This window comes from Uloborus diversus, chromosome 9 (assembly GCF_026930045.1).
Source record: "Uloborus diversus isolate 005 chromosome 9, Udiv.v.3.1, whole genome shotgun sequence".
NCBI classification, from domain to species: Eukaryota; Metazoa; Arthropoda; class Arachnida; order Araneae; family Uloboridae; genus Uloborus; species Uloborus diversus.
This window is the reverse complement of record NC_072739.1, coordinates 57,320,905-57,460,477: the sequence shown is the minus strand read 5'-3', so window position 1 is coordinate 57,460,477 and position 139,573 is coordinate 57,320,905. Positions and strand designations below refer to the sequence as shown.

The following is a 139,573-nucleotide window of genomic DNA, read 5'->3' as shown; positions in this document are numbered from 1 at the left end:
TCAGACCACAGAGTTTGTCACAACGCTGACGTCACGAACGGGCCCTGGGCTGGCTCTTAGCGTCGCGAAAGTAGGAACGAGGGGGAAAGTGCCAGTGACGTCACTGGGTAGACTCGATCTGGGACATTTGTATTGTGCTTGCGTGCGTAATTCTTCACTCTCTTTTCCCGTTTTTATGTTTAAAAGTTTCTTGAGGGTTAAGCTTCAAAAAAATGAAATACAAGGGTAAATGTTTTGAGTCTTATCGACAAGTTAATAAGCGATACCAAAAACAATAAACATAATAGAAATCTACAATACAAATTTTTAGTTCCTATTGTGTAGTTTTCGATATTCTTTATCCAATATGCATATTTAATAAAGGGGTAGAAAGCGGAAATTCAGCGCAATAAAATTGAACTTATAAAGAAATGAAAATAATTTGCTGTGCTTGCCAAGTTTCCTCATGTGTGTACATAATTTTGTCAGTTTCGACTTTAAAAAATAATAATAATATTGTTCTTTCAACCTTGTCTCAAAGAAAATGAAAGAGATAAGGTAGATATAAGGAATAACTAAAACATATTGGAATTTCGTGATAACCCATTTGAATCTAAATACTGCCGATATTTTTAGAGGAAGTTTTTTTTCACGAAGTAACTATAACTCTGACCAAGAATCTTAACAAACGTTGTATTTGAAAACTGAAGTAGAACCTCATTAACCTGGACTAATTGAGGATCCAGGTCATCTAGATTGTTTAAAACGAATTAAGCAAAATAACCTATAAATTGAACCAATATACATAAGTAAAATACTTGAACACAGTAAAAATTGTATTTTGAATTAAAGAGAATGAAATATCAAACTGCATTAGAAAAAGTTAAAAAAATAAAGTTACAGCCTTAGAAAAATACATCATTACGCTAACGCGTTCTTTTTTTATACCGTATGTACATTCAAATGGTTGTCCGGATAAAGCGAAGTCCAGATTAATAGGTGTTTACTGAAATTGTTAATCAGCATTTCAATCACTTCAATTTAAAAATAACATATTGAAATTTAGCAACGTAAACCAAATTTAAAGTTTCAATGATTATCACCAAATTTATAAAGCTAACTTATTTGTAGACTGAAAAATTTCTTCATGTCTGAATTCTCCAAAACATTACGTTACAGTAATAAATGAAATCTTTCCCAATATTCTACAAAGTTTTCTTCTGTGATAAAATCCATTAAAAAAAAAATATTTCTGCCGGCTTACCTTTTGTCCTCAGAAAGTTTTTCATTCAAATATCGGATTCTTCCAAATGTTCTTACTCGAGAAAAAAGTTCAATAGCCTTATATGGGTCAGGCAATTGATCTTTCAATACAGAAGACCAATTAAATGGCCTAGCTTTTGTACAATCATATAAACACTAATGTATCTGATTTGAAAGCTTTAAATAATCACAAAAAAAAAGCTTCTTTACAAAAATAGATACACGATTGAGATAATCACGAAATAGTACTCGTTTTCAATCTCTCTTCTCCCATCTTTAAGTCATTGTCGCATCAATGCGAATTATTATATATTTTAAGCATGGGGATACAGTGTTCAAGAAATTGTAGAGTTAAATCTATTGAATAATATTTACAAAGAAATTTCATGCATTACATCTAAATGCATTGTAATTTTACGGTTGAAGGAAATTTATTACGGTCTCACAGTGCCGTTACTAAACTAATTAAATATCATAAATTTGCATTGTGACAGGGTTGAACCAAATCCTACATTAAAAAATAACTTCGTACACCACATTTTATAAAATTTGTCTTGCTCTTTATCTTAACTTTTTAAAATTCTTCCCCCAATTATTTATTGAAGCAGCTTCAAAGTTAGCATTCAAAAAAAAAAAAAAAAATAATAATAATAATAATAAATAAATAAATAAATAAATAAATAAAAAGCATTTCAAAACAGAAAAAAAGGTTGTATTCCTAAATTTTTGGGTGTGTTTTGAGCTCTTTGAAAATCTTGAGGGGAAGTTTAAGTTTCCAGAACTTTTTCAGCAACTAGGAAATCAGCACGTGAAGGCATTTTCAATACTTTCAAATATAATTACCCACAAATATTTTCGATTCTATAAAATGTGACCTTTACTTTAGCATAACGTGAAGGGAAAATAACCTGCCAACAGATTTAGCGCAGGAGCAGGAGCTTATTTCTGAAGAAACCGTAGTCAAATGTTATGAGACATTTGAAAATTGAAATCAAACCTTGAAGACAATATTCATATCCTTATTCATAATAAGTGATTTTTAGCCTTGTCTGGGAGCGGCCTCAGCCCCTTCAACTGCCTCTTCAACAATCCTTGTACAGAGTAAAAATTCTTTAATTGTATTTTAGCTAAGGCATACCACAGTTCTTAAGGCATACGCTGTGGATATTGTCCCGCGGAGTGTACCCGATGACGTCCAAAACGAGTTTTCTCTTCTCGCTGTCCACTTCGCGGCGGATGAAAAGATCAAAGGAACGAGCTAGCCCTTGTATTCGAAAGCACTGATTTGAGCTGCGCTTGTGTGCTTTTAGTGACAGGTGAAAAATGGGTTTTATGATCTCGGACAGTAACAAAGTCCGACTATCTACTGCAGACTGCAGAGTGAAGTACATTAACGTAGAATTGCTATAGTGATCCGACAGTTAATACAGGGACACTTCCTTTGAGTAGAATTACTAGAAATTTGACTGCAATAAGAAACACAATGACAATTCTGAAGCCTTTGGTCTTTCCGCAGTTTAGCAGCTCGGCGCTCAGAGTAATAGTTAGTTTTAGCGAGGCAAACATGGAAAGGATGGAGCACGAGAAACCGAAAATTACGAAGCGGAATCAAACCAGTTTGAGAGATTTTTTTTAAAAAACCTAAATTATCAAATGACTCACAAATTACTGTTATCGAAGAACAGAAAACAAATGAAGATGTTTCTTACGGAGGGAAAGACCAGCTTCCTATAGAGAAAATTTCCGACCAGTTTCCTATGGAGGAAGGACTAGAGCCCCTACCAGTTCCTATGGAGGAAAAACGTTTCAATGACATTTCCAGCTATGTCCAGTGGCGGATACAGCCGGCGGGCAACCGGGCATTTGCCCGGTGGGCCGGTCATGCTTCAGGCCGATCGACTAACAGCAAAGTTTTTCTTCAGGCCTATCTACTAATAGCAAAATGTAAATTTTGGGCGCATGTGTTCAGAAAAACGCAAAGTCGCAGAACACAGCCTCAGCTCCCCTTTACGCATGGGCTAAAGCTTGCGGGTGGAGGGAGGCAGGGCCGTCACCAAGAGATGGTGGGGGAGTGTGAATTTATGAAATGGGGCTGCCAATATATTTTTAGTGTTGCAATAAAAAATAAATGAATTGTAAAAAAAAACAGGAAAACCGGTCTTAGAAATAAAATATTTCTGGTCCCTTTGACGCGTTTATTTATGAATGACGATTCACAATTGCTATAAAATGCAATTTACAACAAGGGTCGACGTGAGGTCATGTCAGCTTAGTTGGAGAGTAGGGGCCCGGCTCGGAATTGAATTCTTGCAGAGGGTAAAATATTCTAATGGTGAAAGGTATAGGGGGGTATAGGTATAGAAGGGGGCCACCCAAGGCATAGAAGGGGGCCTGTGAAAAAATTTACCTATGTCATTTTTTTTCACGGATCCGCTTTTGCTCTCGGCAACCTTATTTATAGCAATTAGAATAAAAGTGACAAAATATTTTTTCCCATAAAATGTTTTTAAGAAATTCAGTCTTAAAATACCATTGAGGAGCATGAAAGATTCTACATTATTAAGATTATCAAATCAAAGACCAAAGGATGACGAAATGTGCGTTTCAAACATTTTTTGACGAAAAATAAAGTAGTCTGTACGCTGTACAAACTCACAGTTTCGGGCCCCTTAGTTTAAAAAGAAAATAAGTTGATAAAAACCAATGTCGAAAGAATTCTGGTGGTCTCCAGAACCCCCCCCCCCCTCCTATCATTGAAGATCTTGTAAAACTGAAATTTTTTAGGCTTCAATTTTGAATAACTTCATAAGACAACAGCCAAATCCACTCCCGCCATAACATTGAAGATCATCGTCAACAGTTGCATTTAAGGAATTCCAGTTACAAAAATTTGCTGGAGGAAAGTACTCGAACCTCTCCCATTTTTTTAAAAATTGCAGAGGAGAGTCCCCGAACCGCTCTTCATACCATATACTCGAAGATAATTTAAAATTCTGTTTTTGGACTTCCACTTCCGAAAAATTGCAGCGGGAGAAACCCTGAACCTACGCTTCCCTAACATCACCAAAAATTTTCTAAAATTGAGTTTTAAAGACTACAGTTTCGAAAAATTTCCGGGGGAGAGGCCCCCCGGACCCCCTTATTTCAGACTCAATGTTAATCTTTCCATTAAGTTTATATTGCTAATACTTTGATGACTGCCAGTAGCCAGAAAGCTAAGTCCTCTCTCTCTCTCTCTCTTTCTTTGTTTGTATTGATACATGCGTTTGAAAAAATATTAAGGGGCTGCCAAGCTCGTACCCGACCCCTCCCACCAGGTTTTTGACCTCGCATCGAGTCTGGGGGTCGTCAGGGTACGGCAGTATAAAAAAGGGAATGTTTATGACAGGGTCCAGTAATGTATGTTAGTGCTGAGGGACCCATCACGTTCTAAGACGGCCCTAGTCTTTCACACATGAACATCGCTAGATCAGTTTCATAAAACAGGACAATTGAGAGCAAGTTGTTATGACTGTAGAAAAGAACATATTAAGCCAAGCAGTGTTATCATTACGGAAATATTCAATCAAGTTCCGCGCACTATAAAAATATATAAATGGACAATTACAGTCACATTTTCCCCCAAAACAAGGTGTTTAGCTAATACTGTATCAATTTGTTCACCGTTAAAGCGAAGAAGTGTTCCTATATGCTAAATTTTGTTTACATATATTTTGTTGTTAAGAAAAATTTCCTCATATTTGAGTGATATCCCAATCGTTAGGAAAAATTTACTATATCTATAATAAGAGCTATGGGGCCGCTACATCTCCTAATGCCAGGGCCGATTTTTTCAACCAATCCGCCACTGGCTATGTCAATCGAAAATTGTCAAACGAGGAAAAACTCAAAGCTCTTGCGGAATTGTGGGAGCCAGATAAAAAATACGTTTTTCCAGCTGAGGACTGTGGTCGCTTTAAACGACATTTTCAAACGAATTGGCTAATGCAGTTCAAATGGTTGGCCTATTCTGATCAAGAAAAAGGAACATTCTGCAAGTTCTGTGTGCTTTTTCGTAGCGAGGATACAGTTGGTAAAGGGAAACATGTCATGATTGGAAAACTTGTATCCAAACCGTGCAAAAATTTAAAAGATAGTTTGGAAATATTCCGAAGTCACGAACGCACAAGCTACCATCAAAACTGTATGCTTACTGCAGATAGCATTCGATCGATATCAGAAAAAGAGACGGAAGATATTGCTGCTCAAGTTGACAACCAAAGGAAAGTTACTGCAAGAAAAAACCGAGCAGCACTTGTTCCAATTGTTCAAACTATCAGACTTTGCGGGAAGCAGCAGATAGCTTTGAGAGGCCACCAAGATTCTGGTCGCATCATACTAGAAGATCCTGAAAAGAACGACGGTAATTTTCGTGCTCTTTTGCGGTATCGGGCAGCTGGTGGTGATGTTGATTTAAGGCAACATTTAGTGATGAGTGCAGGAAACGCAATGTATACTAGCCCACGTATACAAAACGAAATTATTAACACATTTGGGGAAATGATTCAGATGCAAATCAGAGACAGAGTACACAAATCTGGATTATTTTCAGTTCTAGCCGATGAAACAACAGATATTGCTGGTATTCAACAATTTTCTCTGTGTGTCCGATACTTAGAAGATGCGACTGCGAGTGTCAGGGAGGATTTCCTATGCTTTGTTCCTGTCAACGATGTTACCGGAAAAGGACTTTGCACGACGATTAAGGATACTTTAAGTAATCTCGGAATTGATTTGCACAATCTCCGTGGCCAAGGCTATGATGGTGCTTCAGCAATGCGAGGAGAGTTCCGCGGAGTTCAAGCCATAATGAAGCAAACGTACCCAAAGGCTTTATACACGCATTGCGCGTCCCACTCTTTAAATTTATGTTTATCTGACGGTTGCAAAAGTCGAGATATTCGGAATATGTTCGCAATTTTGAAAGAAATATGCACTTTTTTCAAATCATCAAGTAAACGATCAGAAATTTTAAAGAAGTGGATTAAAAGGAAAAATCCTGAAACAAATGTTACAAAATTGAAGAGAATGTGTGAGACGCGATGGGTCTTGAGACACGAAGCAATCGTATTGTTCAAGGAGAATGAGTGCGCAGTCGTCCCTGCTTTAGAAGAAATTGGAGAGGAATCTTCAACAAAAGATAGCAGCAAAGCACAGAGTCTACTTAATAATGTGTGCAATTTTAGTTTTTTATTATCCTTGTTTGTAGCCTCCAAACTTCTTTCTTATACGTATAATCTCTCAGAATACTTGCAGTTGAAAAATCTAGACCTAGTTAATGCTCTAGACATGGTTGCTAGCGTTGCAATCTGTTACAAAAAATGAGAGAAGATGCAGAAATGAGATTTAAAAATATTTTTGAAGAAGTACAAAGTCTTGCTGAAGATTTAAACGTGGCTGAAAGCATTCCAAGACTTTGCAACTCGCAACTATACAGAAAAAATGTGCCTTACACGACGACAGAGGAGTATTTCAGGAGAGCCGTATTCATTCCATTCTTAGACGACATCATCCTTTCCCTGGACGAGCGGTTTTTGTCTCACCAGGAAATTTTGAAAGCGTTTAAAAATATACTTCCACAGAATGTACACAAAGAAAACTTTTCATCAATTGAAAGTTTGATTAAGCTGTGCCGGAGCGATATGTCTGGTTATCAAGAAGTTATAGAAGCAGAGTTTGAGCTTTGGAAAAAAAAGTGGTGCGCCATCGATCCATCCCTTAGACCTTCTTCGGGAATCGACGCAATCGCTAAGTGCCCAAAAGATATGTTTCCAAACATTTATACTCTTTTAAAAATTCTGTGCATCTTACCAGTGACAATTGCAACAGCTGAACGAAGTTTTTCGACTTGGCGTTCATTAAAAACATACTTAAGGAACTGTATTAGTGAAACAAGACTAAACGGACTTGCACTTCTCTCCATACACAGAGATATAAACATTTCCGACGACATAATTTTAGATGAATTTTCGAAAAAATCTAGGAAGCTGGATCTAATATTGTAACATGTAAGTTTTAGATGTTTTTTTATCATTATAAAAATCTTCAGAATTCATTATAGCACATGTAACAATAATTATAATAAAGAACAAGTTTTTTTTATGATGTATTTTTGAAATCTTACATTCGTATTGATATCAGAAAAGCGATACATGAACTTTTCTTAGCTACCAGTTCATAAGTATCCCCCCCCCCCCCAGCTCAAAGACTTTCGAGCTCAGCCCCCCCCCCCCCCGAACTGATTTGTCTGCGTACGCCGCTGACTTTTTGAAAAGCCAAATCAAAGGTTATGTTCTAATTTAGACAGTTATAAATGCAAAAGCGTATATTACAAATATATGATTTCCTTTTTTTACCCTGCTGTTACGGTGCACTGGTTTGCGGTTTCTTTTTATTAGGAGTTATGAATATATTTTGATTACTGGGGACTTGGCGAGATTGCCAATTTTGGGCAATAATCATCTGTTTTCCCATTTATCAGCAAGGCCAACGCACATTAGCTCTTGATCTTTGGATTCCTCAAATTTGTTGACAATTAAGAAAATTGCTAAGACTCATTTCAAAATCTGTCTGGAGTTTCTTTATTGTTCGGGGGAGTTATCATAACGTAGATCGCAAAATATGCAGAATTTGCGAAAATATTTCTCAATTGCTGAAATTATTGTTGCCATTTTTGCTCCTCCTGTAAAATTTGCATTTAATGGAGATCTAAAGTTTTTATAAAATTTTGAAGCCGGTTATTTTTGATTTTAAAGGTTTAGCTCTAGATTTGCAATTTTGATTATTTGATGGATCATTTTTCATTTTAGCGGAACTTAAAGTATGGTTTCAAGCCCATTTTGGTTAGAAATTAAATTGTTAATTTAAAACTTCAACAACCTTGTTTTGGCAACGTTTGACGAGCCCATTTGTTTTGATTTATTTGGCGAAATATTTTGCTATCGCGCGGTGAAGTGATTACGCCGTGATGCTCATAAAAAAAAAGCGTAGTTTTTTGCTATTTTAATGCAGTTTTTTGACTTTTTAGATTTTTCCCTTTACATATGCATGAAAATCTATCTTTATGCCAAATTTCAAGAATGTGAGACACTTGGAAGTTCGTAAACATTTTGATGAGTGAGTGAGTGAATCAGTGTAAAAAATGACACTTTTCAGGTAGTAATAATTCCATAACTATAAGAGGTAAATTCATGAAATTTAGGAATATAGGTCTGCTAGGCAGCTCCATTGGACATACAAAATTTCAAGCACGTAGATTTAATAGTTTTTAAGAAATGAGGGAGTCAAAAGTAGCTTTAAATGGTTCGTGTAAGATACACACTGGCAGATGTGTCGCCTGATTTCCGAACTTGGCTATGGCTAACACACTGCCGTGTGTCTAAATTTTGCAGCAAATGAGATAAATGATCATTTAGTGAATTTTGCAATGCTTCAAAATTTTTAATAAGATCCAACTGAAGTAATTTATTCATTGCGTCTTCATTTCTTTTTTTTAATTCTTCCTCTCGACTAACACGAAGAACAGATGTTTTTTCCGTTAAATAAGACGGACATCCTTGAAAAAAGCAAGGATATGCTTCTTCCGTAAGCTTCGGCCTTTGACGAGGAATTTTGATAATTTCCCCCTCTTTATCAAGAATCTTCCCGAACAATCATTTCAGGGCGAAAATGTCCTTCACAAACAACCGACCGTTGTGACGGTTCAAAATTAGCTCCTGGAATTTTAGAGCACCACAGCTTCTTTTTCTGCTCATCTTTTGGAAAATTAATTTAAGAAATGAAATCAGAAATATTGAAATACCAGTAATCTAGCCCAATTTCACAAAAAAAAAAAAAAAAACTTCAGGGGCTACGCTTCCTAACCCCTACACTTCTTTTGACCCCCACTTTTTTTGGCACCAGCCGCCTATGATACTATCGAAACGTTTGCAGTTACTTGCAAGTTTATTCTCGCATAAATCTTAATATATAAAAATCTTTTGTGCGTACGTTTGTCACAATAAGGCTTTTAAACTGCTGGACCGATTTTGATCAAATTTTTTGTATGTAATTAAGTTGTGGCAAGCATGGTTTCGAACCGCGATGGTTTTCCTAACCAAATGATCAGAAAGTACCGTACCTAGCAGCATTCCTTTCTCGACTGAAATCCATCTGAGTTTTGGCACCAATGTCAAGAATAATTTTAGGATTATCTAACTAATAAGTACATTATTGAAGGAAAAGACAATGGAATTTAAAGACGAAACAAATTTTATTTTCGTCCAGGAAAATTACAACAGGGTAGTTCTGTACACAAAAGATCAGTGAAGTGGAAGATCTTTCTCTTTGGTGGAAAGAACAAATTAGGCAATATATGAAGCTTAAATAGTTTTGGTTCAAAAGATCGGACCGCTAATCGGTCGGAGTTGGCTTCTCTCACTGATCGGCTGGATTACAGTAACGTAGTGACTTGGCGACTTTGACTATAAACAATAGAGTTTCGCGATCGTATGTTTACATTTTAAAGATACTGTTAATGTAATTTATTGTATTTTTTGTTTATTTGACGAAATATTTCAAATTGCAAAGAATTGTTTTTCGTTTTTAAAGAGTTTTTAGTCATTTTAGTTGAAGAATGTGTTTATTTTACATCGGAAGGGGGGGGGGGGGAGGGATGAGTGATTTTCGCTTATTCAGAGAACAGTTTTTGCCTTTATAATTTTTTTAAACGATATCCTTTCGATTGTTTTATTCTTTTCCATATGAGGGAATGTTGCAGCGGGATTTCCCGTTTGTTCTAGATGTGTAGTTAGATTTTTACACTTAATACCTGAGGACGCTTTTTATCTTTTGAGTATGGCTGAAAGAACAAACCATCAAGTACGAGAGAAAAAATAGTTAGTAAAACAACTGCTCAGTAGGCATTATATAAAACAAGTTGTAATAAATATACGAATTCTAAGACCATAGCAGCTTAAAACTTTTTTTTTTTTTTGCTTCTCTTTTTCATCAGAACGGATCAAACACTTGATAGTTTATTGAAATTTTTTAACTTTTCAATTTAAAAAGTTTGAATAGAACAAAGTCTGTCGGGTCCTCTAGTTATTTTATATAAATCAGAAAGAAATGTTTTGAACAAATAGTTCGCAAATGGAATTCTAAAATTGTAAAAAGAACAGTGTACGATTCGTCAAGGTTACCGGTCATCTGGCATTTTCCCAAAAGACGGCGTGAAAGGGGGTGAGATTAAAGTGAGGGGCCCCCGCGCTTTTTTTTTTTCTTGTCGTTTCCATTTCAATCTATTCCGAACGTCGTCTTTGTGTCAGCGTTATTTTCTTCCGTTTTCTGTTAATTTTTGAATTTATGAAAATGTTGATAGTGTAGCGCGCTCAATGGCTACTCGATGTTTTGTGTGTGACAAAACAATCGATGAATCAGGTGTTAGTATTTCCAGAGTAACGAAAAAAGGGATATTATCACTCATCAAAGTAAGCTTAGAAAGGGGTGATGGCAATAACTGCTCTTTAGAGGGGTTACACACTCTTCTCATTCATACTGAATACCGAAAAAATTACACCAGATCGCAATCTATCAAAGCTCATTTAAAAAGACAAGCCCCTTCAACGTCCTGTGAGTTACCTGAGCCTGTAACTTTAAGATCAAAACATTTCAAATTCGATTTCAAAACAAAGTGCTTGTTTTGTGCTGAAGGTATTGATGGTGAGGAAAAGAAGACGAAAGAAAGACGTAGGAAGATATTTTCAGTTTCTAATACCACAAAAGGATGCCAAAAAACCGACATACATTTAATAATTATGAACGCTGCTCAAGCTAGACATGACCAACGGGAAGATGAAGTGATGGGTCGTCTTTTCTCCATAAATGATTTAGTTGCAGAGGAGGCCGTACATCATGATGACTTCGTGAGGACGTTATACCAAAAATCTTCAACATCCACGCCCAAAGACTATATTTTACAAGCAATGAAACAAGTTACTGATCTCCTGGAGGAGAATTGTGACTGTCAGTTTACTATTAACGAAATTATGGGTTGTATTACTGGGAAGAAACAAGAGTGGTTGGTTGGTTGGTTGGTTTGGTTTTTATGGTGCAAGAGCCCTTGAGGGCTATACTGCGCCAAACGATTTTTTGTTATATATTTATTTTTTATTTAAGAATAAGTTAAAAAAGTAAAAGTAAGTAAAGTCAGTTGGGGTAAGTGCGGTCTTGGAGCAAGTGCGGCTTATGTTAATAATCAGAAACCGGGAATATCTGCAAGGTTGCTGTCATCTGGGTAGCTTGGTAAACGTTATTACTTTGCACTGCGTGCGTTAGATCGCGCTACTTGAATGATAACTCTACTCCCTCCCTCGTTTCCTAACTTTTCTCATTCCCACTACAGTGCCATGTTGTTACGGTTCGAGAAATCATCGTTTCTTCTGTTGTTGTTTTCACTTTTTTGTGCTTCCAAAACGTAAGTACAACTATTTCATGTCTACTTTTCGTATTTTTAAAGCTGAGATTTATTATTTTTTATTTTCAAATCAATTAATTTTAGGGCTGCACTTGCCCCAGAAAATTATACGACTGGGAAAGTGCGGCCCGAAAAAAAGGGGCAAGTGCAGCCTCGCATTTTTTGGGGCTGCACTTTCCCATTAATCTGGCAATCTTATTTTATGACAGATATAATTTGTTCACAACGATTTAATGAAGTAATGTAATTAATTTGTAATCCTTCCGAAATTATTCGAGGAGGAAGAAAGTGACGGTAATGAAAATATGAGTTTAAGGGAAGATTCACATGATGAAATGACAGTCGAAGAAATGATTGCCACAGAGCAAAAACAGCAAGAAGTTATCATTCAGTAGGGAAGGCATCCAACGGAAAGAAAGGTAGGCGACTGGGTTCTTGTGAGATTTTCTACAAAAAAGATGACAAAACATTTTGTAGGACAAATTACTAATATAAATGATGATAATTACCCTGAAATTAAATTTTTAAAGTTAAAAACGGCTGGAAATTATAGCACTGTGGTTAGTTATCCTTCAAGAGACTACGTTAGCGAGATCCAAGACGACGACATTGTATCAATCCTTCCAAATCCCTTTTCAGATCGTAGAGGAAATTTGATATTCCAAGTAACGTTTTCAGAATATAATATAAATTAAATTATTAATCACTATACTTATTGATTGTTAATTACTATACTTATTTATTGTTAATTACTATACCAAGTGTACTTATACAAAAAAATATGTTCAAGTTCGCCAAAGACATGTTACCTTTTGTCAGTTGTATAGTTACCTTTTGTATTATTAAGTTAATATTTTATTAGTTCGTTGATATTCAAGTTTTGAAGATTATTCCTTGATATGCAAGTTTGTTTTTGTTTTTTTAAAGCTTATTAGCATAATAAAAGTTATCTTTCATGTTCCTTATTTAATTTAAAATAAAAACTTCATAATTTTGTTTAATAATCCATTGTTCCTTGAACGTTCTTCATTTTACATTGACAGGTTTCGTTAGGAAAAATGTAATAACTTTCCAATGAATAGGTGAAAATTAAAATAAAAAAATCGTTTTTAATCAGGAAAAAATACTCTGTTGATTGCACTTGCCCCTTATTTTCTCAAACGGTTTTTAAAAAAAATTCAGATACGTGATGCTCTTGCCCCACTTTTATTGAGAAAGTGCGGCCCTAGAGCACAATAGTTTAAAATGTTTTATTCAACTTTTTTACCTGCAATGATTTTAACAGGCTCATGTCTCGGGAAACACACTAAAACAGGTAACATACGAAATAAAAATTAAAAAATTTGTATCAAGTCTTGTAATGTCTAGGCCTTAATAAAGTCGAACTGTACAATTTAAGGGCTGCACTTCCCCCAACTCACCTTATATTCTAAAATCAAAAGAATAAACATTCAAGTACTAGTATTAAAAAAGGACAGCCTTAAAAACATATAAACGTTGAAGACATATAAGGAAAAATGGATGAAACAATATCTTGAAAAATAAGAAAGGGACGAAACCTGAGTGGAGAACTATCAAAGCAGAATTGCAGAAGAAGTATCAGGATCGCATAATCATGATCCCAGGGTTCAACAGATTCAAGGTAACAGTAATATGTTTTAGAGACACTGGATACAAATTACTAACCGACGGTTGGTATGATAAAACGGAAAGTTATGAGGAAGAAGAGCGACTCAGGATCGTCCGAAAGGCTGCGGAGACAATACGGCAAGATATTCAGAGTTTAGTGTACAATTACAAATCTTATCCGCCCAGAGATGACTTCATGAAGGATGCTGACTTTCTCCCCAAATCTCTCCATACCTTTTTTGAGGAGGTTATGTTATTAAAAAAAAAAAAAAAAACAACAACAGAGGAATTAAAGAAGAAGTGTATTGCTGTTGGACTATCACATCAGTTGTCAGGCCTCGTACTTTCTTGTCACCAATACTAACAAGCATATCCATCCCTCTTGCTCCACAGGAAATACGCTTCAAAGAACTTGATTGATCTTTTAGCAAGTCTTGGTTTCTGATCATCGTATTACGAAGCACAAAGGTTAGAATTATCGGCAACTTCAAACGCTCAGCTGACCTATAAGCCAGCTGCTTTCTACCAACTTGTTTTTGATAACGTGGATTTCAATTTTAGCAGCATAGACGGGCTTAATACCTTCCACGCCATGGGTGGGATCAAATGTGTCACTCCACATCTAAACACGTTGAAAAAGGTTCAGAAATACCGAGATTGAAAATGATGCCTACGTGTTCTGAAACTGTAAAGCTCGAAATAATTCTGCTGGAAACATACAGAACAATGAAAGGAGGACTGCAAAACGTGACTGTGACCCCCATTATTATACCAGAAGAGCCACCATATCCCACACCGTTCAATATCCTTTGGTTCGTTACCAAAAAGCAAGGTATTGCAATTCCTGAATGGAAAGGATACATTCATTGTATAACAAAAGGGATGGCAAGTGAAAAGACTCGAGTAATTACCCTTCTTTTCATAAATGCCCCTCCATTAGAATATGACAGTTTATAAAGCGGTACACTATGCACAAAAAATGTGCAAAGAACTGGATCAAAAACATGTATTCGTAACTTTCGATCAACCCCTGCACTAGAAAGCCAGGGATATTGTTGCAGGTTCCATGAATACCTCACATTCTGAGTTTCCCCAATTGTGTTGTACGTCTTGGCGGGTTTCATCTACTGATGTCATTTTTGGGATGTGTAGGGTACTTCATGATGGGAGCTGGTTTGAAGGAACTGTTATCCACTATTTATGCTCCAATGTCGATGGAAAAAAATGCTTAATGGGTACCCTTTTTCCAGAGCAATACGTCATTTTCTTGTTGAAAATGCCTTGTCAAATATAATATTAGATGGAGTAAAACTGTCGGAGGAAAAGCAGACATGCATCAGTACCCTTACTTTGGATTTCCCTTCAGAGCCTGCATCATTAACTTCGTTAAACGAAAGCAAAGTGTTTGAGTCAGTGGCTATCAAATTTGGAGAAGCGATGGATAGGATCAATAGCAATGGACCTACGGCGATGCTATGGATTCAATACTTTAAAATGGTGCATTTGATAAAGGAATACATCCATGCAGAGAGATCTGGTGATTTCCTTGATCACTTTTGAATTGCTGTAAGCGAATGATACCATATTTTCAAGCTGCTGGACACTTTCCGTATGCCAAAAGTCATGTCATTTATACGTACAGGATATGGAAAACCTCTCTACTGTGTTGACACCAGAGGAGTACGAGAATTTCATGAAAAAAGGCTACTTATAAGAAGGAATGACCAGTTCTGGTCCAGCATGTGGTCAGACATGACTATCGAGACAACTTTAATGCGGTTATTCAAAAACCGAGGTGGAATGTCCGGTGATAGAGGTGTAACAGACAGTTCCCTCAGTAAATGGGTAATAGGGTTTACTGCAATTCAAGACATATGTGCTTCACTGGAAGAATATTGTGGATTGTGGTGTTTAGTTTTCATCAAGTGAGCAGCACAAGGATATTGGAGAAGCTCGCCAAAGTAGAGACGAAAGTGACATTGTGAAGCTTACACAATGGTTTGATAAGCACCCTCCTATTCTGAGGACCGAAAAAATCGTGTAAATCGCGACAGGTATCGTGGGCGATAATACAGTCATATGTCATGAAGCACTTAAAGTTGGCAAACAAGCAATGGCAAAAATGGTAAACTTGCCCTTCGCAAACGTCAAACTAACACGGAAAGATCGCGCACTCCCCCTTTCCTCGGTGAACTCAACAATCTAGATTAATGATGAAAAAGTTGTGGTGGATCCATTCATGCTGTTTCGGCGAATTGCCATTAGCAAGAAATCGGACGAAGATTTGAAGATTTACATGAAATATGAATTAGCTCCCTACCCCCAAGCATTATTTAACGAAAGTGGGATGAGAAAGTGCAGAAGTCAGCCTTATACACCTAATTTAAGGAAATTGATCATGATATGGATTTAACTAAGTTTGAACTTGTTGTTGATGGGGGATTCTTTTAATCCACAAAGTTGTTTGGCAGAAAGATACAGTTGTATCAACCATTTGCGACGGGTACGTTAAATTTCTAAGGACCCATTACAACGGGAGGGGCTGTACAATGGTTTTTGATTGGTACACTGACACATCAGAAAGCACAAAAGCAGCCGAACAGAACCGACGATATCGGTTAAAGAGATGTGTGGACATCAATGTCAGTTTGGAAAGTGAGGTGAAAGTTAAACAAGAGGATTTTCTTTCAAATGTCCATAATAAGAGTCAGCTCATAAATCTACCCTACTAGCAAAATTTCTTGCATCAACCTTGACAGATCTTGATATTATACTGACGGCGTCAATATTAACGTGTTTCATACTGCATAAAGCTTGCATAAAGATTAAAAAGCAATATTACTATAACAACACGTATGCAACATTGCATTCATCTTAAAATATCAATATTGATATTACCTTAAAATAACAACATTGCATACATGTTGATGCCGTCAAGATGATATTGATTTCATGCTGTCGCCGTCAAGGTAATTAGTACACAATAGAGCAGGTGGACCTTCGTTGATACTTGCGCATGCGCACAGTTCTTTCTACCCAGCGTCCCTCGCATTGCTGGCACATTGATTCAGTCGGTTCAGAGGAGTTGCACGTGGCTTTGCATTTTTTAGGCTTCGTTAAGTTGGTTGCTTAGTTATTAGTGTGGAATAGTATTGTTTTAGGAATAACTTATGAATAACTGATATTTGCATTTGTTTATTAATATAGTACTAAACAAGTCATATCGCAGACGATGTGCGATCAATGTTAGAAATGGCCGAAAATAACAAAGGACATGAAGTCCAGAATTTCGTATTATCACTTCAATCTCACAAGTAAGATTAATTTTATTCAATGGTTATTTATGTTATTCTTTGAGATAAATTCATATGTTTTGTCCATGGGATATTTTCAATGCTGACATCCATTTGAAAATGTACTTTATTGTATTTATTTATTATTTTGCTACCTTTACTCTTAAATGTGCTATAAAAACTTCCGCAATTATTTCTAAATAGGCATTTTGTGTCTTTATAATACAATTAGAAGCAAGAATTTAAAAAATAAGTCAAGTATTACGCAAAACGAAGAAACTTTCATTTTTTAAAATTAAATTGCGAGTACTATTAATATCTTTATATGAATTTCCGATCAGATGTCGGCTTTAAGAAAATATTCTCAGACTAGAAAACTATCTTGAAGATTAACAGAAATAATTAAAGAATGAAATTTAATTCTCGAGTTTGAAGTGAAAATAATACAAATAAATAAATGGATAAAACACCTTGCAAACGTGCTGATTTCATACTGTCATGTCAATGTATCCTGATATTTTCCTGTCATACCAATACGTATGCAATATTACAAAAGCAAGATCATCTTGCCTAGACCTTGATTTCATGCTGTCATGACAACATCTTGATATTATCCTGTCATATCAATACGTATGCAAGATTACAAAAGCAACATCATCTTGCCTAGACCTTGATTTCATGCTGTCATGACAACATCTTGATATTATCCTGTCATATCAATACGTATGCAATGTTACAAAAGCAGCCTACCTTGATATTTTCCTGATATTATGCTGCATACACCTTGTCAGTCAATATTGTGGCAGCCTGCTGACAGCATAAAGGGAGTAACATAACAACATTGAGGCAGTATTAATGCAAGATGATTTTTCTTGCATGTCAACCTTTATGCAATACTGAGGAAAGATATTTTGCTTACTGGGTATTGAAGATGCATTTGTTAAAAAATGGGATAAATACACTCCAAACCTTAGGTGATGCTGACTTTGATATTGTGAAGACAGCTATCGTCAGATCGCAAAATTCATCCGTAGCTGTTATTGGAGAAAAAGTCGACTCAGCTATTCTCTTGGTTGCCAAAACCCGAACTGATCGCGACATTCTACTGAAAAAACCTGGCAGAGGAAAGGTCAAGACTGCTGTATATGCCTCACAACAGTTTCAGCAAGATTTGAAAATGAAGGACAATACCCACTTGTTATTTTTACATGCATTCACAGGCTGCGACTCAACATCTGCAGCGTATCGCAGTAGTGAAGTGGGGTTTGTTAAAATATACCAGATATCTAAAATCGAACAGCATGCATCGCTGAGGTATTTGTCAGCGGTTTTTCTTCTCCTGAATCCATTTAGATTGCTGGGATCATGAGTACTCTCTCATGGTATGGTGCTACAGCCACGGAAAAGTCTCAACAAATCTTTCATCAAAATAGCTGCAAACATGAAGCCTGATCTTTCGACTTTCCCTCCAATTGAAGGAGCGCTTAAGCAGCACGCATTCCGGACATACCACCAGTACACCTGTGGCTAGGGGAAGAGCCTAATGGCGAGTCAACGAAATGGAGTTGGGAAAGGGGGCATGATCAACTACACTGGTGTGCAAAAATTAAGGACGAAGTCGAAAAATTAGCATATCAGCTGAACGAAGGCAGAGAGACGGAGCGGACAGAAAGACCAATCAGGAGATTAAGTAAGGTGATGTACGGTAGCACATGCGCAGATATGCAGGCAGACGTAATGGGGGAGTGTCTGAGTAGTATAAAGCATGTTGTCAGTGTAAGATCAGTATTTCTGGCAAAGAGATTGCACGCCGTATAGCAGTTAAAATCACACCGAGTTGCTGCCTCAGCAAGAAATGGCGAATAATCAATCTGTTAGACGACATCTGGATGCTTTTACCCGAGGTCGAATCATTGGGAAGTTGGAGGAAGGCCGCAGTGTGACAAGTGTGGCTGCAGAGTTCGGAATTGCTCACAGCATCATTTCACGACTTTGGAGACAATTTCAAACTACAGGAACAGCTATCCGGGGGTTCAGTAGTGTTCGTCCACGAGGAACCACACCCGCAGATGACCGGTATATTGTCTTACAGGCCAGAAGAAACAGGCGGCAGACAGCGGGAGAAATCGCTAGACACACGACACAAGCGACTGGACGACGGATATCGCGTTTTACCGTGGCCAGAAGACTGCACGGTGGTGGTCGGTTTGCACGACGCCCTATACGGTGTGTACCTCTAACGCTTGCCCATCGGAGAAGGCGTTCTCTGTGGTACCGGGAACACCGGAATTGGAGAGACAATGAATGGGGACGAGTACTCTTTACAGATGAGAGCAGATTCAGTCTGAATAGCGATTCTCATCGCATACTCATCTGGAGAGAGCGGGGAAGCCGCAATCATCCCTCGAACATCATTGAAAGGGACAGGTATGGAGGTCGCGGTGTTCTCGTTTGGAGAGGCATCATGCTTGGTAGTCGTACAGACCTTCACATCTTCGACGCAGGTTCAGTCAACGGGACCCGTTATTGTAATGAGATTCTTCTTCCATATGTGCGTCTTTTTAGAGGCGCTATGGGGTCCGCAGTTCCTTTTCATGGACGACAATGCACCATGTCATCGCACAGTAGCTGCCGAACAGCTCTTAAGAGAGTGAGGATATTGAACGTATGGATTGGCCGGCACGATCTCCGGATCTCAATCCCATCGAGCATGTATGGGATTTTCTAGGCAGATACTTGGCAGCTCGTACCTTACCACCAGTAACGATTCGGGAGCTTCGATTGGCGCTGCAAGACGAATGGGCAGCAATGCCTCAACAACTCATTGACACCCTCATTCTCAGCATGGGCAGACGCTGTGAAATCTGCCTAGCACTCGGGGGAGATCATATGCCCCACTAAAGACCGGATGTTTCTTGCTGGACACCCATCACAGGGATGTTTTGGCCTTCAGTCGCATTGCGCTCCATGCTACTTTTTCAATAAAGCTTCTTTTTATCCCTCTGATTTCTCTTTTAGTAAGTGTTGCTTACATTACACATGTCCTTACGTATTGGGGATCTTACGGTATTAAATGTGTTGATTTGGAAAGCTTTTGCACAAAGTTATATTGAAAAAACCGTCTCCTCCTTAATTTTTGCACACCAGTGTAGTTTTGGCCAGTCTGCAAAATAAGGTCATATGGACCAATAAGTTCATCCCCTCATTGTTGATTTAGCATAGTAAAAATTTGCTAGATCCTTATCAGAAACATCAACTAACGATCAAGTGCAACCAGCAGTTTCTAATCACCTGATAACAGTGTAGCAAAAGATCTGACATCAGAGAAGAGTGATATCAAAACTAACTGACCTTATTTAACGGTAAGTTTTGTTTCTACGTTCACTGTAGGTTACTAGTATGAAAAAAGTTATTTACTGAAGCCAAATAAAGTAGTTGATGTATTCAAAAAGAAAAAATATCGTTTTATACCGCCAATTTTTATAGAAATAAATATTGTCGGTCAAAAAGACCATATTCGACTAATTTTCATGCTGGTGCTCTTATAATAAGACACCGGAAAGTACCGGGAATAAGTAATGATACTGTGCTGCGTATGCTGCATATATGTGCAAGGAAAATGAAAGATCTTTTCGCGGACTGAGGTAGATGGCTGGGATGTTGGACGTAGTTTAAATTTCTTGGGGAAAGGATTTTATGTTGTGGTTTGTGTTTTTCATTTAGGAGTGCGGGTGTACTTAGTCGGTTATTATTTTTTCCGTTTTAAGTATTGTCTTCTTGCTATTTTGGTTGTTTTGTACTCTGGACTCTAAAATGATTTCGAGTTAGGCCTATCGGAAAGTTCGACTTTTGGTTGCTGAACGAGGTAGGCTTGTCGTCCTTTCGTTTATGGTGTTTTTGACTTAGCACGGCTCTGGTTTTTTCCCTCTACCGACTACGTCGCTTTTGGGGACTGGACTGTTCTCTCGCGTAAGAGTTTTCTTCTTGCATTGGTGAGCAGGCAAGCCTCACTTCGGTGGTAAGTTAGCCATATTACATGGTCTCGTCTCCTAGGTAAGGTACCTTTTGTTCTTTGATTGCTTATCTTCTCCTTTCTGCATGTTCTACCCTTATGGAGCCTCACAGGTACACTAAAGCGGTGCCAATTATGGACATTATTAAAACAACATTCGAAAATGGTGTCACTACCTTTCCCATATTCTTATCGGGTATCGACACGGAAAAAATCCCACGTAACCGAAACTTATCAAGGGTGACTTGGTTGCGAAAATTAAATGTTCCAAAGAGATAATTAGTATCAACTTTACTAGAACAGAAAACCTTTTGATTATCACTGATAATTATGAATGCGCCAAAGAAATCGCATTCATTATCACCAGTGCTCGATTTCAGGCGGAACGCGGCGGAACGGCGTTCCGGAACCTCTCTCTGTAAAAAAACTAAATTATTTGAAAACAGTTAAAATTCTTTGTCAGTGAGTAGACTCATCCGCCGCGGCGCACGTGCAGTATAGCTTCCTCCCCTCCAGGTTAGAGATAGACTCGTCCGTCTGGCGTCTATTCCCCATTTCGTTCATCACTAGATGCTCAGTTGCTCAGTCGTAGTCCCGTAGTCAGGAGTCCGTGTTGTCCTGTACTGTACTCTACTACGCGCTACCCACTTGCACACACGGTCGTCTTTTATTTATCTCTGTTACGTTACTTAGATTAGTTGTGTTGAAGTTTATCAATGTATGCGAGTGTGATTGTTGTGAAATAAGATGAACAAAAAGTTAACCGATTTTTTTTTACCCTCGGGTGATACTAAGAGACTTAAGCGAACCATTGATTGTGAAGACAACCTCACGCAACCATCTTCAACGACCTTACAACTGTCAACTAGCACTGAAAAGGTAACCAGTTCAGATTCTGACGAACATCACTCTAAAGAACAAGGACAAAAGGTTGAGTGTAACGACAATGCCTTGCCAGATTGTTGGACTAATTTTCAAAAAACTGATTTTTGCGAAAAATATGACTGGTTGTTAATTAAAAATGGAAAGTTAGGATGCAGTACTTGTAAAGAAGTAGGGATCTTATCTGTTAAGAAAAAAACAGGTATGAAAATTTCAAAAGAATGGGCAAATGTTGAAATAGACAGTTATGGTGACACTAAACAGAAAAAGCAAACGTCTTTAAGGAAAAAGATTTTTGACCACAAAGAGAGTGCTGGTCATAAGGCAGCTGCTGAAATCCTAATCGAAAGTAAAGACGGAAAACTGGAGAAAACTATTTTGAGACAGAACTCTCATGAAAAAGAAATAACGGGGAAAATTTTCCGAACGGCGTACAAGGTTGTTAAAGAAAATCAGTCTTTTAACAATTTTGAAACGGAAGTTGATTTGCAAGAATTAAATGGGATTAACATGGGTCGCATTTTACACTCAGACAAAGCCTGTGCTAAAATTGCTTTGCATATCAGTAAGGAAATGAAGAAAACCTTTGTAGATGAAATCATTAAGAATGATACAAAACTTGGTTTGATAATTGATGAATCCACGTCCTTAAGTAATAAGTCAAGTTTAATAGTATACGTTCGGTGTTCTTTGCCTAAAACCGGTATGAGTGGCTCCACTAACGTCTTTTTGGATCTAATAGAACTAGATGGCGTTACTGCTAGAGCTGTTTTTGACTCTTTGATGAACTGTCTTCGGTCTAATGGACTATCTGACGTATTTTTAAGTAATAATTTAACAAGCTTAACTTGTGATGGTGCTGCTACTATGATCGGTAAGCACAAAGGCGTTGCAACATTATTTCGTGAGAAATTTCCTTCTGTTATTGTTTGGCACTGTGCAAACCATAGACTTGAGCTGTCAGTGTCAGACGTTATTAAATCTGTTTCAGAAGTTAATAGGTTTAAATCTTTTATTGACAAACTCTATGTTGTCTATCATGCTTCACCAAAGAACAGCAGGGAACTTCGAAGCTGTGCAACTCTTTTGGATACAGAAATGTTAAAAATTGGAAGAGTCTTGAGCACCCGTTGGGTGGCATCTAGTTTTAGATCTGTGTCAGCTGTTTGGACGTCATATGAAGCATTAGTCGAACACTTTAAAGAAGCTTCAAATGACCCATCTAGAGACAGCAAAGATAAAAGTACTTTTTCCGGACTTCTTAACAAAATCACAGAAACTAATTTCATTCTAGACCTGGGATTGATGGCAGATGCTTTGCAAGAACTTTCAGAACTAAGTGAAGCTTTACAACATCGTAATGCAGATTTGAACTATGCGAACAGAAAATTGCTAATCACAGTTGGTTTATTTGAAGAAAGAAAAACAGTTCCAGGGTCCTACTCAACAATGGCTCAAGAAGCAGTAAACAACTTGTCTTTTTTCGGAGTTCCTCTCCACACAAAAGAAGGGAGATCAGACAATCAGCCGTTGAACCCCAAAATATTTTACGAGGCCCTTAAAACTTCTATTGAAACGAGACTACTTGATGACAAAGATGTTGAGTTAGCTACAACTCTTGAAGTTATGGATACCAAAACCTGGCCGACGAAACTCCCAATAACTTTTGGGGAAAATGAAATGAGGAAACTTGCTTCCAGGTTCAAACTTAACGAAAGACAGTTAATTACAGGTTTACGCGAATATATCTACTCCAGAGAGTTACCAGAAAGCCTCAATCCTGTAAAACAATCAATTGACTCGGTTGCCATTTCATCAAGTGAATGTGAAAGAGGATTCTCTCAGATGAACTTAATAATTACACCGCTGCGATCTTCACTCAACATAAGAACGGTTTCTGGCCTGATGTTTTTGAAAATTAATGGACCTCCTCTTAGACTGTTTGATCCAGAGAAGTATGTTAACTCTTGGCTGGTTTCTGGACACCACTCGGCGCTAGCTGTCAAGAGTAAGGAAAGATCAAGAGAAGGCAAATACGAAGAAAACATGATGAAGTTTTGGAGTATATTTTAAGAACAATTTTTGAAACAGTTATGTTGTATTGTTTTACTGCTTTTCATTATGTTTATTAAAAAGTTTGAGTTCAATAAAATATTTCTTTCTTTTTAACCGAATACTCCCTTTCTTACGTGGTTGGCAGTTTGACTTGTTGATTGACTGTGTTAAAGTGTTGATGTTGCTGACTGAAATTTCTTCTTACTTGATTAGTCAAAATATTTGTTTCAAGCCTTACTTTTTGAACACTAAACTATTGTTGATTGAGAAGTAAAAACAGCCTAAAAATGCGTAATTTTAAACTGAAATTTTGAAAATTTTCCGAGAGCCCCCGGACCCCCCTTTAGCTGGGGGGGGGGGTATGGATACCCCTCAGACCCCCCGGTGTGTCCGCCCTTAACAGAGTTCCGGTACCTCAATTTTTAGAAATCGAGCACCCACTGATTATCACCATCCTCAATATAAAGGTTCGAGCCCATCTAATCATTGAAAACTACACCTCACGCTTTCTAATTAGGGACAGAAACAATGACATAGGGTTAACTGACCTAGCATCTGAACAGGAACTCGAAAATAAAATCAACGTATTGGAAGCATGTCGCTTAAAAAATCCTCAGGGGCAGATACCGACAGAAATTATCTTAATCACGATCATAGGCACCAAAGTGCCAGAGTATGTAAAAATGTTCATGATGAGAAAGAAAATATCACTCTTCATTGATAAGCCTTTGAAGTGCAGTAACTGTTTCTCATTTTTCAATATCACTAGTGAATGCACAGCGACAAGCAAGTGCATAAATTGCGGCGCGAGACACAAAGAGATATGCACTTTCCCTCCAAAATGCACTAATTGCGAAAACGCACATCCCGCTAACTTCAATTCATGCCTAAATAGGATAAAAGAAGCTGAAATCATGGAGTTCAAATGCATCAACCACTTAAGTTTAAGTGAAGCTAGGAGAAGATATAAAAGTGACAATATCATTTATGCTAAGGTTACTGCCAAGGGTGAGGAAAGCAAGTTTGTTACCAAAGAAATTATGGACAGAGCTATACTAGAAAGTATGGAAAAATTCGAATCTAAAATCAGGGCTGAATTCATCACTCAAATTAGCCAGTTACAAACATCGATTGAAATGGCGATGAAAAACTGTGTACTGCAAATAAATGCCAACGTGGCAAAAATGCTGCAAAGCTTAGTTATCAACTCGGGCAAAAAAAAAATATACTTTCACAACACACTGACTCAAAGATTGATTGAAATGTCTTTAAGAGACAAAAGGAGACACGGCTAGTATGGATGACGATAACCAGATGGAACACGAGGCTTTCGAGCCGGTTTCTGCCGACTCTTCTCATGTGAGCAGTTAGTTTCTAGTGGCCTTTTTCTGGTGCGCTTTGCTGCTCTTTTTCTCGTTTGGGTTTTCCCTTTTGTTCTCCATGGCAGGCTGCTATTTCTTACAGTGGAATGCTAGAAGCATCACTAACAAGCGCACCTGGCTTAATTCAGGACTTTTTTTAAATGCGGATATTATTGTTTTCCAAGAAACTTTTCAAAAGAATCATATTAACTTTCACCTTAAAGATAAGGTCATTTTTAGAAAGGATAGGGAAAACCGTCCGGGTAGCGGCCTTCTTATTGCTATCAACAATAAGTTTTCCGCAATGAATATTAACCTCAACCTTCCCAGTTCCCAAATGAAGTGCTTGAAGTTGAATGTTTTATTAAAGGTGGCAACTTAAAAATCTTTAACGTCTATTCCCCTTCCGGCACATTCAGCAACAGTTGGCTTGATGCCTTGAAGCAACATCTGATCCCTAATTTCTTAATCATAGGCGATTTCAATACTCACCACAATGCCCTGGGCAGCAATAATAACTCTCGGAATGCTGACTAGTTAATCGACTGGATCCTAGACAATAATATGGCTCTACTCAACTGTTCTACTCCAACCTACTACTCAAACAACAATAACCCAGCTTTATTGGACCTCACCATCACGTCACTAGATCTCTTTAACCTTCTTTCGTATGAAATTCACCCTGACTCCTTCAATAGCGACCACCACCCAATCAAAATAAAGATTTCACATCTCGGGGCTTACAATCAAACAAGATCGAAAGTCAACTGGTATAGGTTTCAATCTGAAATGAATTCTCATCTTTACAACAATAACAATATTAATGATTTCAACAACCTAATAGAAAACACCTTATTCAATAATAACAAGACTGAAATCATAAGAAATAACGGCAACAATCCATGGTGAAATCGGGAATGTAGCTTTCTCCTTGGACAGAAAAAGAAAATATCTTGGCATTACAAAAAAAATCCCTCAACCAAGACGCATAGAAAAAATATAAACAAATGGGTGCAAAACTTAAACAAGTATGCAAAAGGTTAAGAAGAAACTTTTAGAGTAAGACCATGTATATGGCAAAAAATAATCATAGCATCTTCAAAATACTAATAAAATGCCTAAATAACCGATCTCTGGGTGAAGTAAGTTCCCCCCATCTCATTCTTAAATTACCAGTTGGTGAAGTTCACACGCCCATAGCACAAGCAAATGCTTTCGCTTTATTATACTTGGCCTGATTGTCATGGAGTAATCTGAGGTCTGGTTTTGCTTATGTCTCAGCAACTAGATTACTTAGAGACTTTGAGATTTCACTAAATCATTTACTTAATCTTAAGGTACAACTTAACGATGAACAATTAAAATTCTAAAACAAAGTTATTATTTCGGTTAGGATGGAAAACAGCAAATTTCATTTAATGTCTCCACTAAATGTTTAAATATAAAACCCATTGTTACAAATTTTGTTGCCTTGCGACAGTAATGTGAATAGTAATCATAATGAAGGTTTTAAATCAAGACTTCTCTGAACATAAATTTTTTTTGAAAACAAGAAATTTTAAAATAACAGGATTTTTTAAAAAAATACTAAGCACTTTTCACAATGCACTCAAAACGACAAAATAACTTTTCTGGGTCAGAAAGGACAATTTAAGTATTCCTGTAGTTTTCAATTATTCCAAGAAAAAGACTTCTCAAACGAAGAAAAGTGTGCTCAAGTCATTTCAAACTAAACTTTCCCATTAAGAAAAATATGCATGTTTCAACACTCAAATTTATGATTGAAAGCTCGATAATAATAAAACATTCTCTATATGACTTGAGCCGCACTTTTCTTCGTTTGAGAAGTCTTTTTCTTGGAATAATTGAAAACTACAGGAATACTTACTTCAATTTTCCTTTTTGACCCAGAAAAGTTATTTTGTCATTTTGAGTGCATTATGAAAACTTCTTAGTATTTTTTAAAAAATCCTGTTATTCATTTATGAATCAAAATATCGACATGTGTATTCCCATAGACTTTAGTGGAAGTTGTGAACTGGATGACCCTTTCACCATAGCTGATAATAATCGAAATTCCCCCCCAGGACCAGACAAAATTTCAGCTAAAGCACTTGAGAGTATCACCCATAACCAACCTGACCAACATTCTCAATCGCCAATGGGACACGAGGGAGGTACACAATAGGGAACCCCGCTCTGCTATGCCATCTGGGGCTTCCAGAGAACGGACCTTTCGGCCGGGGCCCCCTTACCCATAAGGGAACGAGATCTAAACCACTTACGACTCTAGACACCGTGGACCCAGGTACAGACCTGACTCCGGTGGTGCCCATTGCCTACTCACTGTTCCACTCGATAGCCACTGGGCAGATACAGATCTGCTCAAGCGTAAGTAAAGAGTGGTAGTTTTACATGCGTGGATGCTACACCATCGCAAAACCCTCCCCATTTACCCGGGCTTGGGACCGGTATAGTGACGGGCCTGGTCCCCCAAAGACCAAACCCCACCTACGGCTGGGTTGGACACGAGGGAGGTACTTGAGTCGTTTAAGAGTGCACACATTATTCCAATACATAAAAAAAGGGTTTGGTTCTTTTATTTATTTTTAATGGTGCAAGAGCCCTTGAGGGCTATACTGCTAAAAGGGGAAAAGCAAAGAAGACATTCAGTCATATAGACCAATATCTCTAACCTCTACGTTAGCTGAAACCATGGAAAAGATGATAATAACTAGACCAATTAGCGACCGTCAAAATAAGAATTTATTCCCTCCTAACCAATTTGGTTTTCTGCCATTTAGAAGCTATGATGTCATTCTCTCAACTATCCACCATGAAATATTCCAAGATAGAAACAAAAGGCTTTTCACTTTCCTTGCTGCACTAGATCTAAAAGGGGCATACAACTTGGTATGGATTGATGGCTTTATATGGAAGATGGTGAATAATGGTATTCTGGGCAAGACTGCCCAATGGATCTTCAATTTCATTAATAACCGATCTGCCCAGGTCCGATGGAGAGGTCACTTATCATCCAAAATCTTTTTTTGCAGAGGGGTTCCACAAGGTTCAGTTCTCCAGTCCTTTCCTTTTCCAAATTTACATCCTCAATCTCTGCCAATTCCATCTCAAAAATATAAAAAATCTGCACTTATGCAGATATTTTTTATCCTGGGCTCTGAGCCTGATATAAACAACGTTCTTAACGATATTCAAAACGCTCTCAACAAAAGTATATGGTGCGAGACTTGCCACATGCAAATCGTGCCAGACAAATGTGCTGCTATAAATTTTTCGAACAAAAAAGAAAAAACAAACCGAAGATTATCAATCAATGGCGATTACATTGACTGGAAGGAAGACGTTAGAATTCTGAGCATCCATTTCAACTATAACCTCACCTTCAAAACGCATATTAACCTTCTATCTCAAAAAGTACTAAAATATACCACCATCTTAAAAGCCGTGGCCTCCTACAAGTGGGGAGCTCGGACCAAACACCTTCTCAATAGTTCAACCAATCGGCAATAGTTGCATCAAAAGCAAAATCAATTTCAGCAGCCACATATATTCCTCATGTTCCTCGACTAACAAGAAGCAAATTAAAACTATGTTCCATACAGCTCTCCGTATTGCTAACTGGCTTACCAAAATTTACCTCTATTCCAGTTCTTCTCAGGGAAGCCAAGGAAATGTCCCACAACTTAAACCACGAACTAAACTCGGATTTTTTATCAGACAAATTGCACTGGGAAATCACTCTTCTATTAAGGAGACTCTCTTATGAAATCAGAAAAATTACACCCATCTTTGAAAAATCTCCTCTGGGTACATGCAAAAAACCTTCTGAAAGACTTTCCTCAGTCAACTTATACCGTTATGTATCCCTACAATCATCAATAAAAGGAACACCAGTTTTTCTCTCAAGAGCCTCCCGTTCCAAAATGAAAATATCCCTTGGCATCTAATTAGTAAAGACTTTGAAGACTACTGCTCCACCCATTGGAATAATTGCAAGATTATCAAAACGGACACTTCAAAAATCAACAACTCCACTTCGATTGGCATTTTCAACACTCACTCAAAAGAAAGCATCACGGGCAAAATTACAAATATTAACTCAATTTTCACAGCAGAAGGCTATTTGGCTAGCGGTTAGTCATTTTGGGAAATTAAGCAATCTTTCTCACAGATAGCCTATCCATCCTTACTTCACTTAAAGCAGCCAACAACAAATCTCCTTACATTATCACGATGATTGACCAGAAGGTCAATACAGAAAAATTCTGATACTAAAAGACTATAGGTTCTATTGGGTAATGTTTGTTCTGGTTATTAGAGGGGGAGGCAATTCCCTCTCTCCCCCATTGGTTCCACGTTTGGTCTTAACATAATAAATGCGCTAAATGATAAAAAACAGAAAAGCACAGTGTTGGCAATTTGGTTTTTATTTTGAAAGATAATGTACAAAAGACTAAATGATCACTTCACTTGATACTTCTTTTATAAGGAAAGTATTGGTACTTAAACATTTTCAACACTTTCAATTTTAAGGTTTCTGTACAGTTCATAAAATATTAAGCTTTGCTTTCATTGTTTTACACAAAAAGGGGGAAAAAAATTCTAGATCTTGAAAACTACTGCTCTACGTTTTACAATTGCTTTGAATAAGAATTTTATAATTCAAACATTCAATAAATTTTAAAATAACAAACAAATATTACACTTTTCCATAAATTACAATATCATTCCAATAAATCCAACATACACAGAGAAGAAAAAAATTGAACCATAGGCAATAAGTGCACCAGCCAATTCCCATAAAGTAACATTTTCAGTTAGAACTGCATCCATTAATTTTCACAGACCTCAAAAGAATTTTTTAATTTACTAACTAAAAATTTTGAAACAGCTGTATAATAACAAACTGCTTCGAATGCTGAGAATGGAAAAAAAAAAGTTTTTGAATTCCTGCATAACCAAAGTTGTTAAAGAATATTAATTTGCCATTTTTGACTAATTTATTTATATTATGAAAAGCAAGATACCTGACACAATGAATTATTAGCTATTAATTCCATGATAACGTAACACTTAGCCCATTTAATAAAAGAAGTTTAGTTAGATAAATTAAAGTCTTCAAATAGAAAAAAAAAGTCAATATGGTTGCTTTAGAATCCTATCTAAAAAGACTTAATGCATGTTAAATAACATTTTGATTACATTGTAAAACTAAATGCATCAAGCACAGCATCATACTAAGTATTGTCTCAGTAACTGACTCTTGAGGATGTATCAACACATAGCCAATCAAAATCTTACTCCAAATAGCAAATCAGTATAGGTTAATGATAAACTCAAATGGGCTTTTACACAGTATTTTGGACAAATGTAGTCTGTAACAAGACACTTTTTTTGCTATAACTATTTAATTCACTGTTTGATTTTCAAATTATTTTAATTTGAGTTTGTGTGCTGGTAGGACAAACTTAAAATAAAACAATGTGCTAATCAAACAGTAAGTCAAAAAGTTATGGCAAAAAAAGTCATGTTATGGACTCCACATAATTATCCTAAATACCATGGAATGACCCAAATACTAGTTTTGTTATTAGCTTCTGAACTAATGCTGTGCTGTAGAATAATTATTAGGGGGAAACATATCCTTCAAGAATAATGCTAATTTTTTTAAGGAAAATATTATTTTTTGATAATTACTTTTCAAGATATATGCTCTGCATCCAAACATAAATGCAGGCCATAATTGAGAAATTTTCTCACCATTTAAATAGAACTACAAAAAGACAATTTTGTTTTTAATGAAATAATAAAAACCCAGAATAAATATGATTATATAACTTTAATGAAATGAAAATCACAAAAATATTTTTCAGTTCCCATACAAGGGGGGGGGGGGGACTTGAAATTTCTAACTGGAATAAATATACGTAAGTTTATAATGTATTTTCTCCTTTTAAAAGTAATCACTCAATGGTTTCCTCATTAGTTTGACGAAAAAAAAGCTTTTGATAGTTGAAATACAACAGAATATTTCTTTAATATCTTCTCCTTACTGCATTCAGTGTTACATGAAAATGATTTATAAATGTAATACAATAAAATACTTGTGATATCAATCACATCTTTAAGACAAGGACCATGCAAAATTGTTTATTTCACTTGATTTTGTTTTAAAGCAAATATTTAAAATTATGCATTCAAAAATTGTGATGAATTTCATTGTTATATACTGTTGGAAATCATAGAAATCTACAGCAATGTTTACACCAAGTGTAATATCCAGAAAAATCAAAATCCTTACAACTGCTGATACGAGATGCTCTATTATCATACTTCATATTTGAGCAGAAAATAAGACAAACAAGTAAAATTTTATTACTTTAATTAAAACAATTCAAATAAAAGTATCACATGAAGTTAATTTATGAATGAGCAAGTAAACATACACACATAAATGAATTTATTTATAAACACATTTGACTGTACTAGTAATTGCAACATAAAATATTTAGCTCAGGACATTTGTTAACACATCAGATAATATTTTGAATCTGATTAAAAATAACTTTTTGCACTTGCAAACACTTAACGTTCATACAGTTCAAATAACATCATATCTTTAAAGTAACTTTAGTTTTGCCATTAGTCTAGCAAATTTGTTAAATTATTGGAAAAAAATAGTACTTTAAAAGTTTTTCTGAAGTTATACAAAAATAATTACTTAATTGCTGTGCCAAGCACACAAGTCATACCTATATATTTCCTTGAAAATATAATTGAGTTATTGTTACCAAATGGTTCTTTGCAATATATTGTACCTAATTGGTTCTGTGGTATTTTTTTAATGGAGAATGTTGAAAGACAAAATCTGAAAACGTGGCAATAGAATCAAAGGTACAAAGGGATAAACAAATTTTAAATGTAGATACAACTTTTGTGCTCAGCATAGCAGAAGTAGTTTATTTTTTTTATTTACTTTTTTTAATGCTTTAAATTATATGTTAAGGCATAGTATAATAATACCACTTGACTACAAAATATTTCAAAAAATCAAAAAGTTTTTTTTAAAAAACATAAAGGCACTAACTATATTTTTTTAAACATTCCCCCAACTGCATTGGTATAACTGCTGTAACAGATAAAGCTTTATTTGTTGCTATTACACAGGTTGTATAAGCAGTACATTAAAGATTTGATTTCACGACAATAATATGGCAACATACTATATGTTAACTAATAAATTATAGCAGAAATATACGCTACCAGATTATTTAAGTGTCCACCATAGACAAATAGTTAATTAAATGCTTAGGCTACAATTACTAAGGCAAAATATATGACTTTACATTACTTGGAGGTTAGATAACTTTTTATCAATTTTACCTGGTATTCTTCCCCAACACATTTTAACAACACAGGAAAAACCCGAAAGAATATTTGCTATCAATTCTTATCTAATCTTCGCAGATATTTACAAACAAAGTACGGCTGAAATTAAGATATTTTTTCAAATTTTACACAGCAAATATTGCCGATCTTCAGAACAGATCATATTAAAGGAAATAATGCAACAGCCAAAAGCTATTTAAACATTGGAATCATGCATGAACTATACGAATAAAACTGCATTTTCGACAACAAGCATCCAATGCAGATTTATACAGATGGAAAATATTAGCTAAACATTGTGGAACTTTTTCTTTTTCTTAAAAAAGGCTATTTGATAACCTACAAAAAATCATTAGACTAATTTAAATGTTTAAAAGCAAAATGTAATCTCAGAAATGTTCAGTAGTTACAATATTTAGTCATCTTCATTAGAACTGCAATTCTATCTCACCATAGGCATATCACAGAAATAACAAAGGATAGAACTATGGAAATTGCAACTATCCAATCTGAAAAATGACCATCACTTGACCACAAGCTGGCATAACTTTAGCCATAAATAAGAGCTGTAGTGTCAAAATATATATATGCCATGTGAGAAAAATCTGAAAATAAATACAATAAAGAAAAATATTTATAATGGAATGCATTTAAGAGCAAAAAAAAATTTTTAACACATAAAAGTTTCATTTTTATCATCGAAAAATATTGCAGGATAAATCAACTAAACAGAACTTACTTAACAACTTACTTAGAAAAGGCAAGTTAAATGAATTTGACCTTTCCATGATGCTTTGGCCTTTCACTTAAAATTAATGTAAAATGAAAATGGATAAAAGGAAATAAACTTTTCCACATTGCTTCTATATATTTAATTTAGATAATTCCAATTATAAAGTGCAGTTTGTTAAGCAATACATATTATAGGGCTTTGTGTAGCTTTCAGAATAGTAGGGATGGGGAGAATTTCAATACTGCAATATATTGCTCTCCAGATAGATATTTTTAACATATCATAGCTGTCGACATTGAAAGATGAAAATTAGGGAGACTTAGTATAAATAAATTTAGCAACAAAAGTTTTGAGTGTAAAAGGGATTTTTAAAACATAAGTAGGGATTTCTAAAATCAAGTTTAGTATAGGCATAGGCACTGAAATTCGGTGTTTGGAAATCCAACAAGATACAAATTGCGGAAACAGATATTACTATTTTTACATTTTTTAATTATAAAAACCTATAACTTTTAGGCTTGGAAATTTTTTTAAAAAAAGGTACAAAGCTTCTTTTCTTTTATAAGTAACTGGCAGTACCAGCACAACAATGCTAAAAAATTTAACAGAAGTTCCTAGAATTAAAAAAAATCTTGCCTCCCCGCCCCCAATGTGAAATCATCATTTTTTAACTTAAATGCATACTCACCCTTTAAATAAACATTTTTATTTTTGCAGTTTCAAGTATTATACCAAATAAATTAAAAAGACATTAAATTATATTAACAACAACTTTAACTCAGCCAATTAGCAAGTAAATAAAACTTCGATCGATTAGCAATCCGATCTTTCTAACGAAAATGTTTAAACCATAATCCTGCTCTCAAGCAAAAAAAGGAAAATTCCCCCCCCCCCCTCCCTGTCCTCTGTAGGAAAAAGAACTTAACTCTAATAAGCAATGCAATTTACATAAAATGACCATTCCACACCCCCTAGAAGAAAAAAAGTTTTAAATTACAATCTGCATTGCAAATGCAGTAAAACAAAAATAAATAAATAAATAAATAACTGCTATCATTTGGGAGAAAGAAAAACAATCCTGTGACACGTAAAATGGCAGTCAGAAAAAAAAATGAAAAAATTGTACCTTTGAGTAAACATTTCCAATAAAATTGCACTGAATGAAATTCCTTCACATTTTGCATAACAAAATGAATGCAAGCTGATTTTGACCTTGAAAGTTGTCCAAATTAAAAGAGCTTATATTACCAGACCTAATTAATTGAGGGAAATGGAATAAATTTTTTCTTGTGCTGAAAAAAGCTCTTTCTAACGATATAAAAGGTAAAGGGGTTGGAGAAAAAGGACTCCCAGGTGCAGACCTCTGAGGTACATCCAAATTTTGTACCTAATTTCAAGGTTGTAGGTGATAAGAGGTTTCCAAGGAATTGGCCAACAAACATACAAAGAAACAAAGCCTATCTTTATATATATATATATATATATATATATATATATATATATATATATATATATATATATATATATATATATATATATATATATATATATATATATATATATATATATAAAATTAAGCAAACAAAATTTCAAATATTAAACAAATTAGAAAAATTAATGATGATAAAAAGGAAACTTTTATTATTTTCACTTTTATTATTATATATATATATATATATATATATACATATATATATATATATATATATATATATATATATATATACATATATATATATATATATATATATATGTATATATATATCAGGGGTCGATCCAGCGCCAAATTGGGGCCGCTTTGCGGCCCCTTCACAAAATTCCGCATGGCAAAAGCGGCCCCATTCACAAAATTCCCCATGGCAAAAGCGGCCCCATTCACAAAATTCCGCGTCGTAAAAGCAGCCCCTTCACAAAAATTTATAAAAAGGCAGCCTTTTCACAATATTTTTTAACCGCAAATGTGTACGCATCTACGCGGGAGCCTCTTCCACCTTCCCCCATCTTATCTTTTTGCTTGCTGCGTGAGGTGTTTTTGCTTCAGAGCGTCAGAGGGGGGACGGGAGAGGGACACTTGTGATTGGTAGCTTGTTTTCAGGAAAATCCTAAATTTTACTTTGATTACGCAATATATATTTAGTATTAATTTGTGTTGAGTTTCAAAATCCAATTCTAAAATAACTTTACTTAAAATAAAATTATTTTACATGCTGTTTTTATATTTTTATTTCTTTTGAAGATCTTGATTTCCTTACATCCGCCATGGTAAATGAATTTTTCGCATTTTTGATGTTTACTGTACCTTGTTAAGAGGCAAACAAATAAAATTTCTTATATATTTATTAACATCATTAAATTGCAAAGTTTTAAACGAAATACCTACTCTGCAAGAACATCAAAAGTCAAAAAATTAAACGCTGAATACTGGTGCAGTATTATTTTGGGTTTTAATTACTTTTAAGTTTTTCAAACACATACATGGAATCTTTAATGAGTATTTCACTTCTGTGTTAAGAAATATGTGATATCTTTGAGTCTGTTCATTTTGTATTTATTAGGAGTTATCATTACGTTCAGCAGCATGTGCAATTTTCATTGCCCTTAAAGTATTTGAGAGGGGCAAACAGGAAATCTGTTGTGAGACTTTCACCTTAAGAAAGTGTGCCTTGCATATGTATATTTGTAAAAAGCAATAAATGTAATGTATGTGTCAAATTACGAATAAAATGTTAAGGGTCTTACTTCCCCCCTCCCCCAGCGCATTTTCTCTTGACAGCTTTCAGGTATTCTTCAAGAACTTGCAATCACCCCTGAAACCTGTCTAGGGCTTTTCTATAACGATACGACAGCTAAAAATGCTTTAATGTAATCTTTTCCAAGAAAAAAATCACGAGAAGGTCTTTTTTACAAAAATAAAGAAAATTCACAAAAATATTTTGTTTTTTCACAAAAATAACGAAATTTCACAAAAATATTTTGCCTTTTCACAAAATGGGGACCCAAAAAATAAAACCTGGATCGACCCCTGTATATATATATAATATATATAATATATATATATATATATATTATATATATATATATATATATATAATATATTATATATATATATAATATTATATTGTAAATGTGGAATAAGAAAAAATATTGTACATCTGTATTGTGGAATGGTCAATACTTACATTTTGTAGGAAATAGAAGTATAGAAGTTTTGAAAAGAAGTAAAGTGAAAAAACATCTTTCAAAAATGATCTGACACACATATTTTCATACACAAGTATGAACAAGTTTTGTTTTTGTGATTGCCTTAAGAGATTTTTTTCTTTTTTCTAAATTTCTAACCAGTGAAAAATTCTTTTTTTCAGGAATTTTGTTGTTTTAATGAACATTTCGGAGACTCATTAGGTAGTTTGAAAGAAAGCATAAAATAACGGGATACCTCGAATAAATCAGGAGAGTTAGCAGTGACATGATATATCAATATACAGTGGCTTCTAAAAGTCTTCGTACACCTACGACTTTCAATGAAATAGGACTCTATCCATTGGTTAGAATTAATATTTCGGAATGTGTATTTAATTAAAAGATCTATGATCAATTTTCAACGAAACTATGTGTTTTTCTTTTTTTTTAATATTAAAACTTAATTTTTTAAAAATCAAAAACTAAAAAGTGCCGGAAATTTTACCTCACAATAGTCTGTGTACACTTTACAAAAATGTCTATATATTATTGAATAATCTAACTTTTTAGTAATTTATCATTAAGTAGAATATCATGCAGTATTGACAACACCTTTTAAATGTCTGGCACTAGAATTCCTTCTTTTTTCTTTTTAATTTTTTGCAAAATTTATGAGTAAGTATTCAACCACGCTTCGAGAGTCTTAATGTTTCTAGCTCTATTTTCGTTTTAAAGTCGTATTTTTGTAATCTAACCTCCATATATCTCTAAATATGTTACATCAAGTTCAGAGGTTGAAGGGGCATTTTCTAAACTTTAGAACAATTTTTGAGGCACTAGACGCAAACGTTGAAAACCATGAGCATCCTATTGTTATCTTGATAAAAAACAAAGTTGTTTCCAATAACCAAATTTTTGGCTGAGAGTTTAACACTAGAATTTTAGAAGGGGTCATTTTGACCCCAATCAAACTTTTTTTGCTATAACTACTCCTCTGTATTTTCGTAAAAAGGCTAATCCTTCCTTAACTTTTCCTAAATAATTGTGCTGTGTAATAATAAAAAGTTTAAGAAAATTGTAATTATTTTAAACAAAACTAAAGGGTTACAACTAAAATTCCTGGGAGGTGTCATTTTGACCTTTTTGAGAAAAAAAGAACTGCAAATGCATTTACTGATGCTGAAACAGAGCAGAAACTCAAAAATGTCTCTTAGAACATATAATTTTAAGAACCTGAAGCATTTATGTTTTTGTACATAAAAGGAACCATTAGCCGCTAGCTTCTGAAATGCAAATAAAACAGCGCTGGTTTTTTGAAGAGCATTTTAAACTTTTTAAAAAATATTTTATTATGTACCCTGAAAATCTTATATTCTTTAAATAAACTGCATTTAAATATGTTGATTTTAAACTAATTTTTAAAAATATTTTAACATTATGTAGGACAATATGCAGATTTCTTCTCAGGTGTCAAAATGACCTTCACCGTATTTTCAGGAATAAAAAGATTGCTGTAATTCTAGTGTTAAAATTGGTTTTTAAAATATTTAAGTGAACAGCATGATTCATTATTTCACCAAAACATTCCAAACTACCAAGTCCTGATGCTGATATGCACCCTCACACAAGAACACCTTCACCATCCTGATTAACTGGTCCAACTAAATTCTTAAGATTGAGTTCTTAATTCTTTCTTCTATTTACAATTATGCAACAATTTAACCACAAATGTTGAATTCATTTTTATCTGTAAGTAAGACGTAATTCCAAAACGTTTTTAGCTTATTTATTATTGATTTTGTGACGAAAAGCATCAGCTTTCTGTTTTTCGCAAGGCCAAGAAAATTTCTGCGGGAAGAGGTCCCATTTAATCTAGCTAATCAGAGAACTTGGCGAACAATTTTAGGTGAAAATTAAATGTAAAAACTGTCATTTAACTCTGCAGAAACTTTTACAGCACTCCAATGTGTATTTTTCATAAATGTTTAAACTGTAAATCTCCGATCACGATTGATCAACTTTGCTGGTTGACCTTTTCTTACCTTGTTTTTGGTCCGATTCTTTACTTTTAAGCATTTTATCAAGCACTTTACTATAGAATGGTATAAATTAACTAATTTAGAGACATTTCAAACCAATTTACCGATACTGTGAGGAAAAAATTCAAATTTCAAATGGCATTTGTGGTTTTTTACGAATACCAGCCATTTTAAAGTAATTAAGCACATTATTAAGGAATAAATAAACAAAAAATAAAGCCAAATGACTTTTAAGGGTGAAAACAATGCAAATGTAAAAAAACGGCAGATAATTTTAATCATTAATTTATTCTAAAATATTTGAGTGCACGATGACTTTTGTAGCGAATTATTTATCTGTCTCTTCGTTTTTTGACCCATTTCAAAAAGATCCGTCAATATTTTAAAAAACTACAGGGTTTTATTCAGAATGACATAGGAATGATGTGGAAAAAGTATAGGACTTCATATTTGAATTCAGTTTCGTGTTATTTTGGATTTATTAAAAAAGTGTACGGACACTTTTGAGAGCCACTGTATATAGGCCCATCCATTCAACATTTTATGGGATGGGAATATAAATGTTTTTTGCTGAATATTAATATAATACAACAAAATACTACCACCCCTCATTATCCTGTGCTTGTCAGGAGACAATACAAAAGCCTGATATATATTGAAACGAGATATGACCGAGTTCATAAAAAGTAACGTTTCAATTAACCTACAAATTGGATTAGTTTGTTTTCTTTCATATTAGGATGATTTTATTAATAAAATGAAAAGAAAAGAAGATCCCTAATTGTTCTTTTAAAATATTAAAAGAAAAAAAAAAATTTGAACATTTCTATGTAAAGCAATATTTTTTGAATAAATAACTCTTAGGGAGCCAAAGACAAAGTGCGATATATCTGAATGAGCAATGTAACAAGGAGTGATGTAACAAGTGGCTACCGTACAACGAAAACCAGTCACATACATATAAAATGTATATAAATTTCTCAAAGCCGCAGGAAAAGGGCAGGTTCAAATAAAGTTAAAGTTACTGAAGTAATATCATATTGCAACTGAGAACGATGTACAATGTACATATTTAATTTAAAAAAAAAACCTTTCCCAAATCCAAAATATTGTACAAGTGGGGAAAGGGGGGCCCAAATGAGGTTCGTGCCCAGTGCTAAAAAAATCATAGTCCTACATAATATGCTATTTGCATATAATTTTTACAGTGCAAAAAAATAAAAACACCTTCTGATACATAGAAAACAATTTTTTAATTATTTTACAATGTTGCACACATTTTGTCAGTCAATGTTTGCTGCTGATCAAGGACACCCATATAGGCGGATAAGGGTCGAGCCCCCTCTTTAAAATTTGAACTTCCTTGCTTTTGGTACTTATTTCTTTGCAAAAATGTAAAACGTTTATTCTCCAGCCATTAATGAATAAGCTATTAAAAATGAAATATTTTAATGACTAATCTATGAAATCGGTTTCCATGGAGAAAATACCCCCCTTACAATTTTGATTATGGGCGCCCTTGCTGCTGATCAGTGTAAAAAGAAAAAGTAGATAAAATGGGCAGGGGGAATCCATATTCAGCACCTGTGGTATGAACATGCATTGGGGGCTCAGTTTCTTTTACGCAGTTTAAAACCCTGAAAAAACAAAAAAAAAGAAAAAAAAAAGCTTTGATGTATAGAAAACTCTCAAAATTTTATTATTTTGATTTTTTTATTCTGTTAAGTTACTTTGTTTGCAAGTTTTACACTTCATTTTCAGCAAACATGTTTTTGGTTTGCTATAGCTATTTTACACCTTTCATCTTTTAAAATATAATACTCATAATAGACTACAGAAATAAAGCTTACTTGTTGAAAAATAAAAGAGCTGTGAACACTGAAAATGAACCTTAAGCAACAGCCTGTTCGTGGCTTTGTGTTTCAGGCGGTTTCATAACATCTGGCAATTCTGGGGGGTTCGACAATGGTGTAATTTCTAGAAGTTCAAATCTTTGTGTTTCTAAAAAAAGAAAAGAAAAAGAAAAACCACATCAAATTAGACATTTGCAAGATACAATGAATACATCTGTACCCTTGGGGCAAAAGGCATTATGCCACAAAAACAAAAGTTTCCCCAAGGGTTTAAGTAATTTTACTTCAAAATCACGAAGTGCAACAAATGTTGTTTTCAACTGTCTATGTTAATTACTATTATGAATGGGACTTGGTGCTCATAGCTTCTGAAAAGAGTATGAAAAGTTGGGTAATATAGTGTTTAGATCCTGATTTCGAAAAAAAAAAAAAAAAGGACAGTGCCATTTATTTCCCAGGCAGTGCTATCTATAAAAACATTCTTAAAGAGTAATTTTAGTCGCTCAATGACTTTTAGTGACAGAACTGGAAATTTGGAGAGCACTCAAACAACTGCAATTTGCATTCCTAAAATCCATTAGGTAAAAAGCAGTTTGTTTAATCCTTTGCATAAATTAAAACAGAGGGCACATGTGCCTCAATGTTATAAAAACTGTTCTGGATAAGTTTTAACCAGTTGGGTGATTTTTCAATTTACTTGTTTAGTGCAATTGATTTTTGTTGATTTTGATTTTAGACCTTTTAAAAGAATGCATTTGTTTTTAATTTGAATAAATTATTAACATGCAATATACAGGGTGTGGCAAAAATACTCCAAGTTTGCATCATTGAATGGAAGTAATTTTTTTTTTCTTTTAAGAGTGTCTGTATTTATTTTTCTCTCATTTTACTAGAAAATAATTTTAAATATATCTCCAAGTTTATGTATTGTTTTTTAGATTTCTTACAATTTTAAACAAAACATCTGCTATTTTCAAATTGTTTAACCAAGGAGAGTGACAGTTTGTTTACCTGTTATGCCTTGGGAAGCAGAATTTGATGCAGTATGCCAGTTCAAGGGGCTTGGAAATGACAGTCCCAGGAACTGTACAAAAACGAACAGTGAACATTTCTGTAAATCGTCGGGTCATCCAAAAGTGAGTTCAATGAAATCCTTGGGTATCCACAAGAGAAGTCATTGGTGAGATGGGAATTTGTGACCGATAAATGCGATTAAGAGCAAAAACAGAGCAGTTCTACATAACAGTTTTACAAGTAGGGCTTGACGGATGGGAAATTCTGGCCGATGGGCTGATGCTGATTGTTCTAACTCAGGCCGATTATTATTCATTTCAAATGGCCGATGGATAGACTTTACTAATTCGAGCCGAAATGTAGGTTTCAAACATTTTTAAAGCATTTGGCAGACTTAGATAAAATGAAAAGCTTTCTGCGAACACAATTCCTAATTGGAAAGTTTTCTACAAATAATTATTTTGCCTAACTCACGCTTGAATAAAGAATTAAATTTATATTCAAATATGAAAGAGGTCAAAAAAAAAAAAAAATGTTAAAAACAATCATTTATTTATTTATTTATTTTTTACAATAACAGAGTTTGTGCATATTCTTCACCAACAGAAGAAAACTGCTAAAACCATTATTATTTTTTCAAACATGAGGCAGTGAGAAGCAAAGGGATGCAAGTAAACTATTTTAAGTTTTGAGTAAAACGCGTTTAAAGATCAGGTAGGATCCCAGGTAGGCTTTCATTGAATTTTTTTCTAAATCATACTGTACAGCAGCACCTACCAGGGCTACTAGTAAAATCTCTTGCCCCAAGACAGAGGAGAGGTTCACCTACCATTTGTACTGGTTATCTCAAAATTTTTAACTTTGCCACTTGCATCCCCTTTGCTTCTCACTGCCTAAAAAAGGCTTTTTCTAAAAGGTTTTTGGAGAAAGGCTTTAACAAAAATAAACTTTGATTTTTTTTTAATTCAAAAAAAAAAATTTCTTTTAAATAAAATTAACGTTAGCAGTTTGAAACAAATTTCTGCAGAGCCAAAAATTTTCTACGAACAAACACCGTTCACGTGTTTGTCTATAATATGCAAGACTGGTATTCGGTATAATGTAGAATTCAATGGCAATTCTTTTTTTTTATTAAATGAACGGATAAATGATGATAGCTGAATAGGAGCTTCCAGCACATTTATCTCTTCCTCTCTTCAATGAAAATATATCAAAATTCACAGGAAAGTAGAGAAAAACACATGGGCGGTAGGAATGTTTCTAACCGAGGAAAAGATAAAAGAGAAAGACAGAGGGATTTAAAGAACAATGACAAGTCACCAGGGCTCCCAATACATTTTAGCTTTAGAAAAGGGCAAAAGAGGATCATTTTCAATCAAAAAGAGGATTAAAGAGGACCAGTTAGGATTAAAAAGAGAACCTTGGGAGGACCATTCATTTAAACCTAAGGAAGCACCAAAAGGCAAATTAGCTGCCTGTTGCTAAATCCATGAGGATAATTTGTTAATTAACCACAATACTGAGATTTTTAATGACACAATTCCTTTATCACCTTCTGCACAACTGATCTTTTTATCCATTGAATAATAATACTATTTACACAAACATTTGGATGGGAGGGAGGGGAGAGGCACTTAGCTCAGCATTTAAGGCAGCCTCCTTAGAACTAAATAGGCATAATGATACATTTTGAATTGAACCAGGGATGCTGGTAGTCTCACTGAAGGATAGATGAAGCTGTGTTTCATCTTTCTTTAGTTTAAAATTATTTTTGTGTTTTTCTGTCTAGTAATAATGCTTCTTAACAGCATTATATCCCTTCTCAACCGATATGAATCTTATCACACACCAAACAGATCTACTGTATTGAAAGTCTTCCTAAAAATGTCTGAAATGCTCAATCACAAAGAGAAGTAGATCACATGAGACTTAGTTTTACAATTTTCATATTCAAAGTACAGTCGAGCCTCTATATATCGAACTTCCACACATCAAAATTTTCTATATATCGAAATCGCAGCAAATTTCAAGATTCATTACATAGAAAAATTGTTTCTATTTATCGAAAAAATCTCTATGTATCAAAATTATTTTTCGAGATATTCTAAGTTTTTTCCCGCTTTAGACTGTTTATCTGATGAAAAATGAAGGTTGTTGGAGAACATTATGTTCACTAAAGGTTGCTACAAACTCATAAAGAATCTGAGGTTGAGGGGTGAGTATAGATCAGGGTTGGCCGGATTGGACCCAATGGGTTTTTTTGAAAAAACCCATTTAAAAAAACCCATTATTTAGCCCACTTTTGGGTTTTTTTAAATTTTTTGAGAAGTTTTTTAAAAAAGTAATTAATTTAAATACTTTTACAATTTAAACTTCTATTTTATTTGTTCTTCACCACAGACAATGGACATAAAAAATGAATTTTGAACTTTAATAGTATTTCTTAACTCTTAACGGCATTAAAAATACTTCAAAGATTAAAAAATATATATATTTAACTTTTATCTTTAACTGGTCAATAAATAACTCAAATTATCTTGACCAAGTCCTGTCACGTCTGGTTTTCTCAATATTTGTAGATTGTACAGAGGAAACTACTCTAGCTAAAAGGCTTTCATGTGAATTATTTTCTGCAACTCGACACGTCACAAATTTCGAATTAACAAGTTATATTTTTTTTAGAAATTAACAGGTTTTACAAATGGTCGGACAGAAAACAGAATAGGATGTACAGTATTTTTATTATCTTACAAAAAAGTTTAATATTTCTTAATCTGTACACAGAAATAGAAAAACAGGCAACATAAAATTCAAAGAAATGTCTTGATTAAGCTGGAATTCAGTAAATAGGGATTTAAAATACTTGAGGTTCTACAGTAGTTTTGCATAAAAAAATGAAATACAATAAAGTAAAATGCAAAAAAAAAAAAAGTTTTCCAGCTTTTTTTACCCCAAGACAATTCTTGTGCTTTGTTCATATACTTACGCTACAATATGCTACAAGTACCCTACATTTTCCCTAAAAAAAGACAAAAAAAACCCACATTTCTTTTAAAAAACCCAGCTTTAGTTGGGTTTTTTTGGGTTTTATTTTAAAAAAAACCAAAAAAACCTGGTTCCATGGGCTTTTTTAAAAAAAACCGGGTTTTTGCCAACCCTGGTATAGATAGGTCGTTGTTCCATTCTGGAGTTCTTAAACTCCATCGAGCTCATTTCAAATCTTAGCTGTAACCAGTAACACTGTAAAATCGGTTTCAAGTTAGCCTTTTTGTCTGTTGATTATCATTCCTAGTCTTTTTAGCTTCAGTAAAAATCATTCAAGTTAAGTAGATTGATTTTTTACTTGTCTCTCGATTACATTGTCAAAACGAAAATCCCCTCATGTTGTGAATCAAGTTGAACTGCCGAAGAATGAAGATGTATGAAGGCACAAAAATGTAATTTCTGTTCATTTTTCAGTTATTAACTTTCGTTTAATCCGATGCTCGTATAAATTAGAAATTGGGTTTCATGCACGAAAATTAGCTTTAATTTTAATGTTTTAGGAGATTTTTATGATAAAATACAATCAGTTCTATATATCGAAATTTCCAAAATGATTCCTTCGTTAATTATTGAAATTAAATGAAAAATAAGCTAATCTAAAGTAGCATATGTCAAAATAACTTCCAATCGTCAAAAATATCAAAATGTTTACAAGATGCAAAAAGATTGAAATTTCAAATGCGAGAAACAATTTTCCGCAAAGTCCGACAAGCTCGATGTTGTTATGGTTTTCAAAATATTTCCTTCGTTAATTAATGAAAGTAAATGAAAAATAAGTTAATCTATAGTAGCATATGTCAAAATAACTTCCAATTGTTAAAATCATCAAAATGTTCACAAGATGCAAAAGGATTGAAATTTCAAACGCAAGAAGCATTTTTCCGTCAAGTCCGAGTAAATTCAATGTTGCCATGGTTTCCAAAATATTTCCCTCGTCATTTATTAAAATTAAACGAAAAATGAGCTAAACTAAGGTAGCATATGTTAACAATAACTTCTAATTGTAGAAAACATGAACATATTTACAAGATGCAAAAGAATTGAAATTTCAAACACAAAAAGCATTTTTCCACGAAGTCCGAGTAAGTTTAATGTTGCCATGGTTTCCAAAATAATTCCTTCACTAATTATTAAAATTAAATGAAAAATATGCTAATTTATAGTAGCATATGTCAAAATAACTTCCAATAGTCAAAAACATCAAAATGTTCACAAGTGCAAAAGGATTGAAATTTCAAATGCGAGTCGCATTTTTCCGCGAAGTTCGAGTAAGTTCAATGTTGCCATGGTTTCCAAAATATTTCCTTCGTCATTTATTAAAATTAAACGAAAAATGAGCTAAACTAAGGTAGCATATGTTAAAATAACTTCCAATTGTGGAAAACATCAACATATTTACAAGATGCAAAAGAATTGAAATTTCAAACACGAAAAGCATTTTTCCGCGAAGTCCGAGTAAGTTCAATGTTGCCATGGTTTTCAAAACAATTCCTTCGTTAATTATTGAAATTAAAAGAAAAATAAGCTAAGCTAAAGTAAGCACATGTCAAAATCACTTTGGATTGTAAAAAGCATCAAAACATTAATAGATGCAAAAGGATTGAAGCCTCAAACAAGAAAGCAATTTTTCGCGATAAATTATATCGAATATATACGTTTAGAAAATTGCACTAATGAAATATTTTTAAAAGAATTACAAGCACAATCCAATGAGTTTTGAAAGAATTCAAGCAATCAAGAACCTTTTTATACTTTTTCAAGCACTTGAAAAATGACCTCCCCCCCCCCCCCCCCAAGAACTTTTTAATGTTTTTCATGATTTAACACGCACTGCGGCGGCGTCTTTTTGTGTACAGTAACTTTTAACGAAATGAAAAATTTTTAAAATCTGCTATTTAAGTAAAAACAATATAAAAGCGGACTAATAGGACCAAAATGTTAAAAAGCGGTCTAAAGCAGACTTTACCATAAAAAACGGACTTTGGCGGGAAAAGCGGACCATTTGGGAGCTCTGAGTCACACTAGTGCACTAATAGTTTAATATTCAAAAGTAAAACTGGAAGTAAAACAGAACTTTATCTAGAGATTTATTGTATTCAATAATTAAAAATATAATAAGAGAAAACAGAGATATTTCTATCGAAAAGTATAACTTTTAAATGTTTTTGGAAAAGAAAAGCAAAGGACAGCAAAATGGAGCTGTACTTAAAATCATCTCTTTCTTTAGTGGCACCAAATGTGGCCTGTAATTGTATTTTCGGAATTTTTATTTTTAAAAATCTCTTAAGTTTCAAACTACATTCTGCAATTGTGTTTCAGGCCTATAATTTCAAAAAATATCCAGAGGGAAAACCCATAGGCCTCTCTACGTAACACTTCCGAAAATTGTCTAAAATTGCATTTATCGAACATCAATTTCTAAAAACTGACATGGGTTATTTCACGTCAAATCGCCTAATGCCATGTGCTGTCATAAAGTCATATCTCCAATTTTGTCCATTAATTTTTTACGAACAGATATCAATGCGAAAGGGTCAAATTATTATTTTTAGATTTTTTGAATGAAAATTACACTTTGGAGAATTTTTTCAAAAATTTGATCTTTGATCATTTTTTGAAGTCACCGTTTTGGCATAAATTTAAAAAATCTCTAATTTCTCTATTTTTTCAAATAATTAAGCTGAATTTCGTATCGATTTCAAGCAAATACTTTTTTTTTTCAGTGTGAATGACAGTAAGTATTCTGTTAATAGTTGGGTGTTGCCACTCTCTATGTAAAGTCAGTTTTTATGCTTTTTCATTTGAGAATTACAGAAGTCATATCTCCGGAGTACCTACTATGATCTGCATCAAATTTTTTTTGTAGCATATTTAAATCCTTCTCTTGCTATGTAGAAAAAAGTAGAAGGGTGTTTTTTGTTGTTTTGAAATAAATAATAAAAGCGTGTTTTGCAGAAAATACAATTTTTCTATTGCTTTAAATCCCTTTTAAGCTTAAAAAAGTCCAAAAACTTTTCAGAATAATTAATACTGTACTGTCAAAGGATAAAAGAATTGATTTGTATCAATAGTTAATCGCTAAAAAAGTTGTTCGCTTTGGAAAAGAATTGTGTAAAAACCTCAGTTTCAAAGTTCACAAAAAAAAAAAAAACACTTTTGATTGAAAGTGTACTAATTATTAAGAATAATAATTTAAAGAATAGTGTAAAAAATATTTCTGATGGCATTATTTTGCATTTTTTTCGACATTAAGAGATGAAAAAAAAAAAAGAATTACTGCTGAAAAGTTTTTTCCACCTCTTAAAACACTCATGCAATAAGCATCATTCTTCTTTTGCTTTGAAAGTGAATCGACACATAGCTTTCAACAATTATAAAATGTGAAATGAAAGGCATGCTTGAGCAGACTGCATTTAATTAAAAAATAAGCTATTTCTTTTGTATCTAAATATGAGAAAAACAGAATTTTTATTAATAAGTTTCAAAGAGATGTTAAAATATACTTCAATCAGCAAAAATAATCTTCTTCAGAGAAATCTAGAACTGCACTGCATGTAAGTGTGGAAGATTATTGTCACCTGTAATGTAATCCAAACAAGATTATACTATGAAAACTTTTCAATAGTAAAGTTGTTTCATCTTTTAATATCGAAAAAAAAAAGGGCAAAATAATGCCATTAGAAGTATTTTTTGCAATATTTCTTCAAATTATTATTATTAATATTTAGTACTCTTTCAATCAAAGGTGGGTGTTTTTTTTTTTTTTTTTGTGAACTTTGAAACTGAGGTTTGTGCACAATTCTTTTCCAAAGCAAAAAACTTTTTAACGATTAACTATTGATACAAATCAATTTTTAATCTTCTGATAGAACAGTATTAATTATTCTGAAAAGTTTTTGGGCTTTTTTAAGCTTAAAAGGGATTTAAAGCAATAGAAAAATTGTATTTTCTGCAAAACACGCTTTATTATTTTTATTTCAAAACAACAGAAAACACCCTTCTACTTTTTTCTAGATAACAAGAGAATGATTTAAATATGCTACAAAAAAAAGTTGATGCAGATTATAGTAGGTACTCCAGAGATATGACTTCTTTAATCTCCCAAATGAAAAAGCATAAAAACAGACTTGACATAAAGAGTGGCAACACCCAACTATTCCAGGGCTCAATACAGATTGATTTTGCTACTGTTTTTCGGTACCTTCACAAAAATCTTGTTTTCAAATCGGTACTTTCACAAAAATCAAGTAATAAAATCAGTAGCTTCACAAAAACATCGAAAATTTCACAAAAATTCGCATTTTAAAATATAAAATTTGTTTCTCTGTTTAAAACAAAATTTACTCATGAAATAAAATTCTAAGCAGGTTTATATGAACAATCGCTTAAATGGAAACCATTTTGTAGTATTTTAACTAGTTTTTAACTGTTTCTCGCCAAAGTACTCATGCAATATTATCGCAATCTTTCAACATCTATTTTGGGAAACCGTCTCATAATTTCCTATATTGTACACAGTACATAGCCCATTAAGCTGAAATTATGATGCTATTTTTCGTACTTTTTAGGTTTTTAGCTCCCCCCCCCCCTCATCCTCCCCAAAAAAACGAAACCTGTTAAAAATAATACTAGATGATATTTACACTTTTAACTAAAATTTCACTTGCTTTACTTCTCTTTTACAAAAATTAGGATGCCTCTAAAATTTCACAAAAAGAATGCTAATATAAAAGAACTTTCACAAAAATAGAATGATGCAATACTTTCACAAAAATAGGTAGCAAGAAAAGAATCCTGGATTGGCCCCTGTATTCACAGAATACGTTATGTCGTTCACTATGAAAGAGAAAAGTATTTGCTTGAAATTGATACCAAATTCAGCTTAATTGGTTGAAAAAATAAATTGGTTGAATAAATAAAGAAATTAGAGATTTTTTAAATTCATGCCAAAACGGTGACTTTGAAAAATGATTAAAAATTGAATTTTTGAAAAAAAATCTCCAAAATGTAATTTTCATTCAAAAAAGGTAAAAAAAAAATGAGCTTATCTCATAAATACCTATTCATAAAAAAATGACGGAGAAAATAGGAGACATGATGGCATGACCGACTATTTAATTTAGGAGATTTGACGTGGAATGATCCACGTGTGAGAGTCTCCAAACTCTATCTTTCTACCTAACCCTCCAAAAGATGGTCAACAATCAGGAACATAGGCCTTCCATTTCAAAATTTTTCCCGGGAGCGTTTTCAAACTCCCCCTCCCAACATCATTAAAGTTCTTCTAAAAATATTTTAGAAGTTAAATCCTGTAAAGTTGCTGCCGAATATCCCCCCTCCCCTGCCCTTCCTCTAATACTTCCGAATACCGTCTAAGTTGTGAAGCTTCCATTACAGTAAGAAAATATGCCGGTAAAAATTTTATCAAAAAATATTTTATTTAGGTTTGGATGTATAAAGCAATTATAGTTCATTTTGTACAATATTTATCGGTGGACGAGTGGTAAGGTTTTTCATGTCCAAAAGTAGTACGTTGATTCCTGCTAGGTACAAATTTAAATAAATCAATTTAGTCCTTAAAAGAAAAATAAATAAAATTGATGTGGGGTCAGAAAAGTAGCAAAATTGATTCTTTAACACGATTAGCGAACCGTTTTGAAACTTGTTCACAAACCAGTGAGTTTCTTTTCCCCCCCCCCCCCCCCATCTTTTTTCTACTCGTTCACTGTTAAACATTTTAGAAAAAATTTCGAACCTGTAAAGATTTTTTTCCTTTTTTTTTTCGTTCCTTAGCAAAAAAAAGCAAATCAACATACCATTAGAAACAGGTGAAAAAGCATTTTGGACTGTTGACGTTTTTTTAAACAAAAATAAACGAATAAATAAATATAACTGCACGGTGTAAAGAATTGTCACAAACCATACGTGTTTAGATAAGTAATTTGCAACAACTAAGGGGCACCTCGCCCTGCTCACTGCCTTCACAAATTCTGAATCTGATTAAAAGGCACGTTAATTATGTGAAAGATATAATTGGCTTGAAAGAATAAAAGCATATAATATTATGTAGTTTTTTGAATATGTTTTTAATACTCAATAGTATTAGAAATAATTCCATAGTATTTAAATTTCGTGATTTCATTTACTTTAGCTGCTTCCCTTAATAGCTGCAGAGAAATTATATATTTTAATTTCGTTTATATTGTTTTTCATAATGTAATGGAGGAGAAAGGTTAAATATAGGACTTAAGTAAAAAACTAATCTTCTTTTTAGGCCTTAAAAGTGAAAAAGAAAAATAATGACTTGTAAGGATTTTAATTACCATACAAACCCTGAATTCGGCATTTCTCAGGCTTACGAAAGAGCTTTTGTTGCAGTTAAAGTCTTCAATTAAGGGCCAGATAATATGTCAGAGTAAGCGGGTATTAATTTCTTTAGTGTTAAGTTAAAATTTGGGAAAATAACAAGATTTTTGATTTCTTTCCAGGAAGAAAAAATTTCGGAAATTTTATCCCCGGCATAGGGTGCCCCCACCCCAAATTTGAATCTCATTTTTTGTACAAAATTCAACTCAAGAGAGTAAATCTCTAAAATCTCTCAACAAAGTGATTGTTTGACAAGTGTCTGCCTTGCACACTGGGAAAATTTCGGTAGAGACCCAAAATTCGGCATGCTCCAAAATCCAAAATTTGTGTTGGTCTTGTTGATGCCTAACTTCGGGCCTTATGCTGTACTTTACTCCTAACTACGGAGTACGAATTAGATAATAAAAGCTAGGTTCCCTCCCCCTACCCCTCTTTTCCAAAAAACATCGGGCATACGTCGGCATTTAGATGTTTTTCAAAGCCGATGGGCCAATGTTATCTCCATGATAGCATCGGCCACCAATGGCTAAATTTTTGAACCATGGGCACTGATACTTCGGTCGAGTCCTATTTACAGTTCCAAAAAGTTCAGCCTTTTGCTGAAGAAAACAAATTTGTATGACTCCAAAGATGCCAGAAATGTTTGAGACAGGCCGCAAGTCCTCACTGGAAGAAATACGTTCAACCAACTCATAATCCCCAGAACGATAGGATTTGGTCTGTAGACACTCCAAGCACCTTAGAAAACATTAAACATCGCCAAAATCTGAAGTCAGGCTTAGTCTATGATAGAATCAGCACAAGCAACAAAAATTTTCTCTTTTTTTTTGTGGATGAGGATTGTAAAATGAATCAAAAAGTGTACCAGGGCATTTTAGAAGCTGTTGTACTTCTGTGGGCTTAAGTGCACTTCGGCAATGAAGACTGGACTTTTCAATCAGACTCCACACCAGTTCATATGGTCAAAAAGACAAGAGAAGTGCTAAACACATTGCTTTTAACATGATACCATCTGTAGAGTGGACGCTCTACTCACTCCCATTTATTACAGTGTATAACCTATTTTAGAGTCAAAGGTCTATCCTAAACTACACAACTCTTTAAACAAACTCTCTAGTGTGGACTCTCTAAACCAACTCCTTTAGAGGGAATAGGATTGAATAAAAGTAAAAGACTTACAGCCCTAGGCAGAAATTTTCAATAAGCAGTTGCACCTCTGTATCACTGCAAAAGGTGGCCAGTTTGAAATCAAATAAATTTATTGACTGCTAAAGGGTCATTCTGCAGTATTTGGCTTCAGAGCTTCAAAAATTTTTTTTTTTACTTTTACTGAAGTGTTATACATCATTTTAAAGTTTAGAATCTCTACATTTAAATTTTATTAAAATAATATCATTATTTTTACCCCCAAAAAACTTACTGAGCTTTTATATGGACTTGTTGAAAAGTCTGTTACGTACGGGACATTTTATTTTTAACCATAACTCAAAAAATATTTTATTTTAATTCAAAGTTCCTATAATTTATTAAACCTATAAAATAGTAGCATTAAATGAAGTAATAAGAAACATATTTAAAAAATGTTTAGTTATAAATTTTCAATATATTTTTCTTTTTGTCCCGTACGTAACAATTTTAAGCTTATTTTTAATCTTATTACCAATAATACTGATACAACAAAACAGTTTTTTGTTTTCTCTTCAACTATTGAACCAACTTCTTAATTTATTCAATTAAAATGTTCTAACTGTTAATTTAGAACCGGGAGATAATAATTAAAAGCGTGTTACGTACGGGACAAATCTGTTACGTAAGGGACAAAAAGCAGAATTTTAATTTCAAATTTGGATAAAATATAATTTTTAGATATATTTTGGAATATTGCTTCATAGATGGCAGTACCAGCTATAACCAGTGTATAAATGAACACATGTGGTTAACTAGAGCTACCATTAGTTGGAATATAGAATGCTTGAAAAATTGGAAAAGAAACTTAGGAATCATAACTGATCAGTTATTTAACTTCAAAAAGTTATATATGTATGATTATTTATTACACAATAGGTATTTAAATACATTTTGATTATATTTTTGATTTTAATATGAAGTATATTAGAATAATTATAATTTATAAAAGTTAATTATGACTCCTACTTCAAAAGAGAGAGTTAGAAAACACAGACTGAAAAGAAAAAATGATGTAGATAACTGTTTGGCTGATAAAATCAAAGAAAGGGAAAGAATTAGAAGATACAGGGAGAAGAAAAAGTCCACTATGACTAAAAAAGAATTTTATCAACAAAGGAAATATGAAACTGAAAGAAAAAGAGCACAAAGAGCTCAGAAAAAAGAAATTGAAAGAAGCAAGAGATGTCAAAATATGACTGTACATGAAGAACAACCTTTAAATTCTATGATGATGACACCACAAGTTTTAAGTAAAGCTTTAAAGCGTGTCAAAAGTGTATTACCATCAACACCAACCAAACAAATACCAATTCTTAAAAATGTTATAAAAAATTGGTCATTAGGAAAAATTAAGGTACTTTCAAAGTAAATTAACATTAAAGGTCTTGAGGGAGTTAATAAAGAGAAGGTTGTTAGGAAAAAAAGGACAGATGCACTTACCAAAAACCAAAAACAGGAAGTGATAGATTTTTACAGACAAAATTCCATAAGTAGAATCTTGCCAGGAAAAAAGAATATGTTTCTGTAAAAGACCTTGTTTCAGGCAAAAGAACCAAGTATCAAAAACGAATATTAATAATGAAACTAAAGGAAGCACATCAACTGTTTAAAGAAGAAGCCAATTTATCCATAGGGTTTAGTACATTTGCGGAACTTCGTCCTGCTGAAGTATTTCCAGTATCCCAGAGAGATCACGAAGTTTGTATGTGCATGCAAACATGAAAATGTTGAGATGCTGTTAGAAGGTCTCAATAAAATTGCCTCAATAAAATTACCAACTAATGCAGAAACTGCAGTGAAAGAAACAATATGCTGCTTCAACTTAAATGACAGCAAATCATTAAATTGTTGCAGCAGAAATTGCAAAGAATGTGGTGTGGACTCTTGGACAAGCAAGACAATAAATTGTGATAATTTGGACGAAGAAATGGATATCCAATTTTATCAATGGAAGCAAATTGAAGGAAAAATGAAAAAAAGAACTAATTGTTTGTGACTTACTCCAGGCAAAAGAAGAACTGGTTAGCCCTTTAAAACCTTTTGCCATGCATGTTTATACCGCCCAAAAGCAGCTTGCCGAATTCAAATATCTAAAAGAAAATCTTAAAGCTCAAAATATAATTATTCATGAAGACTTTGCTGAAAATTTTACTTTGAAGCAACAAGGAGAGATTATGGCAGCTCATTGGAACTCATCCCAAATGACTATATTTACGTGTATTATATACTATAAAAACAGCGAAACTCTGGAGCTGGAACATAAAAACTATGTTGTTGTTTCTGATGTCTTAAAACACACTAAGAATGCAGTATTTGCTTTCAATTATACAATAATTGAAGATATTAAACGGATCCTGACATTTAGTCATATTCATTTCTGGTCTGATGGCTGTGGGACGCAATTCAAAAACAGATATAATATGCAAAATTTAATGCTCCACATGCATTATTATGGTGTTTCAGCAGACTGGAACTTTTTTGGAACTGCACATGGAAAAGGTGCAGTGGATGGTTTAGGGGCAGTGGTAAAAAGGAACATTTGGCTCGGCATATTACGGAAGCAATATATAATAAATACAGCAATGGAATTTTTTAGAGCTGCCAAAAAGGAGACACCCCATATAAATATCAAATACATAAGTGAAGATGATATTCAAAGGTGCATTGTAAAGAATGGTTTACATGAAAAGTGGGAAATGGCCACCTCAATATCGGGAATTCACCGGATTCATTTCGCCCAACCAATTAGCTCAGACACTCTTGGCATTTGGATAAATTCTTCTTTTTCCCATGAAAAAAATCCTGATGAAGAAGTCAAAATTTTGGTTCTGGTAGAATCTAGATCAGTTTCTGTGTTAATTGAAAAGTCAGACTGGGTGTCAGTCTTATATGATGATAATTGGTGGCCAGGGGTGGTAGAAGATATAGACAACCAGTATTTGTATGTATCCTTCATGAAACCTGCGGGACACAACAAATTTTTCTGACCGTAAGTTCCAGAAAAGGATAGAATCCTTAAAAAAAATATTTTGGCAAAACTTAGCAATGCACCTAGTCCAATTAATAGCCGCGGACATTTTTCATTACCAGTAGAAGAGGTCAAAAAGATTGAACACATTATTAATGTCTTAAGACTAATATAAAAAAATGTTTCAGATCTGCAGTAATTTATACTGTGTAAATGTACTGGTTTATTCTTTAATGTTTCTTCTGTTTCAAATGTAGACTAGAATTTATTAATTTAAACAGAAAAACAATTAAAATATTCAAAAAAATTTTTTTTTTATTTAAACTAGTTAAATAATAAATTATTAAGTTCACAAGATTTATGCTCATTTTAGATAAAAATTCTTCATAGAACTGAGATCTCAATTCATATGTCCCGTACGTAACAAAAATAATTAGTTTTTATTAATTAAAGAGACATTTTTCAGAAATAACTAAAGAGGTAATTGTTAGCAGGTATATTTCTGCTTTCACTCACTATATTTATTTGTAAAAATATTTGATAAATTCAGAGCAAAGTCCAATTGACTGAAGGTACTTAAAAAAAAAATTTTTTAATGTCCCGTACGTAACAAAACTTTATTATTTTTTTTAAAAATAACAAATAGCTAAAATAAAAAGATATTTTACAGACACCTAGTTGAAGTTGTATATAATGCATAAAAAATAGTTACAAAGTACCTACTTTAAATGTTGTCAATGAAAAAACTACTATTATCTTAAACTTTTTCTGTGAAATGTCCCGTACGTAACATGTGAATACTGTGGAATGACCTTAAAGGTCAACTCTTATTATTTTTTGTGTTTTGTTAATTTATTCATTTTTAATCAAGTTACACAGAAAATTGCTTGTCCAGGTTTTTTTTCTACACCCTATACAGTCCACATAAGCTATTTAAGGGCATCAAACAGTTTGGAAAATGATAGAGCTGCGTTGAAGGTCTTCAATGCAGTCCCTTTTGGATAGCAACCAAGAGGTAGCTCAAAAAAATATTAAATATCAAAAACTGGAGGTCAACGACAAAGAGAAGGACAGCCTGGAAGGATCTCCTAAAGAGGGCCAAAGCCCACAACGGGCTGTCAAGCGCCAATTATGATGATGAATACTCAAAATTACAGATTTGACCCTTTCTAAAAACAACTTGATATTTCCAATCTTCAACTTCCACAGCATTTAAAGTATGCCAATCATACCTCTTTTAAACTGCAACGTGCTCAAGTTGTGTTAGGTGGCAATGAGGTTATTGAGAACGGTACAAATAAAAAGTGAAAGACAGTTTGGTAATTTTACGAAATTCAGCATTCGGCTGATTGCTATGGAAACACTTAACAATAAAGAAAACTGCACAAATTTGCAATGTTATGTTGTAGAGGATAAAGGTGAAGCAGGTTTAAAACAATTTTGAACTCGTGAATCTTTTGGCATTTAAAACACATTTGAATGACGCTTTAGAGGTCTTTAATAAAACAATACACCATACCTTCCCTAGGAAGAAAACTTGGAAGGGATTGAATGAATTTTGAAATGTAACTGAAAAGCAGGTTCAAAAGAATGAAACATAAGAAGGTTTAACCAAATTTTCAGTATGCGGCAAAATATGTGATTTGGTAATCTCTAATTTGAATACTTGAATGTTTTCTTAATTTTTATGCATCAAACTTCAAGCATTTTAAAAGTTAAAGATCAAAACAGTACACATTTCTTTCTTCCTCCTATCATTAAAAAGTTCTCTTTTTATGGAATTGATAACTATTATGGGCTCCTCTACTTTTGCATATTTTATTCCCAAAATGAATTTTGATTTCTCTGAAAAATGCCCTGCAGTATTTCCTCTACCGGGAAAGAATTTTTTTTAAAAAAAAGCTAGTTAGATCTCTAGTCATGTAGGTGTTTTTCAAATTGAATCAGCACAGAACTATTGATTTCAAAGCTATAAAACAACTAAAATTTGAATATGGGAGTTTCTGCTATCTCTTTGTATTCTGTAATGAAAATAAGATTTAAAGCTGGACCAAGAAGAGAAGGCGCTTGGACTGGAAGCGGAAATGGGACACTTCATTTTAAAATAGGCAGTGTGAGTGAGAGCGCACAAGCGGAGTAGGGGTTACTTGGCGAAGATGCGTTGATATTTCGCAGTTGAGAATTCACACATTTGGAGAATTGGGGAGGGGGGGGATTTTTAAAATGTTTAATTTATTTATTTAAATTTATTTGTTGATTTATTTTTAATGTAAACTATTTCATTTACTATTTTATTTTAATTTATTTAATTTTAACGTAATTTTATTTATTTAATTATTTTGTGTTTATGTGTGTGTGTTATTGGTGTAGCACGGAACGTTTCTAACAAAACAATAATAAAAATAATAATTTAAAATAAATAAATAAGTAGGGCAAAGGGGATAAGAAAAATTAGGGGGGGGGGGTCATATGGTATAGCAAAAGTTTTTAATACTCATACAGAATTCCTGGTAAAAATAGGATTGAAAATGCGCATAGTAGCACTGAAATAAGTTTTAGAAGGCTGTAAACCTGTGAGTTCTCTTTCGTGCGTGTGCACTTGCTCTCAATGTGATATAAATAAATTTCAAACACTTGAAAGCCCCCTTTGGTATGACCAAACAACAGGTTGCAGTGTGTGCAAGTGGGAGAAAAGGTTGGAGGTGCAAAAGTTTTAGTGGGGTTTCCAATATTTTCTGTGTCTAGAGCCCCGTGAAGTATTATTAATAATTTATATTATCTTCCTCGACCATATTTTTTCTTAAGTCCTTTCAACGAAGTATGATTAGATTGTGCTTTACCCAAAATGCTTAAAAAGTGCTCAATTTCCTTAAACAAAAGAATCTCCTTAATGCCATCATAGTAAGTTTGAAAAATATTTTCTGAGTAGTTTATGATTAGCAGAAGGTGGAATCTTCAAAAGACAAAGAGCCCGAAGAAGTTTCTATTCCATTCTCGAATTCTGCAACAAACCTTTTCCAGATTATGTAATGTTAGGCTTCATTTTTAGTGCAAACAGTGAAACATGGTCCCATTTTATTCTAGTTAAATTGTTGTGAATTCCCCCAACTACCGCTTTAAATCAGGTGCTTTTTAGAAGCTTAGTCCCCGTTCCCCTCATGTTATTTTTTTTAAATTAATTTCATTTATAATTAACCCCTCCACCCCCCCCCCCTCCAATCTAATGCTCAGTAAAGTGTATTGAGGAAAAATGAATAGCATTTTCAACGATTTTACAACCACCATAAATAATCCATACTGTTGGTTTTGAAGTTATTAAAAAATATACAGAAATTTGTTTTCATAACGTTGTTTCCAAAAGTTTTAAAATATAATTTAGCTTTTGCGGAAACAAGAAATGAAAAAGATGTATTTATTTTCTTTCTTTTTTTTTTTTTTTTAAACGTTTTGATACTGTTTTCAGGTCTGTCATTTGGAAGATCAGGGGGTCATTTCAACCCCTTCCCTGGATTTTAAAACACAATGTAACCATGCATTATGTTGCTTTTTTACCTATAAAAATTGAGTATATACCCTTTGCCTCCCCCCTCCCCCAACACTTCGAAATGACGAGGCTGACTGCGTTGTCACTACCTAAGCCCCAAACTTAAACCAAGCTTTTTAAACTGAAGTGAAACTTTCTTAAAATAAGAACTGTAAAGTAATGTAGTCAGGGGCATGCACCGCCACCGGAGAGGGGGGGGGCAGGGACACCTGTTGGCCTGGGATCGAGCCGAAGGAGCCTGAGATTTCTAAAATAAGGGGTGAAATTTTGTGGGGACGTACGGGTAAACAATTTAGAGGGGTCCCGTAAAAGACATTCGTGACGGGCCCGAAATTTCCATGCACGCCACTGAATGTAGTCCAACAAAATAATGTGCAATGAAACACATAATTAGCAATGATATTTAAAAACTCTTAAGTGGTAGCAAAATTTAAATTACTTATATTATTTCACAGATGCACTCATTCCATATGCAACTGCTCACTATTTATGCTAATATCTCTCTAATATACGATGGCGAAAACGTTGATTCTAAAAATTAGGGAGTGCAGAACAATCGTACAGTAGTTACGCTCTGAGCATAACAAATTTTTATGAAAAGCTCGCTGAACTGTGAAAGTTAAGATTCAGAGTAATATTACTGCTACAAATAATCTGAATAAAGTAGAACAGTCTGCTTCACTTGCATCAATTACATGATTTGCGCTGTTGTAAATTCACCAGTTTTTTTTTTTTTTTTTTCTATTTATGCAATTGCCCTCCCCCCCCTCCCCTTTAATGGGTTCTTCTTGTCACTCTGCCTCGAGGAGCTTGTCAGGTGATAAAACTAAACTGTTCTTTTCAGAACAAAATGTCTTTAAAAGGAAAAACGTTGCATTCTAAAGAAAGGAACGTTGTTAATAATGTGAGAAGATTTTTTGAAAAAGAAGCTAAGTCTGGCGAACTTTTAATTTCAATTCATAAAGTACAACATAGAATATCTGCCGCAACTGGAGTTTCAGTTCGGATAATCCAACGTATAAAAAAAGAATCGCTTTCGAATGACCTGTTGTTATCTCCTGGAAAACATCGCCCTCAACTTGTTGATCGGAAAGCGTTTTTGGATAGTTTTGACTTATGTGTTGTGAGGAGCACGATAAATGAATTTTATAAATCAAAAAAGATGCCCACAATACGATTAGTATTGCCAAATTTAAGAGCTAAAATTAATTTCCCCTGGAAGAGGGAAACGCTAAGAAAAATCTTACACAAAATTGGATTTCGATGGATAAAATGTCAGAACAGGAGAAAGGTGCTGATTGAACGACCTGACATCATTTCATGGCGATGCAGATACTTACGAGAAATAAAAAAGCATTGTCAAAATCAAAGGAATATTGTGTTTATTGATGAAACTTGGATTGACAATACTCTTTCGTTTTCCAAATGCTGGCAAGACGGTAAAATTGGAGCTACTGTCAAAGATGGAGCAGGAAGTCGATTGATAGTACTGCATGCAGGATCTAAAGAAGGGTTTATACCCAATGCAGGTTTGGTCTTCAAAGCAAGATGTGCCAAGGGTGATTACTATGGGCAAATGAATTCCGAAAATTTCGAAAAATATATTCGAGAAAATTTTTTACCAAACATCGCCCCTAACTCTGTAATAGTAATGGACAATGCTTCGTACCATACGAAGGTTGTAGACCCTGTACCATCGAAATATGCAACAAAATATGTGATGCGTCAGTATCTAGACGAACACTCAATCCCATATGACAGCAATTTGAGAAAACCGGAAATTTTTGAAATAATTCAAGCAAATGCTTCACCGACAAAAAAATATCGCATGGATGAACTTATAAAACAGCATGGACACTCGGTTCTACGACTGCCCCCTTATCATTGTGATTTGAACCCGATCGAGTTAGCCTGGGCAGCTGTCAAGCGCTTTATAAGGAATAGAAACGTTGAAGCCGAGTTAAGTCTCAAAACTCTAGAACTTACAATGCACGCAATTCAAAGTGTTTCCAGTGACGAGTGGGAAAAATACTGCAGCCACATTGAAAAATTGGAGACGAAATATTGGGACACTGACGGAATCGTAGAAAATGTAGTTGAAACTCGAAATTTCACTGTTGAATCAGAGTCAGGAACAGATACAGCTTCCGAAACAGGCTCAATGGATTGGGAATGAGACATTTTCAGCAATTTATCCTGTTAAATATTTCATGTTTTCGCAATTCCATCCACATCTTTTAAATTTTTTCGCAATAGCTTTATTGTTTTCACATCTTAGTTTGATGACCCATTCTGCTTCAGAAATTTACATTTTTTTTTCATTTCGAAAAAAGGCTTCAAAGATCCCCCCCCCCCCCTTTTTCGCATTCTTGTCATCAATTCTCAATAACAGATTTCAAGATTTAAAAAAAACACTTATACAAGTTCACGATTGAAGACCTGTGCTTATTTTCTGCTTTATTTTAAGGAGGGATTGGAAGAATTGCAATCCTCCAGAGCCCTTGTTTTTTTTTTTCCTTCACATATTATCCATTCCAGTATAAACGAGGAATTTTCTATCAATGTATCGGAAATCAACCGTTTATAAGTTGCACATGTGCTTTCTTACTAATATATCAATATTTTGTAATCTAAGTAGAACATTTTTAAGATCGGAACAATTTTCATGAATGTTTAAAAAAAAATGACTACATAAGTTTAATTGCACATTCATAAGATTGGAAGGAGTGGAACAATTGTTTTTGTAAATCACTGGAAGGGATTTAGAGAAGCACAATCTGTAGAACGAAACAGTTGATCATTGTAATTCAATGTCACAAGCTTCATACAGCAGTATCCTCTAAAATTTTTAGGAATTTACCAACAGGTGTTCTTAAAATGCATTCTTCCTATAATTTATTTTTTTTTCTTTGATATTCATAATGTTTGAATGTTGCTGATCTTGTTTAACTAATTAATGCTACCCCCCATGATTCTCGCTACCATATATTTTGTACTTCCAGTAATACTTTTTCTCTCGCCCTTTTTATTTATTCATTTGTTTTGTTCTTAAGAATTATTATTTAGTTGATTAAACATCATTATTATAACCCTTGTTTTGATTTCTTATTAAACAAAATGCAAAATAATATACGTATTAACATTCTATTTTTTATTTATAAGTATTTAATTCACATTATTTTTAAATGTGGGTGTGGAAAGGAGGGTGGGGCTCACCTTGAGACACTTTTCCTCCTTTTTTTTTCTAATTTTGTTATACATTAGTCCGTCATTGTCAAACCCACTATGCAACTTATAAAAATTTCAGGAGAAGGTTATAAGACATGTTTGTATAAAAAAAAAAACTCTTACCTGCTTAATCAGTGAAATCAAAGTACTAGTGTATTTGAAAATTAGAACGTTTTAAAATCTATGTGGGAAAATAGAGCTGTCCCAAGGTGTAACTTTTCCCAAAGGAAGCCTCTTTTTCCTACCATCCTTTTTTTATATTTTAAATATACTGACCTTCTTGGGAGGCCACTGTGTAAACTACAAACACGAACGTCTTAATCATCTTGGCATACGATTCGATTAGGCTAAAATGATAGTATTTATGTAAAATGTATTGCGAACCTTTTTTCTTCTTTTTTAAAAAAAAAAATAAGAATTAGTTTTGTTAAATGTATGATTATTTTACTGTTTGGTGAAATAAAATTAAACTACGGACGTATTTTTGAATACGAAAAGCAGTATAAAGATTAAATAAAGTACAGGTCACACGCTGGGACACCCCGAACCAAAATGTTCGGAAGGAGGAAATGAAAATTCAAATTTTACTGCATGTTAAAATACAACATGCACACATCCTACATCTGAGAAGATATAAGTATGAGAGGAAAAAACGCAATTCTCTGTACTGGTATCTTCCACTTTGCTAAATCTTTTGACAAAATGTGTCAAATAAGGACTTTTTGTGAGGCCTCAGTGAACTCCCATCGGTACCTCTCTGTTCACAGGCTTATAATTTCCTGTTTAATTCATGCAAACATAAACTGTTTTCTGTTACATTATATATTTACTCAGAATCATTAAAATATAATGCCACAAAATTCCTGTTAATTTTAGTTTTTAAGGTATTATGACGCCAAACAAAATTTACTATAAAAAGTACTGAAATACACCAGATACAATTTACCTCATGGTAATTTAAAAATAACGAGAATACTTAAAGTTTGATTATTTGTTATCAGAAAAAAAAGTTCGAAATGCTGTGTTAAGATTGCTTTTTCAAAAGTTTAATCTGCATGCTAAGGATCAAAAAGGGGAAATCATTATTACAATGCTCAAATATAAATTTTCCTACATTTAGTACTTGGTAACACTAAATTTAATTACTAAGCACACAGTAAAAACACATAATCAATCGTTCGATTACAAGTTAATTTACAAACTGCATAAAAATTCACAATCGACAAACTCCGTTTTTTTCGGAAAAAATGAGCGAGAGAAGAAAGGCGATAAGAAGCCAAAGTAAGTAATTCTGATTTTCAGTCATTTGCTATCTACGCCAAATCGCCGTAATCGACTCGTCCAGCCACTACAGTTCAGATTACCTGGAATACATATATAATATGTTTTTGAGACATAAAAATAAATTATCTGCAATGTTATTCTTTTACTTAACATAAGTTCGTTCCTTTACTAAATGTAAGTTTGTTCTTTTATTAAATATAGGTTCTTTCAGGAATTCATTTGAATGTTCAAATCACAAAAATATTTTTCAATCACGCCTGTTAAAATTTTTAATCTAAATTGACTCTAAAATATAAAGCTGACTTTTTGAGCAGATTTTTTTTTTGGAAAATCCCCCTAAACTCTTTTTTACATTTACATAAAAAGAATTCCATGTATTCAACCGCAAAAAGAGTTCAGAGGTTTGATCTAACAGAAAAAAATCAAAGGAAATAATTAAAATACTAAATTGTAATTCGGGAAGTTTTGACAAAAGATTATTGCCCGAAGATTTAATATAAAGGTTTATCAAACCTAAAATTAGTATATGGCAGCTTTAACTTTTTAAACTAAACAATGACAACATTGCCTTCAATGGCTTTGAGGCACTTCTTAATTAAAATTAAAGCATTTTATAAGTCCATTTAATTTGATTATATTCCAATGAGGGAAAAATATAAATTTATTTAAAACAAAAAAAATCATACCACTGTCCTTGTATGCCAGTCCTACTTGAGCAGGTGCTTGGGCTTTAGCTGTAGAGCAATTTAAACCATATTCACCCAATGTTTTATGTCCTTCCATAACCTTAAAAACAAAAATGCTTTTCATATACTGTACAAAATATTTCACTGCCTGACGGCAAGTAAGAACATATTAATGCTGATGTTTAACATTTAGTGAACATAGCCCGTCTGCCAAAAATAATGAAGCTACAATTACTTTTTCACAAAATGTCCACACAGTACTATAACTCTATATTACTTGTTGATAAACTTCTATTGCCATAAAAAAAATATAATAAAAGAAATACACTATCTGCCAACTGTTATGCGCAGGGCTCGAAAAAATCCAATATTTTAATATATATCTGATATTTTCAATTAGCACAAACTCAAGTGTACACTTAAAATTAAGGTTTCTTTCATTATTTATATCTAACTTTTCATTTAACATCTTAATCAATTTTAATGGAGTTAATTTAGCATTAGTTGTTTTACTAATTTTTCTTCTATTAGCTAGTTTTACACAGAAACATGATTATTTAAAAATAATAAGTACACATCAGTTGATGCACAGGAACAGGAAATAATAAAATTGTCAATTTAGGTGAAAATCACAGAGTAACGTAAACGAAATTCACCAAATACTACATTAAACAATCATTACTTTGATTTTACTTCAGAAATGATTTATTTTTACTTTTATTTATTTTAAATTATTAGTAATACATTTTATGTGTAACTTTAGGATGTTAAAAGAAAGAGACAATTATATTTCAAAAAAAAAAAGAAATCAGCTTTAAATTAGCATTAAAAGATATCTAAAAAATGTTTTTTAATTCTAAAGACTATTTCTATAAGCTTGATTTGCACTAAAACGTATGAAATAAATAAGTATATTTAGTTTATTGATTAAAACACTTAAGTTGCGATTGATCTAAATACAGGGTTCGTACTCAATTTCAAAAATAAAATGAAGGAGTGAAATAAGATATGGAAGGAGTACTAATGGCTGCCCTTAAATGATGTCACTTTTTTTCAACATATTTGACACCCTTCCTCCCTTTATCACATATTTTATAAACATATTGTAATAATGACTTTGTGATCTCACTTTTTGTTACCTTTTCCCTTGTCACAATTTCATGAACCTATCTCCATCTCGAGGCATGACATCACTTGTGGATGACCCCTTTTTACAATGTCATAACTGCAATATACTAAACAACTGTTTTCTTTAACACAATCACTAAATATAGTAGTCACAACCAGTAAATATAGTCTACATTCATTGCCGTCTATATGCAAAATTTTAGAGGGGGGGGGGGGGCTCAGATGTTTTCTCCGTGGTTTAGCAGGATATTATACCAATGGAAACCGATTTGAATACAGATTCGAGTTATTAAAATTTGACATTTTTAACAACTTATGCATTAATTTTTGGAGAAGAAATGTTTTTACATTTTGCAAAGAAAAAAGTACTAAAAGCAAGGAAGTTCTTATTTCTAGAGGGGAGGGCTTGAGCTCCCCCAAATGGGCACCCATGTCTACTTACATCTGGTAGATCAACCGGTGAGGCTCATAGAACAACATCTGAAGCAACCAGTTAACCGGTAGCTCTCAAGAACGCTGTGGTTAGCAACCGGTTACTCACCGGTCGACCGGTGAGGTTCGTCAAGTGCAAGCTAAGATTGCCTTCGGGTTGCCAAACACAGGTTAGTTTTGCCAGGGATGCCGTGCTTAAAAAAATTATTGCCTCATTGGCGAGAAAAATATTTCAATTTTATGCAAAAAATCTGATCTCGCCAAATGGGGGGGGGGGGGGGTATTACATCTGTATCAAAAACGGTATGGACTTTTATTTCAATCTAAATGTATTGTGCATAAAGTTTTTTTTTTTTTTTTTTTTTTTTTTCAGTATTGCTGGTTTGTATGCTTGAATTAACAAGCAATTTTGTTCAAGTATGGTAAAAAAAGAAAGCTTTTTAAAACGCCCATAAATATATGCTTGCTTTAGTTTAGCCTTGAAACTGATTTGATAAATTGATTGACAATTCCTTTTTTCATTGTTTATGGCACCAATCAAAAAATTGGAAGTAGTTTAAATTTATAATTACTATTATTTTTCATCGTTTCTGGCAACAATTGAAAACCAGAAACAAAACGCAGGATTATGACAGATCATGTAAGCTAAGAATTCGCCACAAATTATTAGTATTAAAAATCTGGTGTGGAACATACATTAACTCCTTTTACATATATTAAATAATCAACGTTTTTTTAATCATTCAAAAGAATGGGTGCATGTACTCATGATTGACCTTAGAAGCCACACTCTTAAATACATAGGTTTTAAGACAGTTTCCTACATGTGCATATGGAAAACGTAGAGTATTGTACTTTTAGACAAAATGTTACTGAAAAGTGATGCATTTATTAGCATTTGAGATCTAAAATTGCATAAAATTGCACGAGATGCATATAAAGAACAAAACTACAATACTAGAGTGAGCAAGAAAAAATCTCGTTTGTCGCAAACAGAAACAAAAGTGTTTTACGGAGATTCATTTTCTAGGATCGACATGACTCAATGGATTACTTGATGAATATCTCCAAAAATGCTAAATTGAAAATATTTGAAAATTGTTTTTGTCCCTCCAAAATTTGTCACTAACTTGCCAAGTCAAAGTCGATGACAAAAACTTAGCCATATAGCCAAGCCGTCGCCAAATTATAACATCACTTAAGTCTGCATTAAAATTAACACCAACTTGACTCAAAAAAGGTGTGAAATAACCTTTTTGGAACACCTGAATGGAACCAAAAGAGGAAGAACACAATTCAACCCCACTCCGAGTCCATGTGCAGTTACATATGCAGGTTTAACCTGGTTGAGTAAAATTAGTATTTATTCTTGGGTGGAGTAAAATGGAAATTTAGGTTGAACTTCGGAGGAACATTTTAGGAGATTAGATTTACGATGTCGAAAGAAGTAAAAATGTTAACCTAATTTTCTGTATTTCACAAAACATGGTTTTTTTTGCTTTCCTTATGAGCACAATTGTTTTAAATTAAAAATGAAACAAAATTCTACCTGGTCATCTTTGTATAATAGTTGATTCTCAGGAGGAACCTTAGTTATACCTTCTACCATTTTCTTTAGTTCATGAACAGTAGTATTTTCTTTTGCGTCTAGAAAAATTGTAGTTTTTTTTCGTCTTACCATGATAAATACATCCTACAAAGAAAAAACATTGAACAATTTAATTACAAACTATGAAACAATTTTTCTGGTAGCAAAGAAAAAAAAATATGGCAACATTTTTTTCGGACCAAGAACGTGGGGTAAGTTGGTCCACTTTTGTGGGGCAAATTGTACTGGACCAATCTATTTTTTAGTAATTTTAAAACTTTTTTCCTCTTAAATCTCAATAATTATAACCTGACACATATTATGATATATATCCGATATTTATTTTGAAAATATCATAATATTTTGAAATTTTCAATATTTATTTTTTCAACTACAGTATTTTCAATATAAAAAGTACATTAATCATAGTAATATTGTTCATTTATTATTAAAAATATCCAGAAAGTTTTGTACTATATTTTTGTGATGTATTAATACATCAATAATATAACTAAGTAATACAATATTCCTTTTTTACTTGTATTTTGTATCCATAAAATTATTAGCAATGTAACAATTTTAATTCATATTAAAAGTGCCTAATTCAAAGTTAAACATTGCTCAGTAAAGAAGAAAATATTTTATGACTGCATTGACTAATGCATATTATTTGTTTCTGATGACTCATATAACTGTGTAAACGTATTTAACAGAAAGGAAAATGAGTAAAACAGCTAATGCTAAATTTGCTGAAAATTGATAGAAATGCAAAACAAAATATTAGATTAATAATTTAAGGCTGCTCTTCAGTGGGGAAGAAAAACGATCTCGCTTGAAAATGGGCCTTTTCTTTAAACGAAAGCAGTGTACATCAGTGAAATGATTGACATTTCAACAACCAATAGAACGAACGGTGACCGATGAAAGTGTAGATCATGTGACCTGTCACATTTTGCAGGGGAACAGACCGGACGCTCCCCCTGCTGTGCAAGTCAAGGGAGGTATAGCTGTCGGCGAAATGAAACCGCAGCTTTTTACAGACCCTTCCAAGAAAATTCTCGTTCTTTTCCTCTTGAGTCTTGACTACATAGGTAAAAGAAAAATAACTCAATGTAAAAGGCGCGGAATTTTACATTGTCGCGCATTTTGCAATCCTACTTGTGAAATTAATTTATTTGTATTCGCGCTAAAATTAATTTTGAAATGAAGATTTTTCCCCCCATTAATACAGTTTCAGATCTCATCTAGGAAAAATTAACGAATGAATGAATATTTGCAATAAATAAATTCATAAATTCGTTTTATTTTTAGAAAAATGTTCGTTATTGAAAATTGATGATTTTAAAAAAGGAAGGAAAAAAAAAAGATAGCCTGCATGACCACACTGAATTTTAACGAAATGAACTCTAAATTCTAACCAAAAAATTTTCTTTAAAAATGGATGATCCTACTTAATATATTTGAAAAATCAAGTGCCGAATAAAAGTGGGGACTAAAAATACCAGTTATCGGTAGGCGAAATTGTTTCGCTTCCGCTGCCTGTTTGCCACTCTCCCCAACCCCATCCGAGTTGTCAGAAAACATTCTTCTTAAAAATGAAACTAGATCCTCTTTGCATAGTTAATACTTGATTGTACAATTAACATTAATGCCACTAATTAGTTACATTAACCTTTATTTGAACTGATAATATTTATATTTTAATGGTAAATTAAATGCTACTTTGTTGGTTAGTTACCTGTTTTACAAATGGAGCGGCGACTACAAAAAATGTGGCTACTATAATTGCCTTTACTCACCACTGGTGACCAGAAAATTCCCCCAATCTTTATCTTTGAATCCTTTTCTTTTTGAAAAAATATTTATTTATTTATCTAATTACTATATGCAGATGAGAAGGCTACGATAGCATTTCTCAAGGGGTTGTTATGGTGAAAGTTCTTTCAAATTGAGCATAACGGCAAAGTCGCGGACGGCAACGGAGAAGTATTTCCTGAATTTGAAAAACTAAAGATTTTTCTGTGATCTTTGTTTGTATGCAGGGGTGCTCACCCTGCTCCAAACTCAAAGGCACAAATCACCCCTTCACACACTCTCAAGGTTTCTAAACTATCTTACGCTGAAATTTTGGAATAAAGCTAAACCTAGCACTTTTAGAGTCTCAAATTCCCAGTTACTAAATTCGGCAAAATACATGAGGTATTACATACACTATATGACTAAAAGTATTGGGACACTTTCAAAAATTCACAATTTTACGGATTTCTTGAGAAATAAAAGACCAATTGCTCTCTGCTCTGTAATTTTTTTCACATGAAAAGTATACTCCAGACGTCAAATCCAATAACAATAAGGCTGCTATTCATTTAGGGGACCAGCAACAAAATATACGTTCTTATCATGAATCACTCTGTAACGATGGCAGGAAAGTGTTGCCAGTTTGCGAACGACCCCTTACCATTCGTCGCATATCCTAGAATCATAGAAATTCGGCTCATTAGATCGCTGATAACTTTTTAAATTTTAAAGAAATTGCGGTGGAATTTTTTTCATGGATTGTAGGAAGTATCTGAGCTTTGGATTATGAACGTTATAAATTGCTATCTTCCGTGCATGCGCAGTGAAAAATTAATTGCTTTAATTGTTCATATTTCATCAATTTTTCCATATTTTAACTTCAAATTTTATTATTATGTCTCTCTAAAATGCTGTCAAATATTCTAAAAGTTTAGTAACGTTCGACGAAATACTCTGCGTGATATGAGGCGAAAACCTTCAAAAAAAATTTGCATTTTTGAAAGAAATGCCTATATTTCCATGGGTATAAGAGATACTTTCACATAAATATAAAAATAAGTTTTTGACAGATTTTTAACTCATTTCTGAAAATTATAGCTTATTCCCAGCAATTTACAATGAAAAATGATCAAAAACCTTTTTTTTCATTTCCTCAATTTGTTGTTGGTCCCTAAATGAATAGCAGACTTAATTTTTATTGGAAAATGACAACTAGAGTATACATTTTATGCGAAGCAAATTATAGAGCAATTGGTCTATTATTTCTCGAGAAATCCCTAAAAATGTGAATTTTTGAAAGTGTCCCAATACTTTTGGTCATATAGTGTATATGGGTACGTCCACCGTTACTCTTGTGACCATCAGAGAAAATTTGTGTGGTTATTTCCAATTATTATGTCACATTATACATTTAGGTTAAAATTCAGGATTATTTCAGAAAGTCATGTGTGTTTTGCTTAAAAAAACATATTTGAATTATAATTTAAGAAATTTTGCTTCCCTTGGGAGAAGATTAAACATTTGTTACTCTTGTGACCAATGGAAAAGGCAAATTTCAAATTTTAAGTTTGAGCTACAAATCCTGTGAATTGTACAGGAATAATAGATTGAAATTCAGAGATTTACCAAAGGTATTATTGCTCTTGAAAAGGATAGTAGCAAAAAAGTTATCTGATTACAAGTTAACATATTGCACTTGCTTTTGTAAAAAACAGAGTGTTACTCTTGTGACGTTACTCTTGTGACAATTTGTCCAAAATAGTATTTCTGGACAAATGTAACATTTGATACACTTTTAAGACACTAAATTGATACTTTGATACATTTATTTTCATATAATAGAACTTTTAAACATTTATTACATTTTAAGGCATGGAAAATTTAATAAATAATAAAACAATTATATTCTATAAAATCCTCGAGAGTTGATTAAGGTGGGAGCATCAGCGTTAGCTATAATTTGTTTTTTTTTTGTACCAAATACTGTGCTCATCAGGCTCAAACTTGAAAACTCCTTTTATTTTTGTTGGGACCAAACACTTAACCTGGTATTCTTCATTCATAACAGCAGTTATCATGCCATAAAAACATGCACCATCATATGCTAAAGATACCCATTGACCACATTGCAGCTTCTCATTCTTTGCTTCTGAGCTAAGTAAAACCTCACTGTCATCATCAGTATTGTCACTTTTTTCATCAATGTTTTCGGTATTAAATCTATATTTTATGAATGAGTGATGTTGCGGATAGGGCTTGTAGTGGATTGCATCGCGCCTTGCTTCAACAAAATGTATTTTTTGCGTGCCTTTCACACTTTTTACTTTTTCCCATTGAGGTGACACACATTCTTTGGCTGCTTCGATTTCTTTGTTTGAAATGTGGATAACATTGACTTTTGTTTTTCCATCAACGATTTTTGTGAAGTCTGCAGCATTTCTTACAATTCCTTTTTTAGCACGTACTTCACCCCAAACGTAACTTTTAACAACAGCACCAATTCCATCAACAGCTCCTTTTCCATGCGCTGTTGAAAAGAATGTCCAACTAAGTTTGTTCAAATTGTAATCTGATTTAATCAAAGACATGTTAGAAAAATTGTATTTTTGTTTGAATTGTGCTGCACAACCATCAGAAAAAATGCTTACATTTTTTACAGATGCGTTTCCTTTAAGGTGGTCTTCTAAAATTTTGCGAAGAAATGCATTTACAGAAAATCTATCATGTGTTATGTTATCAGAAACAATAGCATACAATTTCACTTGGCCACTTTCACACCATATGACTGCTGTAAAAACAGTAACTTGCGGATTTGACCAGTGTGCAGACTGGATCTCATCTTGATAAAGGCAGGTATAGTTTTCTGCAAAATCTACTTGCAACACAATACTTTCAGTATTTGTGTTGCTCTTTGCATACTGAAAATATGCCTGAGTTGAGGATTGAGTGAATAAATGAAGCAGAAAAGGGTACAATTGCTTTCTCAAATCATGTAAAGCATTAATGATGGTTTCAGTTACTTTTATCTTCTCAAAACGTCCAGCAATGCTTTTCTACTGAAAATAACTAATACGCTGTTTGGATATCTACTTCTTCAAAAAGTATTTTTATATTATCTTCGCAAATCACACATTCAGAGTTCATACACTCAAATGAAGATGTATCACAACAAATAAAATCTATTAAATCCTTAGGTGATCCTACATTAAAGGTGGGTAATACCTCTGCTATTGCTTTGTAAATTTCTTCGAAATTTTCATGGTATCGACAAATACAGATGTTCTGGGGAATGCCTCTATATGGTTTTAGAAAACTAGGTCTCATTGCTGCAAATGATGATTTCCCAATCTGGTCATGTCAGGAAATGTGTCTTTAAACATTTGGAAAGCTTCCCTTATTGTGAATAATAAATACCGCCTAGGATTTATGGCATTGTTTTGATTCTTCTTACGCAGTACTAATGCAACTTTAGCTGAAGGATCAACTCTACTTATATCATCTCGAAGATAAAAATCGGTTACTAATTTATGCGCTGTGCTAGTTAAACATTAGCTTTAGGAACTGGGGTGGTTTTTAGAATTACACCAGATTTTTGAGCTAAATTTGTAATGACAGAAAGCTTCTTAGTAGGCGATCTTGGAAGTTTTCTTTCTATACGCTTCATCATTCTCCCTAAAGCTTGCGGAGTTAAAGATTTCTTTGTTTCATTACCATGTCTGACTTTTGCTAATTCTCTACTTTTTCTTTTCCTAAGCTTCGCCTTTTCTCTTGCCAAAGCCTTTTCAGATTCTGATATCAATCCTTTCACTTTATCATAATATGTTTTGTTTTGCTTCTTTCTCATCTTCAAATATTCTTTTTCATTTTTGTGCCTTTGCCTCCATAATTTCTGACGCTCTGCAGCATTTTTTCTCTTATTTTGAGCTATTTCCTCCATTGCAAACAGACTTCTTGTTGAAACCAAAATGAAATTTTAAGTAATGGTAACACTAAGAAGAAAGCAAACACCCTGTGCATATTAAACTAAAAATGAATAAGTCGAGCTGTTTCACTAAACCTGATATTTCATACATTCCAAATAAAACACAATTAGAAAGTATATGAAAATATATACTAATAGCATAATTAAAAGTATAATGTGTTTGAAGAATTGATCCATTAATGAAGTATAATTAAGAATTAATCACCTTGATTAAGTGTCTAATTAAATAATTCAGAATTATTCTGATCAGAAAGATAACTACTCAACTTGAAGGATTGTTGTTTATTTTTATTTTGATCTTATTTATTTGATTTCATTTTAGTATTACTTAGAAGTCAACCTACTGAGAACAAAATGTTACTCTTGTGACAGTAAAATGTTACTCTTGTGACATCACCCCAGAGCTTAATCTATGGATTAAAAAAATGAAATATTTAGTGTAAAATGTGTCTGATATTAACAAATCAGAAAATATGAAGTTTGAAGTGAAAATTTTAAAAAGTTTTTTCAAAATTAAAGCTTTGATATGTTTTTGTTACTCTTGTGACATGCATGTATTGACTACTAATTAAGCACTTGAAATTAGCTATTAATTAATAATAAAAATGTTTTAACTACATACATATGATAAATAAGATTATACTCTATTAAATTAAATGCAAAGTATCTATTTTTTTTGAAAAAAGGGAGATCCTTAGTCAGTTTTACAAAATCAACATTTTAAGCCTTAGTGGAAATAAAATTGAGTGATCTTAATTCCCATTAAATTTTCATTGTATATTTATCTATGTGGAAATTTAAGTTACATTTTCAGTAACATCAATTTCTGAGGATTAAAATGGTGTATAACACTTGAGGTTTCATGAAAAAAAAATTGTGAAAAAAGGTTCAATTGCTGTGAACGTACCCATATAGTGCTTCTGCTTCAATACATTGAGTTTTTATTTAAATTTTCTAATAAGTCTTGTGAGTATCTGATCCTTGTTAGTTGTCATGTAATAAATATTAAGGGTTGTCCTTTTTCTCAGGAGGTACGAAAATATTACCTAGATATATATCTGCTTTAAAAAAAATTCTCGAAATACTTAGGTGAAAAAAATCTCAACGCCTCGCTCTGCCAGATTTTAAAGTTTTTATCGCTCTGCCTCGTTTTCATGCATCTTGCATTTAATGAATCAATAAAAAAAAAGGCAAGAAACAGATTTGCAGGAAATACATACGACAAAAATGAAAATGAACAGCTTACATTTAGGAAAGCAATTATAAGTACAAGTAAGGGTATTTCACAATTTTAAAAAAAAAGAAAAGAAAAACCAAGACAAACTTTTTTTTTAAAGTTCTGTGTTACGCACTTCTGTGCCGAAAAATTATAGTATCGTGTCTTCAGTCACAGAATAAAATGAATGTTCTAATCAAATGATTATGAGTAATTTTATCATTCGTACTGAACAAAAATCTTTTTTGAGATCCCACATTTTCTATTCTATTGACTCCTAGTAATATGTAAATACAGCGAGAGAAAGGATTTAACTTCTTGTTTAAGAGAGGAAACCATTTCTATATTTAATTAATATGATCTTTATCGTAAGCATACTATTTACTCAGAAATACTCCCTATTTTTCCAAGCACATTGTTTGGGGGCTATGCCTTTTAATTTTCTCGAAAATAAAATTTTCAAAATGCAGTTTTAAACGATCTCTGGTAGTATTTGGAAAATGGAAGTTCAGAAGCTTTCCCCGGAATTTTTCGAAATAGTCTAAAAACGCAGTCTTAGTGTGATGTTGGGGGGGGGGGGGGGCAAAAATTTCAAAGCGTTATAAACATGATTGTAGGCCATCTTTAGTAACGTTCTGGGACATGCTGGTTTTTGAAATCAAAGTTCCAAAAATGCAATTTTAGAAAACTTTTTTTTTATGGTCAAAGAAGGACTTTTCGCAAACTCCCTTCCCGAAATTTTTCGAAAGTCATAAAAACAAAATTTAAGACAATCTTTAATGATGTTTTTTTTTAAGGGAGGAGAAGGGGGGGGGGGGGTGCTTATGTGACCTGAAAACCATTAATGAACGTAATTAATTTTTTCTGCATTGTATTAAAATACTGATCTAGCTTCTGAGAATGAAAATAGAAAGCAGTGAAAACTTGTAACCCCCATTCTATATTGTTCACACCTTAAGGCTGAAAACGTCATAAAAACTAATACATACAATGCTTAGTAATTCTAGCATGGTGTGTTTTTTACATTAACCAAATCATATTAAATTACTAATATATTTTTCATGATTTCCTATGTATTTAATGAGTATGTTGGTGTACGGAATGTTTTCCGCAACTGAATAAATGTTTTTGAAAAGTATTTTTATTCTCCAAAAATACAGCTTCCAAATTCTTAAAAAGATCTGAAGACATCAGAAAGCCTTCTGTATTTTTGTTTTCTTATCAATCTTAAATGTCGGTATTAGTAATCTGGAAATTTTGTATTTGGATGAAATTTTGTTTTTAATTTCATCCACATTGATGTTTTTTTTTCCCTGAAATGTAATTTTACACCCCCCTCCCCTTTTAAAAGTAAATTAAACCTTGAATGAACACAAACAATTAGTAACCATGGTGACGAAAATTTGACTTCTTAGTAAATATTAAAACAACGAGCTAGAGTTATTCTTGTCATCATGACAATCTGAAAAATCAGAGCAACATCAGCTTTGGTCAAGTAAAGATAATAAACATTTGCAATTGCTCAAAAAAAAAAAAAAAAAAAAAAAAAAAACTTTTTTTTTTCTGGAAGAATAAATATTGTCCTGAATTTTAGTTGTTTTCCAAAAATGATAGCGCTGTTGGTGAAATAATATTTAAGCAAACATACTTAAAAAAATATAAAACATGTTTTTTAACTGTTAAGACTATCTGTACAAGCTTGATTCGCTGTGAAAAGTATGGAATAACACAAGTACATGATTTTTTGATTTAAACACTCAAAACTTGCAGTTAATCACAATATCGATATATTTAAGCTATTTCCAAAACAGTTAATTAAAAATGAGTATTTTAACTTATTTTTTTTTCATTGTTTCCGGCAATAAATAAAAACTTGAGGTAAAACGCAGGAATTATGACACAAAATGTAAGCTAGGAAATATTCTTTAATAAAAATAAAATTAGCTACAATTCGCATTGCTGCACTGGAAAATAAAAATTATGCTATTTTGTTTCTCACGAAATGTTTTAAAAACTGTATAATATCGTACATGTCTTAAAATAAGGAGTAATATTGCGACCCCATAAGAAACGTTTCACGATTCTATTTGGGGTCAAATTATGCATCGTTTCCTTCCTCAGGAAGTTTTCTAAAGAGAAATACAGTAAAATCCTATTACAACGTATACTAATGCAACGAAATACTTGTTTCATCCAAATAAATTTCTAGTCCCGATTCTGAAATTCGATGAATTTTACTGTATATTATGAATTACATTTTCAATTCTAAAGAAATTTGACGAGTCTGGCTCTTAAAGACACAAATAATTTTCAAAAACGTTTGTTGAGCTGTGGAAAGCACTTTATGTGTGTACATTTGTAGTAACATAAAACACATGTAAAACGATGCAAAATACCTAGTATCTGGAATACCATTTAATCCATATATAAAAATATTTTTCTACTGGAAGGGAAAAATGTCAACTTTTCGCATTCGACAGTATTGTAACAATGTTCATTATATTGTTAATAAACCATTTGACTCAGAAATATCCCTTTCCAATCTATTTCTTTTCAAATCACAAATTTGAAAAAAAAAAAAAAAATGCAGATGTTGCTAATAGCACGCATCTACATGAAATCACTTTCAAAAGCACTTGATTCTTCAAGAAAGCCTTAGGAAAAAAGAGGAGAACGTCCAGCGAAGGTCATTGAGGGGAACTAATGAGAGGGTAATAAATCTTACACCCCATTAGCTCTCTCCCCTCAAAAAGGGGGCGTTTACTATGAGGGGCGGAGCAAATGCAAAAAGTGAACGTATTTTGAAATTTTTTTCAATAGTTAGAGCATGATATTTGTTTAAAAAATGGTCGCATTATTTCAAACAAGATCTCAAAAGAGAGCTGGAAATATTTTGCGTGTTATGGCGTTCTTAAAATTTCGATAGCACAAGTTCCAGATGTTTTACAGAGCGAAATGTCCAACAGTACCTCGTTTTCGAAGAAATTCATTTTTTCTCGAATTTTAAAAAATCAGAGAATGGACACATCAAAAAAGTAAAAACTAAAATACACAGACATAGTCTTGAAAAATACTCAGAAAAAAAAATTGATCCGAAAACTTCACAGGAATTTGTAAAACAAGCTCCAACTTTCCTCGTAGGTTAACATTAGATCCGAATCTTTCAGACTCTCAGTGAAGAGCACCCTTAAGTCTACGTATTGTAATTATAGTATGAGATAAGAAAGTGATTTGAGGATGCATTTACTATTTTAAAGACTTGAGTTTGTGCTAACTGAAAATATCGGATATATTTCAAAATATCCGATATATATCAAATTATCGGATATTTTCAAAAATATATTTTCGAACCCTGATTATAATAGTATTCTAAGTGCATGTACATTACATTCATTTCATGTTACACATACATATGCTTGGAAATAATAACACTTAGAGGAGAAAAAGTAAAGGTATTTTTCATAATTATTTAACAAAAAAAAACTAAATTAACTTCAACAAAAGATTTATTATTCTGCACTACTTAGCTATTCACATTTTCAAACATTCTTAATTTAAGCAAACAATTGCTTTCAAAGAATAAAACATGTAACACATGCTTTTATAAAGTTTGTATTAAACATAAAGCTTTACAATTAAACAAATTTAATTGAATGAAAGAAGAAAAGGGGTAAGCTTCAATAGAATTAACCTTGCCACCATAATCAGATGTATGGGCTATTGGCTTGGTGGGCTTATTATTTTTTTCGCACAGGAGAGGTTCACGTGTTTTGAACTCCCTCTTGGAACAAGGGAGTTCATACTTTGTTTTTTTTTTTTTTTTAAGTCTCTGGAGAGGTTGCCGTGTTCTGAACTCACTCTGTGAGAGCGAACACTCTGGACTTTGATTTTTTTTCCCCGCAGGAAGAGAGGTTGCCGTGTTCTAAACTCTCTCTCTCTCTCTCAGATTTGCAAAGTTTCCGGACATTTTTGATATGCAATAAGCTCAAGGGGGCTGAACAGACCCTCAATTTATTTTTTCACATAAAGTTTAGTGTCCAAAATGACGACTGGATGCTAATTGGGGCGGTTGTAAAACAAAATTTTTAGTAGTAAAAAACACAACTAATGCCCCTGCTTATTTCAAACCCTGATCAAATGTTAGAGAGAAGCAACTGTTTTCTGATAAATAGCTGCTGCTCAATCTAAGTTAAATCACAAAAAATGGGAAAGATGCAATATTAAATTTTAGAAGGCAATAAAATCATATGTAAATTTTCATCAAAATATGAAATGGCGAGTGTTATTCAAGTGTGAGCTGACATGGAATGATCTCCAATTCTGTTTTTATTTATGGCTATTTTGCGGATATTAAAAAAGCATAATCAAATGAATGTTTTGATTGCCGATAACTGAAACTTTTCGGGAAAAAATAAATAAACAAGTTTCTTGAGTCACGTAAATATTCACGATAATATTAATAATAACAAGGCGGAAATATAGTACAGAAAATCAGAATTAAAACTAATTAGGAGTTGAACTGTCAATGATTCTTTCAAAATGAATAAGTAAAAACATAACAAAGTATTACATCCAAAGAATTTTGGGCTGATGGTGACATTTTATACCAAGAAAAACCACTAATTTCTGAAATAATGTGCGCTTTTTTTAAATGAATAAAGGGATATCAACAGCATAGCGCAATTTATCAAATATGAAACACACCATTTACTATGATAGCGCACTTCCTAAACATGCTACAGACATAAATGTAGTAATATTTGGATTACAATTTTAAAGAAAGCACGAAAAGGGGATCGAAATTTACATGGAATATGTTAGTATGATCATCGTAAGTACCAATGCCGCCGTTCCACAAATCAAAGCTCGCAAATAGCTTCAGCTACACACATGTCTATAATACAAAAATATACATTTTACCAAACAAAGAAAAACGTACTGCATAAGATAAACTTACCATATTACTAAACTTTCCGTGAAATCGAATACTTATTTTTAAATAATAAATCTCGGTCCCCTAACTACCAAATTAAAGTACGACCTGAAATTCTGAAATTTTATATCATTGCCAGATTTGTAAAGTTTTCTTAGGAAACAAAGGCAAAGTCACAGATGAAGTTGCAAAAAATAAAGAGACAAATAGGAGATATATATTTTAGGTACAATTAATGTCATTGGTACAAAAAGCACTAAACCAAAGAATTAAGTTAAAATGAAAACTATTATGGCAAAATATAGAGAATTCAATCAACATGAAAATCGGTAAACAAACTGTTAACTGATCTCCATGATTTACTTACTCCACTATCTTATGCGTGAGTGGCGATTCGCAACTCCAACGAACTATAGGTCACTACAGTCAACTACAGTCACTGTCTAATGGCCGACTTAAAAACTAAAACAAACGCATGTGGTAACGAAGAAAATGCTAAAAGTGTTCTGATTTTTGTTCGTTTGTATGATATTTTTCACTTTATTCTTTTTAAATTATTTTTCAAAGTCTTGTGGATATTCTGGCCCACGTAGAAAGAAATGAGAATTCAAGAAGCATTACTAAACGTCAAAGATTAATGCAAACTACGTAGTTCGTAGTTCTAAGCAGCTATTTCCACGGTGTTGAATTCGATATTTATCAATTCTTGATAAAAACTAAATAATAATTGTGGCCTGACAAGAACAACAATTAATGCTAGGAAATTCAATATGACATTACAAATTATTATCGAAAGAAGATGATACTTCTTTGCCTTGCTTGGCTAGCGCTTATTTTTTTTCCATTTGTAGCTGAGTTATTTCTCTCGAATTCCCTAATCGGTTAATTTAAAATTTTTCTGTTTCGATTTTTCTAATTTCTGAGTTACGATTTAAATGTCAATGTTCTGCAAATCATCTACAGAATTCTTACGGATATAGGGTGGTAGTTTTCTTTTCAGTTGATTGACCATTATTTCTTTTTACTTATCGAATTCTGTAATCTTACTACCATTTTATTCCACTCATGATAAAAATTAAAAATGGTTTAACTAAAAACGCGAAATCTGGCCAAAGCTACTTTGCTCGCACAATACTAAAACTATAACCCTAAACAAATTTGGCGAAACCTTTCAGATGAGAATAGAAGGAATAAAGTAAATTCTTTCTCGGTGAAACATTTTTCATTTTGTTCTACGATAATATATTCAAGAAAATATTTTGCATACCGTCCATTCCAACTAAATGCTGCTGTAAAAGATGGTTAGTTAAATTAATTTAAGACTAAAAAAAACTCATATTCTTACAAATTCATACAAAACAATAAAAAAATTTACCTTGTATAACGTTATCCAAGTTTGTTAATCCAGTTTTCGCTTTACTATTTTCAATCAACTCATATTTTAGAAGGAAATAAGGAAAACTAACATTATTTTGAGAAGCTCGAGAATACTACTAAAGACGAATTAATTTCTGTAGCTGAAAGCAAACTAAGACTCATCGATTGCGTTAATAAATACTCAGAACAAACTGCCTGTGTTTACGTCAACAGACACACGTGGAACGCAACGTGGCAATGTTTTAGTTTCATCGGCAGTTTTGTAAATCACCGCAAGGTAGCGTTCGAGCGCTGGAGTTCCGAATTCAAAATAGGTCGTGTTCGAATAAAGGGAACGATTAATTCGGATTCGCTGGGGAGGGGGACAATAGACTCCATGGGACTAACTAGAGTTTTAAGAACTAACCAGATCCGTTTTAGAGTTACCGGAAAAAACATGCTATAGGTTGCGTTCGACGAGCACGCCCGATTAGTTAATCACGTGACAACGAATGATTACGTGCTTCAATCCACCAATCAACAGCTTAAAATGGTAACCGCTGAGGTAACCTAACCGGTTACTTACCGGTAGACCGGTGAGTTTCATCGAACGCAACCATAGTATACTGCCTAGAAAGAGTAGTGTGCCGACCGACGCTTTTTTCCCCCTTTTGAAGACAAATTGTATGAAAACCGCTAGAGAGCAGTGCGGTCGAGGTGCACGTTCAATTTCGCGGTGTTTACATTAGTAGACGCGGGATTTTGTTACAATTTAGTTCCGCGTTTCTCTTTTTTACCTTTATTTCGTGAATATTTCATGAAACAGCGTTTAAGGCTTTTAATGGAGGCCTCAAAGTTGAACATTAGAAGAAATAAATCTTCATCTTGTTTCGTACCAGAGTGCAAAAGTGGATACAAAACATGCAAGGAAAAAGTTACGCTTTTTAAAGCTCCAGCAAATGAGGAAAAACTAAAGTGGAACTCGTTAATTCCCAGGTTAGATAAAGTTTTTGATAAATATTGCTCACTTTGTGCTCTGCATTTCGAAAAACATTTTATTGAAACGCATTTTAAGCATATTATAAAGGGTAAGGAAGTTTTGATTCCTCGGGGAAAACCCTTTTTGAAAGATGAGGCAATTCCGAAAATTTTCCCAAATCTGCCAACATACTTTACTGTAAAATTACCTAAGAAAAGGTCCATCAGGAATTATGCAGTTAAGAAAAATGTTCCCTGTTTGAAAAAAATAAAACTTGATCTTTCCGCAGATGAAACTGAAATAACCACGTAGAAATCTATTATAAATGAAATTGTTCATATTAATTTGCCTAACGAATATTGGGTTTGTACGAAATTTAAAAAATTTCCAAATATTGTAGTTTTTGTATATAATGAAAACTATGGGGAAAATAATATTGACGATAAGAAGATCATTATTGAAATAGACACAAAGACAAGGATGTTTTCAAAACAAAATTTTACACAATTGACTCTGAAAATTGGATACTTATATTTTAAATAAATGAATATCTGATCTAGAACTGAGAAAGGCAAGAAGTTCTTTAAGGACACACTCTGGAGTACGATTTCAAATGCATGATGATAGCAATCCAAATGTAATATATCACCGTTCAGTTTTTTGCTCTAATAAATTGCATGCACAATTTATACGGTTGGTATTGCAAGTCGTTGTATCAAACACTACAGCTAGAACAGTTAGCAATAAAGAGCTATCATCAAAGATATCATATACAACTGAAGAAATATCTAAGGAATTCCGAGTAGCTGTTCAATATTAGGACCTGAAGCTATCACGGTAATCCTGTCGGCGTTCTTTTTCCAGTTACATCTGGATGTAGCTTTGTATCCCAGTGAATAACTACAAAATCTAAATTTAAATTCATGAAATTTAATTTTACCTCTCGAAGATTTTCTTTTGCTGTCTTAAGGAATGTACGATTGATCACTAGGTCATTTGGATTTAAATTTACTGCATCTACATAGGTTGTAAATAAATGAACAACATCTTTATCCTTAATATGGCATTTGTCTAACAGTGATGAAAGGCGAGCAAATATCAATAGTTGTCATGCTTTTTTGCATTGTAATAGACCAGCTGTAGAAAACAAAAGTTCAACAGGTTAGGATAGATACCCATTTCGGTTTCTAAATCTTGTGAATCGCAAGAATTTGATGATAATAAAGGACTATGTACTGAAATAGAAGAAAATTAATTTAAAGTATAGATTTCTACATTGTTCCGATCTCGATATTTTTTTTTAATTTATATTTTAGCTATAGAATACACAGTATATTTTTAGGTTAGGAGTAATCGAGGATTTTTCGAAATTTATATTTTAAAAATTAAAAATTGCATACGCATTTAGGTATGTTTATAACTAAAGAACAGCGAATTAAAATATAATTGCAATTACTTATATTTATAGCATTGAAACCTTGCGACTCGATTTGACATACCTATTACATACACAGGGAATTTCGTAAATCACAAGGAATTTTGTAACACCCCCAAAACCTGGAGGAGGCAATTTGTTGTTGTCAAAGATCGTTCATTAATGGCCTATAGAATCCCTTGTGTCCATGTAATGGGAAGAAACGTTCCCCTGTTGCTTGGTTGGAACAAGCGCAGAAGAGCGGTACGCTGGACACAAGGCCATTGGTGTACATTTTATTCTCTGTAACATGTTAAATTTTACAGAATGAAAGTGAGAGAATGGTCGGTCTGTAAGTAGCAGCAACTATTGAGGTTCAAAATTACTTTAAATATAAAACGTTAGAATATTTTTACATGAAAATGAGAAAATCTGCAATTTTTTCTTCTCAAAGAAGGGGGCCCTAGGGGCACGTGTTAATATTCATGGATTGACTTTAAATTTTGCAAGGATCATTTATGTGTACAACGGAACAAATTGAGGGAGCGTCGCGTAAAATATCTGCAACTTCAAAAATAAGGATCACCCTAATAATATATATATATATATATATATATATATATATATATATATATATATACGACGGGGGGGATTGATAAGTAAAGTCTCCTAACGAGAGGGGTCGGAGACACGGGAAGAGAGACGATTGCGCATGCTTTCGGTACGGTTGTGTCCATACCAGACTCTTTTGAAAAATTGATAATTCCCCCCCCCCCCCCCCCCCCCCCTTTGTCTTACTTTCGGTACTCTACAAAAGGCTTAAATAATTTTTCATTTTTGCTCAGACTCTAGTTCAAAATTCACGAAATTTGAAATGAAATACATACTCACCTCCTACAGATGTAATTAACACAAAAACCACCTTTTTTAAGGGTAAGTTAAAGCTCTTCAATAAATTCCTTTTTGATTTTAAACGCGAGAATTGTTTTTGAGGTGTGAAACAGAAACTGAAAAAAAAAATCACCTAAAATCGAAGATGGTATAACGAGTTCCCCTACTTCCGGCCATATTTTGATAGGCAACACCACAAAACAAAATTGCTCTAATGTAGAAAATTGTGTTTTGCTTGAAAAACAGATGGGATACAAATTTGCTGATAGGTCTTTATTCTTGGTGATGATTCAAAATTAACATCGAAAGAAGTCACAAAACTCTTTGAAAGGTTACAATGACCTTTAATGTAAAATTACACACCTGGATGGAAAACATTTCCTCACATAAAACGTATCGCAGTAACAACCACATAAGACAAGTAATTATAATATACGCATTGCTTTTTACATCGCATTTCCACTACGAGACGAACGATATTCACTAGACGATTCGACGTTCGGTCCAAAAGCCAAACCGCCGGTCAAAGCCTTCTTCAATCAATAACGCACGTATTCATTAGACAGTTCGACTCTTGGTCAGAGACCTGAACTGTACGTTAAAACCTTTTTATAAGTAAAAGAAGTTTTTGACTGGTAGTTTGGCTATCCGATCGAGGGTCAAAATGTCTGGTGAATATTGGTTGAAGAAGGCGTGAACGAGAATCGAACTATATCCGGTAAATATGAAAATTTCAATTTGACTGGAATGAAAAATATAAAAAAAATATTTTTTTCATTTGCCCAATACTGTCTTTTTACTTATTCGATCAGCACAATACTTGAACAGTTTTAGTTTTTAAAGGCATAAAAGGATATTATGTTACATGATGTAACGCAAATTATACATCAAGTTTTGAGAGCTGAATGATTATTTTCTCATTATTACTTCTACAATGGAGCCAGTTTTAAACTCTGAATGCAAATTGCAGGTTCTCGCTAAATTTGGCCCTTTCTGTCTTTGAGTCAATTCATTTATGTAAATATCAATAGCATGTGATATTACTATTTTTATAATCCTTTATTTTCGAATGAAAAAGTTACGGTTTAGATGGGATGCAATAAGTACTAATATTTTGGTTGATATTGAATCAGTAGTGGTAATGCGATGTTTACACAATGTAAGCATACACAGTCGAATTTCGATAACTACAAACCTATAACTCAAATATTCCTTTATCTCGAAGTTTTTATCAAGTCCCAAACTCATGAGCCTGTTGTGGAAACTTCCCATAACTCGAACTACAAATAATTCGAACGTTTTAGCCGGTCTCTTGGGCTTCGAGTTATCGAAAGTTGACTGTATATCTGTTAAAAGGAGTCACAGATGGTGAGACAATTGTGAAAGGTTCCCTCAAAAACCACTAGGGCATCAAGCAAAGACCAAACAGCTCGTCACGGCATCCAGACATTAATGTTGCACCTTTATTATAAATCATCAGTCTGGAATAGCTAATACAGAGCTGGACGGAGCGAAACCTCTTTAGAAGATGGATTTACTTTTACTCTGCACTCAGCTCACGAGAAAGATAGACTAGATCTGTAAACAAGAAACTATGCCATTCGGCGGCGTCAAACACGTGTTTGGATTGGACAAAAGCTGATCAGTGCCTTGCCAAGGACAAATAGTGGTTCGCTTTTTTTTATTCAAGAGGAAATCCCCAAAAGTGGCAATCCTAGCAACCAATTTGTTTTCATTCGGTCTATCTTTTCCGTGAAGAGACTAGTAGTTGAAATTTCGCATATCAGTCAGGGTTCTGTAAAAAAAGTGATCTCACTACCTCGCAAAGTGAACGTAAAAGTTAGTAATCTTGGGATGCCATAGCGAGTTATTTGTGATTTGCTTGTAATGTAGCCTAAGCTCTGGTTAAGGAGTGCTAACTTACAGTTAAGGCACATTTATAACCATTCATCTTCAGAATTTGATTACATCAATAGTAAAATTTCAAAACGTTGAAGTATCGTCAAAATCAGAAGCCCCTCTATCGACAATTTGGTCCAGCAAATCAGAAACAAATCAGTAGTTCCGATTTTTGGTGCACCAATTTACTGTAAAAGAAGTGCGGCTGAAAGTGAAAACTGAATGTTTCGGTTTGTTTGACGGGTGGAATTTTCATTTCTATCTTCTTTTTGATTCCTCTTCCCCTTCCTTTGTCAGATCAATGATTCGGTGACCTTCAAGCGCACCTTCAAAGTTACCGACCCACGGGTATTTGGGAGGACACTTGAGACACGTTTGCATGTACCGCATTTCTTGATAGCCGTCTACGGTGAGGGGAGCTGGGCAGTTGTTGGGCAAGTTGCAGCTGTTCTCCCTTTTTTCGCAGGCCCAGGGGGCGAAGGAATTGAGATTTCCGGTTCGAGTTGGCTGCCTCATCCAAGAGATGAGCTCCTGCATTGTCACAAACCACACGTCCTTGTGTTTCGAGATGATGTTGTCAACGAAGTTGAGCAAAACGTTGGTCTTGTTACGATCTGTAAACCAGTTGACGTGGAAAAATAGACCCAGAGGAGCCCTACAGGAGAGAAACAAGAGACATTGAAATCGATACTCTTAAAATTTGACCGTATATGTATATCTCGTTACAACGAATACCAGTACAGCGAAAAATCCGTTTCAACGAATTAAATTTTCTGTCCCGATTTAATTTCCATTACAATGCTTGAACTCTGTTATAAGGTAATTTCCGTTAAAACGAACAGAATGTGTGAGCCCTTGAAGTTTGTTATAATGGGATTTTACTGTATATTATGTATGTCCGCTTAAAGGTGGTTTCTGGATAGCTGTTGGGTGTATGACATCATAACAAATGTTACGTGACCATGATAACGGTTACGTGACATTTGTTATGATGTCATTTATTATGACGAGGCAGTGATGGCCGAGAAGGTTCAAATTTGCCAAATCTAACCAAAATTGGTGACATTTAGGGATTTGTCACAAAATGTGGCGTAAAAAATTAGTTGTTGAAATTGTTGCAACTTGGCGATATCTTTTCACTTTCTAACCTAGCCCATAGACTCCAAGCAAATATGACGTGATCATTATGTGAGGCGGCTGGTAAAATGTGTATCGTGTTGAAGTAAGAGACTTAAATACACTCTCCTTGATTTTTTAGTACCTTATCTACTGACGAAGTTTTAGGTCTGTCCGTTTTTTTTTTATTTTATTTTTTTCATTTTTAATCCTTTCCCTGTTATATGGGTGCACATATGCATTTATATTAAACCATGGATGTTGCCTGCGGACGCATGTTGTGCGCAAAGCGTAAACCATCGGTGTTGTTTATGCGCGCATACAGGGTCTGATTATTGAATAGGCCAACTAGGCCGTGGCCTAGGGTTCCAGCTTTTTTGAGGCCCAATATGTTACTAGGGTCCCAGACGCATATGTGCGTCTGGCGCAGAAGTAATAAAAATATTCAATTTTGTTGTGAATAAGCCAGAAACTTCTTGGCCAATACTCGACCCGGGCTCTGATAGGTGGGGAGCTTAGCGCTCTGCTTATTGAGCCGCTATGATTGTCAGTCAGATTGAGCTGTGCGACGAAAAAAGTATGTGTATGAAAACGATCATTTCTCTTCTTAAGAACAGAGAAGATGATGCGCAGTGACACATAAGCATATAATTTTAAGTAACTAAATGAATGATAGTTAAAATCCATGATGCTCAAAAGTGATTGATGCATAATTGAAATGTTTCCCTGCAATATAAAAGTTTCACTTTTATCGTGTCTTTGCGACACGCCCGTTTATTTATTTTTTAAATTCCAGATAGAGTGGAAGCCCGATCTCACGTATTCTATCGGGCCAGTGATAAAAAACGTACCAAGTGGGAAAACGTAAACTCGGGGGCGGGGTCAAAAATCTAAGCATATTCTTTAAAAATTCACGCTTCCTCAATGATCTAGCGGTAAAAAAAAATGTGTAATCTTTACTTGTTTTTGTTTTTTTTTTAATAATTATCATTATTATCGGCTGGAGGGGGGGGGGAGGGCATCCTCCGCCGTTTTTAATTCTTCGTCTTCCTCACCTACCAAGAGCGGGGACATCATGATGTGACAAGACGATACATGCGTCATTAACTTCGGGAAGGTTTTCAAGAAGATGAGCGTCAAGAGCTCTATCGGACTATCGGAGGAAGTCCCTCTCACAGACAAAGCACAATAAAACAGAACAAGAAGAGTGTCAGAGCGACTTCACACAGCTGTACAACAAATTCATCTTAAGAAAATGAAATCTAAAGAAAAAAAAGTTCGTGTGAATCTTGTAACTGTAAAATAATTTTGATCTAATTGTGGAAAAATGCAACAAGTTAATTTCTTGAAAAAGGGCAACGTAAAATCCGGAATATTTTAACATAATCAGTACAGCAATTTTAAGGGACCAGTAGGAAAATGACGTCGGATAAGAAAAACATGTGAAATAGAAAACGCAAAATCGGGGTTCCAATGTATTACAAAATTCTCTATACAGTGAAAGCAAGAATAAACAACACAAGGCGGTTAATTACACCCTGGGCAGGGTCGTAATCCGAACCCAGAGTCAACTGCAACAAAAACTCCAGGGGTTCTCAACCTTTCAGGTATGCGCTCCCCTTTAAACATTAATTTGAGCTCACGCCCCTTACCTCGAGGAGGGTGGTTATGGGGGGGCATCGCCCATCCTACCACCGTATGCGTATGTGGTCAATACGAGGGTTCAATTAAAACAATCTGAAACTAGTTGGGATAGTTAAAGCTAGTTATTAAGTAATTGTACCCAACCTCACCTCTTTGTGATTTCGCAAATAAAATTATTTTGAACAGATAATTTAATTTGAACAGATTCTCATTACAGCACATGAAATCAAGGAGCCAACTTTTAATAAATTAGTAGTAACCTAGGCTCTAGGTGGGATGGACACGTATGTTATATCAGTCACTTTCACAGCACCAATAGGGGAATCACCACTGTTTGCTCTTGACAAGTTTTGTAATATTTGGTAGTAACTTGTAAATAAGCGCTTCTCAGGTCACTATTAATGTCCATCTTCGCTCGATATTTTTACCCTATGCTTACTAATGCTGTAAATATAGATTAATAGAGACATGTGGAGAAAAACTGCACTAAAAACTTCAAAAACGGCGACAATGCCGAAAATATTTACATGTGACCTCAAAATTGAGTAAATTATATAATCAGTTTTACTATTTTACTTCATTTTTGGAATGCATTCACGCCCCTCCCCCTCCCTTGAAATTCCTTTACGCCCCCCCCCCCCCCCGCTCTATATTGAGAACCTCTGAAATACCCCATTCAAATTACTCACCCAAAGAGGCCTCGTGGATCAATACATGAAAATCTACGGGTCTCCCTGTCCGTGTAGAAAATTATTTACTTACATATAACGAATAAAAATATTTTCCGCGTTGGATCTGTTCCGTTAGGAAATTCTAAAAATAAGTTTAGGAAAGAGGAAGAAAAAAGTTTCTAAAACGACGGAATAAGGTCACTTTTTAGTTCGCACCAGGGAAAGTCTTTCCATTGAAGAGGCTACCTCGGGGGACAGAATAATTTCTCTTTTATTAATCTTTGGACCACTTTTTTGTTGAAATGAAAATAAACAGCAAGAGTGGATCCAGCTGCTGATTTTAGAGTGGGGTCATTGTTAAAATATGCGCTCAAAAATCAGATGGCAGTCCATAAGTGTAATATTCTTTCACAAATGAGGGTCTGAGACACTTCTCCGTTAACTTCTCACAATTAAAGTCCTCCAAAAGTTGCCAAAAGTTGATTCTGGACATCATTAGAAACTTTGATCCCCCAAGACATAGCTCCTGAACCCTCAATTGGCTATCGCTGGAGCTCGAAAAAGGATGAAAAAAAATTGCAGATTTAAAGCTTTATAACACAAAACATAAAATTTGTAGCCAAACCAGCTGAAGAAATAAATTCAAAATAAAATGTAAATCGATGCAAAGTTTATCACTTCTAATTTTGAATTCGTAGATTATAAATTGACCAAACACTTGACTGATTTGACATGGATAAACATCAAATGAGCCATTGTGTTACGAAGGGTTAGGTATATCACTAGCATCACACAGTTTATATGTTTATGAACAATACTATGTCAGTTATTGGTCAACTATTATACGACGATAGTTAGGAGCTACGCTCCCGAAATGCTGCATGCTTATCGCATTTACTTCAAAAAGTGAACTTCCGTCAACATCTGCATTGACTTCGGGTAGAGCGGACAGTTTATCTAGCGGCATTACATCGAAAGCGTTACTGTGGCGATGGATCCAAACAATTGAAATCAAATTGTTAATTGGTTAATTTCAAAATTTTAATTTTGAAACAAACCAATCATTTTTTTACCATTAATTTCTAATACTTCTGATAGATGGCATTGGTCTCCGTACCAACATTGACTCATCCTCGTTCCCTCGTTTTGAGTTCATTTTTGCTCTATGTTAAAAGTGAGAAAGTGATAGGCATTTAGTATTACGGAAGCGTTGGTTGAGAATGGATGCGTGTGATGATTTTTTTTTTTTTTTTTAATAACAATCTCTTACTACATATCATCTACAGATTTGTCTTCTAGGGACTTGAACATCCCGTAATTTAGGAACTGCTGCGATCGTTCTGCTTTTAGATTGTCAACCTTGCGGAAAGAGTGCATCACTCTAGAATCTCTCTTACAAGGCAGAAACAGTTTAGCCACAAATTTCAGAACATTTTCTCCTTCAATAGTTAAACTTTATTTCTCACTTTGTAGTACTGACATTTTTTTCTTTCTTTATTTATTGTCTTTAGATCGTGAGTGCGGAAGAAAAAGAATTTTAAATTGAAGTACATCTTAACAATAACATGAAAATTTAGAGTACATTAAAATTTGTAAATTTGACGGGAGATTCATATATCTATGAGTAAGTGTACCAATAAAAAATTATAGCAGATTACTCAGACGAACACATAAAAAAAATTGATGCGAATGAATATTGAGACATATAAATATTGATACAATGAACTGATATCAAATGCACAGTTATAAACTAATGAAGCAAACAATAGACTTGTTAAGTAATATCTAATATTTACGGGTAGGCAGGATTCTTCAATTTCGCCATCGTGCTTCGCTAACTCCGACTTGAGTGGTGGTTAAACTATTGTCCGCGGTTTTACGACGTAGTTGTCGTAAATACTGCTTAATGATTTTAATTGTTTTAGATGATTTTCTGGACCTTATTGTGCTGTCCGTCACAGACTGTTGGCAATTATGCCTATGCTTGAGCAGGGCCCGACTAACATTTATCTTAATCGGGCCCTGGCCATATACTTTTACTTAGGCCCTGGCCATATACTTTTGGAAATATACTTTTAGGGGGCTCTAGGCCATATACTTTTTTTGGGACCCCTGTGTGGTTATCCCTTGCAATTTTAGTCATTGCCGAAAACAGTTTTAGCTATTGGTTTAAAAAAAATAGCCATTTCGGGGTCTCAAAAATGTGGGGGCCCTAGACCACGGCCTAGTTTGCCTATTCAGTATTCAGGCCCTGTGCCTGACATCATAAAATAGGTATTAAAAAAAAGCCAGCGTTTTAATTCAATAATTGAACAAAATATTACCTGTTTGTGTTGTAGTGCCTATTGAAGTTATCTTTTAGGAATTGTTCTACAGACTCATCATCATTTTCCTGGAAGACACACTGATCTGCCAGTGTGCACATGCCACCTGTTCCATCTTCGCTAAATAAAGTGTTCAAGGGAATCTCCCACAGACCCGGAAAGGACCTTTTCGGGCATGTGCCCTGCATGCATTTATGAGGGATTCTGTAGTCCAGTGTGTAGGGCCACACGGGCATGTAAGATTTAGGCACCGAGAGCGATGAATCGTAAGCGAAGTCGTAGTCGTAGGCGACGCTGGACATTTCGTTGCCTCCAGGGTGCAGGAAAGGAACTCTCATGCCAAGCAAGTGGTCGCGAGATATGTTGGCGAAGAGGTGAAGGATTTCTCGCTGTCCAACCATTTCTTCGGCGTATTCCTCGTAGGTAGCAGTAGACCACCATTCTTCTGGATAGCGGTTGCTGATAAAAATATACAAAATAAAGTTCGTGAGATAGTGGTATGTTACAGCTGATCTGACAGGAAAGCATTGCTGAATTGAAAGGACAATCCTGAATATTACTGAGTAATTAGATGTAGTAGAAAAGCTAGGACGTGTTTACATTAAAAAAATTCAAGGAGTCAGTTTCGCTCTGATAAGTTGGCATTCGATGGATTGAAGGATAAAGGATTCTATTTGAAAAAAAGGGGGTAACGAAAGCCGGTTTGCGTTATTGATCACGATTATTGGCAGTGTGTTGGTCTGAATTTTTTTTTCCTCTTTCAACCCAAACATAAACGAACTCGTCAAAAGTCAAGCATCTGTTTACCAGAGTTAGAGTGTAGGGAATTCCAAAAGAAAAAGGTCGTTTAGATTACAACCTGCAGTTGATACAGGGGTGCCCACCTAGGGAGGGGGGGGGGTCATAGCGTAGACTGCGCCAATGAAACTTTTAGGGGGCGGGGTGTTTTGAGGGGTATTTTTCTCAATATTGGGGGGGGGTCTTGCTTTTGGGGGGTTTCCTCGATATTGAGGGAGGGTGCGCCCTTGCCCTTAGGGATGGGTGAGCATCCCTGGTTGATAAATACCACTCGTGAACTGATCTGCTTTCAACCTGATAAGGAAGGAACAAAAATTTTACCTGCAAGGACCCCCCCCCCCTCCTTCGGGGCTTGATTGCAGAATAGGGCGATTAGGCCGTGGCCTATGGCCCCCACCTTTTAGGGGTTCCCAAATGCCGGAGGGGAGAGGGCGAAAAACGGATTTGGGCTTGGACCTCCCAATATGTTAATTGCCCCCTCCCCCGACATGCGCATTTTTTTTTTTTTTTTTTTTTTTTTAAATCTCAGTTTGAAAATAACTCTAATGAGGCGGTTTTTTGATCAATATAAACGGCTCCTAAAGTTCACTTAGTTGGAAAACGTTCGAATAAATTTTGAAACTAAATTTTGCGACTTTACTATTAAGAGTATTTAAAGCACTTGTCATTTTTACATTCTAGTCCCACATAAACATTTTTCACGCTTTTCAGATGATGTTGTGTTTTTAATGATTTTAACGAACCGCGTGTAATCCACATTATTATACCAATGGAAAGTAAAAATATCAAATATTCTTATTGTTTGCTGTATAAAAGGTTCTTAATAATTCTTGCCTTTGCCATCAAGAAATTTGTTCACTCATTAAAATCGATCGGTACTCGCGACATGTAAATCAATAAAAAAAAAATCAATTTCATCGTTATTGACAATAGATATAAATCAAAAATAAATGAAAAGTGCTTTTAGAGTTTGCATCATAATTATGGAAGCACTCAGTGTGGATACTTCAAAATTTTCATACAGTTATCTGTGGGTTAAGCCTTTTATACTGTAATTAACCGTTATATTTTTTAAAATTTTTCCTACCCTAATAGAAAACAAACGATCATTGTTAAAGGGACAAACTTTTAACTAAATGAGCTCTCTCTATCTTTCTGAATTGTGTGTCTAACAGTTATCTTCAGTAACTAGGTCTTTTATTATTTCCTAACTAATCATTAACTAATATGTATTAAGAATTTGTAATGAAAATGCATAAACGTATGGTGTACAAATTTTAAATTTTCAACCTCCAATTACTTTTGAACCAATCGCTTTAGAACTTATCGAAAAGTTTTCAGAATTCGGAAAGAAAACTCTATCTGGAAATACTGAACTTCAGTACTAAATGCGTTTCAAATAGTTATCTTCTTATTGAATATCACATGAAATACTTTTCGAATCCGTAACAATATTGAAAATATGTATTGTCGGAAGAACGAAAATAACGAAAATCATCTTCACAACAAAAGAAGTATATCTCTCATATTTAATTGTTTCGTCATTTCGGGCATTCAGTTTCAAAAAACTGATCAAATAATATATTTAGTATTTCTAAAGTTTGTTTCCTATGCTTGGAACACTTTCTTTGCTTACGAGATATTTCTCAACCTATATTACATAGTTTACGTGGGTATGCTGAACAATGAGCTATTTGTAAATATCTTTCTGTCAATTTTAGTAGTACTGATGAAATTTAGCGTTGGTAATAAATCCAGGAAAATAAGGGAAGCATTTGAAGCTGTTGACGAATATTTTTCCTCGCACCAAAACTATGCAATAGAATCTAGAAAAATGTGGATATATTTTAGTTGTCTGTTGTCTTACGTTTTCCCCTCTTCCATAACTTTGGAACACGTATTAAGAAGTGAAGAAATGAACAAAATTACAGATTTCGTCACTTATCAGTACAAGACAAATAGAACGCACAGCAGCAATGAGTATATGAATGAAAATAGATCAGTTGGTGTTGTAATTGCAGTTGTCTTATTTTTATCAACAAATTTTTTGAAATTTGCAATTTCTGGTTTGACCGTTGCTCTGTGTTGTGCAAGCTACCAAGTACTCACATCGCTGATAAAACACGTAAAATTTAATATGTTATTTGTACTTTCAAAGCCTTCTGTTTCACCACAGGACCTACAAAATTGTTCAAAGATGCTGTGCAATATTTATGAAATAGTTACCAATTTTAACAGAGCCCTATCACCCATTATCTTCTGCCTTTTAGCCTATATCATGATACGAGCTCTGGAATTAAGTTCTTTGGCAGCAAACATAACTTTAGATCTAAATGCGAAACTCTGGATTCTGATAGAAGTAATACTTGATATGTGCTCTCTGTGCTTCATCGTCACTTTAGCGTCTAATATTCCAGAAATAATGTCAGAAATTGAAGAAAAAGTTGCCGTTGTCTTTGCAACAAAAGATATCAAGTATCAGTCTGCCATTAATAGTATACACTTCTCTATGTTAACTCATTTAATTAAAACACTTTCCAGAAATATGCATATGACTGCACTGGGCATGTTTAGAATTGAAAAAGGAATTATCATGACAATTTTATGTGCATGCTTAACTTACAGCGTTTTGTTTTTGCAAATTATCAAACCTTGAAACAAGCAATTCAAAATGAATTGTTATTACTTCCCGAGACATCAGTTATGATTATGCTAGGTTGCTACTATAGTTGAGACAAACCTAACCTGGCAGCATTGTGAAGGTAACGCAGATCCTAATCACAGCATCACGATGCTGCAGCGTTTTGTTTCTGCAAGTCATCAAAACTTGAAACATGCTTTAAATAGCATCGTTACTACCCGAGATATCCATTATTATGCTGGGTTGCTACTATAGTTGGGACAAACCTAACCTTGCAGCATTCTGAAGGTTACGTAGATCCTAATCACAGCATCACGATACTGCCAGATTAGGTTTGCCCCTCCCCCCCCCAATAGTTATTCATTTATTTTCAAAAATATATTTAAAAGTAAAAGGTGATTATAATTAAAGATGCGATTTTAAAACGTTCTTATTTTAAAACTGTTATTTAGAATTACTTGATATTTCAAGAGGACGATCCTAAAGCCATTGGATTTTATATGGTGAAGTACGTATGACATTATATGTTCCTAGATGCACACGGTAAAAACAATTCAGGAACATTCCTGGAAAATAATGGGCAATTGATTTGCCCAATATCTGCCAGTAACGTATCTTGCTAAAACCAGGAACGTTTTAAGCTAAAAGTAAATAATCTTTCTGAACAATTTGGGTATATCCCCGGTTAAAGCCAGTCATGACTCGGGAACCTTCAAGAAAAATTAGGCACAATTGTAAGTAATTGATAAGAAACATCGTGATTTACAAGTAAGCAACAGAAGCATTAATGCAACCATGGCCAAGGCTTAGCCTTATTTTCAAGAGATATCCAAACACATCCCTCGCCAACAATTCTTGCCTTGCTAAGTTACAGCTATCCAATAACTTAAACGCTCCCATTGAAAGTTTCATCAATCTGATCATACCATAAACGAGTTAAAGCCGATACACTAAATAAGCAGGGTCAGTCAATCTTTAAACAGGTAGGTAGAATATTTTTTCATACCAGTGAAAAGTCTACATTTGTGCAACTTGTAAACTTGTAGCAAGTTAGGAACCTCTCTTTCAAAGGTACTTGATTTTACGGGGAAGTAGATGAGAACCTGCGAAATCCCGAAACATCCCTCGGAAATAATCAGTAACGTTTCAGAACTTTTTGCAGCGTACGATGAATGAATGTAAGAGTATAGAAATAAACATGTTGGAAACAGGAAAATTCATTAATATTTTCCTCAAATTTTCAGTTATGATTGTGGTTGAATTTCGATCACTGAGCGAACACTAGTTTAAATAACTACTCAACATATTAAAACTATTCGGAGTTATTACTTTTAAAATGCTGATGTGAGGGGCGATATCACGTCTATGCCGATTGGCCTTCATATCCTTAATCTGGTATTACTCATTATAGAGTATACATAATACTGTTAATGAATCGAGCACTTTAATTATCCTTTGCTTTAGGGTATTGCCTGTATTTTCCTTGAGCTTAGAAGAGTCATTTCTTAATAAATAGAGACAAGATCAAATCTTCGTGTTAAACAAAATCTCATGAGAAAAAATCACAAGGGATTAGATCTGGGGATCTTGCCAGGGGCAAGCCAGAGAGATGAACAGGTCCTGGTAAAATTAGGGCCCCCTCATGAGAAAAAATTGCACATTTTCAAAGTAGTTTTTTCCAAAAAAAAAAAAAAAAAGAGGGAAGAAAGAAAGAAATTTGCCCTATTTTGATGTCCCTAAAATTGCGGTACAGTAACCGAAACTTGTAAAATCACTGGATCATAAAATCAGCCTCTTTTAAGAATCAAATATGCAAAAACAGAATCATTACAATGCCAAATCATGTTAAAACCATCCTTTAATAAACTCATTATCGCCGCTTTTTAAAATCAAGCTTTGTGAGATAATTTGTTGAAATGAAAAAAGACAACTATAATATGTTACAAATTGTTGCAGACATAATAAATTCCAAAGTTATGTCACACCAAAAAGTAGAGGAACCGATCTCGGAAGATGAGAAAAAGGCAGTGCCATTTTTTCTCTTTTCAGTAGATGCTAGAAAAACGTTTGGTGGTCATACGATGCACTTCAAAATTCAGAGTGAGGACGAAATGTTGAAATTTACAAAAAAAAATTTATAAACATTCAAACGGTGTCGAATATTTACTTTCAAATTCTGTTACTCAAACAACAACACCAATAGTTCAAGACTCTTATGTAAATTTAAAAAATGTACTTCTTGATTCGCTAAAATGCCAACTGTACTTTAAAACACTTAAAATAAATTTTAATAAAGTGATTCATTTTTTTTATTTTATTTATTTATTTATTTTATTTATTTTTTTTTTTGAGTACTTAAATCTTAAAACATTTTAATTTTTTCGACTGCAGAAATGCCGGTTTATAAAATCAGCCGCTTTATAAAATCAAATGTCCTCAGAACGAATGTGATTTTAATAAGCGGCGGACACTGTACCCAGTTCCATGGACCTATAGACCCGTGCCTTAGTCAGATCGTGGATCTCGGTGGCTAAAACAATAATGACATATTGCATGACCTAGCATGGCTATTCTAGCCATGGGATGGACTATCGATTTGAAACTGCTTCACCCACCGTTCGATGCCGTGACTGGGTTCTTTAATAAGTTTCCCGTGCGATAATGACTAGGAACGACGACAGTTTTAGCGCAGGGGTCTCCATCCGTTCAGCCTACGGCCCGCGAGCAGTTTTAACCGGCCCGAAAAAGAAAACTAAGCCCAGAAAATCTCAAAAACCAAAACTAAGCTTAGCATGAGCGTAGCCAGAGGCGAGGGGCAACAGTCCGTCCTTTGAGGAGAGTCTCCAAATTTCACTTTCCTCCCTAAAGTCACCAAAGATAGTTCAAAAATGCATTTCTGAAACTTCAATTTAAAATAATTTCTGGACGAATTTCAAACGATTTCCGGGAATAGCCACCAACCCCTTCGTGAACGTCTCAACATGCAAATATATTGCTTAAAATTGTGCTTTTGAAATTTGGATATCAAAAACTTTCCAGGACAGCTTCTACTTTTTAACATCATTAAAGATGAAATAGTATGTTTCTAGCTCAACTTTTTTCTTAACTTCATTCGCAAAAAGTTTCTGGAAAGAGCATCTGAATTTTCATTTCTTTAAGAACACAAATCACCAAAGATTGTCTAAAATTGAGTTTTTAAAAATAATTTGCAAGGGAAAAGTCTTTGACGTCTCCAAAGATAACCTAAAGTTAGTTTCAGTTTTAAAAAATAATTTGGGGAGCAAATCGCTACCCTCTTTTCCCTTCATTTTACTAAAATTGCCTAAAAATGCGAATTCTGATGTGAATTTTGAAAATTTCTCTTAAGGGGACTCTGAAACTTGTCCTTCGACCATCTGTAACACCTGCAAAGATTGACTAAAACTGCATTTCTAAGACTTTTTTAATTTTTAATGTTCCGGGATATCACTTGATGCGCCCACCGCCGTCCCACTTCTACCTTTTAAGGACTAATAACTCTTGATAACTAATAACTATCTTTTGGAATCAGGAAGCAGCAAAAAACCGCCTGCTCTTGTTTGCCCCTTCTTAACGTGAATGCTGGCTGCGCCTATGCTACTGAGAGCTTCTTCTTTAAAAAACAAGTCTGTCTAGAACTAAATGAGCCTACTTTCCCGTATAATAATATCGACTTTCTAGTATCTGACCAGTATTCTCAAAATTAGCTAAAATCGTAAATTATCTCAAACATATTTTTTTAATATTTTAAGCTGATTTCGAGAAATAAAGTATGCCTCGCTCATCGTAGATACGTAAAAAATAAATAAAAGAACAAATAAAATAGCAGCACCTTTTAAAAAAAGCAGCTACATACATTTTTTCCATCAAAAAAAAAAAAAAAAAAAACTTCAACCGCTTTCAAAAAGGAAAAAAAAGAATTCAAATTAAAATCTCATTAAAATAATCATATCAAAAAAAAAATCGTTTGTTTTTCCCCTGTTGCCAAAAAAATTTTTAAGAATGAATTAATGTACTTTCAAAAATAAATAAAAACAATAAAATGTCAACTTAAAGAAATAATTTTCATTGTCGAAAAAAAAAATCGTCTGCGCATATCTTTATGTAGAAACATAAAGGACTCCAAATTTCTCCGCCAAAAACTGAATACATAAATTAAAACTTTAACTTGAAAATAAAATCAAAACATATTTAAAACAATTATTTCACAGTAAAAACCATGGCTGTGGAGTCAGAGTCGGAGTCCATCTGATTTTGGGACAAAAGAGTTAGATTCGAGAGCCGAAAGTTTTAAATTCAAAGACTCGAAGTTGAAATCGTTCATTTCCCCAAAAAGTCCGTAAGTCTATCAATATTTGCAGAGACGGAGTAGGACTTATTATTTGATACAGGAGTTGGAGTCAGAGTCGAATATCCAAGAGTTGGAGTCAGCCATTTTTCCTCCGTGCATACATTTTTGCTTAAGCTACGAAGTCAGATTCAAAGTCGGGAAATCGGAGTCAGAGTAATTTTCTAGCACAGGAGTCGGAGTCGGAGTCAGGAGCGCCAAAGTTATCGGAGTCGGAGTCGGGAGTAGGTCGTCAAGAGCTATTTCCAACAAAGTTTGTTTGAAGTAAATCCGCCTTTAAGTTCGGAATCTGTATTGACTTTCAGTTTCCCCGTATGCGCTAATGTTAAGAGATTTGAACTGTTCAAAATTGAATGAAAACTTGCTCAAATCAAAAAGATATTTTCGATACATGTTTTTCATCAAAAGCTTTTCCCTACAAAGTTTGTTTGGAGTCCCTTCGCCTCTAAGTTCAAGATTTATTTTTGATTTGAATTTCCCCGTAGGCGCTAATGTTAAGTTTTTTTTGAACTGTTCAAAATTGAACGAAAAATTGTTCAAATCAAAAAATGAATTATAGGAATGAGATGTCCTCGCCGAGCTCTTTCTAAAAAAAAAAAAAAAAATGTTCAAATCGGACTATTCATTCAAAAGTTATTAGGGGGGGGGGGCAGACAGACAGACCGACAGACAGACCGACAGACGAACCGACAGACAGACAGATCGACAGACATTTTCCCCCATCTCAATACCCTACTTTCCAATTTATAATTTTTCAATATTTATCAAACTATTTTAGTTATTTTTGACTTTTTTTTGTTTTTCGGGATATTTTTAAGATGCATTAAGCCTTCTTTCATGCTTTTTTCTTCTTTCTCTGACTTTTACTGGGAAAGTAGGCTAAAAAGGGTTGTGGGTGTAGGGGGACGGGGGCGAAAAATGACAAAACCATTTGAATCAATATTGTCGCATTGCTGACCCGGCTCGCCTTCAACAATTTACAATGTGGCCCTTGAGTAAAAAAGGTTGGAGACCCATGTTTTAGCGTATTCCTAAACACAACAGTTTAACCTACGTGGATGGTTTCACTTTTATTAACAGCGCCAATTTCGTAACAAAAAGATTTTTCGCGAGCTGTGAAAAACTCGTACGATGGCAGCTTCAGAATTAATTAATTTCGGTCAAATAAATTAGTTGTAACGTCAACTGAGAGTAACTTTCGTCTTTGCGGGTAACATTGACCCAACAAATGAAAAGAGTTTTCTAGATCTTTTCGTATGTAAATCGATATTTTCCTTTTATTCCTAACATTCCTTACAGGCAAAGGAGGATTTACTTAACGACTACTAACTGTAGTTAACGATAGCCAATAGCTACATATATTTTGATTCTGTACAAATTAACAGAACACCAAAAAATAAACTGGTAGTCAAATCAACAAATAAAGCCTTCATTTAAATGCACAGTTTTTCAAAGTTAACATCTCCAGTGTTTGTGCGTTTTTGTTGAAGCTGCTATTTTAATTTTAACAAACATTCTTTTTTTATTTATATAATATTAATAGTATTAGTTTAATTCCAGATTTAACTAGCCAGTCATTTCATAGTTAGCGCTGAAAACATCTGATGTCAAAAAATGAATTATTCTAGTAACGTTTTGCTTGTTTACAGTAAAATACGAATTTTAGTTATCGCAAAAACTGGGCCAAATTCATTTATTTTTATTCGCATAAGAGTTGGATCACATTATTTATATTTTTAAACTGATTTTTTGATGTATTCAAAAACAAATTTTCAAACCAGTCATGTTTCCCGCAGGACTAATAAGAGACCAAAAATAAAAGGGGGGGTTGATAACATAACAAAAACGTAGAACTAAAATTTAAAAATTGCATTCTATGCATCAGTAATGTGATTGGTTTCTTTACTTTGAGAATGGTAGCAGTAGCTGAATTTCCTTTGAAAGTTTCAGTTCTTTTTTACCATTGAGTCAAGACTAGCGAAGTGTACCGACCTTGTTCGGGTTAGAAAAACTATCTATCTTAGTAAATAATATGCAGTTACATTTTAATTTAAAATTTAATAGTCAGCAACATTTTTTTTGTTTCGTTTTTATGAGATTTGAAACAAATTGATTTACCTCACTTTCTGATCCAGAAGGGCCGTTTCCATGGACACTTTAGACCCCGGAAAAAACCTGCTTTTCACCGCATTCCAGTTATTTGCGGGGTATATGTGGACTTTTTCTCCTCCTGCTTGCTTCTGGGAGCAAAGCGGAATTTTACCCAGAATGCATTACGCGAAACAAGTTCGTCTACAAGCCGCTAAGGATTGCTGGGTAAAAACCGCTTTCTGTGTCGCAATGGGAAACCTCTTTTTACATGGAAGCGGGGAATTTTTCTATCGTTTTTTTGCGGAGCCAGAGCGGCGTTTACCGGGTCGCAAAGTGTGATAAACGCGGCTAGAGAGACCAACATACAGGTTGTTCCAAAAATGACTGATACATTTGAAAAATCAATAAAAACTAAACAAGCAGCAATAGAAATGTACCGTTGGTTGCACTATGCTTGCGACAACAGTAAATTTTCAGACAGACAAACTTTCAAAATTAGGTGCAATGTTACTCAACAGATGGCACTGCAGGTATTTTAAAAGGTATAAAAGAAAATGCAGTCTGTAAGATCACGAAAATGACCAGTATATTTGAAAAATTAATAAAAACTAAACGTGCAGTGACAGCAATACACTGTTTATTTCCAATATGCGTGAAAAAACAGTAAATTTTCAGACAGACACATTTTCCAAATTAGCTATAATGTCTGAAGGTTTATATTTTTTCTAAGCATATAGCAAATAAACAATGTGTTTCTGTTGCTGCCCGTTTAGTTTTTATTGATTTTTCAAATATACCGGTCATTTTGGCGATCTTACAGACTGCGTTTTCCTTTATACATTTTAAAATACCTGCAGCGCCATCTGTTGAGGAACAGTGCAACTAATTTTGGAAGTGTGTCTACCTGAAAATTTACTGTTGTCCCAAGCATAATGCAACAAAGGGCATATTTTATCGCTGCTCGTTTAGTTTTTATTGATTTTTCAGATGTATTCGTGATTTTTGGAACACTCTGTATAATTCCCACTGAACAATACAATCTTTCTGTACGTAACGTTGTACTACATATCGTATAGTCGTACGTTTGAACTACCGATTTGATGATGGTGATGACATAATAAATTTTTATTGGAAATCGAAATCTTTTAAATTGGAAAAGGAATTATGCAGGAACCAAGGGATGCAAGAAATATGAGTCAACTGATCTGCTGCTGGTGCTGTATGAACAATAAATATCCTATATCATATTATTCCGTTGCGAATTTAATTGGTGTCCAATTTCATGCATAGATTAGGAAAATTAAAGTTGCCCAATAAAATTAGGGACATACTTTAAATTTCAAAAGTGTGAAGAGAAGTCCTGAGAAATTAAGGGATTTGAAGAATTTATGTAGATGACGCACATCGTTGTTTGTAAAAACTATAGCCCTCTCGCTTATCTACAAGACCCTGAAACCAAGACTTTGTCATCCATTGACAAAGAGTCTTGGTTTCATGGTAAACATTGAGGATCACATCTTTTACAGATAATTTCCCTAGTCATCTATTTTGATAAGATGTCCTTTTCCGGGTATTTTCCCGTTCCTTACTTGTAGTAAAATACTCGATAAAGGATTCACCATCTAAGAAAATGGGCTCTTACAGTTGCTCTTAAGACAGAGAGATTGTACAGAGCTCCTAAAAGGAGATGTCTTTCAAGCTAGAAAGAAGTATATCTGCACGCGTTCCTGTATTAATGTTCCAGGTTGGATAGCGAGGAGTCTAGTGGATCGGATTCGAGATCAGTGGGTCTCGGGTTCGATGCCTCAGGTGATAAGCACAAGTATTTTCGGGGTACAGGCTCGTTAAATCTGAATCCGAAAACCCTGTATCACAGAAAAGTACTCTAAACAAAATTTTCCTCCCCTTAAGTCTCGTGACTGAATTGCGGATGTGGCCATGACTTGTGGCGTCATCTCTCGCTGGTTAGTCCAACTACCGTCTTTCTATCAGGGGTACTGATGATCACTTAATACTATGTGCCTTGTCTGAGCTAAAACCCTAAATCGTAGCTTAAATAGCGACACGTCCGCCACCTTGGACTAAATGCTGCTTTCTTCCTATGTATGCTATTGAACTAGCGTGTTTTGCTTCTTCATTGTAATGCTTCTTGACTGTAGATTGACATGGAGTCAATAAGAAATCACAATTAAGAAGCAAAACATATTATTTCATCAAAGCAGACATAGGGAAAAAGCGACGTTTAGCCCCAAGATGGCAGACGTGCCACTACTTTTAAGCTACGGTCCAGGGCTTTAGTTAGTATGGGAATCATTTCCATGCCGTTGAAAGCGGCTAATTCTGGAATATAAAACTTTCTCGTTGCGCAAAAGTTTGATATTAGAGGGGAAGGCATTGTGGACACTTCAGAGTCAAAATTAGAAATCAAAGAAATCAATTCATTTGTTGTTTCGGAGCTTTGCTAACTTACCTGATAGAATGCACGGCGATTTCGTGCCCATCAGCATAAAACTTCTGCACGTGGAAATGGCTCGTGTACTCATGGCTGACGAAGAACGTGCCTTTGATGGGGCAGCCGTTAGGGTTCGTCCTGGAATTTTTCAGCAGCTTCCGGTAGTGGTCGTAGTTGAGAGCATTGACAGCTCCGTCGAATGACAAGAGAATCATCTGAGGCGTCTCGGAGACTTCTAAACCTCCTGGAATGCGCGTTCCGTCAGAGCTGCAGAAGCAGTCGGGCAGGACGCAGACCGCAGGGTCGCATTCCGCAGCTGCCAGTGGATCTGGAGTTGGCGGTTCGGTTGCTTCGGCTTAAAAGAGAAATTTTCATTAAACATATGTAGTACTATGAATCAAACTGATATTTAATTAGAATCACTAAACGTTCCTGGAAAATAATGGGCAGAATGTGCCCAACTTGCAAAAAACAGGAACGTTTTCCGCTAAAAGTCAGTAACCTTCCTGAAATGATCCTGGAATTTTTCGAAATAATACCGAAATCTTCCCGGTTCAAGACAGTCATCTTCATATATATAATAGCCAATGATCGAATAACGCTTCTGACGCCATCAACAATGAAACTCGCGCGACGGCATGATGATTTGATGATATATTTTGGTAATGTTTAAAATGCAGGGAAAGGCTTTATTGTGACAAGGCTGAATTGCATTGCTGGGAACTGCATTAACTGTTTTGCTGGGAAGACTGTGTAATTTCAGGCGAATAAAGAAACGAAAAAGTGGTCAACATTGAAGGCTATCTACTGGAGGCTAGGGTTAATCCACCATATTTTTGGTTAAAATTTCAAATGTCAAGATATCACCAAACAAGCAATTGCTTCGCTGAAATGTAGAAGCAATTTTCACCCGTCATATCTTGACGGGCGATTTTCTAGCGTTTCTAGAATGTTCAGAGAAAACTTAGGAGGTTTTGAGTAATAGCTTGGCGCCTTTCTGATTTCCCAAGAAAGCTTCAAAATCATCTTTGCAATCATGGCCAAAGCTGAGACAGAATTGCAAAGAAGTACCACGTGTCTCACTTGCCTGACGTTCTTGCAAAGTTGCGGAACCCAGAGACCTGTTCGCTTTCATTAGCAGCGTTTATATGGAACGTTTCTAGCACAAAAAAATTTTGCTTTTAACCACATTCCGGTCATATCCCGGGTAAATGTGAATCTTTCTTCCTCCTGCAATCAACTAGAGTAAATGCGGGGATTTTACCCAGAGCGCACTTCGTGAAACGAGTTTGTTTACTAGCTGGGTATAGCTGATAAGGATGCTGGGTAAAACCGCTTTTTCGGATACGGGTGCACGCTTTTTTTTGCATGTGAACGGTGTATTTTCCAATCGGTTTCTTTTTTAGAAGTTGAAGCGGGGAAATGCAAGGCGCAAAAGTCACATGTAAACGTGGATATTGGGAGCTTAGTCAATCTGGACTGACCGTGCTGAACCTAAACCCGATACATACTCTCAATTAATCTTGAAACTGGTAGCTAAAAATATTTTTAACAACAGTGAGAAGTCTGCATCCGTGCAACTTGTAATAATCCAGGAAACTTGTCAGTAAAGATACAAACTGTATACAACTGATAAACTACTGTGCATCATCAACAAAAATACTCACGTGCTTCAACCGGTCCACACACTAGTTGCTTCGTCTTGCGCGTGCAAAATTTTTTAATATCGTCGAAGTAGAGAGATGAGGGGCAGTTCTGAGAGAAGGGGTGGAACCCGGAACATATGTAGAACTTCTTGCACGTTTCGGGATCGGCGAAGAGCCCATCTTGCTGCGGGCAGGTGAAGGCCGGAGTCTCTTCCTGCCTTTTGTTGCGATGGTGTGTTTCCGGGGAAGAGCTGCGAGCTGCAATGAATGAAGCATAAGCATCACAAATATTTTTGAAGCTAGTCCTCATATAAATAATAGCCGATGATCGAGCAACCCGCGTGTTCCAACAATGAAACTCGCGCCACGGCGTGATAATTTGGTAATATGTTTTGGTAATGTTTAACAACCAGGGAAAGACTTTGTTGTGACAAGGCTGAACTCGATCTGGTCACTTAACTGCTTTACTGATAAAACTGTCATTTCAGGGAAATGAAGAAACAAAAGAATGGTCAACAGTGAACGCTACCTACTGGAGTTTAGGGTTAATCCACTGGGGTTACGGTTACAATTGCAACTATCAAAATATCACCAAACAAGCAATGGCTTCGTTCAAATATAGAAGAGTGGAAGCAATTTTCATGCGTCATACCTTGACGGGCGACTCTCTAGTATGGATAAAGGCATAAACATGCTAACTAAATTGCAGATAAGTCTTTTGGAAATACGATATCGTTGCCTCAGAATAACAGCAGGATATTCTCAGGACTGTTGCTGTGAGGCGACGATATGTCTTCGTATCGAGTAAAGCCTCGATTTGTTTATGGATCGATACTGGATTCTTTTGAACGTGCGTCAAGTTTCAAAAGTCCATCATCGACAATTCTGTATGTGTTTAGGTCAGTGACTCTCAACTTGTAGGGTGCGCTCGAGGGGGGGGGGGAGCAAAAATATCCAACAGAAAATATTATTTAAAAGAAATAATTAACTGATTGAAAGGATAAGCAGACAGACAAATCGAAATGAAAATAAATTTCAACCTAATTTAATAATTATCATATTAAAGTAAACAATTTCTGAATCAAAATTTACTTACTAAAACATACCAAATTAGAAAGAAATTTCGTAATTATTAGTGACTTCCTTGAGACTGTCTTGAAGAACACAGTTTTTCGAAGGAATCCTTAATGCACTGTTTAAAATAATCTGCTCAGAAATGAAAACATATGTCTTCTCATTTTTTCCAAGCAGTTTTGCCTTAGAAATAAGAAAATGTCAAATTTAAATTCTGGTAAGCGGACCATCTAAACAATAACGCATGCGCCGAAGGGAAAGCGGGAGTTGAATTTCTCCTTTCAGCTGGTGTGAAAAATATCTTTAGCTACCAGTCTAAAGATTAAATAAGTGTATTTATTAATTGTATCGTCGTTTGCTTAATTATGGCTTGTTCAGTCAGACAAAACTCTCAATGGGAGCTAATATGTCTCTGGTATCTGCATCAAGACAAGACCAGTTAAGAAATGCAGGCCAGAGCGATGCTTAGTTCTTTCTTGCAATGGGGTCATTTCGAAAGTTTTAAAAGTATTTTCTTCTGAAAGAGCACGCTCAAAAACATAGAATCTGACCATTTCTTAAATAATTCCTTTAAATTTAATGTTTTTAAAAAATTACTTAAATCATGTTCTTTCATAGTTTAACGCTTCTGCCGATGACATCACAAATGATGAAATGCCATTCAGTGTTGCCTTTCCCGTTTCTAGAAACAATAACTCCAATGAGTAGGGTCCTGTCTCAGTTCGGATTGCGAAAAACATAATTTGAATTCAAAATTTCAGAATTCAAATTAATTTTCTTTTTTTTTTTTGCTTATTCTATCGATTTCAGTGACGAAAAGTACTACTTTTGAATGAAGGAAACAACCCCATTCTGCCCCAGTACTGTGGCCATGGTTGCGCTGATGCTACCGGAGCTTTTTCTGTAATTCTTCAAGGGGATGCTTCTGGAGCTTTTTCTGTAATTCTTGAAGGTTTTAATCAATTGCCTTAAACCTGCCGAATTCCCTTTAGAGGCTGGCTTTAACCGGTGAGATCTCCATATTCTTCAGAAAGATTCAAAAATGAAAACATGTCGAATTTGTTCGAGAATACGAGTTTCCCAAAAATACGCACATGTTGAACTATATTCGTGAGTAGAGCAGTTTTTAAAATTGAGAACATGGAAAATCGTTTTTGAGAAGAGGGTATATTTCAAAAGTAAGAACTCTTACTTTTCTGTTCTAAGCCAAATTGTTTCGGAGTCATTTTGAGTGAGTGATGTTCCTAAAAATAAGCGATTTTGTCTCAATTCTAAGAAAACCGTTTTTCGCAAAGTTAGGATGTTGTAAATGGTATTAGAATGCGAAATGCCCTTGCGTTTAGTGCGGAAAAAGAATCCTCTACTCCTGACCAATGTATAGTGATTTATTGTTAAATTGTCTTTTGGTTTCGCCACTTGTCGTAAAGTCTGAATTTTTATTCCTCATCAATAGAGAGTCCTTCAGGAATCTTATGAAATGGATCTCTAATCCACTCGTAACTTGCTATCAGTTTGTCATCAGCAAAAAAATACTTTTTAAAATTCTTTGCCTGCATGGCTAAATGATTTTCAATGGTTACAAAAATAACTTTTACATGTTCTTCTTCAGTTTTATAAATCTTAGTACTGTTAGATATTGATAATCAATCTCATCTATGTCCTAGATTGCTTCCAATTTATTTGCATTCAGTTCTTTAATTTCCTATGTTCTAATAAGACTATGCTCAAAACAAAGTTATGCGTAGTAATATTAAATTTGTTTTCGAAACTATCAATATTTAATAAGCTGTTTCAGCTATCCCAACTGGCCTCAGTTTCAAATTTTGACTGTACCCTCGTATTAACGGGGGGGGGGGGGGAGCATGAGCTCCCTTCTGTGTTCAAAGGGGAGCGCAGAGCCTAAAAGGTTGAGAACGCAGAACGCCTGGCTTAGGTCTATCCTTGTGAATAAATTGTTACTTTTGTTGACAGTTAACTTTATTATTGTTGTTACTCATTTCTATGTTTGGCATCGGTTAAAGCGCTTGTCCTACCATCCAACCCACTCAAAACAGAGTGAGTGTAACGAGTATAAGCTGAAAAAGGCTTTTAAAAAGTTTTCAAACTGATGGAGGGAATCGAGTAACGCTTCGGGAACATGTTTTATTGGAAAAGTTTAAAAAGTCAAAAATTGATTACTTTATGATTGCTTAAGTTTAACCATGAACTTAAAATTTGCTGGCTTTTTCAACCATTTACTTCACAGTTAGTTATACATTTTTACTTTTAACAACGTTTAAAAAGCTTGCCCCACCCACCCACCAACGTCTAAGCAAATATAATAAAAGCAAAAAAAAAAAGTAACAAAAAATTCAACAAAATGCAGATAAATGAATTTGGATCACAAAATTCAGAACCATCAAACATAGTTTGTGAATCTGTTCATTTAGAATGAGAAGTTCAATAATATATTTAAATTTAATACAAAAAAGATCGTTTTTAAGTATCTTTTTTGAAATAAAGATTTGTGATGAAACGGGTAAAGGGAAAGTGAATTAGATTGTGAAAGAGAGGTAATACTCATGAAATCAAATCCAGTGTCAGCATAATGATCTAAAAGATTATGAGGAAACACTAACGCAGTCAGAATTACCGTCTTGAGGTGATTTTTTGATCAAAAGTTCTTACATGTATTAAGATTGACAATAATGTTAAAACCAAAGACTCAGGAGGTTTTTTTACCACCCCCCCCCCCCCTCCTCTTTCGCTGTGCCACTGTGAGGAAAACGTATTAAATGTAACCAGTTTGAACATCGGAAGTATTTACGCTTAATTAAACTCTTTAAAAAGTTGAATTTACGAGAAAATTTTAAAAATTTGTGTATGGCTGAATGAGTTCAGGAAATATCATAGCACCCAAGAGAGGCCTCAATGACTATGGCATCCGAAAAAATGTTCTTGTTTGGCAAATGTTGACTGACGATTCGGAAAATTTGGAACCAGTATTGCTTTTTTTTTTAAATTTATTTTTTAATGATGCATAAAGTATCTTCTCATTAGGTACAATTATATGTATGCAAGCTCAATTTTTCTTTCCTTTGGAAGAGTTTGGAGTTTCATTTGATAAATTGAGAATTTTCGACCTTTAAAAAATTTAGGTTTGGAACGCATTTGATAGCACATACAGCCTTGAAATTTGGTACAAAAATTCTTCGGACACAGAGAATAGGCGACTCGGAGCGTTTTTTTTTTTTCTTTTTCAATTTTGAAGCATTTTTTATTTATTATTTATTTATTTATTATTTTTATTTATTTATTTTTTCTTTTGTAATTAATTTTTTACGCAAAATAAATTTTATATAAACTTTTTTTTTTTTCAATTAATTACCACAGGTGGTATAAGTCATATTCTTCAGAAAACGTAAGTTTTGAAAGCAAATATTTTAAATCTTTTGTTTTCTTTTTTTTTTCCATTCTTACATGAAAGTGTTACCAAGGAAGTTAGGGAAACAATGGTCCAGCTAAGTTCCAGTTATTTTACTCATAAATAAAAATAAAAAATAAAAAATGCCTTATTCACGGAAGGAAAAAAAAAGAAAACATATTTTAATATTTAAAAATTCAGGTCAATTTAAAATCAAAGTAGCAATTTTGTTACTTGTGCAAACAATCAGCTGTTTTCATGATTAGTGGGAACATAATACTAAGCTCTCTTAATTAAAGTGAGGCTTAATTAGTAGCTTCAAATGTACGTTAAAAAAATAGTATTTAGCAAATTTGAGGATATACTGGCAATTTATAATTTTGGTAGAATGCCTATTACTGATGTATTCCATCATTTATTTTCACCTCAGAAATAATGGCATTGATAAGGTCTGTCCCGGAAGTGAGGATCTTTCCATTAATATAGGCCTAATAGATACATTTTTCAGGGATTTTTTTTTTCCTTCGTTGCTACAATCTGCACATGTTAAGCATATGAAAACATGTTCACTCCTTTTTTTATAAAAAATTACATCCAAGAAATTCAAGTTCACGGATATGAGAAGTCACAATAACCACGCTAAGTTTTTAAAGCAAAATCTCTATCTTCTTGTTTTCGACAAAAATTTCACAACTTCAACTATGGCTGAAAATAAACAAGGGAGCTCTCTTGTATCATGGAAAATAAAATTTGATGTCATTACTGCCACGTGTTAATTAGGAATGGCATTTTGTATTTAGGTAACGGAGGTGAGAATTTATTGTGTCACATGACTCCTTGTCCTTCTAAAACAAACTAAAACACAATTTTAAAAAATTAAATATACTTAAAAATTAGTATTTGAGACACTTGTGAAAGGAATAATAAATAAATAAGTATATACTTTTAATTAAACAAGTTATTAAGAAACAAAAACAGTCACACAAGGTGTGTGACATGCCATGGAGGTGACAATTCACATGTTGTGAACCAAAAATATGCTGAAATAAAAATTATTATTAAAAAATTGTTGGCAGGTTTAAATAGATATATTTTTGATGAAATTAAAAACCATTGTTAACTGTATTGTTCATTAACGTTTTTTCTGTAAAAGGCGTGTGATAGAAAAGTTACACTTTTTGAAGAATGACCCATATAAACGCTTTGAATTTGAGAACACCTTAGGTTAAACTTAACTCAAGAACTGAGCTACAAAGCAAAATGATAATGGAGACTGAATTTGAAAACGACTTTTCGAAAGTTGCCGAGAGCTGTTTTCCTACGGCTCCGCTTGCTGTGCAGACCCCGGGGGTGTTCATTTCAATTGAAGCGATTTTGTCTTTCCTTTTATAATATTAATTTCGTATTTTTCTTTTTTTTTTTGATCAAATTGTTATTTTTTTTTTTCGAGTGGGAGTGGGATTTTCATTTTTTTCGAACTATAATAAATGCTTTAATTTAATTCTATTTCCTATGGAAAGGGGACAAGGATTTTAATTTTCTTCTTATCGCAACACGTATTTTAATCCTTTTCCCTTTCGGGGACCAAATAAGATTGCAAAGCAATCTTCGGCGTTGGTGAGCATTAGCGAGCAGTGGGCGGAGCCCCCTAGCAGTTGAAACTTCATTTGAACCTAATGAACGAAAAGTAAAAATTATAGTCCACAAGCAGAGCAAGTTCTTTTTTTTTTCTTTCTTTCTTTTTGGGGATAAATCGTAGAAACACTTTAAAAGTGTTTTTCTTTCTTTTTTTTTTCTTTCTAGTTTTGCTACGCTTTTTAATTCTTTCTGAACTGATTGCGAAAGTCTCTCTCCAACACCTGGCAACATTAATCAAAAGGAAAGATTAAAAACACGTTATGGTGAACGACCTTCCGCCATTTTAAATTGTAGTATATTTCTTAGCGGTTGGAGGTACGATCGGCTATAATTAGATCATAATCTGAATAAATAAATCGTTAATTGCGTACACACACAATGAGGTGAATAAAATGGCATTAGCAGAGCTCAGTATGTCGGACAATTAAAAGTTATCTGTAGCTAATAGCTAAAGAAAGTGTTCCTTAATACTTCATATGTGATGAATTGCAGTTTTGGAATCATTTTCTGACGTCTTTCATAAATTTAAAGCATTTCAAATGATTGTCTGTTGATGATATCAGTGACGTACCTAGAAATTAATTTTTGGGGTTGTACATTGTCATTGCACCAAAAACAGAGCAAATTTTTCAGTTTCGAATCACCACTCGGAAAAAACTGAAGTATACGTTTGGACATAGGTGTATGTTCCAATAGAGCTACCGGTCGACCGCGGAGACTAACCAGGAGTATTCCAGTGGAGCTACCAGTTATTTTTTGATCAATAACAAACAGTGGTGGCTCGTGTTTTGAAAAAGTGAGAGGGCCAGATCATGGGTGCACTCGCCTCCGCCCTCCCCCTTGGTTTTTAAAAAGAAAAAGAATAAAAAAATATATGTATTTTTTAATATTTAAACTTTTTTTGTTAAATTAATAAAGTTAAATTTATTTTTGCAACTAAATTAAAAACGTGAAGAAGTAATAACTTTTAAGGTATATTCAAAACTAATATGAAAATAATCTAAAAAATAATGATTGCTTCTCTAAATTGTCGTTATAGTAAGCTAATTACTTAAAGAGTCAAGAAAGGAGCAAACGGTCTAATCTTGTGCAAATAAAGGCTTCTTCCTTTATTGTTGTTTATTTTACATAGCCTGAATCGCTTAAGAACATTCAAGCTATGTAAAATAAACAGCATACAGGGTAACGGTCTCTGCGAATCCTGCTGTAAATATTGCATTGGTGTTCAATGCATTGGTGTTGAGGAGAAAAAACACCCACACACGCGCGCAGATAACCCGCGACAACGTATAATCCGCACCTCATTAATTTTACACTTTTTAATCTGCGGATTATATGCAGAATAATACGGTACAATCCATTTTTTATTTAATTTCAAACACGTACGTACAAAAAAAGGAAAAGAAATGAAAAGTTATAAATTATTGTCTTCTGAAAAAAGTGAGGGGGCCCGGGCCCCCTCTGGCCCCTCCCACGAGCCGCCACTGATAACAAATATCCCTCACCTGTGAATTTCTCGTCTGCGCAAGTAACCGCGTAACAGTAAGTTACTTACTGAAAATACCATGCTTTGTCTTCAATCTTCGAGTTGAACTGAACCATTGCTTCGGTCACTCGTACTCGTCTGGTCTGTGCTAATTTTACACTGGTGTGCAAAAATTAAGGACGAAGTCGAAAAATTAGCATATCAGCTGAACGAAGAGGCAGAGCGGACAGAAAGACCAATCAGGAGATTAAGTAAGCACATGCGCAGATATGCAGGCAGACGTAATGGGGGAGTGTCTGAGTAGTATAAAGCATGTTGTCAGTGTAAGATCAGTATTTCTGGCAAAGAGATTGCACGCCGTATAGCAATTAAAATCACACCGAGTTGCTGCCTCAGCGAGAAATGACGAATAATCAATCTGTTAGACGACATCTGGATGCTTTTACCCGAGGTCGAATCATTGGGAAGTTGGAGGAAGGCCATAGTGTGACAAGTGTGGCTGCAGAGTTCGGAATTGCTCACAGCATCGTTTCACGACTTTGGAGACAATTTCAAACTACAGGAACAACTATCCGGGGGTTCAGTAGTGGTCGTCCACGAGGAACCACACCCGCAGATGACCGGTATATTGTCTTACAGGCCAGAAAAAACAGGCGGCAGACAGCGGAAGAAATCACTAGACACACGACACAGGCGACTGGACGACCGATATCGCGTTTTACCGTGGCCAGAAGACTGCACGGTGGTGGTCTGTTTGCGCGATGCCCTATACGGTGTGTACCTCTAACGCCTGCCCATCGGAGAAGGCGTTCTCTGTGGTGCCGGGAACACCGGAATTGGAGAGACAATGAATGGGGACGAGTACTCTTTACAGATGAGAGCAGATTCAGTCTGAGTAGCGATTCTCATCGCATACTCATCTGGAGAGAGCGGGGAAGCCGCAATCATCCCTCGAACATCATTGAAAGGGACAGGTATGGAGGTCGCGGTGTTCTCGTTTGGGGAGGCATCATGCTTGGTAGTCGTACAGACCTTCACATCTTCGACGCAGGTTCAGTCAACGGGACCCGTTATTGTAACGAGATTCTTCTTCCATATGTGCGTCTTTTTAGAGGCGCTATGGGTCCGCAGTTCCTTTTCATGGACGACAATGCACCATGTCATCACACAGTAGCTCCGAACAGCTCTTAGAGAGTGAGGATATTGAACGTATGGATCTCCGGATCTCAATCCCATCGAGCATGTATGGGATTTTCTTGGCAGACGCTTGGCAGCTCGTACCTTACCACCAGTAACGATTCGGGAGCTTCGATTGACGCTGCAAGACGAATGGGCAGCAATGCCTCAACAACTCATTGACACCCTCATTCTCAGCATGGGCAGACGCTGTGAAACCTGCCTAGCAGTCCGGGGAGATCATATCCCCTACTAAAGACCGGATGTTTCTTGCTGGACACCCATCACAGGGATGTTTCGACCTTCAGTCGCATTGCGCTCCATGCTACTTTTTCAATAAAGCTTCTTTTTATCCCTCTGATTTCTCTTTTAGTAAGTGTTGCTTACATTACACATGTCCTTACGTATTGGGGATCTTACGGTATTAAATGTGTTGATTTGGAAAGCTTTTGTACAAAGTTATATTGAAAAAACCGTCTCCTCCTTAATTTTTGCACATCAGTGCATATTAGCTACCAGTTTGTTTGCCACTCTTGGTTTCGTTAAGAGCTTTTCCACCTTCAACTCAGTCACCTCCTATGCCGGGCTGATGAGTGCTAATAAGCACGAAACTGCATGTACTCCTCTGGATTGACTGTGCTCGCGGTGGATTTCATGAAACCGCGTTATTAACCAAAAGCTTTCCATGAAGCATCGTAATGATAGGATTATGTCTCTTTGCACCTCCTACATGGTACGCTACTGAGTGATATTATCAACAAGAAAACAATTTTATTACTTGGTTATGGTTGATTAGTCCCCATATTTTTAATCAGGACTTCGAACCGGAAGTGAATCAAGAAACGGAAGAAACTGTTATTTTGGTCGGAACAAAATCCGAAAATGAACCGAAGAAAAAAAAAAACCTTTTCTCGGTTTGATTTCTCTCAGTCAATTAGGAACTGTAAAAACTAATATTTTCTAATTTAAAACCGTATAACTATAATCATTACATGTATTGCAACATTTATGATTGATAATTATATTTCTAGTACAAATAAGAAGATACACAAAATAAAATATGATTCATTCGGATCTGAACTGAAAACCGAAAACGATTATTTTTGGCGGAATAAAAAATGGAACTGAACCCTGAACTGAAACATACATATTTGTTTAGTTGAACAGGAACCGAAAAAAAAAAAAAAGACTGGAAGCCCTGGTTTTAATATAATATTAAGATCCTTCGCAACGGAGGAGGGGTGGATTAAAACACCACACAGTTCCCATAAGTCAACTCGAAGTTTTCATTTCTGTTTCAAATTAAAATATTACACGTCCCCTCCCCTCCCCCCCTCCCTCGAACCGTAGAGGCAAAATTTACATTTATTTTTGCTACTGATATCATTTTTAGATTATTATTATTTTTGGACGCACAAAGCTTCTAGTTAAATTGCAAACACATTCTACGAAATCTTTTTTTTTAAAGCTTATTTATGACGAATGAAGAAGTGAGCTACAGGGGCGCCCCGATTAGACGTCGCGAAAGGTCACTGTGGCCTCCCAAAAAAGTCCTTCCTCGGCAAATTTTGCCTGCCGAAGCGGCAAAGAAGGAGGCAGTATTGCGAAATTGCATTTAAAAAAAAAAAAACATTTAAAATGATGCTCAAATTTTACCCCTCTAAAAAAATTTGGAGTTTCATTACACGAATTGAAAGGCTTCCCCTCCCCTCCCAAAATGTTAGTTTCGGCCGGGCCCTGGTCAGGGACCGACTAAGTAAAAGTGAGGCCAAAGGCCCAGAGCAATGTGGAGGCCCCCTGAACCGCCTGAACACTGGAAAGCGGAATGCAGCAGTAGTAGTTGATTTACAAAATCGGAGCCCTTCGGAATGCATTTTTGGGGACCCCTTTGTCTATCACAAAACTTATGCAAATCATTTATGATGTGCATTTATGACTCTCATTCGGGGCGTGACTTGATAAATTTGCTGCTGGCAGAATGAATAAAAATTAAAAGGGTTCTGCCAATTAAATGAGTCATTATTTTTTTACTATTACTTTTAAAATGCGTGTATTTTTCGTATAGTTGTTATGCTTTGCATACTTCTTCGAGTAATTTGGGACCCGGTAGGAAGAGGTGTCCCAGGTCTTGGCGCCTTGGTCTAATCGGCCTGTCATCAGGCAATGTCTCTGGTGAGCTATGATTACGCTTGCCAGACGTTCCAGTTTGACCGGGACAGTCCCGAATTTCAGACGAAATTCCGGTGTCCCGGCCAGTTTACTTCATGTCCCGGGAAATGACAAATTTGATAAAAGATGACCAAAAAAGTCTTGAAATAAGAAACTGAAGGATCATTTAGGGGATAGTTAATTTGTCATTTATAACATTAACATAAAAAATAATGTTGGATTAGCTTGTGAAGATTTTTTCAACAAGATTAAAAACGAAAAAGTTCTGCCCAATTGAAAGTTCTTGAAAATATTGTTCAAATTTTTATTCCTCATTCAAATAGTTTCTTCTTGTTTCATGGGTTTTGGTTTACCTCTGACTTTGGTTCATAGAAGTTAGTAACCATTTATCCCCCCCCCCCCGGGGACACCTTTTGGTGTCCCGGTTGAACATCTCAGAAATCTGGCAAGCCTAGCTATGATCACTGAAAGAATGTATTCTGTGCTGACTTCCTCAGAACAAAATATTTAGGCTACACTCCTTGCACGTGTCGAAGTGTGAGTTAAAATCGGCTGTCTGTAGTTCCTCTTCCGCGGGAATGCCATGGCCAACAGCTTTGCAAGCGACCATGAAGTATCTCACGGATGCAACGACAGGTTTATTTCACTCCTGCATAACCTAAATCTGATTCCGAAACATGTTCCTTGCTACAAAAATGCCTGAACTTCGATCATAATGTTATATTTTCTTGCACTTGAAAACAGATTGGGGAGTTGAAATTTTCAGATTAAAGTGGTTTACTGAAACTAAAAATAAGAGTTACTGAAATTTCTCACCACACAATTACAAAAACAAACAAAAAGAACAAAAGATAATTAAAAAAAATATCGACAGCGTTTATGAAATTCAATGTCCACAAATCAACGAAATAAAAAATCCCGTCACCCATTTAGATTTGAGGTTTGTTTTTCCGGCGGGAGAGGGTTTGGTGGAGGGGAGAATATATCAACGATTATTCCGGTTTGTTCAACAGGCGTGCCCACCCCCAAGAGCAACAGCGCACCGAAGCTCAACCCCCCCCCCCCCAAAAAAAAAGCAAGGCCCCTCCCCCAAAAGTAAAAGATCCCTTAAAAACAATCTCCTTATAATAGAATATTTTCCAAGTTGAAAGTTAGAGGAGGGCAATGTAAAATATGGTAATTATAAAAAGAAAAAAAATACCTACACCAACTCTTAAATATTCCATTAGGCGTATGTTTCAGTACTATAACAAATACTATACATTTCAGTACTATACAAAGTGACATGGTGAAATATTTGCTCTGCTTTTAGCACCAGCTATCTACAAGTAATATTTTAACTGTATAGAAACATATGTAGTCCGTTCCAATCAAGAAAAAAAAAAAAAAAACTCTGAAAATTAAAGAATATGATAATGCAAGCAATTTTCAAAAATTGATACCCCTATTGTAATATTTTGTTACAAGTCAAAAAAAATTTTAGATAAAGTTCTCATTATTTAAGTTGTAAATATTAATTGAGATCTACTAATTATTCAGTCCAGCATTCATTTGTTTAATATCAAGCTTATTTGTATTTTAAATGCTTTGTACAGTTAGTCAAGTGCATGCGAGGCAAAGTGGATGGGGCAACGAAATAGTTCATTTTATTTCCTTTTTTAATCTTTTATGAAATCACTTACGCATTCATTTATTAATCATGTCATTTACATTCTTTCATTTAGTAATTCTCTTATTTTTAACACGCTTTTGTTAGCTTCTCCTGTATGTATGTATATATGTATGTATCGTGTAAAAGAATCTTGCAACTCAAATTTTGCCCACTTCCTGACATCGGATTCTTTTGAAATTCGGTACGCAATCTCAGACCCTATGACAATGCAATATTCTATAATTAAATTAATTAATCAACTATTAATTGTTAGTTTATTCCAATTTTAATCCATATTTTGGCATAAATCCAACAATGTGAAGAAGAAAATTTTAAAAGAAAAATATGTAAAAATGATCGCAAAAATTATTTTAAGCTATCAATAAAAACCTTCGATTTTTCAACATCAGACAATATTCGTTCCAATGTTCCAAGGTAATTAGAACATGAGTTATAATTGCTTGTAACTAATTTCATGCTAACATTTAGGTGAGCCTTCAACTGGCAATTTATTGTTGATCAATCCATTGATCAACCATGAGGCCATTGTTGAACAATACTTTTATTGAAATGTATCTCAAATTTTCAAAGTAATATAAATATAACTTCCGCACACATACATCGATCACTGAGATAGATTAGCTGGATTAGACTATTATTCGGCTGGCAATTTATCGGCGCAGTTGAATGTTTTTAGAGCTCGTCTATTACACTGTAAGGAATATAATTATTCTCTTTGGAGTTCAAGAGACCTCGTTTCTAATGCTGCCCGAGATCTATAGTCGCTTCTGTTTATTTGGCAAATTCCGTGAATATAAAACATTTTGAATTTTGTTCAAATGAATAGTTTTTTGCGAAACAAGTTGATACAGGGTGGCGACATATCAGGGAAATCAGGGAGATCAGGAAAAAGTCAGGGAACTTTATCACTCAGGGAAAAATCAGGGAATTTTGGAAAAATAACAAAAATTCAGGGAAAATTGATCAAATGAAAAATTTTTTTTCCTTGCAAATGAAGTACTTCCATTCCGTACGAATTTTCCGTCAATTATTTGTTTTAAAAAAGTAAAATTAATGAGGTGCGATTATGCAGTTCCGCATATTTGTGCATCTTTTTTCCTCAAGATCAAAGTATTCAATCTTAAGATGAGCTTCCTAAGATTGCTTCTGTGTTTGTAAAGTTGTTTATTTTACCTTACTTGAATTTTCCTTCCAAGCATTCCAAGCTACGTAAAATAAACAACCCTACAGGCAAAGAGGAAGCCGCCGTTAATGACTTGCTCCCTTGCCTTTACTCATTGTCTTGAAGTAATTAGTATACTGTTATCACGATTTCAAGAAAAAATCTTTGTTTTATAATTAATGCTGAAAAAGTCTGAAAAGTTATCACTTGGCGTTTTTAATTAGTTCGTTAAACTTGAATTTTGACTGAAAATCAAATTTGTTTTTTTTGCCATGGTATTATTCACTGTCAGAATTACACGAAGGGTTTTTTTTTTCAGACTTTAAAACTCTTTTATTTTAAAACCCTATACATATACATTTCAAAATTAATAATTGTTTTTGAATTTCAATGTTGTTTATTACTAAAGAAATCTAAGATTTTTTTCCGAAAACTAATGAAATCATTTGAAATGGAGTTGTGTACATAAGTAAATATTTTTTATTATTTTTTAATAGTTAAAATACTGTATTCATTCATTAAAACCTAAGTTCTTGATTAGAGAATAGCTCAATATGACTGGTTGTTGAAAGATTTCAATTTTTTGTACATAAATATGTCTATTCTGCCGTGTATAAGTAAAGGGCAATAACTGCATTTTTTTTTTTTTTTTTTTGCGTTTTTATCATCTATTGTACGTTATCTTTATTGTACATACTCGCTTATTTGGTTTCCGCTGAAAAAGAAGCGTGAAGAAAACGTCTAATTCCAACATTTTCCTATTATTAGTAGTGAGTCCACCACATTTTTTTTTTTTTTTTTTCAAATACCTCGAAAACTTATTTCTGCAGATACTGCCGTTTTCCTGCACACGGCAGTATTATTTACGTAAGTAAAACTACATTACTTCTATACTTTAACTGCCACTTGTTACTCTTGCAGCTACAATTATACTGCTTGAAAATTCAGTTCAAGATTAGTTCCATTTAAATTTTTTAGTTTTATCATGGTTAGATATGTCTTTAAGAATGGTTTTAATAATTTCTTAGGCTTCTTATGTTAACTGGGTCCTGGAAGTAATTGTTTTAGATTTCCGACAATATTTCTCTGTCAATAATTTAATATACAATTTTTACCAAAAAAAAAGGACCATCTTTTCAAAATATATTTTTATTAACAGCTTAAACTGTATTAGACACTGCATTTTATTTAATATGCAATGTTTTTCAGGTAGGGCAAAGAAAAGGAAACCTTTATCATTCATTGGTAACGTAAATCAGGGAAATCAGGGAAAAGTCAAGGAACTTTTTTTTCCCAGTTCCTGTCGCCACCTTGTTAAACTAAACAGAAAAAAGAAGAAAAAAAAAAGTAAAATAATAGTTTAAAAAACTAAAAAAAAAAAACACTTTTGTAGCAAAATGAACTTAAAAGTTGACCAAACACTTAATTTTAATGTAATTCAAAAAAGCGTGGGGGCTGTCTATTTACATTTTTGCATGGACAACAAATGGAAGAAATTCAAGACAACTGATAAGAAGCCCTCCACGCTTTTTGTATTACATTAAAACTAGGTGTTTGCTCAATTACTTTATATACTTACTACTGGCACCCGCACGGCTTTGACCGTAGTAAAAAAATGAAAAGAACTTTTGTTTCGCCTGTATATTTACAAATAATGTATGATGAATTTGTCGCCAATTGGCTTGCCCATGTTACGGTTCCACGTTATGATAACTTGGTAATTTACTCGTCCATCTTATAATAATTTTGCTCGGAAAAATGTTCTCAAAATTGGAATTAAAAAAGGAACAAAATCGAATTTTTAAAAAATTGCTTCGAGGTGCACACCCCCATGCTACAAACTAATTCTGTACCAAATTTTATGAAAATCGGCCGAACGGTCTAGGTGCTATGCGCGTCACAGAGATCCTGACAGACAGAGAGAGATCCGGACAGAGAGACTTAAGATCATTCAAAAGATTATTTTTAACTTTTTAGTTCACTTTGCTACAAAAGAGTGTTTTTTTTTTAGTTTTTTAAACTATTATTTAATTCTTCTTCAATCACCATTTTATTAACTTTTTTTTTCTCATTTATTCACTCATTTATTCATTTTTTGTGTATTGTTTCATTTATTCATTCATTCCTTTATTTACTCATTAATTTGATCAAAAATATCTTTAATAATCGAATAGAAACTATTTCATCAGAAAAGTATTTTATTTTGCACTTTGCCACATAAAAAAATATATAAATAAAAACAAAATAAAAATAAAAAAGTGAAAAATTTAGAGCAGACAACTCAGTTCGAAGCACTGCTATGAATCGACTACGAAAACTAAATATGTATTCATAGAATCCTGAATTAAAGCTCTAAATGTAATTGTTTTTTACATACCCAGACAAACGCTGATTGAGAGTATAAATAAAACAGGAACTAAACAATGCAGATAAACATTCATAGCAGGCATCTCGTTTCGAGGCACTGTTATGGATCGACTATGAAAATTTAATATTTATTCATAGAATTATAAATTAAAGCTCTAAATGTAACAATTTTTTACATACCCAGACAAACGCTGATTGAGAGTATAAATAAAACAGGAACTAAACAACTCAGATAAACATTTATAGCAGGCATCTCGTTTCGAGGCACTGTTATGGATGGACTATGAAAATTTAATATTTATTCATAGAATTATAAATTAAAGCTCTAAATGTAACAATTTTTTACATACCCAGACAAACGCTGATTGAGAGTATAAATAAAACAGGAACTAAACAACTCAGATAAACATTTATAGCAGGCATCTCGTTTCGAGGCACTGTTATGGATCGACTATGAAAATTTAATATTTATTCATAGAATTATAAATTAAAGCTCTAAATGTAACAATTTTTTACATACCCAGACAAACGCTGATTGAGAGTATAAATAAAATAGGAACAAAACAACTCAGTTTAACATTTGCAGCAGACATCTCGGTTTGGAGCACTATTATGAATCAGCAACGAAACCAACTGATCTGCTACTTCGCAGAAAATGAAAAACTGAAAACGAAATGCCGCTAAACCTGATCCTAGAAGCCGCAGGGGTAATGCTAATTCTTTTTGCTATCCTCCTGACACAGAAATTATTCTCACCCAAAGAAAGTTGTTCCTCAATAACAATGGCGTTTCTTTTTCGCGATTTTAATCTCTCTCTCTCTTCTCTTTACTTTAGGGTCATGAAGTAGGGTTGGGTGATCTTTGTTCCTTTGTGGAAGGTGCAGGTAGGTCAGCGTTGCATGGAACTATTCTTCCACTAACGCGAAGTTAAACCGCGCTTCCTGCATTTATTTATTCTTCTATTTTTTCATAAATGGCAATGACATAACGAACTATATTCACGGATACACCTCAACCCAGCTCGTTCGATTAAAATTAAAATTAGTTATTTACATATAACAATGGAAGAAGCTTTTATGATGGTTGTTAAAATATTGCTGCATTCTAACTCCAACTTTGACAATTTGATTGTCACCCACCAACCTTGTCCACTTGAATTGGTGAAACAGTCTGACCTAAGTGGCACGGATTTTCACTTTGAAGGGGGGGGGGGAGTGGGAGGAGGGGTTGCTCATAACACCCCCCTTGTAGGTGTATCTTACTACTATTATATATGCGAAAGTTTGTCTGTATGGATGTATGGATGTATGGATGTATGGATGGATGTTTGTTACTCTTTCACGCAAAAACTACTGAATGGATTTTGATGAAACTTTACAATAATATAGCTTATGCATCAGAATAACACATAGGGTAGTTTTCGTCCCATTATGGGGGGCAAAACCCCCTTAGGGGGGCAATAAAACACAATTTTCGTATAAATTCTCTAATATGGAGGTGAAAAAATACTTGCACATATTAACATTATATGTCCATCGAAAGCTCTGATTTTTCTGCTGAAAATGGCACCTGTTCGAAATTTCTAAGTAGAATAAAAAACGAGTTATGAGCTTTTTAGTTCCATGTTCGAAGGCTTTCCTTAACTCAATACAATATTTAGCGTATCATCTCAACTCCCTGTCGATAACGACTATTGTTGTATTGTTGACTATCTTTGCTTTTCGTGACTGTTCAAGGCTTTTCTCAAGTCAAATCTTGAAGTAAGATTTTTGCACAAGATTGGCAAATAATACATGTATTTGGCTGATTTTTTTCCATTTTAATGCAACTTTGAGGCAATTAATGTTTTTTTTTTATTTATTTGTATTGACTGGGTCGATCAGCTGGAATCTAGCCAAACTTTTTTTGTGGAATCATTTCAATAGCTAAGGCATTTGGCATTTTTTTTCAACTGTCGCTGTTTTTGAAGCTTAAGACTACGCAATACTGTTTCTCGGTTTTCACCATGTAACCAAATATCGCCATTTCTTTGATATTTCTTTTTTTAAATTTGTAAACACGTAAAATAATTCGCCAAATAATTCGCAAATTCATAAACAGCGCAAAAACTTCCTTTACTTTGTCTTTGCACACAATTTCAAACAATTGCCAAATTTTTACTGTTTATTGGAAACATTTCGGGTAGCATCATTGTTGACCCTATTTTGGGACGATTTTTACGGTAAGAAGTTACACATTATACAATAATTTAGATTGCCGGTGTAGCGCTGGCGATTATGTATTTGATGGAGATCGGGATTATAAGGGAACTGTTTCACATTATTTAAGAATAGTTGACCTCACTCGAATTGGATTTTTTGGGAATTACTCAAACTGACTTCCTTACGACTCCTGAACGCTTTCGTGATTTATTTTTTGTGACTTTTGGGTTTCTTCTCAGTTTTGCCAACATTTCATTTACTCCCTTTCCCCATAATTTTCAGTTTTAATCATACCTTTTGATACATTTAAGGGGGCAGGCAATTTGAAATGTTGGCGAAACAAACAATGTTTTGGTAACTATTTGACCTCTGCCTGTAATGACCATTAACTTGAATCAATTGAAAAAAAAAAAACTACATCAACGTGAGCGAAGCCGCGGGCAAGAGCTAGTAGGTTATACTTTTCTGTTTCCCAACAACTCCCTAGCTTTTACCGAGAACCCCAATGCTGGCTTCCTTCCATGCCCGGGAACCCTGGTCTTCTGGTTGATCGCGGTCTTTTTCCACTAGACCGCTTGGAACTTATTTTATTATTCAAGGAATGGCAACATAGCACGAAGCTATGCGTTCTAGTGGGATTTTTCTCAAAAAAAAAATGTTTTGTTGCGCTCCCCGACGAAATACCCGCCCCCCCCCCCTCCCCAACGAATCGATGGGAATTGATAGCTTAAAGTGGATAAAGTACTAGAATACGATTGAAAGTAGCAATCAGTAACAGTAACATCTTTGGCCAGCACCGGAATTGAGCAATTGGGTGGGAACAAGGAGACAGCAAAGAAACCCCAGGAACCTTTTTTTAATCCATATTAAGGACGATCCTAATACGGTAACTCAGACAAAATCTCTCTCCTGGAGGGAAGCGGTCATAAAATTCAATCTACCATCTTAGGTACGGAAATGTAAGTTAGGGCTCTAGAGGGTAGACCTTCCCTCCTCCCAACCCCTCCCTCACTGCACCATAACGTAAGCACTGTTTTTGTGCTCTACTATCTATCCCACAGAGTGGCAAGGTTGTACACCAGAGGAGAGTTTACGGGTCTGGACCTCTCCGAAATTTTACAAAATGGTACTTCAGGAGGTAAAGAGTTGCAGAGTAGAAGGGAAAATGACCGACTACGGAAATTTTAGAACCTTCGACTCCGACTCCTTTTCCTCAAAATTCAGTCCGACTCCGTTTCCAGAAGCGGCAGTCTTGCAGACTTTGACGGAAGATGATCGACTCCCACTCTTCAAACCTTCGACTCCCGAATCCGACTCCTTTACCACAAAATCAGTCCTACTCCGAGTCTGATTCCGTCCCTACAAGCATTAGCAGAGTTGCAGACTTTGACGGAAAATGGTGGACTCCAACTCCTAGAACTTTAAAGCTTCGACTTCTGACTCCGATTCCTTTGCCACAAAATCAGTCCGACTCGAATCTTCAACTCCGATGCCCTGGTTTTACACACCTTTGTACTTTCTTCGACATCCGACATTTCCAATTTGGAATCCCCCCCCCCATCCCCCCTTGAAAAAAGTACTAGGTACGGTCTTGCGGGTGGCAACTCGAACTTTACGTTTTTATTAAAAACAATCCCCTAAATAACTCGTTTCATTTTACACAACTTTATCTATTTATTCAATTTTCGACAAATGCAGGATCAAGAAGTCTCGAGTTCTGATCCCAGCCGTGATAAGATTGGTTACTTTGGGGGGAGGGAAAGGGAGGGGGAGGGGCTCTCGAGAAATTGTTTTTGGAAAATTTTGAAGTTGCTGCTTTAGAAACGCAGTTTTAGACGATTTTGAGTAATGATGGTGGAAGGAGAGGTTCGGGGGCCCGTCCAAGCACGTTTTCGATTTTGAAATAATGGGAGCGCTATTGTATATGACCTTAGACGGCGCTTTTGTCAAAGAGGGTTCGGAGGGTCTCCTTCGATTTTTTTTTTTAAATTACAGCTCTAAAAACGAAATTTTATGCAACCTTTAAAGATGGAGGGGGGCGCTTTCTTGGGAATGTTTCGAAATTGAAATCCTAAATACAAGTAGTGTAGTCACAAAAAATCGGTCCCACACACATATACAGATATTTTTCGGAAATGGTCGAAACGGATCTAGTTATTCGGCAGTGGAGTATTTTTTTTTCGACAATTTTTTTTTTCGAATTGGATGTTCTTTGTATGTTTTTATTTTACTACTCAACTTTTGACCCTTCAGGGGCGGATCCAGACAGAATTCTTGGAGGGGACCATTTGGAAAAATACGATACTTTGAAAAAATTTTGAATTTTACAAATACCAGTATATTGAAAAGCGATAGCTTTGTGCAAGGTAAATTAGATAAAAATGGAACAACGTTTAAAAGCACAAAAAGGATAAAAAGTTTTTAAAAACGCAGACATGTTTCGGAGGCAATAGCCTCCTTCCTCAGTGCGAAATGAACAAATGGATGAATCAAGTTCAAGGGAGAGTTTAAATGCATAACCGGAAAAACATTGATCAATCAGCTATCAGCGAGTGCTGAGGCAAAATGTGACGTATTCTAACATGTAAGACTGAATAAGATTGGAGAAAAATGCGGAACAGCAAAAGACTCATTGCAAAAATTATTTAAGTTTTTATGAATGTAATAGGATTTCAGAAAATCTAATTCACCTACGGTTGCAGGTCTGCAAATGATCTTGGCTTCCGAAAAGAGAAAATTGTGCCCTGTGTCCCAACAATATTTAGCAATTGAAGATTTGTTCAGTTCCTGTTTTTTAACGTGGTTTTCATGTTCTTTCAAACTAAATTTAAGTGAACGCCTTGTCTGCAGGGCCGATCCTAGGGTGTCGGCCGCGCGTGTGCAAAGATCTAATGTGCCGCCCCTCAAGAGTAATTTGCATATTTTGACTAATCTTTAATGTCTATATAAATCTTTCTTTAAATTTCTATGCCAAGTTCGAATTTAAAAAAGGGGAGGGGGATAGAAGAATGATCTTATAAAAAGGAAGAAATTTTTTATGATAAGAAACTCTTTAGGTACAATTTCTGTCTTTGAAAAAAGTAATAGATACTAAAATTTACTAGTCGTAAAAACGCATTTTTTAGTCTTTCTTCGGTGACATCAGAGAAGGGACGGAGGAAGGGGAAGCGTGAGGGAGGTGTCAGGGGTTCAGGGGAGGAGGCTTGCTCCAAGAAAATTATCGAAATTGGCGTATGAAAAATATTTTTAGTTAATCTTTAGTTGTGTTTGGTTGCAAGGACAAAAGAGTCAAGTATATTCAAGGTGCATGGAGAAATTTTTGAAATTGACGTCAAATATCGCAATTTTAGGAACTTTTTCGAGACTTTAGGGGAAAGTAATGTTGCAGTTCTTTCCTAATATTCTTTCAAAATTGAAATCAATTTGAAGCTATTTTTTATGACCGTAGCTTAGGAAAAAACGGCGTTCTTCCCGAAAAATCTCCGAAACTGAAATTTTAAACCCGCAATTTTGGGTTACCTTTGTTGACGTTGCAAGAGGGAGGGAGATTCAATCGTCTCCCATCGAAAGATTTCGAAATATATGTTTAAAACGCAAATTTAGGCCGTCTTTGGTAGTAGTGTAAAAAGGCCGGTTTCGCTGCAGCAGGCGCAGCTGCGCAGCCGGCTGCGCCTGTGACCTCGCCTGGTTGCGCCTGCCGATCCCCCTCCCACCGCCTCCTGACTTTGGGCTGCGCCTGAATCTTGAAGAAGATGACCACCGCGTTTTCGCCCTTCCTCGTTTTCGCTCGCGAAAGGTTACGAATAGTTTTGGCGCGTTTTTGAATATTTTCCCGCGCTTTTGGACTTTGTCGTTTTTCTAGTCATAGAAGACTAGGAGGTTTTTCACTTTTTGAATGGCAACGTCAAAGTTTTGGTTGTTATGACAACCAGAGTTTTTAGTTTTCGGTTGGCAACACCTGTTGCTATGCTTTAACTTATGCGGTGTTTAACGTTCATGGCGCCATCTATTGTGAGGTTGATTTTTATTTTTTTTTTTATTTCTACGAATTTAATTATTTTTATTTTTACAGAGTGTCGCTGCTCGGAATCGAACACCCAAACTTTGAGTTAGCAAAAACGTATGCTAACCACTATGCTATATTTTTCATTACTCTTTCAGTCTTAATGTGAATCTGTACCATGACAACGAATATTACAATTAAATTAATTTTAAAACCATCAGTTAATTCACTCTTTAGTACTAATCATGGCATATCATTAACTGTATTTCAGCTCATAATTGAAACTATCATCATTATTATTATTTTTCATAATAACAAAGTTTTCACTTAAGTAAAGATTTATTTAAATACAACCCATTCGAGATTTTAGATTTGGTTCAATGCTTTATGGACTTGAAATATATTTTAAACTTTGATTTTCTTTTTCATGCATTTCAAACTTTATCATTTTTATTTTTTTCTAACTTGTTAAATTTTCTTAACTAATTTCATTTTTCTTTGTCAAATTTACAAATATTTTTTCTAACTTGTAAAAATTTCGAAGAAATAATTTTCTTAACTAATTTTTTTTGACTTTCATACAACAAAATATTTTTTCTTACTTGTTAAATTTTCAAAGAAATAATTAACTTAAATATTCTTTCACACATTTTGAACTTTAACGTTTTTTCCTGTCATTTAGCACTTTGATTTTTTTTTTCACTATTTTAGCGTTTTTCAATTATTTTCAGTCTTTAACTATTTTCTTAGCCTTTTAGTCTTTAACTAATTTCAAGCATTTCAGACTTAGATTATTTTTTCGTGATTTCGATTTTTTTTTAGTATATTTTAGAGTTTGATCATTTTCTCGCTTGTTTTTACTTTATCGTTTTTTTTTTCCCCCGATATTTTTAAACTTAGAAATTTTTCACAATTAGTGACAGGAATCGAAACCTCAAATTTTTCGAAACGTTATCATGTCTTCAATTTTTGCAATCATGTCAAACTTGCAATCAATTTACTCGTAGTAGTAATTAACACTTATCATTAACAAATTTTCTCAGATTTTAAAAAATCAACTTAATTAATTTTTTCCAGTAAGCAAATTGCGCACTCAAGTTACATTCCAACACTGCATATATGTTTCAAGAGTTTCATTGAATTTATCACATTCCATTTAATTAACTCTAATAATTACTTTTTCATTAATACTTAACTTAATCATTTTATCATACATTTATTCCAGTTACAAAATTATGCTTAAAAGTTATTTATTTTTCTTAGCACAAGAGATTTTAACATGTTCCTACTAAAATGCTTTTCACTCTAGTTTGAGTTTACTAAAATAGCAACTCATTTACGATTTAGATTCATTTAATCGTCTTTGATTCTTTTTTCATTGTTAATATTTTAAATTATCACATACGTTATTATTTTTATACATTTATCCATTTAATTTTCGAAAATCTACAATCAATTTACTTTTCGTATTAATTAACACTTATCACTATCAAATATTTTCATGAATTTTAAAAAATTATCTTCTTAAATAATTTTTTACTGTAACCAAATTTCCCACTCAAGTTATATTTTATCACTACATATGCTTTTCATGAGTTTCACTTAATTTATCGCATTTCATTTAATTAACTCTAATAATTATTTTTTATCATCGATATTTAAGTTAATCATATTTTCCTTTCTTTATTTTTTTTTTCATGCAAACACTCTTGATGGAATAAAACAAAATTTTCAACTTTCATGAATTAAATCCCCTCTGAATATTTTATTTTACTTTACCATACTTTACTATTTTACTTACTGCGTTTTACTATTTATCATTCATTACAGCTTTTCCAAAATATTACTTTACAACCAACCAATTTCATTAACAGAATTTTCATTACAATTTATAAATTTCACTTTTATTTAATTATTTTTACCTACGGTAAAATAAAACACATAACACAAAAATGTTAAACATCAATGAAGTACCCAAGAAATGTTAAAATTATAAGTCGAGTATCAAAACTTCATGTCAGCAAATTTTAAAAATAGACTTACCGAAAAATAACTTCTACTGAAATTCATTTTTAAACTTAGAAATTTTTCACAATTAGTAACAGGAATCGAACCCACAAATTTTTCGAAACATTATCAGGTCTACAATTTTCATCCAACTAATTTATTTTAAAAACTTGCAATCAATTTACTCTTAGTAGTAATTAACACTTATCATTAATAAACTTTCACGATTTTAAAAAAATCAACTTATTTAATTTTTTTCCAGTAAGCAAATTTCGCACTCAAGTTACATTTCATCACTTTATATGCTTTTCAAGAGTTTCACTTAATTTATCACATTTTATTTAATCAACTCTATTAATTATTTTTTTTATTAGTATTTAACTTAGTCATTTTATCGCATAGTGTTTTACTTTATTATTTTTTTTTTTTTCATACAAGCACTCTTGTTAGAATAAAACAAAATTTTCAACCTTCATGAATTAGAATCACTTTGGCTATTTCATTTTCCCAATAATATTTTACTTTAACAACTAATTTCTTTAACAAAATCGATATCATTTATTTTAGTCTTTATCCTTTTCGAACGATACATTCAAATGGACAGCTATACGTTAAATTAAGAAACTTAATCTAAATGTTGACAAATTAAGTTATAGCTAAATACTGACTAAAATTAAGTACAAAAGACTAACCTTTTTGGGGTGAAATCCCTCAAGTACCAGCTATCGCGAAGTTATTTAAAAACAGTGAATGAAATTGTAATAAGTGGATTGTTAATTATAACTCAATCTCACAAAATTACAATTACATGCATGTTTTATTTGAAATCGCTGCATACGGCTGGCTGCCCATCGTCGATTTGCAGAACGCATGCCGTGATATCGCAAATCAACTCGGCTGTTGAAAGAAACTACCGTAATCCCACAGCACTTCGGATCGTCCACACACACACATCGAGGCGAATTGAGAAAATGACTTTATCAATATTGCTATCTACCCCTTTACCGATAACAGATAACAAACCCCACGTGCTAGTATTATTCACCACCTGGCCTACGTCTTTCAAGTGATGTCACTGTTTCTGACCAATTAAAATTAGTTCACGTTTCTCAAATATCAAGCACATAGATCGGCAATAGCCTGATGTCAGGTTTTCCAAACAAAATTTTAGATTTTAATTCGTAGTTTCGAATTAATTTCTTTTTCATTTCAAACTTATAAAAAAAATTTCCAGCTTGTAAGAATATTTCTTTCAAAAACAGATTTTTGATTCAAAACAGTATTTTTCAAACTTGTAATATTTTTCTACTTAGAAAATGAAATCAAAAATTTTTGTTTTCTTTAATCATATAAAATGTTTTTAAGAAATAATTTCTCAAACTTGTAATATTTTTCCACTAATTAAAAAAAAAATCAATTTTTTTTTTTCAATCATATAAAAATAAATTTTTAATCTTACAACAGTAAATTTTTCCGCAAAAATATTTTTTTCAAATCAAAATAATAATAATATTTTTGTAACATATTGTTTTTTTTTCCTTTCAATCTTTTTTTTTTTTTCAAAAATTTTCAAACTTACAAAATAAAATTTTTTCAACTGAATCTTCAAACGAAATGCTTTAATTAAATTTAAAACTCAATATCACTTTACTCTTGGTATTAATAACCAATAGCACTTAACCATTTACTCTTTGCACTCTAAGTATTAATTAACACACACGCATTAGAAATAATAATAATAATGTTTAAGATACTTACAAATCATATACTCAAGCTTTCAAATATCCATCTAGCATGTTATTGTTCATTCGTGTGAGGGAACTTGTAATAAAACTTTACTTATCAACCGAAATTATAAGCGAAAATATCGCATTTTTTAGCACTTAATATAATCCTACAATTAACAAATTGGTTTTAACTTTGAATTTAAGAAAAATAAAAACTATTACACACTTAGTAACATATCTATCGATGTATATTATTTCATGACAAATCACAAATAGGTGAGGATCTTTTATCGATCATGTGACCAACTAAGTTAAGAAAGAGCGTTCTTATCTCATATGAGAATTTATAAGTCTTTAATATTTCTCTTTAATGTAAGTGTATTGATACGTACGAGTTTGTGTATGTGAATATAACTGTGTATTGTTTTCAAACCATTGTCATGTTTAAGCTTTACGGTTCTAATTTTGACTTTCCACTTAGCATTATTTGAAGTCCTTCGCATGCATTAAACTATAGAAATATTACAAAAATTATATTTTCATTCAGTCTTAATTACAAAACCATACAATAAGATGAAGACAACACCGATAGTATAAAGATTACTTACAATAAAGTGCATATAAAAAATATATGTAAGAGTGATTTCAAAGTATAATCCATCAACCATATTCAACAACTCAATCAAAACACAAGTCTCTTTTAAAATGATAAACACAATTTATTCACACACACAGTAAAAGACAATTAAAAAAACTTTCATCTTTAAGTAAAACTCTTCAAAACTTTCAAGCGTATTTTTAACATCGATTGCATCAAATAAATCAGACACATGACATTTTAAACATGGACTATCAACATTCAAAGTAACGAAGTCACGAGTCAAGTTTTCCCAATTAACATTAAAAGGAGCCCGTTCGAAAAAAGTGTCGAACTTTCGACCCCTTGTTAATGATTCACATTCATGCACTCTCATGTAAAAAATGAATCCATTTTTACAATCCACACATTCTTTTTTAGAAAGGTAGTTTATGTTGCATATGAGCTCATCAAATAGTCACTTACGTAGAGAATCAGCCAGTTTACGAACTTCTTGTGATGTATATGTGCTGATTTTATCACATCGACAATCGCAGGGATATTTTTTCTCAATTTCCGAAAGGATGTACTCTTTTAGAGTATAAGTCATAAGTTTGTCTTTGACACTACGTGAGATACAAGGGACGCGTAGCACAATTTGTCAATCTGGCTTTCCAAAAGTAGAACTCTATCAGGCATCAACTGGAACACTTCTCGTTTCAGTTTGAACAATCTTTGCACACTAACACAGATGTTACCATTCGCACTCGACTCTCCTTTTTTATAACAAAAGCGAAATCACGGTCTTCGATTAATTTTTGATTTACATTTTTACGTAGGCTTGAAATAAGTGATCTCCACACATCTGGTTCTAAGGAAATACCATCCATAGTTGGTCGAAAAATACCATCTTTCCCACACGTATATCTTCTAATATGCACGCGTGTACGTTTCCGAAAAGTATTCACCTAAAGTGAAAATACAATCACCCAAGTGTATCATATCATCAGGCTGTGGAGAAGCCTCAATGTTCATTTTCATGTTCGTTGCATCCCATCTGTTCATCTTCAGGCTTCAAAGTTTCAGAATGATTTTCACCAGCGTTAGTCATTCTTAACTCTCATAGGATTAGGAGTCACAATACTAAAACAACTTCCTGTGAACTTAAAAAATAAATCAAACTAGGTTTTAACACTAGCTGGTGAAGAAAAATCCTAAGTACATAGAATAAAATTTCACGATCTCTTTCAAAGCTCAGAATCACCCTGAAAATGATTCTCCAAACATCCACTATAAACCAATGAATATTCACTTTAACCAATGAGAAGTGTACATAAATCTCTTGCTACTGACGTCATAGAATATCACATGAACTTTTGAGCAGAATTGAGTTGTTTTACACAGTATTCAGATTTTTAGAAAATGCCAACACTTTGACTTCCAAATTCATCCTGACCTACTACGAGTAATTTTAAGATGGTAGCAGGTTTTCACATCACATCGAATGCCGATGACGTTTTCGCATCTCACGCATGACATGATCAATTACACGTGATTGATCATGTCATGCGTGAGATGCGAAAACGTCATCGGCATTCGATGTGATGTGAAAACCTGCTACCATCTTAAAATTACTCGTAGTAGGTCAGGATGAATTTGGAAGTCAAAGTGTTGGCATTTTCTAAAAATCTGAATACTGTGTAAAACAACTCAATTCTGCTCAAAAGTTCATGTGATATTCTATGACGTCAGTAGCAAGAGATTTATGTACACTTCTCATTGGTTAAAGTGAATATTCATTGGTTTATAGTGGATGTTTGGAGAATCATTTTCAGGGTGATTCTGAGCTTTGAAAGAGATCGTGAAATTTTATTCTATGTACTTAGGATTTTTCTTCACCAGCTAGTGTTAAAACCTAGTTTGATTTATTTTTTAAGTTCACAGGAAGTTGTTTTAGTATTGTGACTCCTAATCCTATGAGAGTTAAGAATGACTAACGCTGGTGAAAATCATTCTGAAACTTTGAAGCCTGAAGATGAACAGATGGGATGCAACGAACATGAAAATGAACATTGAGGCTTCTCCACAGCCTGATGATATGATACACTTGGGTGATTGTATTTTCACTTTAGGTGAATACTTTTCGGAAACGTACACGCGTGCATATTAGAAGATATACGTGTGGGAAAGATGGTATTTTTCGACCAACTATGGATGGTATTTCCTTAGAACCAGATGTGTGGAGATCACTTATTTCAAGCCTACGTAAAAATGTAAATCAAAAATTAATCGAAGACCGTGATTTCGCTTTTGTTATAGAAAAGGAGAGTCGAGTGCGAATGGTAACATCTGTGTTAGTGTGCAAAGATTGTTCAAACTGAAACGAGAAGTGTTCCAGTTGATGCCTGATAGAGTTCTACTTTTGGAAAGCCAGATTGACAAATTGTGCTACGCGTCCCCTTGTATCTCACGTAGTGTCAAAGACAAACTTATGACTTATACTCTAAAAGAGTACATCCTTTCGGAAATTGAGAAAAAATATCCCTGTGATTGTCGATGTGATAAAATCAGCACATATACATCACAAGAAGTTCGTAAACTGGCTGATTCTCTACGTAAGTGACTATTTGATGAGCTCATATGCAACATAAACTACCTTTCTAAAAAAGAATGTGTGGATTGTAAAAATGGATTCATTTTTTACATGAGAGTGCATGAATGTGAATCATTAACAAGGGGTCGAAAGTTCGACACTTTTTTCGAACGGGCTCCTTTTAATGTTAATTGGGAAAACTTGACTCGTGACTTCGTTACTTTGAATGTTGATAGTCCATGTTTAAAATGTCATGTGTCTGATTTTTTTGATGCAATCGATGTTAAAAATACGCTTGAAAGTTTTGAAGAGTTTTACTTAAAGATGAAAGTTTTTTTAATTGTCTTTTACTGTGTGTGTGAATAAATTGTGTTTATCATTTTAAAAGAGACTTGTGTTTTGATTGAGTTGTTGAATATGGTTGATGGATTATACTTTGAAATCACTCTTACATATATTTTTTATATGCACTTTATTGTAAGTAATCTTTATACTATCGGTGTTGTCTTCATCTTATTGTATGGTTTTGTAATTAAGACTGAATGAAAATATAATTTTTGTAATATTTCTATAGTTTAATGCATGCGAAGGACTTCAAATAATGCTAAGTGGAAAGTCAAAATTAGAACCGTAAAGCTTAAACATGACAATGGTTTGAAAACAATACACAGTTATATTCACATACACAAACTCGTACGTATCAATACACTTACATTAAAGAGAAATATTAAAGACTTATAAATTCTCATATGAGATAAGAACGCTCTTTCTTAACTTAGTTGGTCACATGATCGATAAAAGATCCTCACCTATTTGTGATTTGTCATGAAATAATATACATCGATAGATATGTTACTAAGTGTGTAATAGTTTTTATTTTTCTTAAATTCAAAGTTAAAACCAATTTGTTAATTGTAGGATTATATTAAGTGCTAAAAAATGCGATATTTTCGCTTATAATTTCGGTTGATAAGTAAAGTTTTATTACAAGTTCCCTCACACGAATGAACAATAACATGCTAGATGGATATTTGAAAGCTTGAGTATATGATTTGTAAGTATCTTAAACATTATTATTATTATTTCTAATGCGTGTGTGTTAATTAATACTTAGAGTGCAAAGAGTAAATGGTTAAGTGCTATTGGTTATTAATACCAAGAGTAAAGTGATATTGAGTTTTAAATTTAATTAAAGCATTTCGTTTGAAGATTCAGTTGAAAAAATTTTATTTTGTAAGTTTGAAAATTTTTGAAAAAAAAAAAAAGATTGAAAGGAAAAAAAAAAACAATATGTTACAAAAATATTATTATTATTTTGATTTGAAAAAAATATTTTTGCGGAAAAATTTACTGTTGTAAGATTAAAAATTTATTTTTATATGATTGAAAAAAAAAAAATTGATTTTTTTTTAATTAGTGGAAAAATATTACAAGTTTGAGAAATTATTTCTTAAAAACATTTTATATGATTAAAGAAAACAAAAATTTTTGATTTCATTTTCTAAGTAGAAAAATATTACAAGTTTGAAAAATACTGTTTTGAATCAAAAATCTGTTTTTGAAAGAAATATTCTTACAAGCTGGAAATTTTTTTTATAAGTTTGAAATGAAAAAGAAATTAATTCGAAACTACGAATTAAAATCTAAAATTTTGTTTGGAAAACCTGACATCAGGCTATTGCCGATCTATGTGCTTGATATTTGAGAAACGTGAACTAATTTTAATTGGTCAGAAACAGTGACATCACTTGAAAGACGTAGGCCAGGTGGTGAATAATACTAGCACGTGGGGTTTGTTATCTGTTATCGGTAAAGGGGTAGATAGCAATATTGATAAAGTCATTTTCTCAATTCGCCTCGATGTGTGTGTGTGGACGATCCGAAGTGCTGTGGGATTACGGTAGTTTCTTTCAACAACCGAGTTGATTTGCGATATCACGGCATGCGTTCTGCAGATCGACGATGGGCAGCCAGCCGTATGCAGCGATTTCAAATAAAACATGCATGTAATTGTAATTTTGTGAGATTGAGTTATAATTAACAATCCACTTATTACAATTTCATTCACTGTTTTTAAATAACTTCGCGATAGCTGGTACTTGAGGGATTTCACCCCAAAAAGGTTAGTCTTTTGTACTTAATTTTAGTCAGTATTTAGCTATAACTTAATTTGTCAACATTTAGATTAAGTTTCTTAATTTAACGTATAGCTGTCCATTTGAATGTATCGTTCGAAAAGGATAAAGACTAAAATAAATGATATCGATTTTGTTAAAGAAATTAGTTGTTAAAGTAAAATATTATTGGGAAAATGAAATAGCCAAAGTGATTCTAATTCATGAAGGTTGAAAATTTTGTTTTATTCTAACAAGAGTGCTTGTATGAAAAAAAAAATAATAAAGTAAAACACTATGCGATAAAATGACTAAGTTAAATACTAATCAAAAAAATAATTAATAGAGTTGATTAAATAAAATGTGATAAATTAAGTGAAACTCTTGAAAAGCATATAAAGTGATGAAATGTAACTTGAGTGCGAAATTTGCTTACTGGAAAAAAATTAAATAAGTTGATTTTTTTAAAATCGTGAAAGTTTATTAATGATAAGTGTTAATTACTACTAAGAGTAAATTGATTGCAAGTTTTTAAAATAAATTAGTTGGATGAAAATTGTAGACCTGATAATGTTTCGAAAAATTTGTGGGTTTGATTCCTGTTACTAATTGTGAAAAATTTCTAAGTTTAAAAATGAATTTCAGTAGAAGTTATTTTTCGGTAAGTCTATTTTTAAAATTTGCTGACATGAAGTTTTGATACTCGACTTATAATTTTAACATTTCTTGGGTACTTCATTGATGTTTAACATTTTTGTGTTATGTGTTTTATTTTACCGTAGGTAAAAATAATTAAATAAAAGTGAAATTTATAAATTGTAATGAAAATTCTGTTAATGAAATTGGTTGGTTGTAAAGTAATATTTTGGAAAAGCTGTAATGAATGATAAATAGTAAAACGCAGTAAGTAAAATAGTAAAGTATGGTAAAGTAAAATAAAATATTCAGAGGGGATTTAATTCATGAAAGTTGAAAATTTTGTTTTATTCCATCAAGAGTGTTTGCATGAAAAAAAAAATAAAGAAAGGAAAATATGATTAACTTAAATATCGATGATAAAAAATAATTATTAGAGTTAATTAAATGAAATGCGATAAATTAAGTGAAACTCATGAAAAGCATATGTAGTGATAAAATATAACTTGAGTGGGAAATTTGGTTACAGTAAAAAATTATTTAAGAAGATAATTTTTTAAAATTCATGAAAATATTTGATAGTGATAAGTGTTAATTAATACGAAAAGTAAATTGATTGTAGATTTTCGAAAATTAAATGGATAAATGTATAAAAATAATAACGTATGTGATAATTTAAAATATTAACAATGAAAAAAGAATCAAAGACGATTAAATGAATCTAAATCGTAAATGAGTTGCTATTTTAGTAAACTCAAACTAGAGTGAAAAGCATTTTAGTAGGAACATGTTAAAATCTCTTGTGCTAAGAAAAATAAATAACTTTTAAGCATAATTTTGTAACTGGAATAAATGTATGATAAAATGATTAAGTTAAGTATTAATGAAAAAGTAATTATTAGAGTTAATTAAATGGAATGTGATAAATTCAATGAAACTCTTGAAACATATATGCAGTGTTGGAATGTAACTTGAGTGCGCAATTTGCTTACTGGAAAAAATTAATTAAGTTGATTTTTTAAAATCTGAGAAAATTTGTTAATGATAAGTGTTAATTACTACTACGAGTAAATTGATTGCAAGTTTGACATGATTGCAAAAATTGAAGACATGATAACGTTTTGAAAAATTTGAAGGTTCGATTCCTGTCACTACTTGTGAAAAATTTCTAAGTTTAAAAATATCGGGAGAAAAAAAAAAACGATAAAGTAAAAACAAGCGAGAAAATGATCAAACTCTAAAATATACTAAAAAAATCGAAATCACGAAAAAATAATCTAAGTCTGAAATGCTTGAAATTAGTTAAAGACTAAAAAGCTAAGAAAATAGTTAAAGACTGAAAATAATTGAAAAACGCTAAAATAGTGAAAAAAAAATCAAAGTGCTAAATGACAGGAAAAAACGTTAAAGTTCAAAATGTATGAAAGAATATTTAAGTTAATTATTTCTTAGAAAATTTAACAAATAAGAAAAAATATTTTGTTGTATGAAAGTCAAAAAAAAAAAAAAATTAGTTAAGAAAATTATTTCTTCGAAATTTTTACAAGTTAGAAAAATTATTTGTAAATTTGACAAAGAAAAAAGAAATTAGTTAAGAAAATTTAACAAGTTAGAAAAAATAAAAAGGATAAAGTTTGAAATGCATGAAAAAGAAAATCAAAGTTTAAAATATATTTCAAGTCCACAAAGCATTGAAATAAATCTAAAATCTCGAATGGGTTGTATTTAAATAAATCTTTACTTAAGTGAAAACTTTGTTATTATGAAAAATAATAATAATAATGATGATAGTTTCAATTATGAGCTGAAATTCAGTTAATGATATGCCATGATTAGTACTAAAGAGTAAATTAACTGATGGTTTTAAAATTAATTTAATTGTAATATTCGTTGTCATGGTACAGATTCACATTAAGACTGAAAGAGTAATGAAAAATATAGCATAGTGGTTAGCATACGTTTTTGCTAACTCAAAGTTTGGGTGTTCGATTCCCAACTTCAACACTCTGTAAAAATAAAAATAATTAAATTCGTAGAAATAAAAAAATAAAAATAAACCTCTCAATAGATGGCGCCATGAACGTTAAACACCGCATAAGTTAAAGCATAGCAACAGGTGTTGCCAACCGAAAACTAAAAACTCTGGTTGTCATGACAACAAGTTCAAAATATTCTAAGTCCGAAAACGCGGGAAAATATTCAAAAACGCGCGAAAACTATTCGTAACCTTTCGCGAGCGAAAACGAGGAAGGGCGAAAACGCGATGGTCATCTTCTTCAAGATTCAGGCGCAACCCCAAGGTCAACCCCAAGGTCGGGAGGGGGATCGGCAGGCGCAACCAGGCGAGGTCACAGGCGCAGCCGGCTGCGCAGCTGCGCCTGCTGCAGCGAAACCGGCCTTTTTACACTACTTTCACATACATTCATCGTTAATCGATAGACCAAAACTTCTCACATAATCCCATTGTAGTGAAAATGCGAGGGTGATGCAATTTTTTTACCAGCACTGTAATTATAAATTGAAACCAAACAAACATGAAATATATCATTGCATATATTTTATATTTAGTATATTTTATACAATACCATAGATAAAAACAGAATTTAAACAAATATTAAAGTTTTAATGTCGTTACAAAAACCTTTGGCCTGCAATGAGCAATATAAAATTTTTGCTTAAAGCAATGATTCTACTACA

General features: G+C 33.8%; 2 protein-coding genes across 2 annotated transcripts; both read right to left on the bottom strand.

Moving 5' to 3' along the window:
* Positions 1-30,748: 30,748 nt before the first annotated feature.
* Positions 30,749-78,719, bottom strand: LOC129229463 (elongin-B-like). The gene is made up of 5 exons (XM_054863777.1): positions 78,608-78,719; positions 66,617-66,760; positions 63,508-63,607; positions 40,182-40,332; positions 30,749-32,984 (listed from the first exon to the last, which is right to left on the bottom strand). Exons 1-4 carry the CDS (start codon positions 78,608-78,610, stop codon positions 40,223-40,225), a joined length of 357 nt encoding a protein of 118 aa, XP_054719752.1. The 5' UTR covers positions 78,611-78,719; the 3' UTR covers positions 30,749-32,984; positions 40,182-40,222.
* A 4,772-nt stretch (positions 78,720-83,491) lies between these two features.
* LOC129229227 (chitin deacetylase 8-like) lies at positions 83,492-121,617 on the bottom strand. Its single transcript, XM_054863489.1, has 5 exons — positions 121,539-121,617; positions 104,893-105,129; positions 103,244-103,580; positions 90,878-91,336; positions 83,492-85,777 (listed from the first exon to the last, which is right to left on the bottom strand). Exons 1-5 carry the CDS (start codon positions 121,609-121,611, stop codon positions 85,381-85,383), a joined length of 1,503 nt encoding a protein of 500 aa, XP_054719464.1. The 5' UTR covers positions 121,612-121,617; the 3' UTR covers positions 83,492-85,380.
* Between the last annotated feature and the right edge of the window lie 17,956 nt (positions 121,618-139,573).

What these genes read in the sequence shown, in the direction of transcription:
- LOC129229463 (XM_054863777.1), bottom strand. An exon ending in TATTATACAAAGATGACCAG is followed by an intron (nt 63,608 to 66,616) that starts GTAGAATTTTGT and finishes TTTGTTTTTAAG; the next exon opens with GTTATGGAAGGACATAAAAC. An exon ending in ACTGGCATACAAGGACAGTG is followed by an intron (nt 40,333 to 63,507) that starts GTATGATTTTTT and finishes TTCTTTTTTTAG; the next exon opens with AAACACAAAGATTTGAACTT.
- LOC129229227 (XM_054863489.1), bottom strand. Translation starts at nt 121,611, where the DNA reads ATGTCTGCTGCAAATGTTAAACTGAGTTGTTTTGTTCCTATTTTATTT. An exon ending in CTCAATCAGCGTTTGTCTGG is followed by an intron (nt 105,130 to 121,538) that starts GTATGTAAAAAA and finishes CATTCATTGCAG; the next exon opens with CTCGCAGCTCTTCCCCGGAA. An exon ending in AGGCACTACAACACAAACAG is followed by an intron (nt 85,778 to 90,877) that starts GTAATATTTTGT and finishes TCTCTCCTGTAG; the next exon opens with GGCTCCTCTGGGTCTATTTT.